The following is a 126,415-nucleotide window of genomic DNA, read 5'->3' as shown; positions in this document are numbered from 1 at the left end:
ACACACACACACACACACACACACACACACACCATATAGCTGCTGTTGTTGTCCTGACATAGTGTGGAAGTGCTGCATTGATTTAAAAAAAAGTCTATAGTATTTCCTTTTTTGTCAATGAAAATGAAAATCACTCACAGCGCTGTGATAGAAGTCCCTTGACAACCAGCTGCATTGTACGTGCAACGCTGCCTAAACTACACACTCTCATGCTGTCCATCGCCTTTCGCATGTTGCTGGCGTCCCTCAGAATCACGTGGACTTTACTCAACATACGTCAGACATTTCCTTCAAGGTAGCTGCGATCGCGTCGCTGGTGTGTGACCCACGGAAGTGTGTAGCATTGAGCATTGCACTGTGTGGCACGTAACTCTCATCCAGCCAGTGTGCAGTTAAACTTAAAAGTGACACGGGACATCCTCTCTGTGATTTTTGCTGCCTGCACACTGTTACTGTAGGTTTAAATTATTCACCTCTTTGCTTCATCTCCTGCAAAGTTAGCTGCGCCATACCGTCTCCTTTTTGTTTATTCAGTTGAATGAACTCAGCGTGCTTCCTGGCATGAAATCTTTGTGATCTTGATCAAGTTGGTCGTGTTATAACTTGATGTTTTACCACCGCCCCTCAGAACATTTACTGTGCAGTTATTGCAAGTGGCCGTCGAGTTTGTAGGCTGAGATAGTTTAAAAAGTTCCAGATAGCTGATCCTTTAACTCGCTCTTTTTTCTCAAAACAATACGGTCCACGTTATGTGTGCTTCAGCACTGCGTGTTGCTTGCGCATGACGCCACTCACAGCACTACAGCATAGCGTTAGACTGAATAAATTGGCTCTTAAGGGCCCATTGTCACTGATACCTGATCTAGAATTTTCTTCAATATCGGGACTGATAACAATACCAGTATTGGATCGGTGCATCCCTATCACCAACTCCACAGAGCAAGATATGGGTGTTCAGCTACTAAATGCTTCGCTATGCTCAGCAGTGAGTTTAGAACTGTGTGTGTTTGGTGCTGCTGCTGCTGCTGCTGGAAATGAGTTTTGTGTGAGCATAAAACCAAAACAACAGCTTAAAGATGCTAAAAAGTGCTGTGCAGGGGAATGGGGAACTACAGAGGTAATGAACATTCTCTGTGGGTTCATCACTATGATGAAGTGATTCACTATGGAATCAGATTTGTGTCAAAATAATCAAACAAAACTTCTTCATTATCAAAGAAAAATAAAAATTTGAGAGAATAAAACTCACTGAAGCAAAAAACATGTTGTCTCAAAAGTAAAATTTGTAACTTGCAAACAAATTATTTGTGCAATTGAGTGAACTATTGGTCTTTTACTTTTCGATTTTATGAAATCAATAATAGCTATGCACATTATTATTGACGTTACCTGTGAAGTAGAGGTAAGATCTTAAGCCCGAGCCCAAGCCCGAGCCCAAAATGTCAATTATTAACTTTGGGTCGGGTCGGGCCGGGCTTCTCTCTCACTAATTTTTTTAATAAATATATATTTATTTGAAGTCTGTAATAACCAAATACACGGCTCGGGACACGCGCGCGCTTTACGCAGCGCTCAATGCCAGATGTTCAAGAGGACGAGACCCGAGACTGAACTCCCGCACAATACGCACTTTACACCGAGATGACCGCCCTGGACCACCTACCTCAGCAGGTCTGACTTCAGCAAACAGCAGCTGGTCCAGAAACATGTATGAATGGATTCATCCGTGCGCGCAGTCTCCAGCGGAGGATTTTTAAAGTCTGTTTGTTTCCGCCTTTGGTAACGAAGACTATAGTGAACCTGCTGCGCTCTGGAGGCTTTACCCCGTGTATCTCAGATGCCCTTCCTTGTGATCTACAATGAAGCCCAGAGACCTGCTCCTGCTGCTGTTCCTCTCCTTGTCAGAGAGGCGCGTCCATGTGAGCACAATATCACACACAGAAATATCTTTAACAAACTTTTCCAGCGTTATTTCATTGTGTAAATGCATTTATAATGATCATAAAAATATGTAGATTATTTTAACATTAAGAAAACTTGCGATATAAAATTTCGGGTTTGTTTCGGGCTCCGGCCTGCAAATCAAGTTAATTGATCGGGCTCGGGCCGGGTCGGGCTTTAATACCCGCGGGCCTGGGTCGGGTCGGGCTGGATTTTTTAGGGCCGATCTTACCTCTACTGTGAAGTCTCTCTGGGGCTGGCAGGGTTGTCCTGCATGTTTGCGTCTGGGGCATGCGCAGTTGGAGGAATTGCCGATTGATTACTTTCTCCTGCAACAACTCTGGGCACTGAGCTGTCACTCAAAAACTCACTAGCCAATGGCGACGCACCCCTGAAAAAGCCCGCCCACGCAAGAGGTTTGCATCAGAATTGCAAACAAAAACTCAGGGAGCGCAAACAAGAGAGCTGGCAGCGTGACCACAAAGCTGACGGTGAGAGCAAAAGTCTGAGCAGTGAGAAAGAAACAGAGGATATGACAAAAGTAAAAGACCAATAGTTTACTCAATTGCACAAATAATTTGTTTGCAAGTTACAAGTTTTACTTTTGAGACGACATGTTTTGTGCTTCAGTGAGTTTTATTCTCTCTTAAATTTTTATTGTTGTTTGATACTGAAGAAGTTTTGTTTGATTATTTTGACACAAATCTGATTCCATAGTGATTCACCTCACATCATACTATCACGCATCTACATGAAACACAGTTTCCCCCTCCATTAAAAAAAAAAATTTTGTCCACATGACCTAGAGTTTACAAAATATCTGCGTACACAAGGAGATGAACACACAAATACTCTCAAACAAGCATCCAGCCAGTAGGTGGCGATAAAGTCTCCATCAATGATTCGTCATATACCAGAGAAGAACAATGTGACCGTGGGCAGTGATCTTACTTTCCTATGGCTGTAGTAACTTAAAAACACAAGCAACAGTAGCAAATCACTCATTTATTTGTAGTTATTTTCCATCCTTGTAGCTCAGCAGTGCTAACCAAATGTAAACTAACCAGTAGTCTGCCATTGTTGTTGCCATTACTTGTACACACAAATATACAGAAACCAAAGTTTTGGAAAATCTCCACTTAAGCTGTTGTGTTAAAAAATGCGCATAGTTTTTTTTTTTCATATACTTATACTGTATATATAGTTTTTGTGACCTGTGTAAATGAGAGGAAATTGTTTTGCAAAATATCCACATACATGTGGTTAAAGCCATAGTCACTTGATCCATTGTAATGTACAAACATGAATTAGTTGAGGTTTAATTCACCCCATTAGCCAAAAACAGACATTCCTATCCATGTTTATCCATTACAGCTTCTGTATTGAGTCATTACTGCCAGATGCCACTGGGCTGAGAGACCCCACATCCCTCTGCATTGTCACAAAGTGGACTTCATGAAGATAAATTATCCTGAAAGGAGCAGTTTGACATTTGGGGAAATAGACTTGCTAGGAGTCAGATGATCTTGAGAGTTAATTGACGCCTCTCGCATACCTGCACAGTAACTATGAAGCTTCTGCCAGCCTGGAGCCTCTGCTGGTTGCCTCAAAACCTCACAACAAATCTCCAGACTCCAGGGAGTCACTGCATCCAGACAAGAAATCATCTGGCACATAACACCCCCATAAAACCGTAAAATGTGTCATTTTTACTCTTTGGTTTTTCTGCGGATTAAATGAGCAAGATATAATGTGTTGATTAATATTCAAAGTTCATCGGCCTCTGGCTGTAAGTATAAAAGTGAAGAAGTATTCCTATTCTAACTATAAATTTGTGGCCCTTACCGATGATCTATTTGGCATGAAGCCCTGCTGGCCTGAAGAAAAGTCAAGCAATAATTACGATACATCTGTTGGAAACCATGAATATTCATGAGTGGCCATCCCTTTTTGTTTCATAATCTGACTTTGCTTTCATACTTTACTGAATATAACCTGAAGGTGCCGAAAGTCTGTATTTGTGTTAATTAAAACCTCGAGTGAAAATTATTCATTATAGAACTTTCATCATGACATTCACGATTTGAAGCAGCTGCCTTTGCTTTAACTGAATTGCTGACCAATGTAAAGAATTAAGTGAAAAAGTCAGTTAAGTAGAGGTAAAAGCAGCTCATTGCTGACCTGCTCTATGTCTGTGTGAATATGAGTGGACTCAAAGAACAGATTTATACAAGCCAACACAGCAATGCCATAAATTGCCCTAATTTACAGCTACAAAAGTGAACATCTTTCTGAGGACCAGAGTGCATGACCTCCGTTTAGTTGTCTGTATCTGTGTCCGTAGTGTTGATTTGTAGTTTTACACTGTTGAGACTTGCTGTTGCCTCTGGGTTCCACCCCAACTCCTCAGAGGTCAGTCAGAATGACAGATAGATATGTTGTCAGGTCACAAACTCAGCCCACTGGATAATTTCCTGTAACACAGCCCTGACCAACAGCAATGTGGGGTCCTGCAAAGGTTTGAAATCCCCAAAGAATTTAAAATGTTTGAAAATGTTTCAACTCAGGGAAAAGTTCTGGTACAGTTGGAAACATTGAGCTTAATCAGTATGTTCACTTTTAAGATGTGTTGTGGCAAATCAGCTTGATGATCTGATTGAGTTTTAATGTGTATAAACAATATATGCTTATATAGATATATGTACATATACATGTAAGTATGTATGTGTGTAAAATGTAAGTAGAAACAGAATGTGATGATATGAAACTCCATATTTCATTAATAATAGCATAAAGACTGATGAATTGAGAAATTTCATTGTTTTTGAAAATTCTATCCTCATTTCGTTTTAGTTTAATTAATTTAATTGCTGGAGTTGCTCACCAAATCACTTCTCCATAGCACCACCAGCACTGGTCAAAAGTAGGTCTGCTCACTGCAAACTAAGGCACATCTGTGTCAGACATGAGCCGTCCAGATGCAGTGTTTTACAACACTGAGCTCTTTCACATCCCGCTCAGCTATGACAGCGTTATTGCAGAATGTGTCTCACGCTTCTATGATCAAAACTGTCACTCATTCAGATATGTTCAGCCTCTGTTTTTCACATGCTGCAAAGGTTCACCTGGTAATGTTCCAGGCTCCATTCACACCGTAGGTTAGGGTTAGAACTTTTTCCATACAGTGAAACAGAAATTGATGCCTTGAAGTTCCTCAGTACAAACTGGAGTTCTGCAGGCTCAAAACTGAGATCTGGTCTTTAATCGCAATCGCACGCAATATATTTAGCATTTCCACATTAAAGTGTCTAAAAATAACCAGACCTATGCCGTGTATGTTTTTCAGTTGTATACTTACATTATCTCTGTTTTCAACAATGTTCAAACTCCTCGGAATCCATAGTCTATAAAGGTTATGCTGCTTTTCATTTGGTTGCCTGTCAGTGGTGACATGGGAAACACCAGATGATACATCAGAAAGTGAGGAAAGAAGTTGGCAATCAGTGGCTAATAACAAATAAGACAACAACTCCCATGATCCCACACTACTTGACGATATTGTCAAAGTAGGTCTTTTCATTGCTTTGATTGAGCCCCAGCAGCAGAAATTACATACTGTGCATTTCAGACCTGACCCAACTGAACCTGACTGGTGTTGCTGAATTTGAGACCCAAAGCTATATTGTTTCTTTATCTCACACATTACTGGCAGTTGGCTCACCAGGCCAGTGCAATACTTCGCCTCTACTCTCTCCTCTCATCGGGCATTGTGTAGCTAATTCCTCAACATGACACACATGAATGCAAATGATTGGCACAGTCAGAGAGAGAGAGAGAAAGCCTCTTGATTAATTACGTTTGGAAATGGACAAACCCAACCTCAGGCGGAGTCTTTACGCAACAAAATGTTCCGATTCCAACCCAAAACCCAATACTGTTTGGGCTGCAAACCCTTTGTGCCCCGTCCCCTTGGATACCATTAGTTATCACTGTATCCTCAATTCCTAATGAGTGCGGGTACACACATTGTAGTTAATTAAAGTAAGATACCTGGCTAAAGATGTGATTGTTTCATCTAAAAAGGTGTATTGTTTAGGTGTGTGGTTACTGCTGGATCAACACATCATCAGTAGGGTAAAACTAACCTGTCTCATGATGGTCCAAGCAGAACATTCTTCTGTTTTGTCTTAATAATCACCTTGCAGCTCACATTTATCTTGGAGGGTTGGGTACCACTGGCTTAAGCTCTAAGCATGCTCTGTGCTGTGTAGAGATTCATGCACCATATGCCTGCAGGTGTGTGTCTGCCGTGTGCAGTAGTTATTGTCTATGAACTCGCTTGGGTCTCGCTCTTTGATGCTGTAGTTTGTGCTGTGGACAAATGTGATGGTTCATTGTTAAAACTTTACAGTGGCTGCACAGCACATGAGTTGTTTTGTGTCTCTGTTCTTCTGGTCTTTGTACATTGGTTATCTGATCAGTTCTGTGTTTTGGAAGGAGGCAGAAAAGAAAGTGTGGGTGTACCACAAAACTATTGAGCCAATCAGTGATGATGATGCTTTCATGCAAGAGGTCCCCCCATTCATGACTTAACTGGAAGGTACTCATCTTTTTAAGTTATCCTTTAAATCTTTATGACATAAATTCATTCCATGCTTTGCTTGTGGCTCATGGATTATTGAAGACAGACTTGTAAGCTTAAAGTTTGGCCATATTTCATGGCAAAATCAATGATTATTTCGTTTTTTAATCGACGAGGGCAAATGAAGCCTTATGTTTGAAACTTTGTTCCGATGCATGTCTTTTTTAAATTGCTGTCAGTGACTGTATACTAGTAATCAGATGAGGTTTAGATTTTAGGCTTCACAGACACCGGAATCATTCAGAATGAACTGCAAAAGCCTCCGTTGCAAATGTGGCCAAAGACATGCAGAGCAAAAAGATATAAAACCCACAACAAGTGTAGTGCAAATCTGTTAGCATATGTGCACTGGCATGAGTCAGGGCTCTGAGCTTGGCTGCTTGTTATTGCTTGGCAGAGAACATCTGCGACTGAGCATAGGTTTAAAGTGAACACGTGCACTGTACTTGTACCATATCGCAGACGTCTGTGCTCTTTGCAGTTGGCACTGCTTATCTATGATCTCAGACCTCAGCCCAGTTAGACCTCAAATCGTTCTCTGTGGCCTGTAATTTGGTGAAACAAACTTCAGCTGAATACAGACAGTGTGAGACATGAAATATCACTACAACATTACCAATACATATAATCTGATATAAGCAGCCGTTGAGTCCTTTTCACACCTGACGTAAACCCTGCCTGAGAAAACCAATCATGTCCTAACCCTGTGTTGTAATGGAAACCACATGTCATATTGGACTAGTATGGCTGGTGTTGAGTTATGCTATAGAGCTAGAGACTTAAAGCAGTTTATTTGCTGAGGGATTTCACTCTTTAACATAATATATAGCCAAGCAATGAAAGCCTCATTCAGCAGAAACTCTCTTAATGTGACCCCCTCACTCTGTAGCTGCTGTTGTGCCCACAGATTCTACTTTTTATCTTTCATATCACTGTTTAAACCCTCTGAGGACCCTTGGGCTTTGATTTTGGCTGCTGTAGGTCTCCTCTGTAATCTTATATAAATTACCCTTAGTGAGATCATTAGCAGATTGTTGCTTTGATTTTATGCTATGAAGCCTTATATTACATGAAAGTCTTCTGGAGACCATTGATAACCACTGTGACAATATATTATCATGGAAAATTGTCTAATTATCTTTGATACCAGTTAATGTGGTGAAACTTGCTGAAGCATACAGCTTCAGTATGGCTTACATCTGGACAAGCAGATTCAGATATACTGGTTAAGAAGAAGAAGAAGAAATCACTTTATTAGTCACATTTTACACACAACATGCAAAGTTAGGAGGGGAAACTGCAAACGCCATGCATATGTGATATTTGTTCTCTGCCTTTAACCCTTACTTTAAACTTTTAAAAACTGACAAGTATGTAATTTAAAAAATGCAAAGTTAACATAGTGACTGGGTGTGACTGTTCTTATTGTTATATTTTGGTCAATCTGATGAGAATAACGACATCAAGTAGTGTATGAAGTCTTTGATCCAGCATCATACGGAAGATAAAAGAGTCCTGCAGACTTAAAGCAAGTGTAATTGTAGGTTTGAGTGTAAAGTCCACACTAACTTCTACTTTGTAACTGGTTGGTGTCACACTAAATTCTGGCTGTAAGTTGCTCTCAATGTTGCACACAGTTCCAAGAACAATTTACAGGAAGATAGACATATAGGTGTATACAGAAATATACATAAGAGCAACAGTGATTGCATTGCCTTGCATTGCCTTGATTTAGATGCTTTTGGCACTGATAATGAATGTATTTCACATTTTCCATCCTTCAGTAAGTAGCACATTCTTGTATTAGAAGGTTTTGATAGCATTCTGTTTGGTTGCACTCTGCTTTACATTCCACTTCTCTTTATCTACATCTCTTCATCTTTTGTTCCTGCCGTGGGTCACGGATGATTTGATTTTCACAGACATGGGAAGATGGCAGTGGGGAAATAGGTTTTAAAATTCCTCTAGTTTATGGAGATAACAGTACATCATGAGGCTTTGATATGGCAGCAGCATTGTCTTCCTTGTACACAAGATAAGCATCCATCCTCCTCAGGGCTGAGTAAATAGTTTGGGGTGTGGCAGCATGTAGTGTAGTACAAATGGCAGCAGAGTCCTGGGTGTGTCTCTGTTGGCTCTATGAGGGACAGCTGGAGGTGGGGAAAAGCCTGCAGCTCCTGCTCTGACAGGACCAGTGGACTGTATATGGGCTCTGGACTCTACTTGACTCAAGCACAGCTGCAGGGAATGAGGACAAGCTGTAGACATGTGGATTAAGTTAACCTGCGTGCTGTGCTGCCTTTGGCTGCAGGACCCTCTCCACATGGGACTGACTGTTGATGGGCAACAGACAGATATGGTATGTACTGTAAAGGATGAGTCAGAGTGTCAGTGTTAACAGATCTGAAAGTGTAGGTTGAGGTGGCATGAATGACTCAGAAAGAGACTCTCAGTGAACACTCAACATCCTTCCTTTGAGATAAGTTTTAGTAGTATTATGTTCTGATGCACTGGATCATGTATCTCAAATGACCCTCTTTTTGAGGTCATGTAGATGTTAATGAAGTTATTTTTGCTACGGCTCCTTGATTCTTCAGCCAGCAGTAAACGCCCTGCATGCATAGAGGCCTTGTTTTAAATCAATCCATGTGAAGCATGTTGTGCCGTGCCAGCACATATGTGCAGTTGTAAGCCTTTTTTTTTTTTTTTGTCTCGGATCAGATGTTCTTTGACAGCATGCACAGAGCGAAAGGATGTGAGCTGATGTGAAAACTTGGTGCCGGAAATTCTCCGTCCAAGCAAAACAAGAGTGTGAGGGCAACTCATAGGTCTCAGATGCTGTTAATACCTCTTGACTGCCCTGCTGACCTCTCTGCACAACCCTCCTCCAGAAAAATCTTCAACATGGTGTTTCCACAAAACCACCCCATGTTTGCCCAGCTCTGTCGTTCAACGGAGATAATTTCCTCACCTAGAGATAGAATACATGACTTCTTCACACCTCATACAACTTTTGTTTTAAATGAAACTATTCTTTGGATGCTGTATTCTTTTGTTGTAGTGTATTTGTTGGAATTCACGGTTGCTGTCGCACTTGTGGTGTGGAACAAAAGCAATAGTTTGTGTTCCTTTAGTTCCTGTACACTGGCTTTTTACAGAAAATGCTCAGGCGGCATTTTGGCATTGAGAAATTGGCACATAATTGAGTCATTCCCTCCTCCTTTTATAGGATGGACCAGCATTAGATCATCTAAAAGCTGAATTATGTCCCCCCCCAGTCTGCAGCATTTAAGCAACTCCAAAACACACTGGATGTGTTATACTTATTGAACTCCTGCTTCCTGCTGATGAACCAGCGATGGAGAACACAACAGCTGTGTGAGCGGCTCAGGAGCATGTGCCAGTGTTTCTGATTCTGTATCCTCTGTGTGGCTGTACAGGCCTCTGATACACAAGATGATCACCTGCATGTCTACACAAGTGAAACAGTCTAATATGTTACATGACACATATACCCCAGTGTGTTACTGCTCCTGTTGGGGAACAGTTATGCCAATTTACCTTCAAATTCATGAATATCATTAATATGGACAAGTGGCAGCATGTATACTGACAACAGTAGTGAACCCAGAACTGACCCTTGTGGAACACCACATATTAAAGGGACTGATAACAAAAAGTGATCAAAGCACTGTCTTTTAACATGATGCTTTGTTTGTGGTGCACATTTAATCAGAGTCACCAATCTAATGAAAATGTATGAAAGTTGGAAGCAAGTATGATCCCATGTTACTCTATAGAATTTCCTGAGAAACACTGAGTATTTAGTTTGGGATGCAGCATACCTCCTCAGCTTCAGTGTGGTCATGGACTTCATGCTCACGTTGGTTTAGGATTTGCTTTGTTTTTGATTCTCAGTTATTTCATACAGTGGCCCCAGTCTGTCAGAGCAATAGTGATGAGCAGTGTGGGGAAGATTAGCTGGACAAATAGGCTCAGGTGCAGAGCGATTAAGTATCTGCTGGCTGGGAGAGCTGCAGGAACAATGGCAGCTTGTCCAGGATAAAGGAGCATTGTGTGCTGCTGAATAAGGGGAACTTGTGCCTGTTCTGCCTCTGTATTTGTCCTCCTCTTCATGCCACTCAGCTGAGCATTGCTATCTTCTCATTTTTGTATCAGGTGGTCTTTGAAGTCTATCGGCACCAGACTTGTATTAGTGACATGCTTCGAAAGTCATGGTGATTTTTCAGTTCTGTCAGCATATTTTCACAGTGCCTTACTTTCTAGAACACTTTACTTGAATTTGAGATTTTGCTTTTAAACAGCAGTGACATAAGCATCAATCTTGTGTGCAAACTTGTCACTTTTTTTCATGAAGCATCCAAAAATTTAAATGACTCGTCAACTGGAGAGCATCAATGTGCTTATGGAATTTCATTGTATTGTCCCTGTTCCACGGTGATATGTCTCGTGTACAAGTGTACATTTCTTGCCTGAATATGACAGATGAGAGGAAAGGTCAGTTTATCACCAAAAACATTGGAAATCATCTCCTGCAAATCACAAATAGGTACCTGTAAAGGTAATGTCAGTGACATAGTACCAAAAGCTTGTCATGTTTTTAAGGAGAAACCTTGGCCTGACAGTGCTGTGATATAACCACAATCAATCACAAACTTTCCATCACAGGTTTTCATTCAAATGATTTTCAGGATATTTTAGATCAAATTGAGTGGACTGGCAGAAGAAGTGGCTTCTCAAGTGGGAGGTTCCTGGTTCAAATTTTGGATCTTTTGAAAAGTATTGGTAGAAAAAGTGTGTGGAATCTGTCCCCATTTTACCCCTTTTAACATCCTTCCCTTTAATATGTAGAGCCAGTTTACTGTACAGTGATTCAGTATTTACTGAACAAGGCAGCAGACATTCTGGGTCCACATACTTGACTTTCCTGGCAGCACTGACACTGAGGCAATGGCTGGAGAGCAATGTCTTTAATTACAGTGAATGTAAGGGATGTTATACAACGTGTCTACTGCATTTGCTCCTCAGCTTACTCCTCTCTCGCTTTGTGCTTTCCAGAATTACACATGCAATACTGCTGAAGACACAACTTTGTGATTGCAATTTCTTATCTCTTTTGTCTCAGGATCACCTGTTAGAGAGGAACCCTCTAGACTACACCCATCAAGATGCTTCAGACCAAAGTCATGGCGTTATACTTGTTGATGAACCTCACATCATGTTGCCCACTAACAATGAAGACAGAAGAGTTCATGACATTGAATCCTCTCCAAACACCCAAATGTTAGATGAAAATATCATCCAAGGAACAGACGCAGACTCAGCCTCATATATTGAAGACAGATTGCCTGATTCACTAATACACATGCCTGAGGCAAAAGCACAGAATGTTACTATGCTGATGGACGAAGACAGATTACCATCGGTGGCATCTAAGGGACACTGGGAGACAAATGGTCTTTTAAGAAGCAATGAGGGTGTGCGGCATTCCAGTTTGCAGCACAGGGAGTTATTACCATCTGTACTTGCTGTTGAAACAGGGAGCATTATCTATGGATCTGACCGGAGAATCTACCGAATCAACAAAGGCCCTTCTGGTCCAGTCGGACCACAGGGAAGAAGAGTAAGCATCTCTTTGATCCTCCTGACATACTCAGTGTCTCCATGCTTTTGTACTTTGCACTTACTTAATTCAGTGTAATTTTATTCAATTTGGATTATGTTGAATTAAAAAAAAAATACTGCAAACATCCCTTTGGATGGTACCAAAATATCAGCAGTAGTACAAACTCTTTCTTTTTTCAATACAGCATGTTTCCCCTGAGTGGCTTATGTAATTCCCAAAATTGCCGCTCTTTAATAGGCCTTTATTTTGATTGTAAGTGGAGGTTATGGTTGTTCTGTGCAAACGGTGTGGTTGCATCAACCCACGTGAAATTGACTCATACTGGTTGTTATTCAACTTGTGAAATTACAGGGTGGAGAGATTGCTTTCAAAACACACTGCATTAATATCGTATTGGAGAGACCACAGTGACCTTTTCTTTCTAAGATCATCACACTGTAGATGGTGCCAGACAGCAGACCTGCCAGTTGTTGCCAATAAGCTGTATACATATGGTGAAAATAGCTCAATGCCATGTTGTCCTTACAGGGGTGTGCTGGGAGACAAGGCTATATTGGATTTAAAGGTGACAAGGTAAGATGTATATGAACAAGCGTGCAACTTTGTGTTTTTTAAGTAATCATAATGAATAATCAGATACAAGACATTCTCCAAGTAGCAGGTTTACTGGATTAGTATGTAAAAAGCAGATCCTAAGGCTCCTTAGTGTGTCTTGGTGGGAATGGTTACAGTGTGGCTGCTAAGTTTTAACTCTCATTCAGAGGAGGACATAAGCTCAACTCACTTTTGCTTTAACTCCTTTCACTTTCTAATGTAACAGAGACAATCCCTGCCCCTGTTCTGACAGGCTTAGATGTTACCACAATTACTATATGATTTGGCATAATTATACATAGCTCATACAGATTGTTTACAAGATCTCTTTTCTGGTATTTCCCATGATATGCTAATGGCCTTTATAGTAGTTTAGCTTTTGAATTCCTTTTGAAGTGCTGTGGTTAGTCTACTTTGCCTTTACACCATGAACAAAGGAACAAACCATCTTATTCAACCAGCTGTTTGAGTCAATCTGAATCATAGCAAAGAGATAATGCATAAGACAGCTCTCACAGTGGTGGGGGTTCGGTTTTATTTGGTTTAATAAAGGAATCACTTTATCATTCATGAAATTGGTGTTTTACTTACTGTCAGTCATTTCATCTTTTCTCCTCTAGGGCTCTCGGGGTATTCCAGGCCTGGATGGGAGGACAGGAGATCCAGGACCTCCAGGACCTCCAGGACTTCCCACTCTTTACCTATGGAGGAACTCTGAAGAGGACTGGACTGCTTTTAGGGTAAGTCTAAATGCAAACACCCACTGCAATCCATGTGGAACTGCACTGAACCCTTTAGGATCTGGACCATGCTGGAGCAGAACACAGTGCTCATCAACATCCTTTTTAGTTCATTTGTCCTCTTGAGGTTGTCACAGACCGGCGTCCTCAATGTCCTCACCACACTGTCTATTCCTGACTGCTAATGTCACCCTGTCTTAATACCACAATATTCCCAGCCAGCTTTCTATGATTGAAACCACTTTTTGGGGTAATATAGTAACTATAAGAATATCTAAATTGGTACAGTTCAGTGAACACATATAAACCAGCATGGTGATGCCAAGGCCGCAGTGACAGAAGTCTATAGACGGGTCACAGGTTTGATGCCTCCACTTACAGCAGCTCCACTGAAAGCTATATGTCCTCAAGTCAACCTCGATAAGATGACGAAATATACACCAACTGTTTTGAGCAGATTTTCCAGCTGTTTGTTTACTTGTACTGTATATGACTATCTCTATGGTACTGGTGAAACCTTGTGTCTCCAATTTTCAGGAACTGGAAAAAAAATCAGCTTGTTTTGTTCTTGTTTTTTTAATAAAGGAAAATATGGAAATGCTTGATGGAGCATTAAAACAGATTATCCAAACCATTTTATTTTGAGTTAAAACTGAAAGTAAGTGCACCAGATGTATTGCTACAGTAATAGTCTGTCACTGCACATGCAGAGCAATGGTAAGTGCGGCTGGTCAACGTTGATCCAGTCATTCGCTCTGTAACATTAAACTGATGGCCAAAACTACTATGACATGCATTGATCCTTTGATTCATGTGAAATTATGAAAGTGTGAGAGTCAAATCAGAGTCGTACAGTTTTCCCATGATAACAGCGATATGCAAATATGGTGCTTATGCAGTGATTTTATATAAACGTTGATCACATGGGGAGAACTGTGCTTCTATTTCAGGCAGGGCTGAGTAATCCTCTCCCAGTGTGTCGACTGTGTTTTTAGATGGCCACAGCTCTCTGCGCTCTCACACACTGTAATGAAAGCTGAAGTATCTGCCAAGCATTGTAACTGGAGCCCATCCAGACCTCATGCCTGGGTCAGGCCCTGCGCTTTGCTTTTTGAGCCGCTATATGAGCTGGGTCGAGCTGGCTGTGAAAGGCTTCAGTGTTGCCGTCCTCTTGGAGTACACTGGAGGCTCTGACTGCTCCATCCACAGAGACACAATGAGACTTAAGGGAGGTCCAGGCCTCTCTGCCAGCCTGAGTTTCACCTTGACAGGGTTACCCCCACTTCAGCACCATCGCCAAGACAAATATGACCTGGATCAGCAGAGATGGGTGGTGTAATATACCAGAAGCACTCCTGTGTGCTGGAGTTGAATCTCTTGATTCTCAGAGTGCAGTGACAGCAAGCTCTGCGCTGTATTGCTAACAACCATCAGAGCACTGCAAGATGTACTACACAGAGCTTTCAACACTTTGTCACACACTCATGTCTTTTGGCTCCATCTGCAATCTCAAGTGTTACATGACATGAAGTGCAAGTGCCAAGTCCACCAACTGTGTTAAGTCGCAGTCTGTTCACTCTCAGCTGTCCTACTTGAATGGCTGTCTTTTGAATGCATTTGTACTGTGCAACACTGCACTGTGTGCAACAGGCTGTGGTTTTATCCATTTTTTACACTTAAATCAAAAAGGCTGCAGCAGAAAGGAACATCGCATCTAGTAAATTCTGGTGTGAGAAGTTTCATTGATGGGAAATGTTCTTCACAAATAGTAACATAAAGAGTGAAATTCAAGCCTGTCTTCTCCTGAGCAGTTGTGAACATGTGCAGTGCCACTCATACAGCAAAGTAGAAAAGTACAACCAATGTCAAAAGTCAAAGAATTCATTTAAGCTTCCTAGCCATGCTAGCAGCACGGCTGTACAGTCAGCAAGGTCAGTCAGTCAGTCAGTCAGTCAGTCAGTCAGTCAGTCAGTCAGTCAGTCAGTCAAAGTCAGTTAACACTTTGGTTGAGACTGATAATATTAATTGCTGTTTTCCTGAGTGCCACCATAAGGTTGACATATTTGGTTTTGAGTTAAATATGTTGACAGCTGCTGGATGGACTGCCATGAAATTGTTGTCCAGAGGGTGATTCCTCTTTACTTTGGTGACCCTCTGACTTTTCATCTAATTTGTCTGATACTTGGATTGTCTGATACCCTAACCCTAACCCTACAGAACTAAGGACATTCCCACCAGCCTCAGCTGCACTTTAACATGGTGGATAGCAAAGATCAGCAGGTCAACATTTTCATCGTGAGCATCTTATTATGCACACACATTAGCATTTATACCTGTATTTTATTTATTAGTAAACTGTCACAATCTTTTTATGACCTTGATTATCTTTAGTTATTATCTTTATTGTTGTCATAGATCAATACCTATCAAATGTACCATTTTCAAGTCTAATAGTGACTGCTTATTTTTACAGAGATCATCCATCTATCAAATGCTCAGAGCTGGCTGGCCGGTGAGTAGCTCAGCTTTTAGACTGGATCTGAGACACTCAATCTGAGTAAGTCGCTGATTTAAATTCCCTTTGCTCTTAAGGTGATGCCCGGCCCGCCTGGACCTGTGGGTGAAATGGGTAAACCTGGCCCTCCGGTGAGTTTATCATCCATCATGCTCACATAAATCATTTTGCATAATGATGTTCCCCTTGAGTTTATGTTTAGCTTTTTCTTCCACCCTTGTCTTGTCAAAGTTGTTATTAAAACTTATTCATCATTAAGGGTATTCCTGGAGACCCAGGGATCAGAGGGACACCAGGACTGAGAGGAGACATGGTAAACGATGAATTTGAAAATCTTGTCTGTAACATCAGTAGCTACATTATACATGGTGACCTAATATCATGATGTGATTGTATGTGTGTTAGGGTAAGCCTGGGCCAAAGGGTATCCCTGGCAACTCAGGGAGGTGGGGCAGGAATGGCGATCAAGGAATGGATGGGCATCGTGGGCCACCGGGACTACCTGGGCTACGGGTGAGAACTGCCACTACTCACATTTGGAGAAAGTGTCACTTTGCCAGTGGTTAACCTTCATCATTTAGTAATGTTTGCAGTTGACTTTTTTCCCATCAGGGTCCCAGAGGTTTTAAAGCAGAAAGGGCTTCACCAGGGGAGAAAGGTGATGAGGTGAGTGTTTAGCTAAATCAAGTAGTTATCGATGTACTGTACCGTGTTAAACTGTTGGCTGTGCTCCCCCCAAACTAATCTGTGTAGTCCATAAAGCAGAGACTAAGCTAAGTAATGACATCAATACAAATACTCTAGCATAAACTTTCTCAGGATTTCAATTTTCTTTGGCTCGTACCACCTGTATAGTAGTTACATATGGCCTCTTTATAACCTATTATGGATCTTGTTTTCTGTTACAGTAGTTACTGTTGTGTAAGAGATCCACAAGCAATATGGGTTTGATCATATGTTCTTTATTCTTATCATTACAGTAGTACTGAGTCACTAGTGTTGCAAAGATGAGCGACATGGTGGATAAATGGTACATTATTTCAAATAATATGCACATAAGTCTGCCATGTTTGTGGTTTGTGTTGTAAAGACACATGCACTGTTTCCCAGTGCCACATGTATTCCATCAATAAAGACAGATACATCAACTACACTGATTTAGTAATACGTCATTTGTTTTCTCATTAAGTACGGTAAGAGTTGCAAAGTAGGGCAGTATCCTGAAGACTTCACTCATTTACTATTTAATATAAGTAATAAGTAGTTTATTATTCAGTGCACACAATAGAGGGAATTCAATCCAGAGGGCTGTGGTATATACTGTAGTCAACTGTATCAACACAGTTTTTTGGACACAATTGCACCATTTGTTTCTCCCAACAGCTTCCTACATTTTTTTTATTCCCTATCTTCGCAATGCATGATGGTTCACATAATGTTTACAATGCATTGTGAGATCATTAGACAAGGGAATGATCATTTTCAGACACACAGTCAGACACACTACACAAAGGTGAACATATTACAGTGTATAGTGGGTTGTATATTAAATTTTGAATCATTTCAGATCCAGCCTGGTGTACTGCTTTGACTGCACTGATATGAGGTCAGAGATCAAGGTTAACCACTTGCTGGCCCTGTTTGCTTCCCTTTTCACTTTCTCCATGGAGCACGACAATGCTCCCATTAGCCCTTGGGTTATACAAGTCAGTGTTTAGCCAATACTTGCATTAGGAATTGGAATTAGGCACCTAATTCCAAAACACTGCTCAGTGGCCAACAGCAGCAGAGCAGCTCTGAGTATGAACTGAATCAGGCAAAGAAGGATGTTGCTATAACAACGATTACATTTTTCTCTGTGTCCTGAACCGCAGGGTTTCCCTGGTGAGCCTGGACCAAGCGGAGACAGAGGGAGAGCCGGGGAAAAGGTCTGTCTAAAAAAATAGATGTTGGTAAATATCAGTCTGAATGTGTTTCTCTGCTTCTATATGAGAGTAGCAGATGCCATAGAGGTGTGACTGCACCACACTCTAGTGGCTGGAAGCAGTCACTAACCAGAGCTGTAGTATTTGAAACAGTTACTGCCACTGGTACTCTGGTGCTTCAACTACTTCTGCTACTACTGTGTGTATATCGTATTATTTTATAATCTAATAGTTATCCAATACTTCATATCTGCTGTGAGATGCTTTTATTTGGTGCAGATACCCTCAGATTGAATGAGTTAATCAGTAAATATCCTTGGGTAACATCTTCCTGGTGCAGTGCGTATGTCTTATGTCTATGTCTATGTCGACCTAACCTAATGAAAAACCTGTCATATTTAACAACAGAATTGTAAAGGTTCCACATATATTGATATCTGGACCAGCTGATTTTGTTTGAATGTTGTTTGTTTGCCCTCTAGGGATTTAAAGGGGAACCAGGAGAAGATGGACGCATCGGCCCTCCTGTAAGAGTGACAACTAGTCAAGTCAATTTTGCAAATCATAACAAGTTATGTCAGGACATTTGTCATATAGAGCAGAGTCTATGATATAATTTACAGAGACCCAACAGTTCCCACCATGATAAAAAAAAGTCCTTTTGGGCAGGCAGAACCCTGGGGGGAGCAAGAGATAACACGAGGAGAAACACATGCAGTATATGCACACAGCATTCGAGTTGGGGCTGGGCATTTTGAGGAGGAAGAGGAAGCGGGTGAACCTGCATGGACCAAAACTGTTGCTAACGCTTGAAATTGTTTCTCTAATCCACACAGCATAATGCCTGAGTAGGTGTAAGACATTCATTCTGCATCACCTGGGTCTTGAACTCACAACCTTTATGATCCTGTTAAGCTGTTGATTGATTGGTCCATAAGTGACAAAGTGGTATTTAAAGATGCTCTGTTTCCTTTGAGCGTCAGTAGTTTACATGAGCATAGAATTCAAAATACTTTGTTTTTTTACCTCGAAAATTCTATTTTCCATTGACAACATTGCTTGTTAAATGAATTAGTCACTAGTCCAGCAGAAGCGTCTAAATCCCTTTTATCACTAAATAACTCTGTTGACTTATAAATGTTGTTTCAAGTCAGACACAAACGACCTCAACCTTTGAATCACTCAAGCTGCACTTGACGAGCGCTCTGTGGAGCAAATGTTTGTACCACCAATATGATGCTTTTTATTAGTTTGGTAGATATAAGTGTAAATTCAGCCTGACATAGCTAATATGTTTGGACACTCAGGGATGTTTGCTAGAATTTAAAATAAAGTTTTGAAAGTTTTAAAAGTATTGTCACTTTTTCAACTTGACTTGATGTAAAATGTAACTGCACTTGTGCTTCTCAGGGTCCTTTAGGTAAAAGAGGCATCCAGGGGATTCCTGGACCTCCAGGGCCACAGGTAGGACATCTTATTATAATGTATTGGTCTGATTATGTCTTTATTCTCCTCACTAAAATGTCTCACAGTGTTCATTGGTCCCTTTTAAATCAGGGAGACTCTGGACATGATGGAGTGAAGGGTCCTCCAGGACCAGTGGTGAGCCTGCAGTACTGTCTCTACTTGCCTTACAATGTTCATACAAGTGCTAGCTGCTGTTGACGAGCTGCTTTTGGTCAAGAGATTACAAGAAACCCACATTTTCATTTAAAATCTTGCAGGGGCCACCAGGGGCCACAGGCGGTATAGGACCACCTGGAGTGAATGGGTCTGAGGTGAATTTATATGGGCTTCTCAATATTCATTCAAATCCTTTTGATTTAAGTCAGTAAAGTAAAATACTACTGTGATGCTTTATGGTGGTTTTCTGTCTTTTGTACAGGGGGATCAAGGTCCAACTGGTCCACGAGGTCGTAAAGGCCCGCCAGTATGTCCTCCACTTCACCTGTTAGACTTTACATATGGGCAGTACTGATGAAGACTTAGGGGTGTAATTATTTAATCTAATTGCATCTTCAACAGGGACCATCAGGATTAGCAGGAGAGACAGGCTCATCTGGACCCCGAGGGACTCAGGTGAATTTAATAAGAGAATTCTACATTTTAATCAATCAAGCATCGTGGTTTTGGTGCTGTCGTTGTGGGATTTGCATGTTCTGCTTTGGTTTCCTCTTGTAGTCCAATGACATGCCGGTCAGATGCTCAGTATGTGCCAGGCCTCTGCTACTGTAGATTTCTGATCTGTGCCTGGTGTTTTAGCCAATGTATGCTTACATTTTGAACGACAGAGAAAGGCTTTTAAAACAATTCAACCAGGATCTAATGAAAATCTTACCTGCCATCCATTGAATATCCACCTTGTCTGCATGTTGAAATGAAAAAACAAACTGCCTTTTAGTTTGCTGACTGTACCATCGTCCCATTGGTTGTTTTCTTGGCTTTATCGATCAAAAACATTCTTTCCTATTGTTTTAGGGACAGTAATGCAGTTTGGCCCTGAAGTGCTTCACGCTGTCATAAAGCATGGCTTTCAGTCATAATTTCTTCAACTTTCTTGGTTTGTTTTTGTCAGGGTTTATCCGGCAATGATGGCCCTCTTGGTTCAAAAGGGGATGTGGTAGGTTTTAATGCAATAATCTGCATGGTTGTATTTGCTCAGTGGCATAATGGAATCAAGATACTGATCCTGATGCCCTTGCTTTCTCTGACAGGGTGAAATAGGGCCTATGGGAATAAGAGGATTTCCTGGCAGTGAAGGGCCAATGGTAAATAAAATTAAGTCATTATCTCTAATGTTCAAATGCAGTTTTTAAGTTAATATACTATATGTCACACACAGCATACTGTTCATGGTCCTCTGTGATAACTATAATGTGTTCAACTGTAAGTAAAACCTTTTTAGCAAAAAAATGGCTGTTTGTTTGGCTTGTTTCTTTAGATCTGGAGTATGTTCGATGTAGCCTAGCCTTTGTAATGGGAATTCTTATTATTCATCTTCTCTTTTACTCACTCATATGATATGGTTATTCATTTGGCTTTAAGACAGTGAATACTTGATTGAGTAAAAGAGAAATTGAATAATTCGAATTCCCATTACACCTTGTGGAAGACTCCAGTCATGCGCAATGAGTGCATGGATAGGCAAGTAGGCAGGCAGACAGGCAGATAGACCATCCCATCATTTCATTTGGACCAAATGAAAAAATTGTCAAGAAAATTTCAATGAACATAACAAATAATGCTTCTTAAATGCACTACCTGCTCTATCTTTACTCCCAAAACACTCGAATTGTCTTCAGACTTGAAAGCACAAAGATGGATCTCCCAAACTTTGATCTGGATGAACACAAGAACAGTAATAAAACGAAGCAGAGTGGGGGACAGGTGGTCGTTGCATGGCCTCAGATCTTGAATATTTAATTATTAGGGTTATGACTTGGACTCAAAACGCTATTAAAACAGCTTTGAAAGTAAAATGTTCAGGTGCATGTATTTTTAGCATTGAGTATTCAGAGACCTGAAAGACGAGGAGCTTAGTTTCTTAAGAAGACTTGTCAACTGACTTGAGACTTGACAAGATTTGAGCCTGGACTTGGGCAGGTGATGTTAGAGATGGCAGACATGGTTCCATCTTTGCATTGTTCTGATTTACATGTAGACATGCCCATGTTTTAGAATTTCCTTTTGCTCTGTTTGCTCTTTCAGGGGATGCCTGGAAGACCAGGTCCAAAAGGATTTGCAGGTGGCACAGTAAGCAGCATAGTCTCCTGTTTTCTATGAATTGTATACATTAACATTAGCGATAGAGATCAGTGATTAATAAAGCTGTATTAATCCATTGTTGGCCACATGGGAATAAAACATTCACTCAGCACTGATATATTGCCTTCTTATGCCATGCAGACAGTGTACATTAAGCCTACTTCAGTGAAAACTGTCCTGGGTTAAAACATAAATTGACCTTAGTTGATCTTAAAGTGAAAGTCAAACAGCCACCATAATTGAGGAAAACCATACTAAATGAAAAAATGTTTATGTTTATGTCCAGGGCTTCAGAGGGCTGGATGGTGACAAAGGAGAAGCTGGACCCAAAGGAGACAGAGTAAGAGGAAGACCCCCTTGGTGACAAAATGTAAAATTGAACAAAATCCACATGCGTTGGGTTAAACTAAACTGTGCTATTGCAGTGTTTTGTGTGATTTAAAGCTTTTAATAGACTGAGCACCTCTTCTAACAAAATGAGATAGAAATGAACCTTGATAATTGACATTGTCAGTGATTGCAAACTCACCATCAAAACTACACTATTTTAAGTCAGTCCAAAGATTACAAATCAATAAATTAACATTTAAAAAGTGCACATAGCCATATTCAACTTTTACATTTTGAATAAATGTGTTCTTGATATAATGACAGTAAACAAAGGAGATCATATTGAGATGCTCATAAAACACCATTTGAAGGACAAACCTCTGATAACCTCTTGCTCCCATAGGGCCCACCAGGTGCTGCAGGGGTCCGGGGTCGTCAGGGAGAGAGGGGTGAGCGTGGCAGCACGGGTCCTCAGGGGGTGAGAGGTCAACCTGGGCCCCGAGGAAAAGAGGTACAGATCATGATCAACAGAAATCTCCTATGTTTTAGTATGAGGCAACACGACACTGCACTGGCACTGCTGAATTCATTCAGCTGATTCATTTTTATCAAAAGAATAGAAACTCATTAAAAGTACTCAAATACTTTGGACTTTTCTTCATCATCTCTTGGCCCTTATTCTCATCAGTCAGTGAACTCCGCCCAAGAATGAGGACCAAGAGATGTAGCTGACACTCTTGGAAGAAATTGAGCCAGTGGACATAAAATCTATCTGTCTGCAGATAGATAGATAGATAGATAGATAGATAGATAGATAGATAGATAGATAGATAGATAGATAGATAGATAGATAGATAGATAACCATCTTGCTGTGAGGCGACAGACTTAAACATTGAGCTGACTTGACAGTTTTTTAAGTTAAAATACATGCAAGGTTAAAAATCCATGAATGAAAGGCTAAAGTGTAGCTCTGTCACCTTATTTTTTCTTGTAGCTATAATAAAGAACACACCACAGAAATTTAAAGAACCCTCCAGACATGTTTTGAGGTGTATATAAAACACTGTATTTTGACTAATTTCTGAAATGTGTCTTCCATAAAAAAAAGTTCTGTTATGTTGTTTAAATCCTTAAAATTACATCTACTCTTTCTCCCTTATTAAAAAAAAACCTGGATTTTGATTATGCATGTTTGTGTCATTTCAAAATTTATGTCATTTCCGCTTCTCTGGAGATGTTTTCTATTTTACTGACAAGTCCACTCAGTGTTTGTGCATTGAGGGCTTCAAGTTTCCACTTCACGCTTGTGTAATCTGAATATTGGACCAGGATTGGCTTCCTAACTATTTATGATGTCACAAATCATGCTCATAGGCCCGCCTCTTTAAAAGTTCAGTGAGCACAGAGAAACTTTCCAGCAGAAAGAATGTGAAAACAGCTTGTAGTGTCAAACTCTGCACATGCATCATTCTGCACAGTGAAGCTCAAACAGAAATAGAGATTTTGGAGAGAAGGGGGACTTTAAATTTTGTTGCTTTTTATGTATTTCTACACTTTTGTTGTGGTTGTGTGAGCACGTTATGTGCCGTAACTCATAACTTATGTGTCATGTCTCCTCAGGGTGAAGATGGCGAGGCTGGTCTCCAGGGAGTGTTTGGGAAACAGGGGCCAAAGGTTAGAGGCTTTTATTGGTGTCTGGTCAGAGCCGTATCTGTCACAACTTATTGACCACAGAGGCATTTGTTACGTTGCATTACACTCAGAAAAGACTGCCAAAGCTTTTGAAGCAGGTGATGATGACAGACGACCAGTGCTGCCAGTCACAGTAACGTTTTATGTCAGTCTGTTAATTCTGTTTTACTACTTTTGCTAATTATAGTACCTCTGTTACTGCCATTACTCCTTAGCAACTGCCACTACCACTTAGCCAGTGTAAAACTAAGGTGAACAGACACTGTTAATGCACTGGCAGATTTTGTCACTTGGATTCATTCTTTAAATAAATCCCTACATTTTCTTGATGATATTCTGTAAAACCATGTAGAATTTCAGTCATATATTTTATTTGTGTAAAATCATGTAACATTCCTTGTAACAATTAACACATGAATATGACCATTTTTTGAATTAATTAGTTTTTTTTTTTTTTTAACAAATAAAAGTGACCTATTTACACATCCAGCAGACACAAAGCAATATCTGCATTGATGTGGTTTGTGTTTGTGTCCATTCTAATGAATGGAAGTCCAGTATTCACTCTCCATTTAGCTCTGTTTTTGGTTTCTACCAACTCCTGAGAAGGCTTATACAGGCCTCATTGACCAGCTCATTACTCTCTGTCTCTCTCTGCTGGAGACATTGGGTTTATTGGAGCTTTTTCTCTTCTGGAAACAAGGCTGATGAGGGTGCTGAGACTGCACCAAATGAGTAAAGTTATTGAAACGAAAACAGTGATCTGGAAAAACCTTCAGATTCTGTAGAGCTGAGGGGAACTGTGGAGTTGGATCATAGTTTCCTGCAGGTTCATCATTACAAGTAATACTTTACAGATTACACCTTTGATCTATTAATATCAAATATCTTTAAACAATAGAAGATTTAGTTGCCTAGTCAGCACTAGATAATCCATTCATTAAATATGAGATTATCCCACTTATATAGATACAGAGTTGTTGCACCTTGCTTTTATAAAACTGTATTCTCATATTTTTTAAAAACTTGCAAACCCCTTCACTCTTAATCACAGGGCAGCAGAGGCCCCCTGGGACAAAATGGGAATTTAGGACTCAAAGGACCGAGGGTAACTATTATCTGGACAGTGGAAACTCAGCCTCTGATTCTTTCTGCACAGTTTTGTATTGTTCTAAAAACTGTTCTGATGGTATTGTCTTTCTGTGTTTACAGGGCCGCACAGGACTCCCTGGCCTGTTTGGTCCACCTGGCATGGCGGTAAGAACCAGCTCAATAAGCTAAAAGGCTGGTGGTTACCTGCAAACACTAAACCTTATTTACCTAATTGTTTGTGTGGGTTGTTGCAGGGTTTTAGAGGCAGAGTTGGGATTGTGGGACCAGAAGGAAAGCCTGGTACACAGGTTCCAATTTTATAACTTTTCATCTCCTATGATTCAGTTTTTTTCTGCATTGCTTACTTTAAGCCAGCTACATCAAGCCATCTCAATATTTTGCTTTTAACATAGTGATACATCTCTAATGTCATATGTCTGACATGCAGGGTGGTGCTGGTTCTGTTGGCTCTCCTGGACCTGAAGGAGACAGAGTGAGTTGCTCCTTTTTTAACCTTCTGGTGAGGGAACAAGAAGGGGTTATGAACAATTCAGTGTGGTGCAACCAGTGAAGAGGATGCTGGTTCACTGACATGTTCATCACATCACGCACATCTTTATAAACCAATGCATTATTGTTAAAAGTAGCTCTATGATCTCTGTTCATATAAAGGGGTTTCCAGGTGTGGCTGGTGATCCAGGGCAGCCAGGTTCTCCAGGAGCTCCAGTAGGCGCTTCTCCTTCTATTCACCATATTCCCTAACAAAAGATCTAATTTTAAGTTTTTAAAATGCTGAAAGGAGTCATTTGTGACTTAACAGGGTCCTCCAGGAAAGCCGGGTCCAGACGGGATCCCTGGACCAGCTGGGGAGAGGGTGAGCGAATCTTGCTGTTTGGTTTCTAAAGACTGGATTGTTTTTAATACACATTACATTACATGTTTCTGGTTATGTGTGAGGAATATTGTCTTTACTGACTCCCATTATGAGCCATGGCATTTCTGAGAAAGATCAACCCATCACCAAAGAAATTATACAGTAAAGGTTGAATTCAAGTCACAGGTTTTGATGTTTTGCAGGTTTCACGATACACATTTGAATCATTTTGTCTCTCCTTAGGGCTTCACAGGGAAAGCAGGGATGATGGGCCCCCAGGGACCAGTCGGCATGTATGTAAGTGACTGTTGTTATCACCAACAAGTAGTTTTTTCCTTTGATTTAAACATTTTTTTGTCAAAGTTTACTGTAAAATTGAGGTAAAAATTTTCACAATTAATTTATTTAATGTAAATGGCAGAAAGACTGAAAAACTAAGACTTGTTTTATAACACTCTCAAATCTATGACTGAACTGTCAGTGGTGGAGATGCATTTTCCTTTTCTATGTGGTGTGAGCTGACTGGACATACTCTACTGCCCCAAAATGCATTGCATGTGACCTTGGACTGGTAATGTTGCAACCAATACAGTCATGTGATCCAGTCATGAATAGCTTGCTTGAGTATGCTGGAGTGTAAACAGTATGCTGGAAATGACATACATTTAGTAGGCAGTGTGGTACATGCTGAGGGGTTATGGTTATGTAGTAGGCAGTATGTTAGTATGCAAACACAGTCAGTAGCAGCATCCCAAGTCCATACTGTGTACAAATTCTATGCAGTATGTACCACACCCTCACCGTCAGAGTACACTATTTTGGCAGTTAGAATACATAAATACCTACAGACCATTTCATACTTCGTACTGCAGGAAATGATACAATATGTGGGACGTTAGATGTCAATCAACCTGCAGTCTTGCGATGTCATTGCCAATTAAATCCCACAAAATGGCATCAAATTTGAACCTTTTCCCAAGATTTTTTTTTTTTTTTTTTTTTTGAGCTGTTTGAGTTGTGCGCATCAACAATGGATCGTATTAGGTCTGTATACTGATTAGTTTGAGTATGCTTCATTTTGCCCCATTTTGAGTGTGAACACAGTACATATTAACGGCCTGCTTAGAGTCAGTTGTATGGAATTGTAAGAAAATATTGATTTTAAATATTGGGAATTTTTTTTATTTTAATTGTGGCCCAGACCCAAATTAGTAAGTGGTCTAAAATTGCACATGGATGTAAGCAGAAAATGTCAATTTCTCCACAGGGTTACCCTGGAGCAGTGGGCCTGACGGGGAGGCCAGGCCACATGGGACAAAGGGTAAAGCATGGTTCCTGACACAATGATACAGAAGGGTTATCATTTCATACATGTTGAATATTTTATTCATATTTTGATTCATATTTGCTGCTGTTAGAATTCTAAATTGGTCAAGCTGTTTTCCACAAGTGATTAAGCTCATGTCCAAAGTAATAAGCGGGTTTTTGTCGTTCTGAAATGTGATTGCAGTGCTTTCTGTTGACTGTTGTGCAGGGAGATGCTGGTGTGAGAGGTCCTCCTGGTATCCCTGGAAAGACTGGACCTCCAGTGAGTGTATTTATTGTAATTTCATGGATTTGGAATTAAATCTAGCTTATGTCCATGCAGATACATATGGGGGCCCATTTGTCACTGCTCTTTTAATGTGATCAGAAATGCCTTCCTGGTTGAGCTTGGTTGTGCTCTGTTATTGAAACATTGTTCTTCTCAGGGTCTGCAGGGTCCTCTTGGTGACACAGGGCCTCTGGGACCACAGGTGAGAAAACGACTGTTCTGGACTCTAAAAACTCACTGATCAAAATCATCCCGCACCATCATGCAAGAGGATAAACTGACATTCTGTTTGTTTCATCACTTTCCCTCAGGGCCGTCAAGGAGAGCTGGGACCCAAAGGCATTCAGGGACTGCCAGTGAGTAGCTCTTGAACATATGCGGGGTTGTTTCAGGCTCAGTATGTCCATCTTAACGGTCAGGCATCATGGTGAGATCATTTCTGTTCTCAACTTGATTCAAACTTTATGTATGTATATGTATTATCTCTCCCAGTGCATCTGTATCCTTCCAGATGTTCCTACTTTCAAGAAAATTAAAAGTAGAGAGTCATAGTTGGAAAAAGTAGAATTCTAATCAAAATCTGCCCATTGCAATTCTGACTTGAGTGCCCCTCTGTTAAAACTTCCTCTGCTATTTATATTATTAATTTCCACCCAAACTGTCAACAGCTAACAATGACACTCAAAATAATGTGATCTGGATGTTTTCCAGTAGCTTCTGGTGTAGAGCCTGACCGCTTCCACTATATCTGAATACAGATACAAGTACGGATATTTGAATGAAACAGATCTGAGATATAGATGCAGATACAGATATTAGCTTTGCTTTTAACCTCTGGTTCATTCTTTTTCTTTGGGAGGAAATCATGAACTGAAGTAGAAGTAGAAGAGGATGACCAGTATTAGAAATAAAGATTAAGGGAGAGTGGGTGCACCAAAAGTCAATTCCAATCCTAAACATAACAGTTGCCATCAAAATGCATTAAACGTTGCATCTTGATTACATTTCAGAATTTATTTTTCGTAAACTTTTTGTTATGAATTGCAGTTATTTTTTTTTTCTAAATGGTTTCAGGGTCCTCCAGGCCAGCCAGGACCAGTGGGTGGCATGGGGAGCCATGGTGCTGTAGGGAGCCAGGGGCCTCCCGGGCCACTAGGGTCTGCTGGACCTAGAGGGTTTCCAGTGAGTGGGTACTTTTCACCTTCCTCTCCATTTCATACTGATGTAAAACTCTGTGATGCTGCCCTCAATAAAGCATGTATGCTGATCATATTGTCACGCAGCGAATCTTTGGTGAGAGATTGCTATTTTTTCTGATCAATCAGGGAAAACCAGGCATAATTGGAATAATGGGCCAGGCTGGAGAGAAAGGAGAGGAGGTAACTGATTACAGCATGGTTTTCAAGTTGGAAGACAGTGAATATTGGCATAAAATGCTGTCTATCAAGAACTTCAGTGACAGAAATACTGTTTTCAGCCCTCAAAAACTGAAATGAGTCCACACCTAAAGAGAATCATTCAAGCAATTGAAGTCATATTAAGATGTTATTTGTTGTCTTTAGGGTGCAGTGGGTCCTGCGGGTGATATTGGTGCTGTAGGTCTGGACGGTCAGCTGGTCAGTTATCTCACTGATCATATAATGTATATAATGTTTAATGTATTCAGTTGGATATTGAATGTTAAGCACTCATTCCAATGTGTTGCAAAATGTTTTTTACCTCATTATCTTAAATATTTCAGAAATGAAATTTACAGGACATAACACTGAAGATCCTTGTTATAACTTCCATGTTATTGATATGATTAGTTACGCTTGTCTTGTCAGGGTCCCCCAGGGCCAGCTGGTGAAGAAGGGACTCCTGGAAAAACGGGTGACCAGGTCTGTGACATTTATACTGAATTTCATTTAAAAAAAATGTATTATCATAAATAATGTTTTATTAAAGAGTAATTAAACTGTCACTGTGAGAGACACAACTGTGTTTGCATACAAATCTATACACAAGCACATGAACAGACAAGATCAGGAGCAATGGAGACAGCAATAGCTTCTGCAGAAAGCCTGTTCTTGGATTAAACCAATTGCATAATAATTACCACAAGACTCAACTTTTTCTGCAACACGAGACATCAGATGAAACAGTTGCCCCCATGATAACATTCTGGAGTTGTAAAATCCCGTCTGTGAGACTTGACTTGACACTGATAAGCTTATAAAATTTTTAATCTGTTACTCCATCTGGACATTCCTGGATCATATTTCATGTCTCACCGCTTCCTGAAACAATGTACCCACACCAGCACAGCTTTATTACTGGGCTGTTTTTGCTCTGATTCCCCACTATGAGTCATTCAGCCATTTTTCCATTGTATTCAATACAAGGTTAATATTCACATTCAACAAACAATCCAAGCATTCAAATTAGAAACAAAAAGTAACATGAGATGTGATCACTCACATTTAAGTGTTGTCAGGCTGAAAGAGACTGACATACAGTACCACACCTTCTCATTCAATGGTTTTTCTTTATTTTTTTTTATTTTCTAAATTGTAGATTAATACTGAAGACATCCAAACTATGAAGAAACACATATGGAATGATGTAATAAACAAACCAAAATATGTTTTATATTTTAGATTCTACAAAGTAGCCACCATTTGCTTTGATGACAGCTTATTGCATTCTTGGCCTTCTCTCAATCAGCTTCATGAGGTAGTCACCTGGAATGGTTTTCACACCATCACACCTCCTCCTCCTCCATGGTTCATGGTGGGAACCACATATGTAGAAACCATCCGCTCACCTTTTCTGCATCTCAGAAAGACATGGTGAGTGGAGCGAAAAATCTCAAATTTGGACCCATCAGACCAAAGGACAGATTTCTCACTGGTGTAATGTCCATTCCTTGTGTTTCTTGGCTGAAGCAGTTTTCTTCTTCTCGTCCTTCCTCAGAAGAAGTGGTTTCTTTACAGCAGTTCAACCATGAAGGCCTGATTCACACAGTCTCCTCTGAACAGTTGATGTTGAGATGTGTCTGCTACTTGAACTCTGTGAAGCATTTATGTGGGCTCTAATCTGAGGTGCTGTTAATTTGCAGTTTCTGAGACTGGTAACTCTGAGGAACTTGTCCTCTGCAGCAGAGATAACTCTTGGTCTTCCTCTCCTGTGGCGGTCCTCATGAGAGCCAGTTTGATCAAAGCGGTGATGGTCTTTGTGACTGCACTTTAGCATATGTTCAAAGTTCTTAAAATTTTCCAGATTGACTGACCTTTATGTTGTAAAGTAATGATGGACTGTTGTCTCTCTTTACTTAGTTGAGTGGTTCTTGCAATAATATGGATTAGAACAGCTCTCTCTCTCTCTCTCTCTCTCACCCAACTGGTCGAGGCAGATGGCCGCCCACCCAGAGTCTGGTTCTGCTCGAGGTTTCTGCCTGTTAAAAGGAAATTTTTCCTCGCCACTGTCGCCAAGTGCTTGCTCATGAGGGAATTGTTGGGTCTTTGTAGATAAAAGAGCTTGGTCTGTACCAGCTCTATATGGAAAGTGTTCTGAGACAACTTCTGTTGTGATTTGGCGCTATACAAATAAAACTGAAATTGAAGTTGAAATTGAAACAGTAGTCAAATAGGGCTATTCACTGTATAGACCTTTGTACCAACACTACCTCTGCACAACACAACTGATGGTCTCAGACACATTAAGAAGGCAAGAAATTCCAGAAATTAACTCTTGACAAGGTTCACCTGTTGATTGAAAACCATTCCAGGTGATTACCTCATGAAGCTGATTGAGAGAAGGCCAAGAGAGGGCAAAGCTGTCATCAAAGCAAATGGTGGCTACTTTGAATAAGCTAAAATATAAAACATGTTCTGGTTTGTTTAACACTTTTTTGTTTACTACACCATTCCATTTGTGTTACTTCATAGTTTGGATGTTTTCAGCATGAATTTACAATGTAGAAAATGAAAAATAAATAAATAAATAAAAATAACAATAAAGAAAAAAAAGAAAAACCATTGAATGAGAAGGTGTGTCCAAAGTTTTGACTGGTACTGTATATTCAGCAACACATTAAAGAACTTTGACAATTACAGCAGACAATGTCCACCAACTGTCAACCACTGTACTTCCATGAAATAGGGAGCTCGGGGCCCCCAGGGACAACCAGGGCTCAAGGGACTGAAGGGAGAGCCAGGACTTCATGGCTCCCAGGGGCTGCAGGGTGAGCCTGGGCAGAGAGGCAAAGAGGTTAGATGTATTGTCATTCTATGCAATGATTTTTTCTAGGGCTGCAACTAACCACTGACAGAATCAATGTCAGTGGTTGTTGTGCTCCTTGTTCTTTCCTTCATTTTCTTTCTTTTGCAGGGAGATGTAGGAGAGCCAGGCGTTCCTGGGGGTCCAGGTGTTAAAGGAGCAAAGGTAATTTTCATGTCAACCTTGTATTGTTAGCTAAAACAGCATTTTAGACACACCACCAGGGACTTTTGTCATTTTAATCATTGAGACGGATGGTCCGTACTAAATCATTTACTTAAATGATGCGTTTCGCGCAGGGAGATTTGGGAAATCGAGGCCTATTTGGATCAGAGGGGCCTCTAGGAGTCCCAGGCACACAAGGACCGAGAGGGTTGAAAGGAGAAAAGGGATATACAGGCGTAATGGTAACTTTTATCAATCAGTGTAACTGCCTATTTCATCATCTCTTTATCTACTGTCCAATACCTGTCTTTTTCACCATGTATTTATATTTTCAGGGTCAAGGGGGCCTGATGGGGAAGGTTGGAATGTTAGGCTTATTAGGACTACAGGTAATTACCTTCTGCCCGTGAGGAAGTAACTTTACTATTATATAAGGGCTGATCCTTTTAAATCTGTTGGTGTCATATTTCATAGTGTTGTTTATCTCATTTTGAAATTAACTGCAACTGCAAATTAAATTGTATTTTTTTTTGTTTACTGCAACAGATATATCTGTTTGTAAATCAGTTGTTGTGTGTACATGAGTTTTCAGTTGGACTGAATATCAGTTGCTGTTTGCTGGTAACTGCTGTGAATGTGCATCTTTTTTCAGGGTTTCCCAGGTATTTTTGGTGCTGCAGGACCTGATGGGCCACCAGGACACAAGGTTGACAATCTCAATCAATCTCACAGCATATTCTGTAACCCTCTATTGTCACAAAACATGCTTGAGAACAATGTCGCGTTTTAAAGGATATCTTTGGATTTTTTAAGGTCTGTCTTGGCTTAGAGAGATGCACTCTCACAGTATGTAGGGAATCTTAAAGTTCACCCGTATGAAAGGTATGCCATGATATACAGTTATTTTCAGATAAACATGTGACATAAACTGTCCTCTTTATAGGGAGACAAAGGTCTTGCTGGTTTGACTGGGGAGCCAGGAATTCCAGGTCCTAAGGTACAAAGCGCTGCTGCCAAATAGTCATAGCTTTAACGTGAGACAGCAACAACCTACCTCATGACTGGTGTTGGCTTGATTACCTTTACTCTGTGCTCTGTTGAACTGCAGGGGGTGGCAGGAATCCAAGGTGTGAAAGGTGACATGGGAAATCCTGGGCCAGTGGTAAGTCAAGTACAGTACAGTATGAAAAACCAGTATTGTGTCACTAGTGATGGATGTCCTAAGAAGTTTTTACTTTCCTTTTTTGTGTGTTTGTTTGTGTCCTATGCCACTGTGGATGTTTTTATGTAGACAGGACTAAATAAAAACTAAAGGAAAGAATTTCTGATCATCTGTGTGCTACATAATTTAACTGAATTCTAAATTTTACCTAAACCAGCACGTTCTTACCACCACCCTGGATCATGTTCATGCTAACATTCCTGGCAGCTATAAAGCCCTACCCTGCCCCAACTTTGGGCAATCAGAACACATTCATCTGCTTTTCCTGCCAATTTATACCCTGCTGATTAAAAGGTTCAAACCATATACAGGACTGTTCTGAGTGGACAGACTGGCAATGTTTAGAGATGCTGCCACCCAGGAGAGCCACACCAGTCTTTAGGAATATACATCAGCAGAACACTGGTGGACAGTCTGAATTGGATAGATTTTCATTGTGTAGGTATTTTACCTGAGTACTGAGGGCTTTCAGCCAAAAGGTTTTGGTGTCAACCATGTAATGTTAAATGTTTTTTTTATTCTACTCAGGACCCAGTCTTCCTTTGATCACTGAATATGATTAAAAACAAACAAACCAAAAAAAAAAAAAAAAAAACCCACTTGCTTTGTGTTTATCAAGAAAACACATACTTTAGGTTGCTTTGTGTTTCCATATTCAATTTCCCTTCTCAGTTATTTTTTTCTAAACAAGGCACTGATTCCGAAAGGCCAAAAGGCCAACTTAGTTATCCTCTTCCTTTGTTATAAATATTTACAACTGGTGATATTTTTGTGCTTCAGGGGTCTGCAGGAATCACAGGAAGGCCTGGTAATCCTGGTCCAAAAGGCTTTACTGGACCTGAGGGTCTGAGAGGAGAGCCTGGACACCTTGGGAAGCCAGGAGAGGTGGTGAGAATCCCAACTGTTCTGACTGCTTCATCTGAAAGGGACTTTCATAAATACTTAAGATTATAGCTGACAGGAAGACTTTCAGTGTTGGTTAGAAAAAACAACCACTACTGTATACACAAATGTCTTAGATGTATGGATGTTTGTTTGTAGGGTCCTGATGGACTGCCAGGAAATAAAGGACCTCTAGGATTACTGGGACCAGAGGTAAGACCCAATGGGAATTCCCATTCCCATAAAAGTGACACAAAGGTCATGAAGCTTGCAAACAGTATTTTATACTGTGCTCCTCTGGGTTAGATTTAGCAGTAAACCAATCCTTCACAGAATATACCACAGAATATAAGTGAGAAAGGGTTTTATGGGAAATGTGGTCACTAGCACCATGCTAACATAGTTTAATATCAGTGTTGTGCAGCCCTAACAAACATCCTGTGTTTCCATCCTCCAGGGTGACACAGGTGAGATGGGACTTCAGGGTCCTATTGGTCCTCCAGGACCTCAGGTGAGCAGTGCTTCTTAACCCCCCCAATACACACACACACACACACACACACACACACACACACACACACACACACACACACACACACACACACACACACACACACACACACACACTAACATTCACCATCTTCGTCTGTATTGCCTTCAGGGACCAAAAGGTAGACCTGGGCTGAAGGGAAGGAACGGACAAAAAGGTCAAAAGGTCAGCAGCATATTGGTAGACTTATATCATACAGTTTGCTTTTCTCACATAAAGCATTATATCTAAAAAGAATTCTGTCATTGAAGGGTAGGATATAATATAACAGAATAAGATGTACAGACCTACACAGGAGTTCAAAATCATGAATGTATCCATGAATATCCAACTAGCAAGTATTGAATTTTATTCAAGGCCTGATATATCTGTATACAAAAAACACAGCAATGAGCCACACTGTCACATCTGGTGACATGTTAGGACATTACTGAGTCATTTTTAAACTGAAACTATATGTTTATGGTCTGCTTTGAAAGATTTTCATCTTCAGTTGGGACCTATGGGCATGGAACTGAGAGTCACAGACAGGGAAGAGACGTCAGATAGTTTAGAGAAACAGACTAACACACTTTGGTTTATTTGTTTTTTGGTAAACAGTTACAAAAATGTAGAATAACACCAGCCTTATCCTTAAGTATGAGAGCCTTTCAGATAAAAGTCCTGCATTGTGATGCTGTTTTAACTGTTTAGTCAGATTTCCCAAGTAAAAAAAAAGAAACCTGTAAACTGGGGTGGGATATTTTTTACTTGTTTTCAATCAGCCCTCCTAAATTGTATATGAAATGACTGTTCTCCTATAATTATCAGGATATGAATGTAAAAGCTTATAGATTTTAAGGATTACATATGGAAAAAAGAAGAATAAACTGAGATGGATATGTTTTGTGATGCAGATTTATTTTTTTTAAATGAAACTGGACATGAATCAGTGACTTATAGCACTACTACCACTGCTACTAACAATAATAATGATAGTAATAATAGGACCATGTAAACCTTTTAAAATTTTCACATGAATCTGACATGAAGTAACTCTCAGTGGATTGAATTTCAGGGAGATAATGGCAAACGTGGACGTTCAGGGAAGGATGGACGTATTGGGAAGAGGGTAGGATGACACACCTGACATCTAATGTAAATATGAACTTGAGTTCACATTCTCAATTCGAACTTTATTCCATTTTAAAGGGGAAAAGAGGGAAAGCTGGAAGTAGAGGCATAAGAGGAAGGCGAGGAGAAAAGGTCAGTTGTTTCTGTTGATTCTGACATTCTTCATCAGCTGTTATCTGCACGAACCTTAACTTTAACTTTAATGCTTTTGGTTTCAGATCTTAAAGTGACTTTAGGTTAGTCAGGGTATCACATTGAACACTGACGTCTTGATCTTTGTCTGCCCTGCAGGGAGAGATAGGAGATTTGGGTATGTTTGGTCTGCCTGGGAGACATGGTTCTTATGTAAGTTTTTCGCATCATAAAATTATTTGGAAATGCTGTGTTGTGAATTATTTCTATTTAATTTGATTGTCAATGTTCCTCACCATCTTCCTGTATTCTGCTTCTACGGCCTCAGTGTGAATGTTGTGCTTTGTCTTTGTCATCTTGTATTTTTTTATTGCACTTCTTGATTTTGATTAAACAGTTGAGTCAAAACAGAATTATTAACACTCATCTCTTATTTTACAATTTTTCCTAAAAGGGTGAAGCTGGCCCACGTGGAGAAGATGGTGAAATGGGTAGACCAGGCATTAAGGTAGGAATATTTAGTTTAAAAGATTGTTTTTCAGAGGCAGCACTTTTTTATTAACAGAAAACAAAAGTGATGTAGCCACAACCAGATAAAGCATTAGAGCCAAAGTTTAAGAAGACCCCATAAAAATACAGTGATACAACCCCAATTCCAAAAAGTTAGTACACTGTATGAAACACAAATAAAAACAGAATACAGTCATTTGCAAACATGTCATAAAAAATATAAAAAGTAGATTGTCAAGAGGGAAGCAATCAAGAAAATAAAACTAGAGTGAAAAGAATAGAGGGCTGTACCTAATGTCTTTTTTTATACACATAACAAATGACATGTTGATTCAGAATTTGAATGTCAGTGTTATCAATAGAGCTGTCAAGGTTCAAACTGTCTGGTAGAGGCCGAGACAAATCACTGTATCATCAGCATACAGCTGGATGTCTGTATCAGGCCAGAAGGCAGATAATTAATTCACAAAAGAAATGTGAGTGGACTGATTTTAGTCTTCCACCTGAACAGGCAGTTTACACTTTGTGATTTTAAGAGAGTACTCTCTGTATTTCCCACTATGCAGGGAGAACCTGGGGCTATAGGACCGCCTGGCCCTCCTGGTGGAGAAGGGTTAAAGGTGAGCTTATCAGTACAGTAAACATTCTTACACACACACACACACACACACACACACACACACACACACACACACACACACACACACACACATATATATGTACATACAGTATGAATGAATGAATGAATGAATGTAATGTGTGTTTAGAATAAAAATCAGAAATGTGTTGTGTGCATATGTATTCACCCCCTTTGCTATGAAACCGCTAACTAAGATCAGGTGCATCCAGTTTTCTTCAGAAGTCACAGAATTAGTTAAATACAGTCCACCTATGTGCAATTTAATCTCAGCATAAATACACCTGCTCTGTGTAGGCCTCAGAATTTGTTAGAGAACCAACAAACAGCATCATGAAGACCAAGGAGCTCATCAAACAGCTCAGGGACAAAGTTGTGGAGGAATACGAAGAAGGGTTCGGTTATATGATATATATGAATGATTCCATGCATTGAATACCTCGTGGAGAGCCAATAAATCCAACATTAGAATATGGAAAGCGCAAGGAGAGCATTAATCAGAGAAACCAAGAGGCCAATGGTGACTGTGGAGGAGCTGGAAAAATCCACAGCTCAGGTGGAAGAATGGGTCCACAGGACAGTTATTAGTCCTGGACTCCACAAGTCTGACCTCTATGGAAGAGTGGTGAGAAGAGAGAAGAGTTTGACAGACAGGTGGAGACACAGCAGACATGTGGGAGACTGTACTCTGCTCAGATGAGACCAAAACTGAACTTTTGGCCCTGGTGAAAAACACTTTGCTACAGTGCATGCCACCCTGATCACACCACCCCACAGTGAAACAGTGGTGGCACCATCATGCTGTGCAGATGCTTTTCAGCAGCAGGTACAGGGAAACTGGTCATGAGCCCAAGATGGATGGATTGAAACATACAGATCTGCTTTCAGTCAACAAGAGACTTGAGACTGGGCAGAGGTTTCCCTTCCAGCTGGACAATGACTCAAAGAACACAGAACTACACTGGGATGGTTTATGGCAAAGATTGTTAATGTCTTCAAATGGCCCAGTCAAAATCCAGACCTCAGTCAACTTCTCTCAATCTGTGGCAAGACTTCAAAACTACTTTTCACATACTCTAAGTCTCTAAGATGACTGGGTTTGAGCTATTTTACCAAGAAGAATGGACTGGTGGAGACAAACCCCAAAAGACTTGCTGTTGTAATTACAGCAAAAGGTGCTTTTACCATACCATGCATGTTGTGTTAATTAAATGGTAGATGAATTTGAATTCCAGGTTGTAACACTGCAAAATGTTGAAAAATCCAAGGGGAATGAATACTTTTGCATGACACTGTATAGCTACGGTGCATGGCATGGACTGTGAACCATGTCCATGATTTGTTATTTATGTAAAACAGCATGCGTGTTGGGCCACACAAGACAAATCTCTGAAAAACATTCTGCTCATTGAGTATAATTGTTATTTCAGGGAATTCAAGGCCCTATTGGAGAGTCAGGAAGAGCTGGACAAAAGGGAGAGCAGGTGAAGTAACGCTGTGCTCACATCATATACATCACATCAATCCTACACGTTGTATATACTATATAGAAACATGTGTATGTACTTATACTGCATTGAATGTGTACACATACATGGCAAATTAAGATGATTAGGATGTAAAATTTGTTAAACAAAGTGACTGATACCATATGACCGAATAGCAGGGTTTCTCACACATTCATTTATTTGTGGCCCACACCAATATTAACATTGCCTCATATTTATTGAATGAGCTGCAGGCCTCTCTCTCTTTCTGTCTCTCTTAATACACCTGTGTTTAACCTTTACTTGACCAGCCCACGCAGTTGTATTAAGAGCTGCCAAAGTATATTTTGTGACCCATTTTTTCATTTTTTATTCTTATTTTGCAGAGCAACAGAGAGAGAGAGAAAAATGTCATTTGCTACAATGTTGGTTACGATCATTTCTATAGGCTACATAATTAACAACAGCACATGGCTCAGCTGCTGATGTGAAAATGCAAACACAGCTGGGCAACTTTCTAAAACATACTGCTGGTGAAGAAAGTCAGCATAGCAGACCCAGAGAAAAAGAAAGAGGCGGGATGGAGAGTTCTTTGAACTCAGACGATTCTTCTGGTAATCTTAATAATTACTTTTAGTAATTACCATGACAGATTGGGAGGGTGTCTCAATAACCTACATGTTATCTTCTGAAAAGATATTAACATTTCTGAGCACCTCTAAGAAGCTCATGTCCCAGTTTCATCTGTAGAGGTCTTGGCCATAATCGACCTAACTGAATAAGACTGAATAAGCTTGTGTCAGTCATCAATAATCACATCAAGCTTATTCAGTAATCCACATACAAACAGCTGGGCCCAGTTTGATTTAAACTAACATATCTCATGAGTGTAGTACTCTTCAAGGTATCCTGTGGAGTTTTTTACCTTTAGTCCTTTAGGGTCCCAATTTGTTTGTCCTGTGTATGAGGATGCACCAATGTTTCTTCAACATTGCATGGAAGTCTGGGACAGTGCCTAGGGAGTGGCAAATTGGGGTGGTGGTCCCCTTGTTTAAAAAAGGGGACCAGAGAGTGTGTGCCAATTATAGGGGTATCACACTACTCAGCCTCCCTGGTAAAGTCTACTCCAGGGTGTTGGAAAGGAAGGTTCGGCTGATAGTCGAACCTCAGATTGAAGAGGAACAATACGGATTCTGTCCTGGCTGTGGAACAACGGACCAGCTCGTTACTCTCCCAAGGATCCTGGAGGGGGCCTGGGAGTATACCCATCCAGTCTACATGTGTTTTGTGGACTTGGAGAAGATATTGTGGGAGGTGCTGTGGGTGTATGGGGTGAGGGGGCCACTTCTCAGGGCCATCCAATCTTTATATGCCCAAAGCAAGAGCTGTGTTCGGGTACTTGGCAGTAAGTCGGACTTGTTTCTGGTGGGGGTTGGCCTCCGTCAGAGCTGTGCCTTGTCACCAATCCTGTTCGTGACATTCACGGACAGGATATCAAGGTGTAGTCGGGGGGAGGAGGGTCTGCAGTTCAGTGTGCTGAGGCTCTCATCACTGCTTTTTGCAGATGATGTGGTCTGTGTTCCACATCGGTCTGTGACCTCTGGCACTCATTGGATCGGTTTGCAGCCGAGTGTGGAGCAGCTGGGATGAGGATCAGCACCTCTAAATCTGAGGCCATGGTTCTCAGCAGGAAGCTGATGGATTGCCTATTCCAGGTAGGGAATGAGTCTTTGCCCCAAGTGAGGGAGTTCAAGTACCTCGGGGTCTTGTGAGGGGACAATGGAACGTGAGATTGGTTGGCTGGCGTCTCCCTTAGAGATAGGGTGAGAAGCTCAGTCATCCGTGAGGGACTCAGAGTAGAGCCGCTGCTCCTTTGCATTGAAAGGAGCCAGTTGAGGTGGTTCGGGCATCTGGTAAGGATGCCCCCTGGGCGCCTCCCCAGGGAGGTGTTTCAGGCACGTCCAGCTGGGAGGAGACTACGGGGAAGACCCAGGACTAGGTGCAGAGATGAAATCTCCACACTGGTCTGGGAAGGCCTCGGGATCCCCCGAGTCAGAGCTGGTTAATGTGGCCCGGGAAAGGGAAGTTTGGGGTCCCCTGCTGAAGCTGTTGCCCCCGCGACCCAACCCCAGAAAAGCAGTGGGAGATGAGATGAGATGAGATGAGATGAGATGAGATGAGATGAGATGAGATGAGATGAGATGAGGATGCATATGCATGTACACATGCTCTTGGATGAGGCAATACACAATGGTTTCATAGTATCCTACTGATCTACAGGTGGAAGTAATACAGCAAGAAATGCAACAATGTGCCAACAAAGGTAGGGAAGAAGAGGTCTGCTAGCTAGTAAACATGGATCAAAGCAATGCAGGTTTCAAACTTTTAAGAAAAATGTGCTTATTATGTTTATAAGAGCTCAAAGATACAGACATTGCATTTTGGTTTACATTCAATGTAATCATAACTTTTTGTTTGTTATAAGAGAACTCCACAGGGTACCTTCATGTCTAGGATGTTAGAGCGTCCCATCTGCACAGGAACTCTCCAGAGTGGCAGACTGTTTGAAATAATCTGCACTTACTGCATAACCATGTGACCATAGTGCAACTTTCTCAAAAAAGGTCTAATACAATATAGTTACAGACCCAGGATTCACAGGGTTTTTTGTTTTATGCAATGTCACACATATCCAACCTAATGATGGCCAGACTAATAACCACAGTCATGTTCATTGCAGATATGATGTTTGCTTTGACGGTTTATGCTCATGGCATTAAAATCAACTTGCAGAAACTTCTTATGCATGTTTAGAAGTCTTTGCAAATTAATTTTGACATTTAGAAATGAATGGAAACTGCTGGCTGGTTTAAAAGTTGAAAACAATTTAGAGGGTGTGGTCTGGAGTAATATAAAGAATACAATACAGGCCTAAAAAACCTAGCATTCAAATGACTGTCAACATCGAGTGAAAGCTGTTGTTTTTCATATTTTTCCATTTTTGTTTGAATGCACAACAAAAGCTTTCAATAAACCATTCGGTTCGAGTCATTCTGTTCCCTTGACTGTGTGTTGATAATCATGAAGTAGTATTGACTATTTCCTAGGGGGATATCGGTCCACCAGGTAGAAGAGGTGCTCCAGGCCTGCCTGGGTTGCCTGTAAGTCATCTCTAGTAACTGACATTACAGCTAACAATAATAACTTTGATGCTGGAAAGAATAAATATTACTCTTAACATCCACACATCTACTTGTCTGTTTTTAGGGTTTGTTTGGACAGAAGGTGAGTAAATGCAAAACTAGATTGCATGAGGTTGCCTCTCCTGAAAAATGTACATAGATTTCTAATTAGACGCTATTTGTGCTCACAGGGCCTGAAAGGATTTACTGGACCTCCAGGCCCTACTGGAAAGAAAGGCTTATCTGTGAGTATATGTCTCTAATAGAGCAAGATACAGGTTTTATTGCATTGAACAACAGAAATGTGTGACACCACGCATCATGTGTATTCATGGGTCACATTTTGTTTGTTAGGGTCCACCTGGCCCACCTGGACCACCAGGAACCTCCCTGGATCCCACATTGACACAGCTAAAGGTAAGTGTGACTGATAACTACATGCCTTAGAACCACTGTGCATTCATATGCACATAATGGCTGCCTCACCTATCCTGTTTTTCTTATGAGTAGCAGACTCAGGAAGAACCATAAACACAACGCCACAAAAAGTCATGAGGAGAAGGTATTAGAGCTTGTCCGCAGTTAGCTGCATTCATATGTTGTCTCCATGCCGCTCAATATAACAACCTCCTTAACTGTCCCCATGTTCAGTTTCATTTATGTTGTGCAAAATATCATAGAAGGTGCTCCCATGTTTGCTTCAGGTTTGGCTCTGATCCATCCCTCACTAGATTTATTATGTAAACCTCCCAGTACACATACACAGGTATTGCAATGAACAACGCTGCTTGTGTCGCACCCACCTGTATGCACTGTGTTGCATATGGACAACAAAACCTCTGGACTACCCACTGTGGCACGTTAAGATGTCATCGTTGCTGCTGCTCCTCGCACCTGACAGACTTATATACCTACATTCAGATTATTATTGTGTGGATATTCAGTGGATTATTATTTCTTGTCCACAAATATTTGCACAATTCACTTCAATAATGTAAGGTATTGTTTTGTGTACAGCTCTGTCAATTGTTTTGTCTATTTTATTTTTTCCAATCTTAGAGTTCTTTGTCTTTTTTCACCTCTTGGCCTGTTTCTGGTGCTGATGTGATGTGACTTTTGTTATCCTATTTTATCTTATAATCACTCTTAATAGTTAGAAAGACCATCTCATAGTTACAATGTCAAAAGTCAAAAACAGAAATCATCCAAAAAAGATAATTCAACATGTAAAAGAACAGGTGAAAAAAATGTTACTTGATTTAAGTGTATATTGACTTTGTTATTTGTAATGCTGATTTGTTCATTGAATCTATTCAAATGAATTCCACTTATTTCTAGGTCTTAACGATGTACTCCAGCAATTAAGTACTGCACTTCCATAAAGCTGAGGGAGTAGTGAGACATTATACAAATGCTTTTATATGCAGCACTCTGAGTGGTATTCCAAATGACAAGTAAATTAATCTTCATCTGTAAAATTTGAGTTCCCCTTTTAATATCTACTTATAGTTTCCTCAGTTTACTATGTCATCTCATCCTTTCCATATCCCTCTTTATTTTGCTATGAACATCTCAGGAGGTCATGAACATGTCAGACAAGCCCGACTATGTCCTGGTCCAGACTCTGTTAGATTCCCTTCAGAGAGATCTTCACTGGTTCATAAACCCACCAGATGGCAGCAAACAACACCCAGCTAGTACATGTCTGGAGCTGTGGCTTGCTCACCCCAACTTCACTAATGGTGAGACTGACATTCATTGATGCTCTGAACAATTCCAAGGAAAAGGTATTAAGAGAAAAATATAAACTGTGCTTCCTTTGAAAATAACAATACATGTTTATCATTAAATTCTACAATGATCTACAGGTCAGAATGGCCCTCATGTTTACCAGCAGGTCATGCAAATATTAACAACATGTTTGCTCTGTGTTGTAACATTTGCCAATCTTTCAGGGATGTATTACATTGATCCTAACCAGGGTAGCCCAGCCGATGCTTTTCAAGTGTACTGTGACTTCACAGCAGAGCCAAAGACTTGCCTGTCTCCACTCCAACCTCAGGTATTATCAACACACACCACAACTGATTCTTAAAGTGTAACTTCTAGCATTTTAAAACATAATATCATTTGGACATTGATTAATATCCTTATGTAACCATAATCCCTATTTAAGAATGCATAACAAGTAAAATTATGTAATACTTCGTGGAGAAGCCTTTGCTTTAATGACAGCTTCAAGATGCTGCCTGTACAAAGAAACTAATCTCTCACAGTTTCAGGTGGGATTTTCCACACAGTCTTTAAATCTTAACGATTCTAGAGGCCCGTTGGTGAATCTTGATCTTCAGTTTCCTTCCACAAATAACAACTGTCAAGGGTCTATATCACACTAGCTTATGATGCGATAGCTGGAACTGCTTCTGTTTGATGAGGCATCTGATGTCAGATGGTAGTGATGATGATGGCAGCTGCTTTTCCAGGTTTGGATCAGTCATGCAGAAGTCAGTCTTTGCAAGAGTCAGTTTTGAAAAGAACTGCTCATGGTAGTTGGTTGTCCCAAGCAGATACAGATTTGAGTCAGTCCAAGTCAAGACAAGCTAGCACACAGGCACACAGAGTTCAGGGCCCTCATTCACCACACAGCACACCATCACACACCCAGAGTTCCTCACACCCCCCACTGCCCCCAGTGCTTTTGAAGTGCCTTTCCTTCACTGAGACAAGCACCCTCCCCTACCTGACTGTAGCTACTGGCCAAATTAGAAGACAGATGGAGTGACTCCAATGAGGCACAGCTCCAGGCCGTGACAGTATCAGCCCCCAGGGTTTGGAGAACTGTGCCAGCCAGTCATCTGCTACTCTGCAGCACCTCTTCAATCTGAACCAGGAGAAAATAACAGACAACCATCTGGCCTCAACAGCTATAGAGCAGTTGCCGTCACATCTCATGTGATAAAGGTGCTGGAGAGGTTGGTCTGATCCACCTTAGACAGCAGATGGGATCATCACTAAACCCTCTGCAGTTTGCTTACCTGCAGACCTGAGAGCGAACAATGCCAACCTGCTACAGCTCACTCACTCAAGTCTGGATGAAACTGACTGCACTACGAGAATCATGTTGTTTGATTTCTTCCATGCATTCAACACCATCCAGCTACCGCTACTGAGGGAGATGCTGCAAGCGACGATGGTAGACACGTCCATGTTTTGGTTTACTGAATACCTGAAAGGCAAACAGTTTGTGTCCTTCAGTAAGTCAGTCTGTGTTCTGTCTGAAATGGTGGTGGAAAGTACAGGAGCTCCACAGGGGACTGTCCTGTCTCCCTTCCTGTTCACCTTGTACACCACAGACTTTCAGGCTGTGCCGCATGCAGAAGTTTTCTGATGATTGCAGTGGTTGGATGATTTGTGGGAAGAGAAGCATAGGGCTGGTGGATGACTTAATATGGCCAAGACCAAGGAGATGGTGATCGACTTTAGAAGAGGCCAGCTTCACAACCCCAACACCAACAGTGTATTCTGGGAGTGGAGATTGACATGGGGGAGGACTACAAGAACCTGGGCATTCACTTCAACAACAAACTGAACAGGAACACCAAAGCTGTGTACAAGAAAGGGATGAGCCGACTCTATTTCCTTGGGAAGCTGAGATCTTAAACGTGTGCAGCAAGATGCTGGAAGTCTCCTGTGGCCAGTGCACTTTACTTTGCTGTAGTCTGCTTGGGGAGCAGCACTGGAGCTGGCAACACCCACAGACTTGATAATAAGCTGATTAAGATGGCTGGTTACATATTTGGTTGCAAAACAGACACTTTTGCGGCCGTAGTGGAGAGGAGGACACTGAACAAACTGTTATCCATTATGGATAATCCTGACCACCCTCTCCACTGCCTCCTGCACACACTGAGCACTCAGCTGCTGTAGCTTTGCTTTCACAGGGGTCAATGCAGGAAATCTCTCTACCAGGTGTGATAATGCCAGGTGTAAACACCTCACCACTCTCAAAATTCTCACAGCTTGTTTACACCGGGCATCAACATACGTCTTGGAAGATCTGATTGGAAGTGCTCAAAGTATATCAGTTCACACCTGGCATTTGGATGTGTCTCCATATGCGTCTTAAGTGACCACTCGTTTTTATTGAGAAAGTCGATGGTCCAAATCCTCTTCTTGCTACCATGAACATGTTTACACATATTTCCTAAGTAATTTTCCATCTGAATGAACACATTGTTGAACTGAAGGTACTATTAATCTGTGTTCTCAATTTAGAAATGCATGCACATTAATGAATCACATATAAGTACCTCATATGTTCTGTGTTAAGAAATTGAGAAAGATTTTTTTTCTTTTTTTGGCAAATGACTCAGATGTACACAATGTAATATTTAATAGTATGCACTGTACCTTCTAGTATAGTATAAAGACTGGACAGCCAGTTTTCTCTGCAGTGGTGTGGTTAAGTATCAAAACTGCTCAAAGCTGAGGTTAATTTATGATTTTAATTGTTCAAGCCATATTTGCACCTTCAAATATATACATCTTTGTTATTTGGTCAAACACATCATGTTAATGCGAAAACATCAATGACTGACCACAGGTTCCAGTAAAAGCTTGGCTGAAAGATTCTGGCACCAATATGTCATTTCACTGGTTGAGCACAATTGAAGATGGCTTCCAGGTGAGTGTCTGATTCAAATATTGCTTTTTTTGTCTGAGATAGATGTCAGATTTTTTTTCTTTCTTTCTCTGAATCACATCTCCTGTGCAAACCCCTTACCTCCAGTTTGAGTATCCAGGAGGAACAGATGTGGTGCAGATGAGGTTTCTACGACTGAACAGCAGAATCTCCACTCAGACCATCACTTACTACTGTCAGCCAGGAAATAGACGGAGCCACAGAGAGAGGGAAATCAAGTTCCTGGCTGACACTAGAAGGCAGAGTTACCTGGGGGAACTGCAAGACTGTGTAGTAAGTGACAGTGACGATGATGGAAGTTTATGAATCTAAGACTCAGTGCTGAGGACATTTTAGCCCCAACTCACATACACCTTCAGTAAGCCTCACTTTTATTGCACTCATTTTAATTCTCCACAGTACTTCTCTCTGCATCAACAACAGAAAAATGTTACTGTTAACGCTGTATTGCTTTTACTATAAATTCTCAAAAATGGCTGGGGCCTTTATTCACTTTAAATACAGAGAAAATCAGGCAGGCTGGTTGAAGCCATTTATCCAGCTAGCTAAACAATCAAATCTGACCAGACTCAGACTGAGGAGGCTGCATTATCTTTGAGCTCACTGAGAGACATGACTGTGAAACCGAAACACAAATCAGCAAGACTCCCATGAATAAAAGCTCTTAGAGCATACATCATCTCATAACCCAAATGAGCATATATTTTTTCATCTTGGCAGTATTGGCTATGGTCGCTAGGTGGCAGTATTAGTCGAAAGAATATGACATTGATTACTACAGTATAGCCTCTATTGGAAATATGCCTACATTAGAAACAGGTTTTTATTCATAATTGTCTTGTATTATATATGTGCGTATCTCCTTACATTTTAATAAGATGTATCTTGGTTTTTTTCATCTGGTCCTGTTTTAAATTGCTGTTAATGTTATTTGCTGTTAATGCAACCTCAACACTTCCTCCATGTTTACTGCTCTGCCTTGATAAATTCAATATAGTATTTCCACAGTATTTCAGTACAAGTAAAACAACATGGTCATGTCATACTCACCACTCTGCTGCTCTCATCGTCTCTTCTCAAACAAAAATACTGTTTTTATTCACAAATTCTTTTCAGTCACTTCCATTTAGCTCTTTTGTGCTGGTAAGCTACCATAGACCAGACTGTCACATACATGTATTTTCCAAAACATGCCAGCTCTTTGGGGGGATAGAACACAGAACATTCTGTAGATGTCAAATTGCATTGAATTTGGATTGCAATTGCTACCTTGCCTGAACCTGAGTGTTCATGATACCTTGATAAATTAAGGTTTATTGGTCAGCCGTCATGCTTATCCAGACATCTATGCATATTTGATCGAATCACCAGGTGGTAGTGGGCTAAGTGTTGTCTGTCGATAGCCAACCTGTTAATACCCCACTGTTTGATCTGGGCTAGGTTGAGATTTATTTGGAGATGGCAGTCATGTTTACTGATGCTACTATACTGTATGACTTCAGCAGCCTCCCACTCAAGCTATCCCTCAGTGGTAGCTGTCACCATCGTAATTTAGCTATTTACCACACTGACAGTGAATATTCATGTTTCTTATGTGCCATAAATCTCAGTGTGAAAGCTTTTGTTATTAACACGGTTGTTTCTGATTTGGCATTGCTTTAATGACTGAAGCTATGCTATTCAATTTTCAATTCTATTGTCATCAAAAAAGAATTTGTGCTGCTACCAAAATGAAGAATGACTGATCTCTGAGGGTTCATGCAGTCTTGGCTGCAGGTTATTCTACATAAATAACCTGAGGGTTCAGACTGAACCATTATGATTCTTTCCCCACAAAGGATTCATGACTTGATGACAGGACATGACAGTTTATCAATGAAATCCAACACCTCCTGCAGATGTTTCAAAGTAAAAGTATCCCAACAACTCTTTATTTGACTATGCATAACTGTGCTTGAAAAAGAAAATGTAGAAGTCAGAGCAACTGGAAATAATTAATGAATGAAAAGAGTATTGCTGTATTGAAAAGAGTAAGAGCTGTTTGAGAAGTGAAAATGAAAGCTGCAGAGTGTTATATGATTCTGCTGTAGTTCTGATGGAATTAGTGCTGTGGAAATGTGCCTTATCCTGAATTAACCATATTAGCCATATTAAAGTACTGGTATTTCCATCCCCCCTTGATGTTTTTTTTTATCTGGCCTTTACCAGCAACTGGGCTCCAGTCTGTTCATACTGGCCTCACTTGTGACTATGAATTTTTAAAGACAAAAACAGAAATATTACTAAATTGGAGTTGATAACTTGTTAACTTGTTAAAATGTCTACCTCATAGTAAAGCGTATATATTCAAACTATAGTGGATTGCTTTTAGTACTTGACTATTGTATTTACTATTGTATTGTCTTATCTTATAAAGAGTTAGTAGACCTGGTGATGACAATGATGGTACTAGATCAAAAGTTAAGGGGTCAGGAGACAATTCAACCTGAGACACTGCCATGTGTAGAGCCACTTCCCAAACATGGCTTCAACAATCAGAGGTGTGATTCTCTTGTTCTCTGAGTACTTTCAAACACTGTTTCCTTTTCTACAGCTGGAGTCAGGAGCCCAGGAATCAATTTTTCAGTTTGAAAGTGAAGATCTCCAACTGCTGCCTCTCAGGGACCTGGCAATATTTGGAAACAAAGAAGTAACCCAGGAGTTTGGCTTCACCATAGGGCCTGCATGCTTCAGCTAGAGATGCCCCCTGTCTCTTAGCATGAGTGCATCTGTGTGGTGGTCCACAGTTACAAAGATCTGAACAGGCAAACCATGTATATCTGGCACCTTTATACTGTCTTTTAGAACATGACTCAAAACATCATTTTTGACTTGGCATTGCTTTGTAATTCAGAGTTATCCACATGTTTTCAAGTGTGCTGACCAGCCAATTCATTTTGGATGCCAACAGTGGGAATTCTGGGTGAAAAATGTTCCACTGCAACCTTTTTCAAAAAAAACAGTGAGGACTAGAGACACAAAGTGAACTGAAGATCCTCAGGGATCAGAAAGGGTTTCTCTCCCTTTCTGAAGGTTTCCTCTGCACAGAAAGACTGTTGGCTTGCCCACTTTTTAGACCAGGGATATTTTGAACCTGAAATTCTTGACATTAACCATATTTTGTACATTTGTGTTTGTGTTTGAAACCTGCTTATTTATGTAAATGCTTGACATTCATTTAGTCATTCTCATTTTGATTCAGGTACATTTTGACTTGATCATTGTGTTCAAGTGACATCATTGGTGGTGCTGGAAGCTCGGTGACATACTCATACTCATGACTACTCATGGGTTATGCACCAAAGGGAATATGATTGTTTACTCTCTTTTGGAATCTCCACTTCTCTCTGTTCCTTCAAAGATCAGAAATGTTGACATAGTTTGCGTTTGGTCAAATTCATGTCAGGTTTGCCACCAGACGCCTGTAGTTTTTAACACACCACCTGAAAAAAGTAAAAGAAGCTCATTATTATGATTTCAGACTTTCTGATATATTGTTCTGACTTTACAGTGCTTGGCCCACCTCGCTGCATTCAGCAGAGCTGCCAGCAGCTCATGCAGTTTATTGCTGGTATGCGTTTCTGGGACGATTTTGTTGTTCAGTGAGGATTTTTTTTAAATTTTTTTTACAGTTTTTAGGTTAACTGTCCAAATATACACCACATTACCTCATATTAAATATTTCTACAGAGTACAGGGGAGATCTCTCATTCTTAGTCCATATTTATTTTCTGTCCCTTTCACTGTTTTTATTTAATAAAGTGAGTGCAAGGGACTGACATTGTACACAATTCATCAGTGATGTTTCAGTTGTTAGACCATAATTTTTCTTTCAAACTGTACCTTCACCATATGTCTAAGTCCATTAATCAGATGGCAGATTGTGGATTCTTGAGTGACAGTGTGCAGACATCTTTGGTTTCTTTTCAGTCACACCTGTCAGAGAGACTTTATGGTCTGTAAGAACTTCGTCCAGATTGTCACCTATTTGAAAGTACATGTTAAGTGTAACTGTTGTAAATACATCATGCAGCTGTTGTAGATATTTTTGAACAGAGTAGGTCATTGCTTGTATTAGCACTTCAGTCACCTCCATCTTTTGTCATGAGCTGTTTTCTGTTGAGTTTCTATGGTGTAAGATCGCTGTCAAAAAGACGTGTCCATAATTAAAGTTTCGTATTTGTAAAGTTAACAATTTGTGTGTCATAAAAGTTGTTTTACAAGAAAAAATTCCGCTGTCATATACGTGAGTCTGTGAAATTGGGTTCGGGTTACGAGTGTTTTTATATGAGTATGAGTCTAAAAGCTCTGAGTGGAAAGTAATCATCGGCGATTCCTCCAACTGCGCATGCGCATGCCCCAGACGCAAACATCCAGGGCAACGACACCATCCACGAAGAGACTTCACAGGTAATGTCAATAACAACGTGCATAGCTGTTAGTGATTTCATAAAATCGAACCACTTTATACAATATACATTTCTTGGACTCACATACTTATTGCTTTAGCTTGCAAACTAAAGGTATTTACATGCCGATGAAGGTAGCTTAGTGCTATCGTTACTGTATGCTATCATTCATAATTTTCGACCAGTAACCAACCAGTAACTTTGTGTAGAGTTAACACGGAAAGAGGGAGAAGGTTGATATGGAGAAATAAAACCGGACATGATGAATCATCCTGCTTATTGCACGATTTACGAGTGAAATTATACATTTGCGACCATAAGTTTCTGGTTCACGTTAACTCATCCCAAATCTGGCTTGATTGTTAATGCTCTGGTCGAAAATTATGAGGACAGTGCATTTTTTGAGGGGTAACATTATATGTTTTATAGCTGTTTAGTGCTAACTAATTAGCACTGGCCCACTTCTAATCCCAGTAAGGACAGCACTAAACTAGCTTCATCGGCATGTAAATATCTTTATTTTGCAAGCTAAAGCAATAAGTATTTGAGTTCAAGAAATGTGTATTGTATAAAATGGTTCGATTTTATGAAGTAAATAATGGCTATGCACGTTATTATTGACATTACCTGTGCAGGGCTCTCAAGTTTTTAACTGAGTTCAGTGAGATTTGGCAGTGGCAGTGAGGGTTGGGGTGGGGACGGGGGTCTGATCTGATAAATGACATATAAATTGTTTTTTCATAATATGGGACCTTTAACTGTTCACAGTTTATTCATTCAAAGAACTGTTTGATTATGTCATTTTATTACTGCTTTGACCTCAAATCAACTCAATAATTTAAATATACTGAGTGTGAAAACAGCTGGTGTCCACCTACAAAATGTCCATGCAGGTGTCCAGAGGACAGACCTGGACTTAAACGGCTCGTCCAGGCTCTGAAGACCCACAATGACCCTCAACAATATGACCTCAGTACTTTTGGACATTCAACATCCCCCGCATGTATGAAATTGACTATTTCAAACATATAACACCTTTGAAAGCAGTGATGGAAAGTAAATACATTTACTCAAGCTCTGTACTTCAATACAGTTTGGAGGTACATGTAGTTTACTTGAGTATTTCTATTTTATGCTACTTCATATTGTATTTGTAAGTAATACTTTTTACTTCACTACATGTATATAGTAACTCTGGTTTCTTTGCTGATTCAGATTAAAGAATATAATCGACTAAAAGAACATGTTAAAATAAGATAAGGGGATACTTCAGCAGTACATAAAGTACCTCAAATAAACTCCAGCTTTACAAGCTGCAGTATTAATACATCAGTAATTGAAATCCAGTAAAAAGATGAGGTTTATTGTAAAAGTACCACAGCGTAGAAATACTCTGTTACAAGGAAAAGTATAAATGTATTACAATCAAAACATCCTTAAAGTACCAAAAGTAACAGTACTCATTCTGCAGATGAATGTATGTCATATTACTGGATGGTGATGAACAAGCCAGCGTCATTCATGATGCAGTGTACTTTAACCTCTTTATGTACTGCTGGGTAGGTTTATTCATAGTACTGCATCATTTATTAGTTGTGAGATGTAGAGTAGAAGTACAAGACAGCAGAAAATGGAAGTACTTCAGTAAAGTAGTACCTCATATTTGTGCTGTACTTAGTTGCATTCTACCTCTGGAAGTCCTGCTTAACGGTCTGGTTGTTGGTGATCAGCCCACGTGTTCCCATGCTGGCTTACAACCACATCAAGGGCAGTGGGAACAGCACCCAGCGCTTCTTCTTCACTTCTTACAAGGAGGCATCACGAGCCATCATCATCCTGGTGGGCATGCTGCTGTTCTGCTCCATCTGGATCTCCAGGTTGTTGAAAGAGCGCCAGATGGGAAAAATCGACAAGGTGCGAAAGGCGATGCGAGTGTGCGCTGCCATCGTTGCCGTGTTCATGGTGTGCTTCTTACCCACCACGGTGACGACCATCGGGGTGTGGGTCATCCGCTCATACCGCCCGTGGGACTGTGCCTCCTTCTACACTTTCACCCAGCTCACCATCGTGTCTTTGGGGCTGAACTTCCTGAACTCGGTCCTTGACCCCATCATCTACGTCTTCTCCAGCTCCATGTTCAGGAAGCGCTCTGCAGCTCGCTGCCCCGCGTCCTGCGCTGCAGACGGGACCCGGGCGACAGCGAGAACACGACTTCCTCATCGGGAAGTCAGTCCACCACCCAGCAGGAACTGAAATCCATGAGGGCTGACAGAGGGAGTGAAGCCATGGAGTGAGTGCTTCCTCCATAATCATGACTGGACCAAGCAGCACTGAGAAAAATGTTTACACCTGAAATTAAAGTGCACTCTGTACCCAGAGACGGACAAATGCATGTTCAGTCAGAGTGTAAATGCAATTAACACAATGTGTGACACAACATATGTTTGTTTTTAATAAACCTAAAATCATGTTGGAAATGAACTTTTTCTACATTTTATCACCATGTTTTTGTGCTTCATTGCCATCACTTTGTAATTGCACTCCTGTGTGTAACTAACTTTTGTGTCATGTTTGTGTTGCTTTGGAAAAAACAAATAATTCATATTTTTCATATAAATATTCATTTAATGTTTTTTCACTGATGGTTATCCGTTTTGAATTCTCTCTCACTCAAACACACACACGCACACACACACACACACACACACACACACACACACACACACACACACACACACACACACACACACACCATTATTATTATTATCATGATTGTGATTATCACTATTGTTGTTTTTAACTGGCCTGCATGTCTTCACTGTTCTCACTGGTATTTTTCTTCCTCATGTTGTTCTGTCATTGTTTTCTCTAAATAAAGATATTTTAACAAAAAACAAAAAAGGAAAAAGAGTGTTGGGTGTCAATAAAGATATTTAAAAAAAACAAAAAGGAAAAGGAGTGTTGGTGTCAATAAAGATATTTAAAAAAAAAAACAAAAAGGAAAAAGAGTCTTGGTGTCAATAAAGATATTTAAAAAAAAACAAAGTGTCTTTAAGGGTCAAAGCCAATAGAATGGAGTCTTTGTGGCTTTGATGTAGGATTCTATAAATGTGCTCTCTGGCTGTTCTGCAGTCAGAGCATCTTTGAACTTGACCGAGGAGCATTAACATTATTGTTGGAGTACCACAGTCACATAGTTTCAAGAAGTATCTTCACAGGCGAGCACAGTCTACCACAGGCGAGCACAGTCTACCACAGGCGAGTACAGTCTACCACAGGCGAGTACAGTCTACCACAGGCGAGCACAGTCTACCACAGGCGAGCACAGTCTACCACAGGCGAGCACAGTCTACCACAGGCGAGCACAGTCTACCACAGGCGAGTACAGTCTACCACAGGCAAGTGCAGTCTACCACAGGCGAGTACAGTCTACCACCAGCGAGTGCAGTCTACCACAGGCGAGTACAGTCTACCGCAGGCGAGTACAGTCTACTACAGGCGAGCGCAGTTTCTAACAGACAGTTCACTACTGACAGTCTGATGGCACAGACAAGCTTCCCAATAATCAGGGGTCGCCTTGATCATCTGGGCCGTCTGGTCGTCTGCTCAGAGGTGCAACGTCTGCGAGACCAACTTCAATGCTATCAGTTTGCGCACGACTCGATGAACCAGGACTTGGTTCGATACAGGAGGGCGATGTCTGAGTGGAACGAAGAGCGAGAGAAGCTTTGCCACAGCGTGCAGCACCTGCAACAGGACAACAGCAGACTGCAGGAGCTTCTGGAGCTCAAGGAGAGGGAGTTCCAAGATGAACTCAAGAGGACCAAGGAGATGTCCTCCCTCAAGACAAGCGTCCAGTCCCAGACAGAGCAGGTGGAGATCATCCCAGACCAGAGCGAGGAGACACTCCAGTTGACACTGGAGAAACTGCAGAGGACGCTGAACCAGGTGGTGCACGACCTCTACCTGAGAGACGAGGAGATCGACCTCCTCAAAGAGGAGAAAGACTGTCTCTCTCTCAGGCTCGAGGAGACAACAGCCACCGTGTCCCACAACAGAGCTGAATTTATCCGGTGCGAAAAAGCATGGAAGATCACACACAACAATCTTCAGGAGAAGTTCAGCAAAAAGCTGGCAGAGAAAGAGCAGAGCTGGGAGACGAGAGAGAAGGAGCTGGAAGGAGAAAGGAAACGTCTGGAGGAGCTCCGTCTGAAGGCCAATGAAGGCAATGAAGAGCGAGAGAAGCTTTGCCACAGCGTGCAGCACCTGCAACAGGACAACAGCAGACTGCAGGAGCTTCTGGAGCTCAAGGAGAGGGAGTTCCAAGATGAACTCAAGAGGACCAAGGAGATGTCCTCCCACATAGAGCAGGTGGAGATCATCCCAGCCCAGAGCATCGAGATACTCCAGCTGAAACTGGAGAACCAGAAGAGTGTTGTGCTGCAGAATGACCTGCAGATGGCGCTGAACAAGGTGACGCACCAGCTCTACCTGAGAGACGAGGAGGTCCACCTCCTCGAGCAGGAGAAAGACCGTCTGTCTCTCGATCTGCAGGAGAAGTTCAGAGAAGAGCTTGCAGAGAAAGTGCAGAGCTGGGAGACGAGAGAGAAGGAGCTGGAAGGAGAAAGGAAACATCTGGAGGAGCTCTGTGTGAAGGCCAACACCAAGAGGAGGGCCTTGGTGTCCCGAAACAAATGGGTGAAGGCTGGACTGAAAAAGGCGGCTACAAAGAAAAAGACAACAGTCAAGAAAACGAATGAGACCGGAAGGGGGGAGAACGCAAACCCCGAACGCTCCGTCGGGGTCAACGAGACCACCGACAAGCTGCCGGGAGTCGAGGCTGAAATTCTCCACAGCGAGCAGACCGAACCTAACGATCTGCAGGAGAACCTGAGGGAGGAGCTGACCGAAGTCTGCCAGGCGAGAGCCGATCAGACGGAGGAGCAGGAGAAGGACGTGCAAGACGTCCGCCTGAAGGAGGAGAGTAAGAAGGGTCGCTTCGGGTTTCTCTTCAAGACTCCAAAGACAAAGGAGGAGAAGGAAGAGAAGACGAAGCTGAAGGAGGAGAAGAGAAGGGAAAAGAAGGAGAAGAAAATGGAAAAGGAGGAGAAGAAGAGGATGGAAAAGGAGGAGAAGAAAAGGGAAAAGGAGGAGAAGAAGAAGGCAAAGGACGAGGAGAACAGAAAGGCAAAGGAGGAGAAGAAAAAGGCAAAGGAGGAGAAGAAGAAAGCTTAAAAGCTCGCGTCAGAGGACAGTGAGGAGGAGGAGGCTGCTGGTTGTTGGCCCCAGGCAGGATAACGGCAGCTCCCTCTTCCTCCCCCATCACCTCTCGACCCTCCCTCCACCGCCCTTCCACCCTCCCTGCCGTCTCCATCGCCCCCCTTCCTCCCTCCACCCCCCTCCCTTGCCCCTCCTCACTCCTCCTCCCCCATGGCCTCTCCGCCCCCCCTCCACCCCTGCACCCCTCCCCCAGCCCTCCCCCCTCACCGCCTCCCCCCTTTAACTTTTAAAATTTAGATTTAACATTTTAGGTTTAGATTTAACTTTTAAAATTTTGATTCAACATTTTTCCCACGCCGTCTTCTTTGGACAGCACCCACAGACACACCTCCACCTTGTTTCCAGGTGACTTAGATTTAACATTTAGATTTAGATTTAACTTTGAGATTAAACATTTAGATTTAACATTTTAGGTTTAGATTTAACTTTCAAAATTTGGATTTAACATTTTAGGTTTAGATTTAACCTTTAAATCATTGCTAAAACACATTGCTTTAATCAGGACCAAATCAAAAATAAAAAATTGAATAATAAGAAATGCACGTATCTGTCTCTGTGAATGAAGACGGACAGAGGACAAACAGCTGGAAGACATGATGGAGGCTGTGAAGTAGAAGTCCTGCTCTCTGTCATCAAATACTCTTATGGTTCATTTAGAGAATCGACTCACTGTGAAGGTGAAAATAAAATCAGTGTTTTGTCGTATTTCACATGTTTCTGAAACTTTTCTCCTCCAAACATTTCACAAGGTTTCATTTTAAGACCTGTTGAAGGCCCAAAGAGGTCCAATCAGGTCATCGGTGTCCAACAGAATGAAGGTTTTTTGGATCGGGACTTCATGTGACGACCCCTCAGATTCATCGGGTGACCCTCTGGTGGGCCCCACCCCGGTACATGTACACTTACATACATGTACACACAAACATACATTTCTATACATACACACATGCGTACATACGTACATGTGTGTACATCAACGAGTGTGTGTTCACTGTGGTTCATCTCAAACGGTTTGACCGTTAGATGTTGAAGGTGTTTATCCAGAGAGGCTCAGGGACAGTTGGACGGTTGTTTCGTGAGGATTTGGCCTCTTGAAACGTCTCGGTGGTATTTCGTGGAGTCAAACTGTGACTTCCTGCAGCAGGGAGGTGTCTGAGGAGCAGGTGGCTGCAGATGCTGCCATGTCTCCCTCTAGTGTTTGCTTCTGTAGCTGCTCCTCAGACTTCACATTCACGCTGTTGGTTAGAGTCCTTCAGCTCTGGTTCACTCACAGGAAATATCAGATTTACATTATTTAAACTGTTGCTGCTTTAATCTACAGCAATGCATCATATCTATAAGATCATCACACGTTTGCAGCGTGGCCGTCCTGTGAGAACCATGTATCTCATATCTCGAAAACTTCATTTTAGCACAAACATTCCACATCAACGCAGCTGGAGATACGAACTTTTCACTGGACAGGAAGGAATCTGAAAGGTAACTAAAGCTGTCAGACAAATGTAGGCGAGTAAAAGCACAAAGCTGCATGAAATGGAAATACTCAAGGTGGAAGTACCTCGAGTGTGTACTTAAGTGCAGCACTTGAGTAAATGTACTCAGTTAAATTCTGCATGGCAGAATTGAGTTTGTTTAATCAATAGAGGCCATCGGGTAAAGACGGTTTCAGAGATGTTGGCAGGTGTCTCCTTTGGACGGGGCCAGGCCAGCTGTGTCCCCCTGTGTCCCGTCTTTGTGCTAAGCTAACCTAGCTTCTGACTGTATTTATCCCATAGACGTGATACCAAAAACCTGCCACCACAAGAGGGCTTACAGGGAGCAGAAAGGGACATTTTCAGCCTGAGAAGGATCCCACAGGACAAATCCAGTCATCTCCAGACACACAGCGAGTGGCAGCTGCTCTCCTGGCAGATCTCCAAGAGGAGGGAGTGACCGAGGGAGGGACGACAGACAGGAAGGAGGCCTGAGGAGGCTCGTCCTGCCGGCACGCCACGGCTCCCCAGCAGACCGTCAGTTACTCCGCTGCTGTTTTCCGGAGGTGAATGGTTGCTCGACTCGGTGTGAAAGTTGGCAGCCAGTGTGTGATGGTGAGAGGCCGCAGGCAGGCCGGCGACACAAGGGCGCACTGTTTAGCCCCCCAGGCCTCGCCGGCCTACATGCCAACACTCGACCTTTGTGTGCCGACCACACGGCTCTGTTACTGTACCGTCTGCTCAGCCTGGACGCCTCACAGAACCACTGCTTTTAGACCAAATGACAGAGACTTTCCACTTTAACTCCTCCTCAGCAGCTTTAAAGTCTCATTCTGCTCTTTCCTGAAGCCTCAGGAGAGACTCAGTGTTCAAGTACAAAACACCTGCAGCTGTTTGACGTTCAGCAAAGTTTAGTAAGTTTGAACAAAGGTTGCAGCTGAAATATTCAGAGATACTGATCCTGTTGATTTAATAAGAAGACATTCAGAAAACAAACATCTAAACACACTTTAAGAAGCCCCAGTGCTCAAAACGTCTTTAGAAATCTGTTTTATATTTAGTTTACAGTGTTTTCAATGGCCACAGTCATCGTTCATGTTGAAATAATGTTTACAAAAGTTACAGGTGATTTCCACTTCCTGATGAAGCACATTAACGTTAACCCTGCGAACACAAACTGCTGCTGCTTTGTCTTCGCTCTCTAAAGGTGGACGTCTCCAGGCTTCAGATGGTCTTCAGTCCATTTTCAACACCAACCCAAAAGACGTGACATTAAGAAAAATAAACTTCATAACTTTAAAGGTGACATATTATGAAGCTTTTTCAATAAGTTACATAGGTCTATGATTTCCATAAAACATGTTTCTGAAGCTGTTTGCTGGAAATAGCTTTCAGGAAAAGATTCTTGCCTCCCTCTATTTGCCTCGGTTTCAGTCCCTTTCAGAATGTGCTGTTTCTGGTGTCTGTAGCTTTAAATGCAAATGAGCTGCTGCTGTCCCACCCATGTTACCGTGGTAACGGGGAGAGCGTAGGCTCACGTTGCACTACGCATATGAAAGTAGCGGACATGGCGGCAGTAAACAGACCGAGTTCTTCAGTAGTTGAACCGTACGTGTTCGAACCTGAATCGGATCCTGAAGGAGGGGAGGCTCCTACAGAACCTCAGAGAATTCAGCAGGACGCTTCTGAAAGGTTAGTCTAAAAACGTCTTTCTATTTTTTTCTCTTCAGTATGAGCACCGCCTGTACAGGAGGCAGCGTGAGAGGCCCGCAGTTCAGACGGTCAAAGCTCACGCTAGGAAGCACCAATCCTAACTCGTAGCATACCAGAATGACGGGGAGAAACTCAGCTAAAAGCCTCTACCAAGCATTTGCACCCGAACGAAACATATGGGCATGTTCCACTTTAGCGCGTCCGCTGATTTCCCCACGTCACACAAACTACACAAGCCTGGTATCACATGAAAGCAGAGAGTCCGAAGGTCCTGGTTGTTTACATAAAGAGGAGGGGGTTTCTAGCAGTCACTGGGTTGCTGAGACATTGACCAGTCTAACTGCGCTGTTAGTTTCAGCGCTCCGTCTCATTTACACGTGCAGGGGCAGAGCACACAGACGACACTGCTGAGCAGCACTACTGACCATTCAGCTCAGGATGAGGAAAAGTAGCTGGCTAGAGCACACACATTCAAATGTTAAAAAAAAAAAAAAAAAAAAAAAAAGGGGGGGGGTGCTGTTATTGGCTGAAAATGCTGGTATGCAACGTTTCTTATTTCTTTAGCTTCATACATGCATGAATTGTCTTTTTTTTTTAATTTGATTGTATCAGTACACGTGGAAATTGTGCAACAATGCAGTCAGAGCCTGAGAACATACGCTGCCAGGAGGTGCCACAGGTCACAGTATCTTTACCTGCACTTACAGTATGATCGCAGTGTATGACTGCAGATAACATGCCACTGCAGATACTCACCTTATGTTATGCATAACAGGTTACAAGACAGCTGCAGCAGCTGGATGAAAGGCATGATCGAGCATCCAGGTTTCGTACCTGTTTGCCTAAATGTGCATACAACACTTACAGGGTTGACTACGGTCGTTCACAGCTATGGGGGACAGAGCAGTGAGTTTCATCTTAAACAACTTCATTGTTCATACGCCATAATAAACTAAATAAAGTCAGTCATATTTTTTCTTGAACATATAGCAAAGTTTTTCCTTAGCAAATACTGTATATTACACATTTATTCACATGAAACATTTTATAGATATACAGTAAATATTTATTGACCGTAGTCATGAATATTTGTACATGGAAACACAGGAATCACAAAAATGCGAATACAGATGAAGAAGATACGCCCCCCGACTGCATCTTGACTCGTGGCTGGTGACCTCCTTGTCTGGATGCTAATATTGTGAAGGCACGTCCAGCAGGATGTTTATCTTCAGAATCTCAGCTCTGTGCCATGATGGGTCGACAAAGATCTTCTCCATGATCATGTCCATCAAATCACCAATATACCCTGTGCAATACACAGACACACAGAAAAACGTGAATCATTAGTATCATTTATTGGATTATTCAACGACTGTTAATATAGTGACATTTTGCACTTTGAATTCTGTATTTAAGTGTGTAGTTTTTGGCTTATTTATTGTGTGACATGTACAATATAAATGTTTTTTGAGTGGGGGAAAAAAAAAAAGAAGTTAACACGAATGTGGCCTCAGCCTTCACTGGTTTGGCTCTGCACTCTCTCTTCGTGAACTTTGGAAAGCTCAGTTTGAACAGAGGATCCCCTGACGATGTGGTGGTTTGTCCTCTATCGGCATTCTCGCTGTAATGCAGTGCGAAAGTATATTTTTATGATAACAGGCCATACTTAGGAGTAAAACATGACAGCACTGTCACGAGGGAGATGCCAGCATTTACAAATGTTTAGCTGTGCTCATTTTTCAGTTCTACACGAACTAACATAGCAGCGTTTTGCCATATAGCACAAGCTAACGCTAGCCGCTAGCTTCTAGTTAGCAACCATCACGGTCTTCATATGTAAACCCAGCGACCAGGTCGGTCAAGCGATACATGCACGGACGCTTCACCGGGTCTAAGCTTCGGGAATTTGTGAAAGTAATGCATTTGGAAATATCTTCTAAACTGGTGTATGTTAGAAAAGCCCAGGGCAAAACGAGTGTATAGTTGAGACTGCTACATCCCAGCACAATTTACGCGTTTTAAGCGTTTTTTCTCTGGATTTTATTTATGAGTGATCCTTTTTTTACGCTGCATGCAGCTGTTGGCATAGCTATACACGTAAGATAAAGCTGATGTCACTTCTCTCTTTTTACATAGGCCAGTGCATCATTACAGTTACCTGCTGTTGATCAAGTGTAGCAGTGAGCTGTTGCAGCCTTTAGTGCTTGAATTTACACTGTGACAGTGCTGTCATGTTTTACTCCTAAGTATGGCCTGTTATCATAAAAATATACTTTCGCACTGCATTACAGCGAGAATGCCGATAGAGGACAAACCACCACATCATCAGGGGATCCTCTGTTCAAACTGAGCTTTCCAAAGTTCACGAAGAGAGAGTGCAGAGCCAAACCAGTGAAGGCTGAGGCCACATTCGTGTTAACTTCTTTTTTTTTTTCCCCCACTCAAAAAACATTTATATTGTACATGTCACACAATAAATAAGCCAAAAACTACACACTTAAATACAGAATTCAAAGTGCAAAATGTCACTATATTAACAGTCGTTGAATAATCCAATAAATGATACTAATGATTCACGTTTTTCTGTGTGTCTGTGTATTGCACAGGGTATATTGGTGATTTGATGGACATGATCATGGAGAAGATCTTTGTCGACCCATCATGGCACAGAGCTGAGATTCTGAAGATAAACATCCTGCTGGACGTGCCTTCACAATATTAGCATCCAGACAAGGAGGTCACCAGCCACGAGTCAAGATGCAGTCGGGGGGCGTATCTTCTTCATCTGTATTCGCATTTTTGTGATTCCTGTGTTTCCATGTACAAATATTCATGACTACGGTCAATAAATATTTACTGTATATCTATAAAATGTTTCATGTGAATAAATGTGTAATATACAGTATTTGCTAAGGAAAAACTTTGCTATATGTTCAAGAAAAAATATGACTGACTTTATTTAGTTTATTATGGCGTATGAACAATGAAGTTGTTTAAGATGAAACTCACTGCTCTGTCCCCCATAGCTGTGAACGACCGTAGTCAACCCTGTAAGTGTTGTATGCACATTTAGGCAAACAGGTACGAAACCTGGATGCTCGATCATGCCTTTCATCCAGCTGCTGCAGCTGTCTTGTAACCTGTTATGCATAACATAAGGTGAGTATCTGCAGTGGCATGTTATCTGCAGTCATACACTGCGATCATACTGTAAGTGCAGGTAAAGATACTGTGACCTGTGGCACCTCCTGGCAGCGTATGTTCTCAGGCTCTGACTGCATTGTTGCACAATTTCCACGTGTACTGATACAATCAAATTAAAAAAAAAAGACAATTCATGCATGTATGAAGCTAAAGAAATAAGAAACGTTGCATACCAGCATTTTCAGCCAATAACAGCACCCCCCCCCCTTTTTTTTTTTTTTTTTTTTTTTTTAACATTTGAATGTGTGTGCTCTAGCCAGCTACTTTTCCTCATCCTGAGCTGAATGGTCAGTAGTGCTGCTCAGCAGTGTCGTCTGTGTGCTCTGCCCCTGCACGTGTAAATGAGACGGAGCGCTGAAACTAACAGCGCAGTTAGACTGGTCAATGTCTCAGCAACCCAGTGACTGCTAGAAACCCCCTCCTCTTTATGTAAACAACCAGGACCTTCGGACTCTCTGCTTTCATGTGATACCAGGCTTGTGTAGTTTGTGTGACGTGGGGAAATCAGCGGACGCGCTAAAGTGGAACATGCCCATATGTTTCGTTCGGGTGCAAATGCTTGGTAGAGGCTTTTAGCTGAGTTTCTCCCCGTCATTCTGGTATGCTACGAGTTAGGATTGGTGCTTCCTAGCGTGAGCTTTGACCGTCTGAACTGCGGGCCTCTCACGCTGCCTCCTGTACAGGCGGTGCTCATACTGAAGAGAAAAAAATAGAAAGACGTTTTTAGACTAACCTTTCAGAAGCGTCCTGCTGAATTCTCTGAGGTTCTGTAGGAGCCTCCCCTCCTTCAGGATCCGATTCAGGTTCGAACACGTACGGTTCAACTACTGAAGAACTCGGTCTGTTTACTGCCGCCATGTCCGCTACTTTCATATGCGTAGTGCAACGTGAGCCTACGCTCTCCCCGTTACCACGGTAACATGGGTGGGACAGCAGCAGCTCATTTGCATTTAAAGCTACAGACACCAGAAACAGCACATTCTGAAAGGGACTGAAACCGAGGCAAATAGAGGGAGGCAAGAATCTTTTCCTGAAAGCTATTTCCAGCAAACAGCTTCAGAAACATGTTTTATGGAAATCATAGACCTATGTAACTTATTGAAAAAGCTTCATAATATGTCACCTTTAAAGTTATGAAGTTTATTTTTCTTAATGTCACGTCTTTTGGGTTGGTGTTGAAAATGGACTGAAGACCATCTGAAGCCTGGAGACGTCCACCTTTAGAGAGCGAAGACAAAGCAGCAGCAGTTTGTGTTCGCAGGGTTAACGTTAATGTGCTTCATCAGGAAGTGGAAATCACCTGTAACTTTTGTAAACATTATTTCAACATGAACGATGACTGTGGCCATTGAAAACACTGTAAACTAAATATAAAACAGATTTCTAAAGACGTTTTGAGCACTGGGGCTTCTTAAAGTGTGTTTAGATGTTTGTTTTCTGAATGTCTTCTTATTAAATCAACAGGATCAGTATCTCTGAATATTTCAGCTGCAACCTTTGTTCAAACTTACTAAACTTTGCTGAACGTCAAACAGCTGCAGGTGTTTTGTACTTGAACACTGAGTCTCTCCTGAGGCTTCAGGAAAGAGCAGAATGAGACTTTAAAGCTGCTGAGGAGGAGTTAAAGTGGAAAGTCTCTGTCATTTGGTCTAAAAGCAGTGGTTCTGTGAGGCGTCCAGGCTGAGCAGACGGTACAGTAACAGAGCCGTGTGGTCGGCACACAAAGGTCGAGTGTTGGCATGTAGGCCGGCGAGGCCTGGGGGGCTAAACAGTGCGCCCTTGTGTCGCCGGCCTGCCTGCGGCCTCTCACCATCACACACTGGCTGCCAACTTTCACACCGAGTCGAGCAACCATTCACCTCCGGAAAACAGCAGCGGAGTAACTGACGGTCTGCTGGGGAGCCGTGGCGTGCCGGCAGGACGAGCCTCCTCAGGCCTCCTTCCTGTCTGTCGTCCCTCCCTCGGTCACTCCCTCCTCTTGGAGATCTGCCAGGAGAGCAGCTGCCACTCGCTGTGTGTCTGGAGATGACTGGATTTGTCCTGTGGGATCCTTCTCAGGCTGAAAATGTCCCTTTCTGCTCCCTGTAAGCCCTCTTGTGGTGGCAGGTTTTTGGTATCACGTCTATGGGATAAATACAGTCAGAAGCTAGGTTAGCTTAGCACAAAGACGGGACACAGGGGGACACAGCTGGCCTGGCCCCGTCCAAAGGAGACACCTGCCAACATCTCTGAAACCGTCTTTACCCGATGGCCTCTATTGATTAAACAAACTCAATTCTGCCATGCAGAATTTAACTGAGTACATTTACTCAAGTGCTGCACTTAAGTACACACTCGAGGTACTTCCACCTTGAGTATTTCCATTTCATGCAGCTTTGTGCTTTTACTCGCCTACATTTGTCTGACAGCTTTAGTTACCTTTCAGATTCCTTCCTGTCCAGTGAAAAGTTCGTATCTCCAGCTGCGTTGATGTGGAATGTTTGTGCTAAAATGAAGTTTTCGAGATATGAGATACATGGTTCTCACAGGACGGCCACGCTGCAAACGTGTGATGATCTTATAGATATGATGCATTGCTGTAGATTAAAGCAGCAACAGTTTAAATAATGTAAATCTGATATTTCCTGTGAGTGAACCAGAGCTGAAGGACTCTAACCAACAGCGTGAATGTGAAGTCTGAGGAGCAGCTACAGAAGCAAACACTAGAGGGAGACATGGCAGCATCTGTAGCCACCTGCTCCTCAGACACCTCCCTGCTGCAGGAAGTCACAGTTTGACTCCACGAAATACCACCGAGACGTTTCAAGAGGCCAAATCCTCACGAAACAACCGTCCAACCGTCCCTGAGCCTCTCTGGATAAACACCTTCAACATCTAACGGTCAAACCGTTTGAGATGAACCACAGTGAACACACACTCGTTGATGTACACACATGTACGTATGTACGCATGTGTGTATGTATAGAAATGTATGTTTGTGTGTACATGTATGTAAGTGTACATGTACCGGGGTGGGGCCCACCAGAGGGTCACCCGATGAATCTGAGGGGTCGTCACATGAAGTCCCGATCCAAAAAACCTTCATTCTGTTGGACACCGATGACCTGATTGGACCTCTTTGGGCCTTCAACAGGTCTTAAAATGAAACCTTGTGAAATGTTTGGAGGAGAAAAGTTTCAGAAACATGTGAAATACGACAAAACACTGATTTTATTTTCACCTTCACAGTGAGTCGATTCTCTAAATGAACCATAAGAGTATTTGATGACAGAGAGCAGGACTTCTACTTCACAGCCTCCATCATGTCTTCCAGCTGTTTGTCCTCTGTCCGTCTTCATTCACAGAGACAGATACGTGCATTTCTTATTATTCAATTTTTTATTTTTGATTTGGTCCTGATTAAAGCAATGTGTTTTAGCAATGATTTAAAGGTTAAATCTAAACCTAAAATGTTAAATCCAAATTTTGAAAGTTAAATCTAAACCTAAAATGTTAAATCTAAATGTTTAATCTCAAAGTTAAATCTAAATCTAAATGTTAAATCTAAGTCACCTGGAAACAAGGTGGAGGTGTGTCTGTGGGTGCTGTCCAAAGAAGACGGCGTGGGAAAAATGTTGAATCAAAATTTTAAAAGTTAAATCTAAACCTAAAATGTTAAATCTAAATTTTAAAAGTTAAAGGGGGGAGGCGGTGAGGGGGGAGGGCTGGGGGAGGGGTGCAGGGGTGGAGGGGGGGCGGAGAGGCCATGGGGGAGGAGGAGTGAGGAGGGGCAAGGGAGGGGGGTGGAGGGAGGAAGGGGGGCGATGGAGACGGCAGGGAGGGTGGAAGGGCGGTGGAGGGAGGGTCGAGAGGTGATGGGGGAGGAAGAGGGAGCTGCCGTTATCCTGCCTGGGGCCAACAACCAGCAGCCTCCTCCTCCTCACTGTCCTCTGACGCGAGCTTTTAAGCTTTCTTCTTCTCCTCCTTTGCCTTTTTCTTCTCCTCCTTTGCCTTTCTGTTCTCCTCGTCCTTTGCCTTCTTCTTCTCCTCCTTTTCCCTTTTCTTCTCCTCCTTTTCCATCCTCTTCTTCTCCTCCTTTTCCATTTTCTTCTCCTTCTTTTCCCTTCTCTTCTCCTCCTTCAGCTTCGTCTTCTCTTCCTTCTCCTCCTTTGTCTTTGGAGTCTTGAAGAGAAACCCGAAGCGACCCTTCTTACTCTCCTCCTTCAGGCGGACGTCTTGCACGTCCTTCTCCTGCTCCTCCGTCTGATCGGCTCTCGCCTGGCAGACTTCGGTCAGCTCCTCCCTCAGGTTCTCCTGCAGATCGTTAGGTTCGGTCTGCTCGCTGTGGAGAATTTCAGCCTCGACTCCCGGCAGCTTGTCGGTGGTCTCGTTGACCCCGACGGAGCGTTCGGGGTTTGCGTTCTCCCCCCTTCCGGTCTCATTCGTTTTCTTGACTGTTGTCTTTTTCTTTGTAGCCGCCTTTTTCAGTCCAGCCTTCACCCATTTGTTTCGGGACACCAAGGCCCTCCTCTTGGTGTTGGCCTTCACACAGAGCTCCTCCAGATGTTTCCTTTCTCCTTCCAGCTCCTTCTCTCTCGTCTCCCAGCTCTGCACTTTCTCTGCAAGCTCTTCTCTGAACTTCTCCTGCAGATCGAGAGACAGACGGTCTTTCTCCTGCTCGAGGAGGTGGACCTCCTCGTCTCTCAGGTAGAGCTGGTGCGTCACCTTGTTCAGCGCCATCTGCAGGTCATTCTGCAGCACAACACTCTTCTGGTTCTCCAGTTTCAGCTGGAGTATCTCGATGCTCTGGGCTGGGATGATCTCCACCTGCTCTATGTGGGAGGACATCTCCTTGGTCCTCTTGAGTTCATCTTGGAACTCCCTCTCCTTGAGCTCCAGAAGCTCCTGCAGTCTGCTGTTGTCCTGTTGCAGGTGCTGCACGCTGTGGCAAAGCTTCTCTCGCTCTTCATTGCCTTCATTGGCCTTCAGACAGAGCTCCTCCAGACGTTTCCTTTCTCCTTCCAGCTCCTTCTCTCTCGTCTCCCAGCTCTGCACTTTCTCTGCCAGCTTTTTGCTGAACTTCTCCTGAAGATTGTTGTGTGTGATCTTCCATGCTTTTTCGCACCGGATAAATTCAGCTCTGTTGTGGGACACGGTGGCTGTTGTCTCCTCGAGCCTGAGAGAGAGACAGTCTTTCTCCTCTTTGAGGAGGTCGATCTCCTCGTCTCTCAGGTAGAGGTCGTGCACCACCTGGTTCAGCGTCCTCTGCAGTTTCTCCAGTGTCAACTGGAGTGTCTCCTCGCTCTGGTCTGGGATGATCTCCACCTGCTCTGTCTGGGACTGGACGCTTGTCTTGAGGGAGGACATCTCCTTGGTCCTCTTGAGTTCATCTTGGAACTCCCTCTCCTTGAGCTCCAGAAGCTCCTGCAGTCTGCTGTTGTCCTGTTGCAGGTGCTGCACGCTGTGGCAAAGCTTCTCTCGCTCTTCGTTCCACTCAGACATCGCCCTCCTGTATCGAACCAAGTCCTGGTTCATCGAGTCGTGCGCAAACTGATAGCATTGAAGTTGGTCTCGCAGACGTTGCACCTCTGAGCAGACGACCAGACGGCCCAGATGATCAAGGCGACCCCTGATTATTGGGAAGCTTGTCTGTGCCATCAGACTGTCAGTAGTGAACTGTCTGTTAGAAACTGCGCTCGCCTGTAGTAGACTGTACTCGCCTGCGGTAGACTGTACTCGCCTGTGGTAGACTGCACTCGCTGGTGGTAGACTGTGCTCGCCTGTGGTAGACTGTGCTCGCCTGTGGTAGACTGTGCTCGCCTGTGGTAGACTGTACTCGCCTGTAGTAGACTGTGCTCGCCTGTGAAGATACTTCTTGAAACTATGTGACTGTGGTACTCCAACAATAATGTTAATGCTCCTCGGTCAAGTTCAAAGATGCTCTGACTGCAGAACAGCCAGAGAGCACATTTATAGAATCCTACATCAAAGCCACAAAGACTCCATTCTATTGGCTTTGACCCTTAAAGACACTTTGTTTTTTTTTAAATATCTTTATTGACACCAAGACTCTTTTTCCTTTTTGTTTTTTTTAAAAAATATCTTTATTGACACCAACACTCCTTTTCCTTTTTGTTTTTTTTAAATATCTTTATTGACACCCAACACTCTTTTTCCTTTTTTGTTTTTTGTTAAAATATCTTTATTTAGAGAAAACAATGACAGAACAACATGAGGAAGAAAAATACCAGTGAGAACAGTGAAGACATGCAGGCCAGTTAAAAACAACAATAGTGTTAATCACAATCATGATAATAATAATAATGGTGTGTGTGTGTGTGTGTGTGTGTGCATGCGTGTGTGTGTGTGTGCGTGTGTGTGTTTGAGTGAGAGAGAATTCAAAACGGATAACCATCAGTGAAAAAACATTAAATGAATATTTATATGAAAAATATGAATTATTTGTTTTTTCCAAAGCAACACAAACATGACACAAAAGTTAGTTACACACAGGAGTGCAATTACAAAGTGATGGCAATGAAGCACAAAAACATGGTGATAAAATGTAGAAAAAGTTCATTTCCAACATGATTTTAGGTTTATTAAAAACAAACATATGTTGTGTCACACATTGTGTTAATTGCATTTACACTCTGACTGAACATGCATTTGTCCGTCTCTGGGTACAGAGTGCACTTTAATTTCAGGTGTAAACATTTTTCTCAGTGCTGCTTGGTCCAGTCATGATTATGGAGGAAGCACTCACTCCATGGCTTCACTCCCTCTGTCAGCCCTCATGGATTTCAGTTCCTGCTGGGTGGTGGACTGACTTCCCGATGAGGAAGTCGTGTTCTCGCTGTCGCCCGGGTCCCGTCTGCAGCGCAGGACGCGGGGCAGCGAGCTGCAGAGCGCTTCCTGAACATGGAGCTGGAGAAGACGTAGATGATGGGGTCAAGGACCGAGTTCAGGAAGTTCAGTCCCAAAGACACGATGGTGAGCTGGGTGAAAGTGTAGAAGGAGGCACAGTCCCACGGGCGGTATGAGCGGATGACCCACACCCCGATGGTCGTCATCGTGGTGGGTAAGAAGCACACCATGAACACGGCAACGATGGCAGCGCACACTCGCATCGCCTTTCGCACCTTGTCGATTTTTCCCATCTGACGCTCTTTCAACAACCTGGAGATTCAGATGGAGCAGAACAGCAGCATGCCCACCAGGATGATGATGGCTCGTGATGCCTCCTTGTAAGAAGTGAAGAAGAAGCGCTGGGTGCTGTTCCCACTGCCCTTGATGTGGTTGTAAGCCAGCATGGGAACACGTGGGCTGATCACCAACAACCAGACCGTTAAGCAGGACTTCCAGAGGTAGAATGCAACTAAGTACAGCACAAATATGAGGTACTACTTCACTGAAGTACTTCCATTTTCTGCTGTCTTGTACTTCTACTCTACATCTCACAACTAATAAATGATGCAGTACTATGAATAAACCTACCCAGCAGTACATAAAGAGGTTAAAGTACACTGCATCATGAATGACGCTGGCTTGTTCATCACCATCCAGTAATATGACATACATTCATCTGCAGAATGAGTACTGTTACTTTTGGTACTTTAAGGATGTTTTGATTGTAATACATTTATACTTTTCCTTGTAACAGAGTATTTCTACGCTATGGTACTTTTACAATAAACCTCATCTTTTTACTGGATTTCAATTACTGATGTATTAATACTGCAGCTTGTAAAGCTGGAGTTTATTTGAGGTACTTTATGTACTGCTGAAGTATCCCCTTATCTTATTTTAACATGTTCTTTTAGTCGATTATATTCTTTAATCTGAATCAGCAAAGAAACCAGAGTTACTATATACATGTAGTGAAGTAAAAAGTATTACTTACAAATACAATATGAAGTAGCATAAAATAGATATACTCAAGCAAACTACATGTACCTCCAAACTGTATTGAACTGGCAAAGCTCTCAAGTGTAGAGCGTAGAGTCAAGCACTACCTGTCATGCACTGCGCGGTGGCGCAGCAGGTAGTGCGCGTGCCTCACAGCAAGAAGGTCGCCGGTTCGATCCCCGGGTCAGGCAGGGCCTTTCTGTGTGAAGTTTGCATGTTCTTCCTGTGTATGTGTGGGTTCTCTCCGGGTACTCCGGCTTCCTCCCACAGACCAAAAACATGCTCATTAGGTTAATTGATGACTCTAAATTGTCCGTAGGTGTGAGTGTGAATGTTTGTTTGTCGTTGCATGTGGCCCTGCAATCGGTTCAGGGTGTACCCCGCCTCCCGCCCATTGTAGCTGGGATAGGCTCCAGCCCCCCGCAACCCCGAAAGGGATAGGCGGTATAGATAATGGATGGATGGACGTTATTATTGACATTACCTGTGAAGTCTCTTCGGGGATGGTGGCGTTGCCCTGCATGTTCGCGTCTGGGGCATGCGCATGCGCAGTTGGAGGAATCGCCGATCGATTACTTTCCCCTGTGACCTCAGTGACGTCATTTCAGCACTTTTCGAGTCGTACCCGTAAACTTGAATTCGTATCCACAGTGAAGACTTCGTAGTCGTAGAAAAATGAGTTGTATTTTAGTTGTACTTTGCACTCACAGCTTTTAGACTCATACTCATATAAAAACACTCGTAACCCGAAAACAATTTCACAGACTCACGTATATGACAGCGGAATTGTTTCTTGTAAAACAACTTTTATGACACACAAATTGTTAACTTTACAAATACAAAACTTTAAATTATGGAAATAAATTAAATTACGTCTTTTTGACAGCGATCTTACACCATAAGTTTCTAATTGTTTTTAACATTCTTAATTTATATTGTTTTGTTTTCAGATTTCTTGTTTCAATGTTGCTCCACATTTCACTGATACTGCACTGAATGTAAAAATGTTTGGCCACTTGGGGGCTGCAGAACAAGCTGAAAACACAACAATGACATATATAACCTTATAAAGATGTTATAGGGAAGCAAACTGTTGCTTTTTGTAACATTCTTTTTTTTTTTTGGAGTGGTATTTATGTCCACCTGTTGAATGACAGCTCAATATTGACACTTCTGGCTCTGGAATTTGTTAGCAGCCAATGGCTAACTGTGTCTGTCTCCAGTTTGCTGCTGGACAGAGCTTTCTTGCTGAATGTGAGCTGAGTAGTGGACCAGAAAATTAAAAAAAAAAAAAAAAGTGGTTAAAGAAGGTGAGGGGAACTGCAGTCTGGTGACAGTGCTTCATATTGTTTCTCATTGTGAGTGACAGTCATTCATTCATCCACTGTTCATGTAACAATTACCTGTTAGTGCAGCTTTAAACAATACATGAAGGGATTTTGCTGTTTTAGTTGTACACAGTAGAGGTAAGATCGGCCCTAAAAAATCCAGCCCGACCCGACCCAGGCCCGCGGGTATTAAAGCCCGACCCGGCCCGAGCCCGATCAATTAACTTGATTTGCAGGCCGGAGCCCGAAACAAACCCGAAATTTTATATCGCAAGTTTTCTTAATGTTAAAATAATCTACATATTTTTATGATCATTATAAATGCATTTACACAATGAAATAACGCTGGAAAAGTTTGTTAAAGATATTTCTGTGTGTGATATTGTGCTCACATGGACGCGCCTCTCTGACAAGGAGAGGAACAGCAGCAGGAGCAGGTCTCTGGGCTTCATTGTAGATCACAAGGAAGGGCATCTGAGATACACGGGGTAAAGCCTCCAGAGCGCAGCAGGTTCACTATAGTCTTCGTTACCAAAGGCGGAAACAAACAGACTTTAAAAATCCTCCGCTGGAGACTGCGCGCACGGATGAATCCATTCATACATGTTTCTGGACCAGCTGCTGTTTGCAGAAGTCAGACCTGCTGAGGTAGGTGGTCCAGGGCGGTCATCTCGGTGTAAAGTGCGTATTGTGCGGGAGTTCAGTCTCGGGTCTCGTCCTCTTGAACATCTGGCATTGAGCGCTGCGTAAAGCGCGCGCGTGTCCCGAGCCGTGTATTTGGTTATTACAGACTTCAAATAAATATATATTTATTAAAAAAATTAGCGAGAGAGAAGCCCGGCCCGACCCGACCCAAAGTTAATAATCGACATTTTGGGCCCGGGCTTAAGATCTTACCTCTAGTACACGGTCCTGCATAGCTCAGTAGGTATTCTTCAGGGTTAGAAGGCATATTCCCCCCAAGCTACCTATGCTAAAACTGCATGTTACTATAAGGTACATTTGATACTGTACTGTATTGCTTCATCATAAATTAAATTTATTGAGTTAGATTTTGTTGCATTTTGTTTCATTCAAGGAACTAAACTGAACTTCATGACCTAACACACCCTGTTCTCTGCCCTTCGCTATACAGTACCTCATCCTCAGCATGCTAATTTTGGTACACGAATGTTACACAGCTAAAAACAGTTATTGTGCACAATGCTGAAACAGACACTTTGTGGAATCTAGTGCACAGTAGAACTAACGTCACTGCTATCGAGGAGCTGAGGGCAGCAATAGTTGCTTCAGGACATTTTTTTTTGGAACTGTTATCTAGATCATCTGATCTAGGTAATGATCTACAACAAGGACACGATCCCTCACTGGCTTCCCACCTATTGACACTGTATCTCTGCAGTGGTGGACAGATGCACTTTTTCTTACACCATCTAAGTGCCTCAGCCAGCATGCTAACCTAACTTTAGTAACTGTACTTACCTGTAAGCTCAGTCTGGACAGGTACAAATAGGAATGCTAAACTATTAGACATTATTAACGGTAAATCAACAGGTACGCATTTGGACCCACTGTATCTTTATTGTATGTATATGGAATGTTAAAAATGTGTATAACACTACAAATATATGCTTCTTCAGGAAACATCCAGGCAGCACACATGTACATGTATGTTGTTACAGTGAGAAACCACTCCTTCATTTTCTTCAGGAGGAATCATAGAGATATTCATACTAATTATTCTTATTCTTTAAAGGTACCACTGCTTGTATTAACAGCCACATTAGTACCAAATGTAGAAGTAAACGTGTTCATAATATAGACTTTATCAAACTACAGTTGTGTGCGAAAGTCAGGGCATATTTTATATATTAAAAATTAATATTCATATTTATATTTATATTTATAGTCTCTCTGGTATATGGGAAAAAAGACAATATTATCAGGAAACATTAATGCATAGTTACATTTTATTTTATAAATCCAACAAAATTACCCCCCCCCCCCCCACACACACACTTTTTTTGGCATGTGCAAAAGTCAGGGCACCCTGAGAGTTTCAAAGTGTCAGATTCTTTTTACAAGCTTTGACCTTTACCAGCTCATTAGTCCTGAAGCATGTGCAAACAATTGTCATTAGGGAGCGCCAGCTGGTGCCAATTTCAGGGTTTCTTAAATACGGCGACTCCACAAACCTTGTGCAAACACTCAGCAACCATGGGTTCCTCTAAGAAGCTGTGTAAGACAGGAAAAATGCAAGTTATTGATGCCCACATGCCATGGAGGGTTACAAGGAGATAGCAAAGCGTTTTCAGCCTGCGGTTTCCACAGTGCGAGGTATAATTAAGAGATTGCAGGTAAGGGGAAATGTGGAAGTCAAGATGAGATCTGGAAGACCAAGGAAACTCTCAGAGAGAACAGCTCGTAGGCTGGTCAGAAAGGTAAATCAAAACTCACATTTGACTTCAAAAGACCTGCAGGAAGATTTAGCAGACTCAGGAGTGGTGGTGCACCCTTCCACTGTGCGGCGATACTTGCACAAACAAGACCTTCATGGAAGAGTCTGCAGAAGAAAACCTTACCTGCGTCCTCATCACAAAATACAACGTCAAAAATATGCAACAGAACATCTAGAGAAGCCTGATGACTTTTGGAAAAAAAAGTGCTGTGGACCAATGAAGTTAAAATAGAACTCTTTGGCCACAATAAGTAAAGGTATGTTTGGAGAAAAAAAGGAGTGGCATTTCATGAAAAGAACACCTTGCCAACTGTTAAATATGCGGGTGGATCCATCATGCTTTGTGGTTGTGTTGCAGCCAGTGGGACAGGAAGCATTGCTCGGGTGGAGGGAAGAATGGATTCCATTAAATACCAGCAAATTCTGGAGGCAAATATCACAGCGTCTGTAAAAAAGCTGAAGCTGAAAAGAGGATGGCTTCTAGAACAGGATAATGATCCTAAACATACCTCAAAATCCACCATGGACTACCTCAAGAAATGCAAGCTGAAGGTTTTGGAATGGCCTTCACAGTCTCCAGACTTAAACATCATTGAAAATCTGTGGGTAAATCTTAAAAGAGCTGTGCATGCAAGACGATCAAAGAATATTGAAGAACTGGAAGCCTGTTGCAAGGAAGAATGGGGGAAAATCCCAAATAATAGAATCCAGAGACTTGTAGTTGGCTATAAAAAGCATTTACAAGCTGTGATATCTACCAGAGGGGGTCTTACTAAGTATTGAAGGTACTGACACTGTAGGGTGTCCTGACTTTTGCACATGCCAAAATGATGTTTTTTATTTTTGTAATTTTGTTCAATTTATAAAATAAAATGTAAATATGCATTAATGTTTCTTGATAATATTGACTTTTTCCCATATCCAGAGAGACTATAAATATGAATATTTTTTTTTAATATTATGCTGTTTTTAAAGGGGTGCCCTGACTTTCACACACAACTGTACTATATCAATGTAATATAGTGTATACTATTGATAAGAGATGGAGGGGCATAGGGCCTGCATAATCGCATACAGCCACTTCTGGCGCAATCTGTCAAAACAAAAATCAAATAAAAAATTTCCTAAACTAAAGACGGTCGTTGCGTTTGGAAATACAGAGCCGTACGTCTCAACGGGGATACTACATCCGTATATTGCTCCCTCTCTGACACCCTCTCACAATATGCGGACCTGAAGAACTTGTTGTTCTGTAAAAAAAAAAAAAAAGCATAATCTAATACCACTGATGGGAGGAGAATGACAAAAAGAAAAAGTTTTTACAGTTAATTTCTTTCGAAACATTATCTTTAAGAGACTAGTGCGCTAGTAGACATTCGGCATTTACGATAGTTCGAGGAAGTCACTGAAGGCAGCATGGGTGCATCTGAATCACATTTGATGTTGACAGTGAGCGGCATGACATCGTAAGCTACAAGTGGATCATTTATCGCTGATTTTTAATGTCTGTGTAACAGTTATGAAATGAGAAGTACTGGCTGCGTTGCTTTCGGTATCGGCGAAGTGTTTTAAACATGAGGAGCCCGCTTACGCTATTTGACTAACGTTGAGCTAATCGCAGTTAAACACTGACTGCTGTCACCCTCCTGGTGGTGGATTAGACTGTTTGAACATCTGACGACAGCGCTGGATACTTTAAAAGGTAATGTCAGTAACATGTTTTATTTTTCCTGTGCTCCCTTTAACGGTAAGTCCTCAGCAAAACAAGTGTTATTGTTTTTCAAAGAATGTTTTTGCTGTATTAATATGGAGCTCGACTGTTTACCCATGGTATCGGTTGTGTTAGGCCTCAAGTCATGCCTCGGTCCACAGTTGGGCTGTGAATCCGCCAAAACGTTACTTAACCCGTCGGTAACGTTACATCGAGCCAGTCGCTCGTAGGCGAAGTAGCGTTACAGTGGGTTTTAACGTTACGTCTTGTGTGAAAAGTGAGAAACATTAGGATGTAGTTACAACACATTATTTGGCTTGTAATACCATTTGTAAAAACAATATCCACTGGATAAGCTTTGTCCATCGTTCTTCAGTTTACATTTGGCGCTAGGTTAACACTGTTAGCCTGTTGATTAACACTTGGCGTTGCGGTGTTTACAAACGTGACGCCAGCTTGCTGTGTAACTTAGCTGTCTGTGCTGTGCTATCCACCTACATTTAAACTTACATTTCACCTGAACAGCATTAGTTATGTTTAAACTAAGTTATTGAGCTTTTGGTGTGCTGTGAATTTAGGTTACAGGAAGTTATGTCAGCCTCTAACGTAAAGGCAGGCTATTCACTGTAAAGCCAACTGAGTGTAAAGTGAGTGAAAGTGGAGCCAACCTCTCGTCTTCATGCCTGACAATACGGTGTTAGTTTGTAATCATATCACAACCACACCTATCAGCCAGGCTCACGTGTTATCCGGGTTCGTGTCCCTAGCATCCTGACAGATGGAGTGTCGCCACACCTCCACCTCCATCCAGCTCTCCTCTCCCTCACAGTACTCTTCAATGTGTCTCTTCCTCCAGGTCTGGGTTACAGACATGCACACACCACCTCGACAGGATTATGTATCTATAAGCTTTGCCGGTCAAAGAAGTGGAAGTTACAATAACAGTAAGCAGTGGAGGAGGCAGTCATGCTGGAGGGTAAGTGAGTTGCATCTATGAGCAGCACTTGAAGGAATTTCCCTCTCTCCTCTTTACAGTGTTCTGGTTTCCCACCCAATGCTGGCTTTAGTGGCTGATACTTGCTAACATATCTGGAAAAATATATTGCAGATCTGAAGAATGCATGATCTTCTCCTTTTCTGACCCATGTTTGGTGTTTTGCCTGTGATGTAATATTCATATTAACTCTGAGGGCTGGGTTATTTTAGAAAAGAAATGCCATACAATAGCTCTTCAAGCATCGTTAGTGAGAGTCCCAAGTTCATGTTTGTCATTCAGTCTTCTGAACAAACAGGTGAAATGAGATTTTTCATGAGACATGAGGTATAAACAGTATGAGGTATGTGCAGGTAGTGCAAGTAATTTCCATGAAACCATAAAAATATGTGCAATACTATATGTAAACAAGTGACATGTGCAACATATTTGAGATATTACAGTTATTCTTTGAACAAATGCTGTAGAGAGGCGGGAGAGCAAAGCTGTAAGTAACTGTTAATTACCTCTTGTTCATTTTGGTCAGCCTTTATTGGCCAGTCGTTGCTTTTTTTGTACACCTGCAGCAACACAGCAGCGTTGTGCTTGTCGTTGATTCCCACATCTCAGTACAAATGTGCAGTCGAACATTCCTTGCTGCTAAAGTAGGTCTTTAGGAAGTTGTGCGGATATAAATCCAGATCTTTGACAATGCGCAAGCTGTTAAAACCTACATACTTTACTAATGTTGCATACAATTTCTATACCTTCACTGTCAAAAGATATTAAGACATTATTTAAAAAATGTACAGTATACAAATCTAGAAATGTATTCTGTTTGTCAAAGCAGGTCAGAGGGGTCTTCTCACAATTTCTCGGTGTACTTGTACCAATTTAAAATAGTGCATTCAGCAACTTATTTTGCATATTGTATACTCTGTATACCATATGATTATGTACTTGTTGCACTAATTTAACAGCCACGTTAAGAGGACTGACAGTGCTGTAACAGAATATGTGTATGCAGGGCCACTGCTCAGAGTTTTTGGGTTATGTGCGAATGTGGAGTTAAAGCTACTATGGCATCACAACAGTGTGACTCTTCTGGTATCCAAATCAGACTGTAATTGAAAAAAAATTGATTAGTACAACCCTAGTAATAACCCAGTCCCAGTATACTGTGGTTTAAGGCGGTAGGGTCTGTTATTAGAAACTGCACCTCACATGATCAGTACACCACAACAGCTTTGAATTTATTGTTCTGCAGTTGTCCTCTGCTTTGTGGCAGTGCTACACTTGAGTGATGAGACCTGACAGTTGTGTGTGTGGTCCAGAAAATTCTGCATGATTGAAACCATAGAAATTCTCCCAGAACTGCATAAAGTTGGCATTATTCTCCATCTCTTGATCCTCTCTTCTGTGTGCCTGCAGAAATGGAAGCAGCTTTCCAGGCTGCAGCGGAGCCTCATCCTCTTCATCCTTGTCCTACTATTTATTTGTGGAATTGCCACCTATCCTACTGTTACTGAACACCTCAGCGGTAAGGCTCTGACACATTACACATCTCCAGTGATACCCCATCAGTCTGAGCAATGTCATGCTGTCAGAAGCTCCTGTGAGCTGGACTTGTTGAATGCCAACAGAGTGTTTTCGTCAACACGTCAGAATATTAATCATTCATCAGTTTGACAGGGGCTCCTGTGGGCTACTAACCCATGAGCTTCAGTAATCATTAGGATAGCCTGCCACCCTTGAGCTATATTACTGCACTACTGTAATACTTTCATACTAATCTGTTTTTGTGTGTGTGTGTGTGTGTGTGTGTGTGTATGTGTTGAGGCCTTACAGAAGGAGAGCAACATACAGAGAGTAACAGCGTCCTGAGGCCCGTTGTCCCACATGTGCTGCCTGAGCCTCTCAAACAGGTTCGACCACCACTGCCAGAACCAACCTCCAAGGTTTCTATAGCTCTGCTTCTGTTCTTTGAAGGGTAGCACAGCCATCCTAAAGAAATTGAAGTACTTACATTTTTGGAAAGTGTGCACATTTTTACTTTGCTGATAATTGTTTTTACATTGAATGTCAATGTTAATTGATGGTGATATTCTGCATCCTATCAGGTGACTGTAGTGTCACTAAAATGTACAAAATTTTAGGTGATTATCAAAGTGAGAACACTGTTTTGTAGATGTAGAGTTGGTGCTCAGATGTGTGTGTGCAGAATTGGACTTGGGCCACAGGATAAGAAAGTACATCGCTGACTTCTTCCCTTTTGGCATCAGAAAGTTGGGTATCAACACTGGACCATGGAAAGGAAGTGTTTATCTTTCTGAGCTGACTTCCTCTGCATTGAAGAATACCCACTCTGGTATTTCTCATAGCCTGATGTCTAATTCCTCAGGTTCTTTTTCATGACGTGACAGCTTAATAGCTATAGCAGCTTGCTAAATTTCAAATCAAAGTATAATCATTTTACATTCAATATTTCCCCAGCTCTCTACAGCCTAGGCTAAGATAATGACTGCCTCACACAAACATCAAAACCATTAAGATCTAAAGCCACCTTCTTACAACTGTAGATTATTTTAGTCTCAGATAGAGTTAAAGTTGAAGTACGTGACTTGAATTGCACCTGCTAGTTATTTTAAGCCTAACCTCAACTATAAATGGATTGCTAACAATAGGAAGATGCAGTGCAGACTGGTCCGAGCAAGATTTTTGATCTAAAATTGTGCCTGTTCCACTTTGGAAGTAACACATCTACAGTGAGCTGAAACTCTCAGTATTGTCAGTATCTGGAAGTAGTGGACACCTACAATATGGTCATATATGCAAAGCCAGTTCATCCACTTTTAAAAAAGCATATTATCTCAATGCTTTTAGTATTTAGTGTATCTCTCCATACAGACAGTGTCAAGTGTTCTCCCTCTTGTGAGGCTTAATCTGCAGTTCCCCCATTTGAAAGGATAGCTTGCCTCAGGAGGTAGGACTGGATTTCACTCAAAGACCAAGATTCAGCTTTCTATCTTTTTCTTTCTTTTATTTTGAAAGTTGCCCCAGTCAGTGCAGGTGAAAAACCTTAAATACAAACAAACAACACCTTAAAAGAATGTCACCTAAATACCACAATTAAATATAAAGCAAACACAAATAATTTTTAACTACTAGAAATTAATCATGGAGATAAACAGAAATACTCAATTTTTGACCTACTTGAAATAAATCTAGAACATAAGTAGAGAATACCACCATTTAAAGCACCCAAAATAACTACATTTTAGCTTTGACACTTTAAAAATACACATTTTTAACTGTATTTTTAACTCACATGATTTTAAATATGGCACATTACTCTTCCCATGCATCACACTTTAACCTGGATTTAAAATACATTAAAACTCCAGTGAAGCCTACAGGAAGGCATGAATGAATCAAAGCTCACCGGCTTCTTCTTCTTCATTTGAAACAAGCTTTTATCTGCAGATTAGAAATGTGTGAATGTTTTCATGTAATATGGATAAATCTGCTTTTCCTTCCTAATAGCTTAGTTACATGAAGTAGAGATTTGAATGATTAACGTGTCTTGTTTATGTTTCTATTTGCCACAGAAGAAATTATCCAATAGGAGAGGACCACCATTCCTTCAGAATCGTCTCCAGAAGAAAGGAAATGCATCAGATACAGTGGTTGAAGACAAGGCAGCTGACACCAAAAAAGAAGGCGAGGACAATGGAGTCATCAGGTGAGACTTGGAGTGTGTGCACAATTAAAGCTAGTATTGTTTATATATGTATTTGTGTTATTTATCTATTAATTCTGTGGTTATGTTCAGCTGGCGTGGGGCGGTGATCGACACTGACCAGGCCACAGAAGGCACCAAGGATGAGCAAAACAGTGAGGATTCACCTGTTGACCAAAAAGGAAAGCCATCAAAAGAGTCAGGTGTCTGCTGTTTTATTTACTACTTCCTGTGCTGATTTTGAATTAGTAGTTTTCATGAACACATAGCAAAATCAAAACAGTTTTAAGAGGCTTGACTGTTTGAGTGTGACAGTGTGGAACTTAAATAACTGGAACAGTTAAATCACTTACTTTTTAATCAGACGACTTGGATGGGATAATAAACGGCCATCTTGTGTGTGTTGTGTGTTAAAGAAGCTAACTGGCCTGAGGCGGTGCGGGAATCTTTCAGACATGCTTGGAAGGGTTATAAAGACTTTGCTTGGGGCCACGATGAGCTCAGGCCCCTCTCCAAGTCCTACAGCGAGTGGTTTGGCCTGGGTTTGACTCTTATTGATGCTCTGGATACCATGTGGATCCTGGGACTTAAAGAAGGTAGACTCACCTTTGTGCTTTCCATCACGTCAAAAGAAACACATCTTTTTGAGCCAGACAGCTGCAGTCAGAGCCAGTGTCACCGTGTTAAAGTATCCAATCACCCCCAAAACCTTCTCATACGGCTCCTGCAACATAAACTACTTCTCCACCATTGATCAGTATGTTTAGAGCTTAATAGAGCTTAATACATCACTTGTGGCACAAACTCTTGTCCTCATACGTCCAAAGTTCAGTCAGAAGTAACATATCTAGTTATTTATTGCTGAAATTAAGATAGTGGCAACAGTGAAAACGAGAGCTGAAACATTTCATCATAATATTTCATATGTAGTTTTCTCATTAGAATATTAGCAACAGTACTTTTTTTATGGCAGTAGGATTTTTATGGCATTTACTCTTTTTTTTATAATCTGTACAAATGTACACCAGTGAAATTTCAAAAATCATTTCAGATTGTATTAGTTTGTTTACATACTCATCTGTGTTTATTCTCAAAATTCTCTAATGTGTTGTTACAGAATTTGAAGAAGCGAAGGCGTGGGTGGCCACAGAGCTCACCTTCAACAAGAATGTAGATGTCAACCTGTTTGAAAGTACTATCCGCATCCTGGGAGGCCTGCTGAGTACCTACTCTCTGACTGGAGACTCCCTTTTCCTCGACAAAGCTGTGAGTCCACAAACGTGCACTCATTTTAAAATCTTGATGTCCATATAAAAAGAAATGGTGCAAGCACATTTAAAGCTTGCTTATGAATACAGATAGCAACACTTTCTCCATATTGTTCAACTGACAGTGATTGTGCAGACAGAGCTGCACCTTACAAGTGCTTGCTCACTTAAGCCCTTGATTTGAACATCCCTGTCATTTCAGACTCCTTACCACTGACCTGAAGGTAACCATTAACCCCAGACTGCCAAAGAGAAACAAATAGTGAACATTCAGATCAAAGCTGTGAGACACAAGAGACACAAAACTTTAACTTGAGTGAGGAGCAGCTTTTTTAAACTCTACACAGACATAAACATAAAATTGAAACATGCTTTAAACCACAAATCAAAGCTCTCGGCTGTTTGTGGTTTTCATGCCTTTCATTTGTAAATGCCTGCATGTAATCTGCAGTCTTCCTTTGCAGAAAGACATCGGCTCTAGACTGATGCCAGCCTTCAACACCCCATCCAAGATCCCATACTCTGATGTGAACATAGGGAAAGGCACAGCCCACCCCCCTCGCTGGACCTCAGACAGCACTGTGGCAGAGGTTACTAGCATCCAGCTGGAGTTCAGAGAGCTCTCCCGCCTCACCCAGGAACCACAGTACCAGGTGACTGACCAAGAGATACAAACTCTCTGATCCAGGGTCTGCCCAGAGACTTTTACGACTGACACTTAGGCTCAGCTTTCCATTTGTAATATTGCTAAATTAACTTGATGCCATGTTTCTCCTAACATTACATGATGACACTTCTATAGGGCCCCATGAAGTCTGAATTTTTCCAGAGATCTTTTTATTACTTAACAGTGTCTAAGCATGTGGTGGATGAATACAATTTCGACAATTCAGTGGAATAATATTCAAAAATTATTTAACATGGATATCAGTAAAATTGATGCGGCACAGCATTGTTGTGCTTGACCAGAAATGGATGTAGCTTTTTTTATTTTTTCCAAACGAATATCTGACTCTGCATATGGTCAACAAACTCTTGGATCTGCTGATGAGGTTGAACTTCTGAGAGTTTGCTGAAATGATGAGATCTTGCTAGCATGCTGCTTCTCACCCTCACCTCTTCAACATGACTGTGTGTGTGTGTGTGTGTGTGTGTGTGTGTGTGTGTGTGTGTGTGTTTTTTTGAGTGTCTCACTCCAAAACATAGCAGTTTTTTTTTCCTGTTCATTCAGCTTAGGTGCTGTGAAAAAAAACACTTATAATGGTAGGGAAGACCCAGATTTTTCTAAATTGCATCCATGTTTTGGCAATTCCCACAATATTCCCCATTTTACATTTGGTTAAGTTTTTGTTATCAAATTCTGGGATTCCATCTGTGTTTTCTGTATTGTGGAAATCATAGGGCCCCACTTCTAAACAGCACTGACAGATACCACTTCCTGTCTGCAGGTGCTGTTTCAAAACTGGTATTGCAGTATAAACTGGAACTGGCAGTTCCTGAAGATTGTTATCACTCAAGTAACTCAAGTACATAATTATTTCAGTCCGACATGAAGCTGAAAGCACTGAGGTTGATGAATTACAGCTGAAGCTGATAAAGTACAAAATGAGTAAATGAATAAATGAGCCAAGTGTAGCTGAACCTAACAAGATTAGGACAGTTTTTTAGGGGATGCTTTCAATGTAACAAACAATATACTCTTATCCTGGGGCCATGATCGGGCTAGAGTTTTTTTTCTTTGTTTTTGTCCCCTTTGTTGTAAGGATCTAGGAGTCGTTAAATTGTCTTATCATTGCCTTATCCATCCAGTAGTGTTGTGTGATGTCCTGGTGTGTCATGAGCTTTACAGCCTCACTGGATTCCTCATGTGACTATAGACTGTCCAAAATTGGAGTTCTTCTTGTGTGGACAGGGTGCCTTAGCCTTTTCCAGTTTGATCTTGTATGCATTGATTCATATTGGGTTTGATATCAGCTGCTGCTTTCATTGCCTTGCAGCAGCCATTGTTATCTCTCCCATCGGACTGTGGATAGCTGTCATCTACAGGCTAATAATTTCGTGGGTCACAAGAGATGGGCCACATTCGAACCCAAGAAGTCTTGTTAACATGGTACGTGCCTTAGTCCACAGAGCTGCAAGGATTACCCTGAAAATCAAGTGTTGAGAAGACAAAAAAAAACACACTGATTGTTGGCATGAGAATGTACTGGACATGGTAAATGCCCAGCCAGCTATAGTCTTGGTCACTGGAACAGTCCAAACCCAGTCACCTCCATCTTTAATCTGGTTGCAGCAGTACCCACAACCCAGTCATGTTCAGTCATTTACGTTTGGTAGCAGGAACAAAACACATGAACCTTGGGGTTTGGTTGTGGTACGATTACTGTGTAAGCGGATGCACCAGATGGTTTGCCGGGAAGTCCTCAGTGGAAACTATTTGGAAAAGGGCAGGCACTTTCAGAAAATACTTTGCAGATGATTGGATCAACCGTCTGTTTATCACGGTCTATCACAGGCTAACTTCAGATCAACAAACCATATGATGAAGTAGGAGAGTATAACTCTTGCTGAAGCCATTCGGGAGAAATGCGGAAACATCTTTTCCATCGAGAAAAGCCTTCAGTGCTGTTCTGTTCCCATAGCTGTAGCAGTAATTCCTTTGTAGAACACTGGTTGGTCCTCGTGCCTGTGCTTTAGCCACAAGCACATAATTTGAAACCTGGTAAGATGGATTCTCCTGTTGTGCGACCTACTGTGATTTCATGATCTTACAAATCCAGCTGTGATTGCGACTGTTTATAGAATTCAGTGATAGTCACAATATGATTGCATAATCATAATATTTAATTATTCTGAAAAGAAACAGTAATATGATCCTAAGTAGTTTTAGTGTTTATCATTTATTATGGTTGGTAAATGGAGAGCACCCCTGTAGTTCCAGACTAAAGGCTACCAACATTTTCAAAATATTTCAAGTTGAAAATTGCAGTGATTGATAAAATGGACACTGATCCTTCTCACTGCATTACACATCCAGTCTTTCTTTTCAGTTTCTAGTGTGGACCTTCACCATGAGGGCACAACATGCACAGGGGCCCCCCCCGCGAATTACACTCCTTTCCATGTTGGCACATTAACTAATCAGTGGGATTTGTTTGTGAAACAATAAGGATATGATCCCTCATTGACTTTCCATTGACAAACACTAACTTTATTCTTTTTTTTCTTTTTTCTTTGTATTGGAGCGTGTAACTGGCTTGGAGGTGTTTCTCCCGGGATTTGTTTTTGCCCACAGAAGCCATTCCTCTGAATCGGCTTGTTCCTTATTCAGAAATATTGGAAGGATTGGACAAAATTGCAAAGCTCATGTAAATAATATATTTTCGCAACTGCAAGATTTAGCATAGATCTGCAGGGCCTGAGGGTGTATCATACATTTTCAGTGGAATGCTTTTGGACCCCCGGTCGTGAGTACAAACTGGGCTGATCTCCAAAAGGTGTAAAGTTAAAGATGAAACATTCATTTCAATATTTTAAGCAAGATGAATGCATTATTTTTGTTTTGTACAATTTTAAGAGTGAGTTAAAGGAAAGGAGCACTAAACAGAAGTTTGGGCACGCCAAGAGATTTGATCTGTTAAGTATCTCTTACCAAGGTCTCTGACCTTAATCAGCTTGGTAGGGCTATGGATTGTTCACAGTCATCATTAGGAAAGGCCCGGTGATGCAAATTTCAAAGCTTTATAAATACTCTGACTCCTTAAACCTTCCAATAATCAGCAGCCATTGGCTCCTTAAAGCACTCTGAAATTGAAAATAATTCATGCCCACAAAGCAGTAGTGCTCTGAAAGGCCAAGAAAACTGTTTATTGGATTGTTAGAAAGCCCCCACCCGTCATTTGACTATAAAAGAGCTTCATGAAGATTCAGGACTGGTGGTGGACTGTTGTACTGTACAGTGACACCTGCACAAATATACCTTCATGAAAGAGTCATCAGAAGAAAACCTTTCCTGCATCCTCACCACAAAATTCTTCATCAAACGTTGGCAAAGGAGCATCAGAACAACCCTGACTCATGTTGGAAACAAGTCCTGTGGACCGATGAGGTTAAAATAAAACTCTTTGGCCTCAATGAGCAAACTTATGTTTGGAGGAAACAGCATGCAGAATTTCATGAATGAACACTTTACCACCTAGCAAGCATGGGGATGGATCAATCATGTTTTTGACTTTGATGCAGCCAGTAGCATGCTGAACTTTTCACTGGTAGAGGGCAGAATGGATTCTTTTGAAAACAAAATGGGTGAAAATCTCCCAAACAAGATCTGAAAGACTGTTAGCTCGCTACAAAAAGCCTTTACAAGCTGTGATACTTGTCAAAGTAGGTATTACTAAATACTAATCATGCAGCATGCCCATACTTTTGCTTCAGGCCCTTTTCCCTTTTTGTTATTTTAAATAGCATATAAGTAGTAGTTAAAATAATAATAATAATAATGATAATAATAATAACTAGTACTACTACTACTACTGATAATAATAGTAACAAACAAAATTAAAAAGAAAAAGAACAAAATGTGCACTGAAACACAGCAAAATGTTAAATACTTGTTCTTAACAATATTATTTTTTAATTTGTAGACGTATGTTGCAGAAACATTATTTATTAAATCTATTGGCAGGGTAGTGGTGGTTCAACATTAAAATTTGTTTACTTTTAATCTCAATTTTACTTTTTTTTTAACCTGGAATCCGTAAATAACTGTAATAAAGATCCCCACAGCTTAATTCATCTGACCTCTGACCTTTTTGTTCCAGGCTGCAGTGGCGGAGGTTATGAAACAGGTTCACAAACTCGATGGTAAGTTGGATGGTCTCGTGCCCATGTTCATCAACACAAACAGTGGACAGTTCACCCATCAAGGCATCTACACACTGGGAGCCAGAGCAGACAGCTACTATGAATACCTGCTGAAGCAGTGGATCCAGGGGGGCAAGAAGGAGGACCAGTAAGTTGCACTTAATATACCCAGTATTCACTTGCATGTGAATCAAAGTGAAATTAATAAATATTAAAATTAAAAAGACATTTCATACAATAAAGCACCATACCTGTGCTTTTGAACAGTTAGCCCAGTAAGTCCTCTGCATACAACATTTTCCAGTTCATGCAAGTGAAGCCATCATTTTTAAATGCCCTTTTCCTTCCTTCCAGGGGCCGTTGGTTTCAGTTTATTTCAGTTTTACAGCTATCAATAACTTGCTCAGTATGGCATCATCATCATCATCTTCATAATGAAGCACACGTCGACACTGTTGTCCCTGAAACTTACTTCAGAGTTTTAAATTGAGTTGCACTGATATGGAATGTCACCGCTGATAATGGCAACTAATGATTATGTCAGTGTTGATCTGAAAGGCTGGTACAATTTGAACACGATGTCAGTCTAACAAATGCAAAAATGTCCAGAGAGGACACTTTAGATTGACGACTTTATTTTTCTAATACAATACCAGTGTTTAGAGCCTTCGCTGCCCCTATAATAGAGAATACAATGCAAACTTGTTTGTAATTACCTTCCTTTATTTTATATGTAGATTAATGTCATACCTCACTGACATCTCCTATTGACAAGCATGTGTTGGCCACAAAAACCATTAGAATAGTTCTTAACTTTACCTAAAGGCCTTTGACTCCACTGTCAAAAAGGGTGCTGTGGGCATCTTTCAGCCTCTCATCTGTCCTCTTCATTCTGCTGCTGATGCTGTTTGACAGATGGTAGAGACAAGGGGCTGGTTTAACTTCATGTGCAAGATCTTTAATCTACTTGTCAGTAGCAGTCATGTTCACTCATACATTTGGTTACAGGAACAAAAGGCACAAACTTTTTGGTTTGGTTTTGGTGTGATTACTGCATAACCTGACACACCAGATGGTTTGTTACACAGAACCATCTGGGAAGTCGTCTGTGTAAACTGTTGGGAAAAGGGCAGGCAGAAAAAATGCTTGGCAGGTGATTGAACGGACCATCTGTCTATTGCGTTGTGTCAACCAATCAGATCAAGGAATCATATGTTGTAATAGTACTCTTGCTGAAGCTAGTTGAGACAAGAACTAAACATCTTTTCCATGGAGAGAAGCCCTCACTGCTTTTATTTACTTGTTTTGGTGGAACATTTGCACAAAGCGAGGCGAGCCATGGCTTTAAAATATCTAAATCCTCACAAAAGTAAAGGTAACAGCTGCCAGCTTGTTGATATTTGGACCACTATTGACCTGGTCAGGATTAGGGCAATTTGCCATTTTCATTATAGATTAGCATGTAGGTTGCCAGCTCTGAGGTCATTATTGTTTCCCATAGCAACGGGGATTTTGAAACTGTAACAGGCAGATAGTTGGAATGGTCACAGCCTGCATCCAATGAGTAAGACTAGTTTTAGTTACACATCACTACCTAAACAAACCATTTCTCTACTTTGAACTGTTTGAGATGTGGGCTGTCATTGGATGATTAGAGCTGTAAGACCACTGGAAAAGGAATGAGTGATGTAGACCAGTGGGTTTGTTGTGGGAAGTGAGCCTCTCCTGGTACCAACACAATAGTACGTACTGTAAGGGGTAGTTCAGTTCAGCAACTGTAACGTGGCTACATAACCATAATAGTGAATGAAAGGTTAGTATTGGGTTCACTGTTCCAAATGTGATGTAAAAAGTTTCAGTTCATGCAATCTTACTGCAGTGTTCTCCTGCATTCTTCTCAGCAGAATTGTATGAAAATCTTACCACATATAAATACTAACAGTGGAAACACTGAGCTCGCTGCTAGATAACTTTAGTGACAGTGGACAGTGAGAGTCAGTCAGGCTTTGTTGTTTCTGTGGTGGTCTTTGATTTTACTTGCATCTAATTGAAACACCCATACTATATTAGTGTCTGGACATCTATGAGAAAAATCATAAAAATAACTGGTGATTTGAAGCTATTTTCAGTTACATTAAATAGTTTGCACAGTACATTATTTGTATTCCTACGTGCTATACGCAGATATGGAAGACACAAGGTTCCTACAACTTAGGATACTATGTGTCGGTTACAAGCATTAAAAAAATGTAACAGTACAATTTTAGAAATCTTCCTGAACATTATGATTAAAATCTGCACAGGCCTAAAAATTTTGTTAGTGTACAAACACTTTAAGGGATATTCCACAGCAATCCTCACGTTTGAGATGCTGAATGCATCTCAAACTAGACATCACATATATTGATTTAAAATTGACCAGTATTGACCCAATATTAGAACATTGTAGAGAAGTGTTTATGTCATTCTGTCAGCTTTAGCAACGTTCAGTTACTTTGGCTTTGTGAGTGGAACTGATGAAAGATAAATAAACTGGGACAACAATCCCCTCCAAGCACTCACGACCGCTCCAGGGCACAGGCTTAGTTTAAGCAGCTTTGAATGTCTGAATTATTTGTTGGAAGTGTGTTTTTGTGTCACTTCAGGGTTTTGGCCTACATTAGTTGACATCTATGTTGGATTCAAAGGAGAGTGTATTTATATGTGTCCAGGCTTCAGGCACTGAATTAATCATCAGAAATCATCTGCTACATGTCTGCTCAACAATAACTTTATACTCTCTATCTGTATATAACAGAGGAAACTGTCATCCGTATTGATGACATGCAAGAGTTACATTTCTTCATTCTGCCAGCTGTACTCCCTGTGGACTGTGTCATTGTGTGTTTGGTGTCCCCATTCACTGTACAACATGCAATGTTCCTAAAATGTCATTCACTGTGCGTGCGTGTGTGCATGCGTGCGTGCGTGCACGTGTGTGTGTGTGTGTGTGTGTGTGTGTGTTTAGGCTCTTGGAGGACTATCTGCAGGCAATAGAGGGTGTAAAGAGGAACCTGTTACAGAAGTCTTCACCTAATGGCCTCACCTTTGTTGGAGAGCTCTCACATGGACAGTTCAGCCCTAAAATGGTCAGTGATATTCAAAACCAGCTCAAGCTTCTCCCGCTGGTCTGTACTCTTTTAATCATAGTTAATCCATTATCCTTTCAAATGCATTAGAATTATTGTTCCCTCCAAGTTGGACTGAGTCTGTTCCAGTCTGGGTCAGTTGGTGTTGACAGTTGGCAGATAAAGTGTGTGTGGTGTTTAATGATTGTAACATATGTCTTAACAAAACCCTGTGGGTGGTGCCCTTAACATTAATTTATAGCCCATAAAGCCTACAAACTGCATAGAAACTGTCACGTCCATTCATTATCAAATCCATTTAAAAACAAAACAACCAGGTTCCTCAGCACATTTTCAGCACAGATTACCACACTACAATCAAACAAGTACAATAAATACCAAAGCAAATCATCCACACCAAAAATGTGCTGACAATCAAGTGCTGTTCAGTTACTAAAATCACTGAGTGGTCAACACTTAATTGCTGTTGAACAACACCAAGAAAGTCTAAATTTAGACATGTTCAGATTTAGTTCACAGTTAAGTTCACAAGTCATTGCTTTGTCAGCCCACATTGTGATTTCCCTGTGGGTTGAGTCAGAGAAAAGCTGTTATTTTATCATCCACTGACCTGAACTACAGCAAACTGTTTGATTTGATTATTAAATGTTTATAAAGAACATGCAAGAATTTGTCCCACATTAGCAGGATTTTGGCAGTAAAAAATGCAGACATTGATTGCGGAAATGTATTTTTGACAATGTAAAACTCCAGCATATTGAAGTCTCTTCAGTCAAAATGACCAGTGAAAGTAATTCCTCAGTTAGATGTGAAAACATTCAGCTCCATTTGCTGTTTCCCCCATTGCTTCTCTGATGTTTGCCCTCTCTTTTGCTCTTGTCCGGATTCAGTGAATTAAGAGTTTATTTCAACAATCCAGAGTTAGAGGTGATAGTTGGAACACTGAAAAGACGAACCAAGAAGGTTTTGGTGAATTTTATTTTGTTCTGTTGCATGTGAATAATGTGTTTTACAACAACAAAATATGGAGCAACTGTCCACTGTGAGATGAAGATAATTGATCAACTGGGACACTGCAGGTGAAACTAAATGTAACAGAATTTTCTATCAGAATGTATCTGTTAACCCAGCTGTCTGTTTACTGTGTTATATATATACATATATTTTTTTTAGGATCATCTAGTGTGCTTCCTACCGGGCACTCTGGCCCTTGGTGCTCACAACGGCCTGCCTGATGATCACATGGATCTGGCCAAACAGCTCATGGAAACCTGCTACCAGATGTACGTCCAGATGGAGACTGGCCTTAGTCCAGAGATCGTCCACTTCAACATGCATGAGGGCAGCACCAGAGACATCGAAGTAAAGGTTGGTAGAGACAGTGCTGTTAGAGTGGGAACAGAAAGTGTCCGCTCCTAATTAAGCAGCCTTGTCTTTTAAAAACTTTGACTCTTGTACCTACAAACTAATTTTGCGTCTTTCTTGATAAGGGCATTGCCGAAATGCCTGGGAAAAAATCTTCAAGTGACCCTAACGTCCCACATCATTATACAAATTTGTCTGAGGATATTGGGGAAAATGTTCTACTGTAGAAATGCAAGAAATCAGCAAATGGGACAATAAACAATCCTATAAAAGAAGAGAGAAAGAGTCTAAATTAAGCAGATGTTTACACTGAGATGGGCTCATAATTTACTGTTTGTGTCTGCTTTTTATTCTATGATAGCTTGCAGACAGACACAACCTCCTGCGACCAGAGACGGTGGAGAGTCTCTTCTACCTGTACAGGTTCACCAAGGACCAGAAGTACCGGGACTGGGGCTATGAGATTCTCCAAAACTTTAACAAGTACACTAAGGTCAGTAAAATGAAGGCTGTATTAATTATTATTATCATTATTATTATATTGTTAATCATTTGCAAATGATGCAAGCATCAGTGTCTTAGCTGGGCTTTTGTAGGACAGAGTCATATTAAAAGCAGCTCTGTTGTCTAATGCACAGCTGTCTGGGGTTCCTTACATGAAAAGATTTGGTAACATGTTGACATTAAGTCACACAGCCACAGTCTGCATACACCACATCGAAAAAGCATTAAAAGAGTAAAGAAAGGTGTCTGCATGAATGATTAGGAAATCCATGTTCTGTGTATTTGTCACCTCTTTGCTCAGTTACATTGAAGTAAAATGGTCCATCTGCAGAGCTACCTTTTCAAAGCTAACTGTGTGTGAGGATTAATTGTTCAGGGATGCCTTGCCAGTATGTTGCAAAGCACCAGCTTCCCTGTTGTAGATTAAATGAAATAAACATTATATCCTCTGGTTTGGAGTCTCTGGCTCAGGTTTCAAATTTGGCAAAACCAGTCAGGGTCATAAAAATGTGGTTATGCTTCAGGTTGCATTGAGGTATCAGTGCAGATCCAGCTCCACCCATGTAGCACCACAACACAGAACCAAAGACCAGCAGTGTCATGACAGGATCATATTTTTACTGTACTGCTTCCCTCAGTATTGTTCTGCTTGAAACTTTATTTTTCCTTTATTTTTTTTTTTAATGGCTCACAGCAGTTCTGGTCAGTATGTTATTATTTAGGCAGCCAATCATAAACTTAAATACACTAATATAAGGCTTCCTTGTCTTAATCACTCTTCGGCGGTTTAATGTACACACCTGATCCCCGAAAGAAAAATGGAAATGCAAGGGAAAAAAAGAAAAAAAATGTAAATCAGCCAATTCAGTTACTTTTAACACTCTTAACATACTAACTTAGCAGAGAATGGTAAAAGAGGCAGGGTCAGCATATTCCTCAGTCATAGTTTCAAAAAATAACTATAACCCTAAAGTTCCATTTACTAAACTTATTGATTATTAACAGCTCTCTAACTTCTGGCATCTTTCCAAATGGTTTCAAACATGCAGCCATTCAACTGATACTGAAAAAACAAATCTAGATCCTCTTTTGTCAACAATTACAGACCAGTTTGTGCTGGAGAAAATCATTTCAACCTTTCAGTTAATTGAGTTAATTCAGTTTGTGAGTGATACTAATATTATTTTTCAGTTCTCAGTCCGGTTTCAAAGCTCACCACAGCACTGTGACAGCCCTTGTGAAGTTCTTCCAAAGACCCTCTTTTAACTGCTGGTGATGACTGCTCAGTCCTCATGCTTTCAGATTTGAGTGCAGCCTTTGACATGGTTGATCACTCTGTTGTCTGATGTTGAAACCTGGGTTGGTCAGAAGGAAGTAGCTGTACAACTCTGTCTCAGTCAGAGCTCCCTTCACCCACTGCTACCACCTGAATTTAAACAGAAACTAAGAACATCTTACTACTGTGTCATTAACTCACACTTGCTGCTGTTTTATTTTGTGTTGATTTTGAAATTTTATTGATCACTTTTAAAGCGTTAAATGGCCTTATTATTACTTAAAGTTAGTTTATTCCAGTCACTTCATTTGTGGTCATTAACATCTTAACCTTTAGTAAACACTTGATAACTAAATTACCCCTTTTCTGTTCTAAAATAGAGTGAATGGATTGTGTAAATGTGGACAAATACCTGTGTGTTTCCCCATAGGTTTCCTCCGGTGGCTACACCTCCATCAATAACGTGCGTGACCCGGACTACCCGAGCCCACGAGACAAGATGGAGAGCTTCTTCCTGGGCGAGACCCTGAAATATCTCTACCTGCTCTTCTCAGATGACCCCAACCTCATCAGCCTAGACCAGTATGTCTTCAATACTGAAGCTCATCCTCTGCCTATATGGCCTTCCACTGTGTGACACACACACTCACTCTCTCTCTTACACACTCACAGGAATTCAAGTGGCAGATAAAACTGTCCATGTAAATACAACAAACATCTCAGGGTTGGTCTAATACCAAGATAATTCCTTCATCTTCTTTCTCAGTGACTGAAACATCAATCCTGAACACAGATGAACAAAGCCTCCTTTTTACAGTTTGAATCAGCTGTTTGCTCTGTGCTGATAGCCATGGAAAAATGACGAGCCTACTTCACTTTGCGGCTATGCCTTGTTTATTTATTTGACTGGGTGTTTTCATTGCATGGACCTCTGGTAGTGACAAAGTTTGTGCTGGAGAAGCAGAGGAGCAGAGGTTCCTGTCCTCATGGCCGCTCAGCATTAAAGAAACACACCCTGATTGTGACTTGAATCAAAGATGTCTTAATCACATGTTATGGGGATAAGAAGGAGTGTCAGGTTGGACTGATACAGGTGTTTGAAAGCTGATATTTTCAGTTTAAAACCAATCAAAGCTTATGTTTTGGTTACAATTGTGCACACTTACGAAAATTACAGTTTTCATGTCTTGAGTCTTATTTTTTCACCGCTTCATTCTATTCTTTTCACAATGGCAAGCATTTAACAGCATTTAACCCATTATTAAACAAAGCCTGTATCTGCCCTGGTGGTCTGACCCCAGTGCTGGGAGTGACAACATGATGGTTGCCTTCGTAGCAAAACATTCCGTGACAGCAACCACCAGCTGTTTGAATGGCCACCAGCCCCTGCCTGCTGCACCTACAACCTGACCGCTCTGCTGACATGTTTGTATATAGGTGTGACTCTTGCAGGGTTATGAGAAAAAAAAGCTAATTCCTCATCACACTGTGCAATATTGTCATTATGTGCCCTACCTAGAACTATTCTCAGATGCCCTCCCTCTTGTGCTTGAAAATGGGAAATACTGTAAAGGTGAAGCTTCCTGACAGGGCACGATTGTGCCCTCAGTCCATGTATTTGATGTCCCATGCTGCATTCATGTCATACAGGATACGTGACCTTACTCCATGAAAATCCCACTTCAAGTCAAGAAGAAAACATTACATGGAAAGTATTCACGCTGCAACATGATTAATGGATGACACTGGCCAGTCGTGCCGTAAAAGAGTCTGCTGTGACAAAAACTTCACAAAATATTTATTATAGGGTTTGGTGATATAAGGATTTTTACTGATATCCATTTGTCAGAGATTTTCTTGTCATGCTTTTTATCAGTTCTGGAAGCAACATTCAGATCCTTTGCATAAGTAAAAGTACAGAGGCATTATAACAGGTAGAGGCACTATGTATTAACAGTGAAAATCCTCACGGTTCTAAAGGAAAGACCTGCCAACTGAATGGATTTTGTACAACCTGGCAACCTTGAACTTGGTCCCAATATCCTATGATTAATGAACAGTGTCTTAGTAAATGATTGAATAAAGCCACCCGTTACCTAGAAATACTTTCCCTTAAATTACCCAAAATGCACACAAACTAAAATGTTTAACGGTTTTTGTATATTTAGGCTGTTCAGGTCAAATTTGACCTATATATGTTGAAACAGATTTTTGCGGGGCAGCTGTGGCTGTGGGGTAGATCCGGTCGTCCACTTATCAGAAGGTCGTTGGTTCAGTTCCTGGCCTCGGCAGTCTACATGTTGAAGTATCCTTGGGCAAGATACTGATTTCTCCCGATGCTGTACCATCAGTGTGTGAGTGTGTGTGAATGGATAACTCTCGTAATGAGGTGGCTTGTGTGAATGCAGACTTGTGTTGTATAAGCACTTTGAATGGTCATCAGACTAGAAAAGTGCATAGCTTTAAATCAAAAGTCAAAAAATCCAGAAATAAATCTTGTTAAATGAGACTGAACCCAAACTTGCAGCAATCAATCAGGCAACATGGGGGCAACCAGCCAACAGGAAATGACTGATTAAATGAAACGACTGGTCTGATAACGTGTTGATCATGTTGCAGTGTGTGAACGCATGGTCAGTCTGGCATGTTTGGCTGGCTTAGGACGAACTGAAAAGCAATTGTCCCTCCAACTTTTATTGTCTATTCCTGTGAGACATGAATGCAGCACTAGTCTGTAGTGGAGACTCAGATGACCTTGGTCTGATATCAGTTGTTGCCAAGCAGCAGATTTACTTATGAACTGTGAAGCTTTTTTTGTTTGTTTGTTATGAAAACAGCAACGGGTTCTTTTCATAAATGATTTTTTTGTGCTGAGCAGCTGCTTCTTTCACAGAATGTTCCAATTATTTCTTCTTGTGTCAGTTTCCTTCGTACGTTGTTGACTAGAGTACATTTGTTTTTCTTTTTTTTGTGAGAGAAAGAAATTGTGAGATTCAAATAGAAAATTAGTGTAATATATTGATTTGTAGTCTGTATTTAAAGGTATAATTGCAGCATTCTTAATATAGTGAGCTTTCGTGCATTTTCTTAGTAGTAGCAGCTTCAGAGCAGCTTGCAGCCATTCTTGTAAATATTACTTGTTTACTCCATAGCTTCAGTTGTTACTGATTTAAAAAAAATCATGAAGTTGTATTGAGACCAAACTCTTGTATATTCTGTGTATTTTCTTTCTCCCTTGGTGTTGTCTCACATGTGCCTTTAATGTTGCATCAGACAACATTGAAAAGACAACTGTAAACAGTTTGTTATTGTCCATTTCTGTCCATTCAAAGTCCATTGTGTTGCTGATGTGCTCCAGCATATGGTCTTTGCGATCGCTGCAGTAAGGACTGTTTCTACAGTAGGACAATGAAATAAAGTGGTGTATTTCCAGCAGTCCCTCAAGCAATTCTAAACTTTACATAATGCTAATCTCTACCAGTGTGTGTATTTAAATCCTGCCTACAAGGGCTCTGTGTGATCCCTCCCTGGATGTATTTCAGCAGAATTCCTGAGCCAAAGATACACTGAAATCTAATCAACCCTGGTGTTTGATGTTGTTTGGGGTTTTAACGAAGACAAGCCATTTCTCCAAGCAGATTAGGAGATATGTTCAGTGCTTTTGATAACAATTCATCAGTGTGGGTTTTGAAGACTGATGCTAATATTTTTGACTACAGTAACTGGTTACTGGTTCACTGTATTTTAGTTGCAGACTGCTTTTAACAACAGGAGGCTGAGCACAGAGACACAGCGGTGAAAATACCGAAACAGATTTCATTCTGTTGTCATAAGTTTATTTGTATGAGTACCAGAATGCACATTAAAGTGTACTTAAGCCATAGTGGAAGGACGCCAGCCTCATTCTGACCACCATATAAAGTGCAAGAGAACACAGCTGTCATGCAGGTTTCCATCTCATCACATATTTGAAGAGTTAAAAGCCTGGATTCCATCTTGGAACAGCTGATGGAGTTGGGGGTGGGAGGTGCCATTGCTCATCCACTTACAGGGCTCCTAGGAATTGTGGGGGGACTGAATTTGACTTTTTTTTTCCCCCCTAGGGCTTTAGAAGTTTGTTACTGTGTGAAGACACACTGCCATTTTCTAGTTTGAAATGTAAGATGACCTTTGACTATAGAGTGATGTGGCCTGTTCGACTGTTGTACACGGTCATGGATAAAATGTTAAAGCGGTGTGGTCTTAAAACATTTGGGAACGGCACAAAAAGTACATTTGCAGATACTATTGCAATTATTCAAACTATGGTTGTAGAGCCACATGTTCACATTATGCTAGATGTACGGTAAATAGAAGACTGCTAGAAAAGGTTTGTAGCGCTTACTGTCAGAGAACGCCTGCGGTCATTTTGTCATTTCCAGAAATACTCAGACCACAGTCAGGTTAGTGGGTGGTGGAGCATTGGTTTGTTTGTTTTTTTACATGTATTTCATACTTTCTCAAATATACACAATGTACTCTTAATGTCATTGTGTCATTGTGAATAATGAACGCTGGATCGGCTTTAATTTTGTAAAGAAAAATGTAAAAATTAAAGAGATTTTATTGAACAGAAAGAACATTTGTGTCCATCATTGACTCATAAAACAAAGCAGGTCTGCAGTCCTCTGGTCATGGTGGGGCTGCTGGTTTTTGTGGGGGGGGGGTTATGTGCTAGGATGAAAACACACTGAACAAATGACACGAGTAAAGCAACTGGCTCCCTTACATTTTCTATGAGAGGCCCTCACAAAGAGCATGATGGGATAGCCAGCAGCATGAGACAGTCAGGTAGCACAGAGGACAGAGTTCTATTAAATGAAGTGATCTGTAAGGAGTGTCAAATAGTGGTGTGGAAACCAATCACATCTGACATCTGTCGTAGTCCAGTCACATGTAGCTCTGGCATTGATCTGTGTCACTTAAGTGAATTGATTAAAAAAAAAAAGTGGAAGCAATAGTAAACTGGATTAACTCCATAGATCCTTTAACTTAAGGCCAAGAGTGGGAGGTGTTGGTTTCTGGGGCCCTCACAAAGTTCTGTGTTTCTACACAATCACGATGATGATGATGATGATGATTTGACACGGTATTGTGTTCACTTTGACTTAAATATTTCTTGACCCAAATCAATAAAATATCAACAATCTAGACTTAAGAAAATCCTTCGAGGTATTTTTCGGCCAAACAGCCACTTTGTCATGCTGCTGCCTTTGTAGAATATGGAGAGGTGATGAGGAGCAGGCAACATATCACTTCATTTTGTTGTTTCAAGATTTCCCAGGGGCTACCTCACCACTGTCGATAATTCCTTTTTCATTTTTAAGGTGACTGTCTTAATCTGGTCCTCTCCATCTTCACCCACTGTGCAATAAGGTCTGCCTCCATCTTCCTGGCACTGATTACTGACACTGGATCAGCATCATTAGATCCTCTGCATAAAAAAAAAACAAAAAATCTGATTAGATTTTGCTTTGTGAGTTATAAAAAAAGTCATGGATGTCTCTCTAGAGGCCAACAACTTGCTGTACCTGAGATCCAGATGATGGGCTCCTCCAGAAATGTTGATAGCGACTAGCGATGAGCTCAAGGACTTGCGCACCTAAACATCAGAAAGCTGATTGACTCAAACTGAAAACAGTGACTTTGTTCACTGAAGTGTACTCGCTTGGTTTCATCTCTTACCCCTCCGTTTGCCCATGGGTCCAGATCTCCATTGGAGAAAATGATGTTGCTGGCAGTGGAGAGGGCTGAACACAAGGGGAGACAGCTCAAGAGAAACAAAAACACTGATGGAGATATTTGGAACACAAAATGTCTCTAAGATGCATTCTGGACTAGGATTGGCTGTAGACCAGTTGTGATGTCTTAAACCCTGTTTGTACATACATGACACACTGAGATTTCATGTGAGCACAGGGAACTTCTACCATTCAACAGATAAATACTGATGAAAGCTCAAATATCCAAATAAAGTAACAAAAAGCAAGATGCATTTTTGACTGAGGAGGATTTTAATGCTGAAAATATCTGCTAGCTAAAAAGTCCATTCTTATAAATGAGTGCAGTCACCACACTTCAGTGCTCACCGTCACCCCAGAACTGGATTTTGAGCCAGTCTGGTCGAGGAACCACAGCCCAGCGCTTGGAGCAGTAAAGTTCGCGGTCCTTCTCAGTGAAGGCCATGGGAGGAAACATGTCCGTCACATTGTTGCTCTCATAGCACAGATCAATCTCTGTGCACGCCTGCAGCCACAACAGAAGCAGGGGAAGCGTTAGTATGATAAACAGTCTTCAGTTATCAAATGTCTTTCTAGATTAATCTCATCCATCCATCAAGTCAAAGTGAAATGATCCCCTACACTGAAGTTGTACGTATTCTGTCCAGAGGACATGACAGTGAAGTGAAGACAGTTCTCCAGTTTGACCTGTAAGGCCTTTTGACACCATGGGCAGTGGAATGTGTAGACAATGTAAAATGGACATGTCCAGTACATGTCTTCTTGTATCACACTGGTACTGGTCTCAATGGATACAGATGGGCTTTAAGTGCGTCCATCTCTACACCAAATACAACTGAAGTCCTTTTGATTATCAGTTCACCAAGTCCACCAAAACTGTTGATAAAGAATCGACTGACACCAACCTGGAATGATCAATTACTGACATTATGATGGAATTATATCCAAATACTACATGCCATGCTGTGTGTTGATGCTTGTTAGGATACCTGGTAGTCCCAGGCGAGGCTGTCGAAGCCCAGTCCACAGCCGGTGGGATCAGCACACTCCAAATACAAATTGTACAGGTCAAAACAGGTCAGCAACCCTGTGGAGTTGTACACAATGCCTGCAGGATAGGATTGAGTGACATTAGTGAGGTTTCGGGACCTGGAAGTTTCTTGTATGTCTATCAGCTGTAGTGGACATCAAGTACTGATGCTGTACTGCATCAAGTTTTTCAAGCAAAACAATAACCTTCTTCCCATTTGGGTCGTAAAGATTCTGGATTCTTTCCCAGCAAGTACTCACAGAGCTCACAGAGCTCACAGACATACACACAACTACTTGTTCTTTCCAACACTTGGAACAATTGTATACATGATTGAATACTCAAAGAATAAGCAAAGAAGTGTTTTGTTAACTAAGGAATGTGCAGCTGGCCACTGCCCTCTAGTGTCTGCTCACATGAATTACATGTGATCGTCAACTGAGGAGCAAATTTAAAAGAAAGAAACGACAAACAAGCGCACAGAATGCACACAAACGGCTTTAAATAGATTCAGCATTCAGTCCCTTTACCTGCAGTGTCCCTGAGGTTCATGAGCAGGTCAGAACCACTCAGCATGGTTTCACAGGCCACCTGAAAAACAAAGTCATGTTATACATCTCTTGTCAAAACATATCTGGAACAGATCAGACCTCATCATAATATATGCTCATTTATTATTCATTATTTATATGATTTATTATTCATTATGTTTCTGTATGTTACAGAGTTGTGCACACCCTGCTGAGTTGTTGTCATTCATATATTTCGTGTCCATTTGCTCTGTTTGTATTTGCATCTCATGTAAACTCTGTCTCCTTGCTGAATTGACACTATCACTATGTGCATTTTCCCACCCTGGATCATAACAATAACTCTGAAGACTCAGATTTACTAAAGCCTAACTTAACAGTCTAGATTTTTATTGTTGTATGACTTTTTTTTATAATATGAATCACTAACTGTTCAGACAGACTCACAGAACACAGACATGGCAGTACCAATATCAATATTTGAGCGTTCTTTGTTTAACTTAAACATATATGTTTTTAGTGAGGATCCCTCATATTGCTGTTTGCTGTTTCTCCAAAATATCTTTCTGTACTTGCACCACTAGATCTGCAATAAGCTCATCAATATTGATACTGTATATTCTGATATCCATCTGGGCGATCTATGGGATGGGCTCGAATAGTTACTTGGTTTGAAGTGATGTAACCGTAAATGTGCAGACCTATTGGAGGTCGACAGCTGTGCTTTTGTTTGCATATTATGCAACATGGAACAGCCGAGCGTAAAAAGTACAGACAGATAAGTTTCTGTTCTCTTTTCAGAATAGCTTCAGTGTGTGTGATGTTGCTCAGTCATCATGGATGGCATTTTAGACTACAGATCTGCAGTTGTATGAGTGTGCACCCCCCTCAGGCTGTGTGTACCTTGACAGGATTGGCAGGCATGTTGCCCATGAAGTGAGTGCTGTAGGGATAATCCAGCATGGCCATCAGAGTGAAGGCGTTCCTCAGCAGACCATTCAGCTGGTGGATGTCCTTAGCAGATGATGGAGGTTTACACAGGGAGAACTCGGACTGGATGCGACTATAATCTGGAATTAGCAACAGTAGTGGGTTTGCATTGCTCATTCTTGAGTTACTACATCCCTTTGATAGCGTTCTATTATCTTCCTTCCAGACTTAAATAGAGCGACACCTCCAAGGTTTGGGAATTTCTTAACATTGAACAAAAATCACTGAAACATTCAGGTTTTTTGTGACATTGCCGCCTTACAAACATAGCTCAATATTTCTTTTCATTCATTTTTGTCATTCATGTACAGAAAATTGAGGCCATCCTCTCCTTACAGATTTACCTTGATGTTCAGCTAATTCTTTCAGCTGATGGAAAGCTCCTCTTACAGCATCTCTACATTCAGGGGCAACACTCTCAAAATCCTTGGAAAGAGAAACAAAGATCATTATCCAGTCTGTACGTGTGTGAGTGTAAAATCACAAATGATTTATTATACTGTACTGATGAAATAAAGTGTTTCCAAAACAGCTCTAACAGCTTCAGGTTGAAATAATACTTGGAAAATAACGGTTGGCAAAAGGTGGGTGACCACAAAAAGAAGAGCATCCATGCACTTACAGCTGTGACATCTCTGAAAAACTGCCTGGAGTCTCCCAGCCCAGCCGTGGACAGTATGGGAGCGCTGGCAGCCAGAGCTCCAGCCACAATGTTTGGATACTTGAGCCTCATATAGACCGACAGCATTCCACCATAACTGTAGGAAGAGGTGAGGTGAGACAGCCAAACAGGAACATGACCAAAGAAGAAATACAATAGAATACTAAGAATTTGTATCTTTCTTGTGCCATGTATGTCTTCAAATAAACTGGGTTCATCCAATATCTGAGAGAAAAGAGAAACTTGTCATTGAGTCCTTCAATACTTCATAAGAATGAAAGTGTAAGCACAAAAAGGCTCAGATCACCTTCTGAGACCGACACGTGTTTACAGAATGATATTACACTGAAAGTTTCAGAATAGCTGCAGTTTCAAGTTCAGCTTGATGAACTTCTCTGCACATTGTGAAGGATCACATGTGGCCTCTTACACAATGATCAACAGATGATTCAGGCATTTTTTTAGAAACCAGAGTTGAAATGATTAGTTGATTAAACAAAAAGTTGATTGATGGAAAATTCATCAGCAACCATCGATCATGGATTAATCGTCTGTTTCTTAACGGTTTCTATGATAAACCAATTATCTTCCAGATTTGGTTTGCTGGTTGGAAAAACAAGGCTTTTAAATATGTCAACTTGTGTCAACTGGAGCTCTGGAAAATGATGATGGGATCTCAGAGGCTCATCTTGGCATTATCAACCAAATGATTGAGGAAATGTTGAGCAGTTTGGTCGATAATAAATAACCATTTGTTGTAGCTCCAGTAAAAACAGTTACCTGCACAACACTGGCAAAGGTGGGATCTATTACGCATGGTCACACTGAGGGGTGCAGGTCACTGAATGCATTCTATGTACTCTATTTCTAGCTTTACTTTATCACTTCTATTCAGTGGGATGTATTTTCCATCTTGTGTTACGCATTGTCTTTATAAAAAATGCAATTTTTAACCCCAAAGCACCACAACAGTGTTGCTTTTCCCAGGGCGGCTTTGGGCTGTGCCTGACACACACAGTGATGCTAAACCTGTGGGAAGACATTCAGGGGAGGCTGAAATAGGATTATTTCGGTTAATCCAGACCAGTGATGAATCTGTCCACCTGGAAATTGGGAAACTCTGTCATGATCTCTTACGTGCCGAGTGTCTCACTTTCTGTGTTCTCCCTTTTTTCTATTTCTTCTATGTCCTTTTTTACACACTTGAAATATTTCTTTGATTCTAGATTCTTGTATGAAAGGTGCTATAAAAGAAAGTATTATTATCACACTAAGCAAGTGTGTTACATGATCATCTTCATCTATTGAAAAGGTTAAAAAAGCATAACTCAAAATGACCATAAGGTTTAATCCAAACGTCTCTGACACTTCAATGAATGATCAGCAGCTTAAAGTGAACAACCAGTGTCTGACTGATTTTTTTATATGAGAAATAAAAGGTGTGGGTGAAGCGGATCCTACCTGCCGCCAAACACGATGACAGGACAGCCTGTAGCTGCCAGCTGCTGTTTCAGCTCAGTGATCATGACAGCGTAGTCAGCGAGGGCCTGCTCCACTGTCAGCAGGCTGATCTGAGGGATGTTGAAGGAGTCTTTGCCAAACGGTTGAGATTTGCCATAGTACCTCTGGAAGAGGGAGAGCAGGATGAAGGTGTTCAAGCTTGATAAGATATATAAAACAAACACAGGCAGTGTCACTGGAGGTGGGGCACAGTGCAGCTCCAGTGAGGGCATCATGCACCTGTACTGAGCAAATCATCCACATTCTTCCATTGTCTTCTGCATTATGTTATGAGTTAACCAAAAGCCAAACCAGTATTGTATTTCTGACTGAATGTACCTGACTAATTCACCCTTTTTGTACTTGTCTGAGAGAGGACATGTCTGGAGATAATCTATATTTTTCTTATTGTCAAAAAATCCTATGTGCTGAGTCAACGTCAACAATGAGTGTATGATTGTAAAGTATTGTGTGTGTATCACAGCCTGATGTACTTTATTTCTCTGTACCAACACAGGTTTTTTACTCAGTTCCACACACACACAACATCCTGCTGCCAAAAATACCCACTAGAGCAGCGTACAGCACTGTCTATTTGTGACCTGTTTTGAAAGATTTCCATATTTACAGGAACCCATGAACTTGTGATTGAGAGCCACACACTGAGTGGGGAAGTCACAAACTACTGAGACACAGTAACACAACGCAGGTTCTGATCTCTTCATGGGATTTACTGACAAGAAGAACAACACAGAATAGCACCTGCTTCATCCTTGAAGTCGTCTGTTGGGATAAAAAACAACAAGATGCTGCTGGGTGCTTCTGTGCACTTACATTATTTATTTTGTATTAATTTATGCAAGTTTACACATTTTTGTTCTGATAAACAAGGACATGCTGCTATCTGCTGACAAATGCTACTCTTAAGTGCACTAAAACTTTGATTTTCAAGCTTCTTTTTTTTTTTTACCCTTGGACATTTACTTAGTTGCTATATTGTTTTGATTCAATGCAGAGTGCAGATCAAACTGAGCAAACAGCGTTAAATAAAAGTTCATTTAAGTTTAGCAATCATGCCTCATTTCATTCACACCCAGCTGTCAATCAAACGTTTTCTCTTCAGGTTTGTCTTTTCATGTAAGCTTTTGTCTGTTTGTTGTTATTTTATTGTATATATTTTCTACATGTTGTAAAATATATAAGTATATTTAAATAACTTTTAAGGCCACTATAACTTCAAGAAAGGAACAGAGATTGCAACAAGTATACCAGCTGACTCGATCTTTAATGGTGGTTGTAGCCAAACTGCCTTGTGTGCGTGTGTGTGTGTGTGTGTGTGTGAAAATCAGCTGATTGTGTGAGTCAAACCTCAACATCCATTTCCCATTTTCCTTTGTCATATGATCTGCAAAATTTGATCACCGTTTGTTTAAAAATGCTAACTCTTTCTGCATTTGGCTGTGCCATTTCAAGATTTGAACTAGCGTTGTCTTACATGTTCAGCAAATATGACCAAGGCTCCCTGCTGAGCAGCTAACTCGCTGATGAATCCAGAATTGAGTGCAAACTCCCTGATGCTGCCCTCATTGCCAGTGTAGAAGAAAATTGGCCCATATCCTTTCTTCCAGTACTGATCTGAAAGGAGAGGAAAACAACAATAAGTCATTTGCCCATATATTCCTTATATCTAAAATAGGAAACTGGTTTCACCTGTGATCAGATAACGCTGATTGAATGTCCCGTTCCCCAGGTTGTTAAAATTGAAGTGGTCCAGAGTCTGACTGAAATACTTCTCTGTGAAGTTGGGTTCACGTTTGAATCCGTCAAATTTTCTTGACTAAAAGATAAATGTACAGCGCCAATTACACTCAGTGATTCTGTTATCGTAAAGCTCACAATAACACACCATAGCTTTAAAGGGAGAATATAGACGAGGTTGCTGATTGAGGTCAAAACAAACTCTATTCAACAAACTGGATATGTGTTCACGCCTTACTTAAAAGCCTTTCACACGATGACAGGATGTGTTTAAAGACCTGTGGTTAAAACTAAATCTTCATTCTTCGCTTCGGCTTGCATCTGATACACCATTTAACAGTATTTATACTACTAACACATGATGTAATACTAATACATTTCGCATGTGGTTCACCCCAGTTCTCACTTCACTGACAGACTGAGAAATAACTTGTTAGAATTTGTCTATGATAAGTATTGCTTCGCTGGTCACTTGTACGCGGAATATGAGGTATGTGCTGCAGATAAAAGTCATTTTTCTGCCAGGTGTGTACATTGACCAAGGTAACGCTAAAGCACAAGATGTTTGAACTGATTTTTTTCCGAAGAGGAACTGAGCTTTCAGAGCAATAACAAACACTGAAAACGAAAACGTTACCTGAGAGTAACTGTATGGCAGCCCATGCAGCACCTCAACAAAAAACACGGCTACTGTTACCGTCAAAAAGGCAAATATCTTATTCATGTTTCAGGGAGACCACTGCCAGTCCAAGTACTTGACGTGACTTGACTCTCCACCGCGCCTGCGCACATCGCACGTGTCACATGACTTATGTTGTGCTCTATGCTGCGTTTAAGTGCACCTCGTAAGAAAACGAGGACTGCACTATGTTCATTTTCTTGAATGAACGCACTGTATGTACGTGTGTATCTTTATGTGTGTCTATGTGTAGCTTTGCATATATGTCTTAGCCTCTAAGCTCTTTTTGCTGCTGTGTTTCTATGTAAAGCACCTTGAATTGCCTGGTACAATATGTATATGTTTATGTTTGTGTGTATTTATGTGTATGCATGCATGAATTTCTTGTACTTTTTGCTGCTTTGAACTGCCTTTGAAGCATTTTGAACTGCTTTTGTATAAGACAGAAAAGGAAGATAGAAAAGAAACAGTGGATTTTTTTTTTATCATGCTTAATAGTAGTACATAATAATCCTAGTTACTTTACATAATATTTTAATAATATTTAATTACATATATATTTCACATAAAAATACATACATAAGCACCATACACTGTACACAATATATTCTAAAAGTATAACATTAAAGCTATGATACAATTAAAAATGCAAACGCAATTAAAAACAGCATGCAGGTAATTTATTTGTTGATTTTTTTTTATTATTATTTTTTTAAGATATGCAATATTAAAATCCCTCAACAAATATTATACTATACACTGATAGGTCCTGTTGAGCAGGATCAATGCTTCACTTTTGATCATTAAATTGGTGGTGATGCTGCATTTTACATTTGTGATTGCAGGGCTTTTGCTTGCACAGGAGTATCTTCACATTGTTGTGCTTCTACTTTTACCTGAATAAAGTATCTGGATGTGTTTCCCACCACTGCTTGTCTGTGCTGCAGTGGAGTTTCTGTGGTGGGGTGGGGCCACACTGTGGCTGCAGTACAGCCCATTAAGAACAAAACACAACCTGTGCAGCAGGTTGAGCCAGTAGGCTAAGCAATGTGAAATATCAAATCCTTTTTTTCTTGTTTCTTAACATTATGACCATCTGTATGCCTAACCTGCTCGACCGCTTTATGTTTGAAAAGCTGTAACTTTTGGAAAGTCATTTTTCTCTGGACTTCCTTCCCTGAAACCTTCCTTGTAAAGTGAGCTCAAAGGTCACCCTGAAGAGAGCTCATTCAACACTTCCCAGTAATTCTATCCTGCAAACCCAAGAGGAACTGCATCTGCTACAGTGTGTAAACATAATCAAATCAAATCAAGTTTTTTATTGCCACAGATACAATCATACACAGTACAACAGAAAATGAAATCTGAGCCCTGCATTTAACCCATCCTAAGCAGTAGGAACAGTGGGCAGCCATTGTGCCAGTGACAGAAACGCTCAGCCCTGCTCTGCTTCTGAATAATATGATGATGATTTTTTTGTTTTTGTTTTGTAAAATTCCAATAGTCCTTACAGTCATGTAGTGCCAGAAATTTAGAGTGCTTGCAAAATGTTGTTGACAAACATTTTTCTGTGATTTACAGTTTACCTGATGTGATGTAAATGACTTAAAGCAGTAAATTCCCAAACAAAGCGGTAAGAAATTAACACTTAAAACTAGCCTGAACGCAAGACGAAATCTATCCTTTTGGTGCTATCAGGCCAAACAGGTTTAATTAAATCTTGTGTGACTCATATATGTCGTGCACGTCATGTGTATACGTGCCACACTGACAGGTGAATTCCAGAGCATGTGTGGGTCCTGTGTGGGGAATGTGGATGGAGACTTCCTTGTAGCAGCAGGGTGGAGACTCCAGAGGAGGCTGGTTTCACTCATTCTCACTTCCCTGTTGGCACAGTGTGGACAACAGCAGGCACAGAGGCAGAGCTGGACACTGACTGAACTCTCACCAGCTTCTTTCTTATTCAGGGGTGAAAGGTAAGCAGTCTGAATGTAGATGGTTTATTAAGTTTCTTAAGGTTGAACTGAACTGAACGTATGCAGACAGCCGCTGGGTAAGGTATAAGGAAGTATTCCAGTAAAATTGTGCTGAACGTTACTGATTAACAGTGCAGTGCATTTGAAGGTGTCTTGGTCATTTTTATTGTATTCTTATTTTCATTTTGTTTTTGTAACTTTGTCATTAATTTGAGATAATTAACAGATAAGGTTTGGTGTAAGAATTTGTGTATTCTATCTCTATCTATCTCTTATCTTGTTTCACTGAGGGATTTTTCCACCTTTGTCAAAGCGTCTCATTTAAATTAGCATTGATTTTATAACCCCATTCGTCTCATTCACTTATTTAATTTTAATATTAAGCTATATGCATCTTGTCTACTGCAGTGAAAATCTGAGGTCAACCTTTTTGTCATTCCATTAATTCTCTGCAGTGATGAGTCACTAATTACATGTACTTAAATACTGTACTTAACTACAGTTTGGACGTACTTATATCACTGGAGTGTTTTACTTTTGTGTTATATCTCCACTGTACTACAGAGGGAATGTTGCAAGAAGTTTTAGATGGCCTCCAGCTGTAGTGTTAAAATGTTGTTTATATGGTAATGCATGAGTAACAATAATCCACTAATGTAGTGAAATATAATGAAATAACACTCCGGACTATTCTAAATAATGAGCACTTTTACATTTCATATTCAGTTTTACTTTTACCTAAGTGAGAGTATGAATGCAAGACTCTTACCTGGGCTGCACGGTGGCGCAGCAGGTAGTGCGCGTGCCTCACAGCAAGAAGGTCGGGTACTCCGGCTTCCTCCCACCGACCAAAAACATGCTCATTAGGTTGATTGGTGACTCTAAATTGCCCCTAGGTGTGAGTGTGAGCGTGAATGGTTGTGTGTATGTGCCCTGCGATCGACGGGTGACCGGTCCAGTGTGTACCCCGCCTCTCACCCGTTGACAGCCGAGATAGGCTCCGGCCCCCCCGCGACCCCGAAAGGGATAAGCGGCATAGAAAATGGATGGATGGATGGATGGATGGACTCTTACCTGTGCTGGAGATTTTTTTTAATTCTGGTACTTTTTTGAGTAATACACTCTGAAAACCTCTTTCACCGTTGATGTTCTGAGCAATTGTATCTGCTACAGACAGGATCTGATAGCTATTTATTGCTACATACAGTAGTCAGAATCCCTGATTTTGTTATCCATACTTTTTCTCTAAAACAAAGAACAGTATACTTTCAGCGCTTTAGACTATGAGGTTGCTCCACCTATTGTACATTGGATGTACAAAGATAAGTTTGCAACAAAGGATTTATCTCACAAGTTTTGAAACTGTGTTGGGTTTAATACATCAGATTGGACGCCATGAGATATTGCTTCACAGGGACACCTCTGATCTGAAGGCAAGTGCCATAAGGACGTCAGCTAGAAGACCTTCACATTTACTGCTTGGGGAAGAAGTGTGTGCTCTTCTCAACATCAGGGATGATTGAGTCACTCCCAGGAGTGCAGATGATTAGGTGGAGTGTAGAGTGCAGGAGACCACACCCACCCGCAGACAGACAGACAGACAGACAGACAGACAGACAGACAGACAGACAGACAGACAGACAGACAGACAAATAACACTAAGAGAAAAGGGAAAAAGGAAAACACTAGGGACAGACAGGTAGCAGATCCTAACAGATTTCTACATTCCAGTTCTGTATTTTGAATATACATCATGCATATCTAATGTTTTTTTTTCTACATTGTGCCTCAGCCTCATTTGGTGCCTAATACATTAAGTAGAATGTCCAGACAAATTCAGTAATCCATAAATAAAAAACCTATTCACACTAAATATTTATCAACCTTCTAAGGATTTCCCTTATTCTACATTAATGTAAATGCATATGATGTCTGTAAAATCATGTTTTTTTTAAATTTTTTAAAAGTTGATTTTTTTTTGTGTGTAAGATCCTTCATATCTCTTTATATCCAATTACAAACTTATCAAATCTATTTATTACACATAAATATATGGATAGGGATGAAATGAAAAGAAATGATTGGAAATAGAAAGAAAACTAAATTTAACTAAACTAAACTAAACTAAACTAAACTAAACTAAACTAAACTAAACTACTAAGAGTGGGAAAACAAATTCTGCCTCTGGCAGGAGGTTCACCAGACAAACCATATGCAGTAATAAGGAGAATTTCTCAGTAAGAACTGCACATAACAAAGACTCATGGAAAGTAGATCATTTTAGTTTTTTCCCACTCCTGATGGGAACATGGTGTAACATCCTTCCAAAGATTCTAATCAAATACAAATGCAAGGCTAAAACTATTTGAATGAAAAATATTGCTTCGGCTATTGTTTACCAGTGATATGTTGTAATCTAAAACATTTGTCAGATTCCTGTATGCTCACCTCTGTTTAGAACATTTCTCCAGGATCTAATCTGAAATAACTTCTGGAGCTCGTTTCGTTTCAAGAGCATTTTTTTAGTCATGAGAAATTTGATAAATGGCTTTTATTTTGGGTTTGTGAGTAACAGTGAAGGATTTTTTATTTTAACCTTCATTTAAATGAATAAATAAAGTTAGCAGTGTGATAAATTCAGGTCCACACATGAAAATCATTTCATCTTCCCTGATTTAGAACAACTCCGAAAAAGCAAAAGCAAAGAACAACCTTCTCTGTTGTGAATTTCTGTCTGTCATTCTTCAATGGTGTCCTCCTCCATCCAGAATGCTTTACACTGAGTTACTGCAGTTGTGGAATGAGGCAGTGCAGGCCATGGACGCCAAGGACTGGCAAGGGGCTCTGGCCAAACTCGAGCAGATCAGTGAACCCACGTCTCGCACTCTGTTCAACGCTGCCTCGGCTCACCTGGCTCTGGGACGGCTGGACCTGGCCCTGCAGGTGTGTGTGTTGTGTGTGTTGGGGGACACAGTGGGAGATGGAGGGGGACACTGGAATCCCTGTTAACACTTTAAAGTGAATCAAACTCTTTGACATAACTATTTTGTTATCTAAATAATCTAAATAATCCATTAAATAGTTAGTACATATCTAATAAGGGTTTATAAGTTCTAGCTAAATGTTAATAATTTGCTTTTGCTTGATAGATTAGTTTCAAGGAATTCATAAGAACAACAACACCAACCTGCCACATGTTATAACAGTTCAGTTTACTGGGAAGACCACTTCAATGGACTGTTTCACCTCTAATGCATAACAGCCAATCCATTTTTATCAAACTTATTAAGATTTACAGGTTCAGACAAGATGGATTGTTAATTAACTTTAAGTTGCTTTTTGAGGTAATTGGTCAAGCAGTCCGTAGTAGAAGTCTTTCTGATGAATTAAGAAGCTTAAAAGACAAGTAAAGTGTAAACTAAAAGTAAACCAAAGCCAAAGTTTCAGCAGTTGTCTTTTGAGCAAGAAAACTCTATCTGCTGTCTTTACATCAGTCTGGATATCACTGCTGCTGAATACTTAGAGTGTAAAGAAAAAAGAAGCATATTGTATTCCCTCCATTTGTTTGTGTCATACCTAAACTTGGATTTTACCCTCTGTGATATCCAGGCTTTAGACCTTGCCATTGCCAAGGATGAACGTCTTGCTGTTGGCTTCTTCCAGAGAGCAGCAGTGATGATGCAGATTGACAGGTAGGGGGCAGCACCCCATCCCAAATACTGACTTCCACTCTGCACTGCACTAAAGACAAACTATGGAACTTCAGAAAAACACACAATAAGGCATAATGATAAGGGGGAAATCAGTGTGCGATCATCCCGTAATTGTAGCTTTTGCTCTCAGTGTCACATATAATGATATTGTTGCTTCCTCAATGTGAGGTAGGTGAAGGGTCAGTCTCATGTTTAAATCTACAGGTTTGGTAGTTTTGAGGTTTATCCACGTGTGTATTAAGAAATTGTTTGACATTTTATGAAATACATTTATTTGACCTCTTGGCGAGTGTTAGATGAGAAGATTAATGCTACTCATATAAATGTAAATGTGTGTTATGTCCAGACTATTTCTTGGCCAGATGCAGTCACTTCCTGCAGATTTTCCATCTCTGTGAGGTTGCCAGGCAACTAGTGGAGACTCCAGGAAGTTACTATGCCTTACTGTGAAAAGTCAAACACATAACATCCCTGTTATCCCTGTTTTTTTTTTGTTTGTTTGTTTTTGTTGTTGTTGTTTTTACAGAGCTTTTGTGGCCCAAAGTGTTGCATTTTCATTTTGAAAAATGTCAACAGTGTTTCATTCAGTACTGCACATCTCTTTGTTTCTGCAATGCTGTCTCTCCAGGTTGGAAGAGGCTCTATCAGACTGTATCTGGGCACAGAAGCACATGAGAGGAAACATGGTCATTGACTACAGACAGCTGGGACTGCGATTCAAACTCTATGGCTGGCAGGTCTGACATTCAGCCTCACACATACACACTGCATCTCACACCTGCATCCACAGAGGGAAATACCAGCCTTCAGCAGCTCCCTCTGACACATTACAAAAAGAGATACAGTCCCAAGAGGTCTGTCAGTACTGAGGAATAAAAACAGAGCAAACTGTGCTGTGTCATCACCTCTGCTGTGTAGTTCAAATGTCACATACACCTGGGAGCTAACAAAGCCTCATTGATGGAGCTGAAGAAGAGGTTACGCAACATCACATATTTCTCACAGTACAGATAAGACATGCTCTAGCTCCCCACAGACGATGCAGCTGTAGTGCTTGCTGTCAGTCGCTAACAGTTAAACTGTGGCTAATGACCAGGGTTCAGAGGCTAATGTGACCATCAGTAGCATCAAACACAGTCATCCACTGCTGATATGATGAAAGTGATATAGTTTTGTGGTGTATGACCATAACAACCACACTGGTTGTTAAGGGAATCCAGTGAACTGAATTGCGTCTAGAGCAGCATTCTGAAGAAGAGTCCACAGAAGCATGTATGATGATGGTCATAACGATGATAATGAAGGGGCTCAAAGGTGAAATTCTGCTTTGTAGATATGCAGAAGTAGTCCTCACTTGTGATTGGTGGTCAAAGGGATCATTTGTTCAAACATTGCTGTGCATACATTTTACACAGTGACAGCTTCAAGGTCCCATGAAGTGGATATGAAAGTGAAAAACTGATACTTTTGTGTGTCTTCAGTGGCGATCTCATACTGGGTGTAGGTCAGTGTGTGTAAATAAATGCTGAAACAAATTGTTGAGGCGGTGCAACTATGTAAAACATCAGTTGAAAGTTGCGAGTGGACACAGATAGATGCTAATTCACCCTGAGTACCACAAATTAAGACAAGGACATGGCACCAGAAGCTATCAATTTCAGTAGAAATTCTTGATTATCCCAAGACAGTCTGCGCTATCACACAAATGCTCCTACATGGTGACTGCATTGCTAGCTAGCAAACAGCTAATATTTGATGAGGAGACCTTTGATAAAGACAGCTGATGCTGATCCACAATAGAACGAAAGCTTTCCCTTTCTCTGTGGCACGAGCAGCTGTTGTTTTGCTGCAGGATGCAATTCAACAGAACAGTAGTAGGAATTACAGAACAAATTAACAATTGAACACTTCAACATATAAATAAAGGACAAAATCATCACCAAGACAGTTTGACAATTTCTATGACAGTTAAAAACAGATACATAATGCATCCTGCTACATTTCCCTGACAATGTTATTGTTCAAGGTGGAGAAGCTTGTGAAATTGGCACAGGTCTCTGGCCGTTTAGATCACAGCTCCAACAGAAGCATCTAATGCACAGACATATTGCTCTGATAAATACTCGAATAATAATGGTGCTTTTTAGCACTTGTAGCAGAAAAGTGTTTGCTAATAGCTCCATCCGCCAGTGCCTTAAAACAGTACAGACAGTTTATTATGGTAAGTGGTTATGTAAAATCTCTACAAGCAGGTTTTCACACCGCAGTAAAGATAACATTGTTATTAATTGGGTGGTTCGTGTGTCCCCTAGGTGCTATATAATGCAGCAGCTGTGTACTGTCGGATGGGCCAGTGGGGGCAGGCCAGGGAGGTCCTGCTGTCAGCTTCCCAGGAGAGAGGGGGAGGTCGAGGGGGAAACATAGAGGTGGCTTTGGACAGCATAATGGTGAGTGTCACAACTTTCAGAACAGACTGGAAAGGACATAAAATAGACTTTGGTGACAAATTTCCAGTCAGTCGTGCTCAGACTGTTAATGTTGTGTATGCTTCTTGTTTCTATGTCTGACATTGCCATACTTAATGTCTCAACAAGGACAGCAAGATGAGACTGATTCTCAAATGAAAGGAAAGTTTGGTCTGTCCTTACTTCTGTGAAGACACAATGAAATGGAAACTTTGACTTCCTGGAAAACAGTGAATGATTGGCTGTGCTCCTGGTATGAGACTTATCAGGTAGCAGCAAAGGCAGTGAAGCAATTTAAACTGAGTGCAGGTGGTATATGCAGCAGGTCACCCCAAGAAGCTCTTTCAACACAAATGACTTCAAATTAAGTAAAGGGGTCATTTCATTGTGTGTTTAAGTGATATGTTTAGGTTACAGTTTTGTAGATCTTCCTGGTAAAAGGTGAAGCTATGGCTGCTGCTCACTAAAAATGGCATTCATTGCTGCCCTCATGACTTTCTTAAATTACATTTTGACCACTTATTTGGACTTGAAATAGCCATTTTATATGATTTTTATAAAAGCCACTTGGAACAGTCAGTACGAACCATCATTGCCATTTGCATTGAAGAAAAGAATGCTTTCCTCTGACAACAGCGGGAGGAGATCCTGGCCCCTCTGCTGGTGCCTGAGGGTGTGGTGTTTCGCCCCAGGAAACAGGATGTGGAGCAGCTGCAGCAACGAGACTTCCTGGGCAAAGCAAAGGTACAGTCCCCATGGTGAATGTTTTGTCATGGCTGTGTTGCAAGAGGCCAGGTTAGCCTGAGCACATAGACTGTAGATATAAGGCAGGGGCAAGCAGCTCAGTGTCTGCTCTTTGCTTGGGTGAAAGCTGCATTTAAAGGCAGTTAAAGGTACATTACATCAAGGTTAGAGAATGGTGTCGTCTGTCAGAGGGCTCAGTAGATTTATGACAGCACAGCCTGATACACACTGCAAGGCCTAATGATCATCATCATTCAACACGAACACAGGGCTTCCATAAGAGTGCACTATGTGTATTGATAGCTAACTTCAGACTTGAGGTAGTCATGACATATTATGTTTCACTAACAGTTTTAGGAATGCCATATTGAAGGAATTTAAGTAATTAATTGCTTGATTAAAACAATACGTTCATCTCTCATTTCAACTCTCTAGTTCTGCTTCCTTTAAGAAACTGCACTCAAATTGTTTCATTACATTTAAGACAAACTGCACATTAAGCAAGATATGCAACCTTTGAAATAAGACTCTAACAGATATTTTAGATAGAAATGAAACTACATTTGGATTCAGCTGTATAGAATTCACTCATGTATGATGCTCTACTTGCAGGTGATTTCCTCCATGATTCCCAATGATGATTTTGGGGGCTTTGAACCTCTGAGACTGCAGGTAAGAATGACCACTGTCAATATGAAGACAGATATCTTCATCAGTCACTCCCTTTGCTAATTGTCAACCTGTCTTTCCACAGAAACCTGGTTTCTATGAGCCCAAGGTGGATGGAACTCAGTGAGTATCATGTTGCATAGAAACATTACTAACCTGAGCTGATGAGAAGTTAATACTTCTATTTAGTCACATATTATAGTAAAACAATGCTTGTAAGGCTAATTTTGTCTTTTCACTACCTTAGGGATTCTCGATACATGCGCATGAGGATCCCATACATGGCTCAGGGCCCTGGACAGCTGACGGTGCCAGGAGGGGCCATGGTTTTTTTATTCGGCGAGGAGGACAGGAATGGGATGGCAACTGTCATATATGATGGACAGGTGAGGAGAAAGAGAAACTGATTCTACAATGTGTGTCTATGTGTCTAAGAGAAATGCCCTTGTTTCTCTTTTTGGGCTTTAAACCACCTTAAATACAATTACATATAATATAACAATAATATGTTGGAGCTTTGAATTCAGTTTTCTTTCTAATGAGCTGAAGTGTATTCAGATCTCGCACCTTTGGTCTACAGTCAGTTTCATTTGCTGCCTTATATTTTGTGTGAAACTTTGAGTTAGAAGGATGTGCTGAAACAACTATAATGAAAGACAAGTGGATCGATGAAACTTGCAGATGCTGTGTGTGTTCTCTAACAAACCAGATCAAATGAAAACATCGTTACTGGTCTGAGTGAGTGCTTGCACAACTGAGACTACATCAGAAGTGGCTAAATACCAAACCATGCCTGTCTGAAATTTTGATCCACCCCGAAATGAAAATGAATGAAAATTTTCCAATTAGATTTGCTTTATTTTATTCATATTTAGTCATATTTAATTTACACAACTGTGCCATAATATAATTATGGAGAGAGAAATGCTAAATCCCTTTATTATATTTTAATTCAAATGTATTTTTGCTATAGCTATAAGCTATTATTTATATTTTCAAAATAACTGTGTATCAAACAACAATGTGAAAACATTGTGACAGTATGAAAGGGGTTGCTTGTAATGATGAACGTACAGAGATTTATCACTTATTGTCAATTTGCTCCCCTCTGCTTTACAGAGCATCATTGTTTCAGCTCAATGTTCAGCTGTCTGCCTGCTGCTTCACTCTTTAGGCTCACTCTCATTGCTTTCATAGCGTTCCTGGGCTTTTCAGCCACAGCAGGCAGCTGTTTTTAGAGACAGTTCAACGCTACACTAATCTGACACACCAGATGGTTTGTTACACAGAACCATCTGGGGAAAACGTCCTCGAAAACTGGAAAAGGGCAGGCAAAAAAAAAAAAAAAAAAATACAACTGATTGGATGAACCATCTGTCTATCACCTTCAATCATGGCCTAACTTCAGTCAATTAATCATATTTAACCCAAACTTGAAGCCATGATGAAAATCCTTCTTCACTCCTCTTTCAGTGAAGGAATACTCTCCAGTTCTGATAGAACTGATACTCTACCGGCATCTAGGCTACGACTGTGGTTTGTCTACAAGTGCATAACATGAAGCCTGGCAAGATGGATTCTTGGCTCACATGATCTCATATGATCAAGTGAATCTGGATCACCACTGTCCATCAAGCATAGACATCAATTCATTAGTTTAGAAATCATAGAAAAGAAGTGCCCCTTATAAATTCATCACATCTTGTGTCATAATCATCAGATTCAGACTCAGGTGATTGTTGTCTGTACAGTGTGAACAGTGCTAGTAGCCAAAGCGGCAGGACTTTTCATGATGCAGATGTGCCAAAATATAAACAATAGGCTCTGGGCTTAAAAAGAGGCGTTCTGAGGTTTAAGTTCAATGCCAATTCAGCAATTCTCATCCACAGGTGTTCATTTTACCTCAGGATCAGATATCAGAAGCCTGGCACTGTGCATGACTTGACAGAGGAAGGAAACTGAGCAGTTGAAGTTAGGGACCGTCTCAAAAGTGCGTGCTAAATTGCATGCATTAACAACCAATTAACAAAACAATAAGGCCCCATGAGAGATTATGGCCCATCAACAGCTTTCTCATTTTTTTTAAAGACACTTCAGGCCAACATTATATCTGAGCCTCTTCCCATATACGCCGCCTCCAGTTTTTAAAGAAAATCATGCAATCTGGCTCAATACATTCTTCCACTAAACTTGGGTTTACGCCACAGTCACTTCTGGCATAATTCAAAGACAGATGTGTTCGTGACACAAACAGATAGAGGTAGTAGCTTTGCGTTACACTCTCACTACCCTCTCACCACCAAATGGCAAAGAGACAGAGACAAGCTGGTGAATAGAGGGGAACATTTAGCAGCCAAAAAAGCCCAATATTTTTCCTCAAGAGATGATGGAGACTAAACCAGAGCAAAAATTGTGAATATGGATCTTATATTCATCAGATGACACAAACACAACTCCAAACTAATGACAATGTGTCTGCAGGGTGTATAAATAGGCAACTGTGACAATCATATATTGCAAGTTCAATCAAATGGAATAATATTTAATATTTGAAACCTACCATGTGTAATTTGTATGTAACCATTCCTATTCAGGTTGTTAAAAACCCAGAATTTGCAGAAATAGCACTGAGAATTTGATGTCTACAATTTTTGGTCACAACACTCTGTTTTTTTTAAAGTCAGTGTTTGATTTTAGGTCTTTATTTTTCAGAGAGGACTTCTGCCAGTGTCCCTGCTTGACCCTGCAGATGTCAAGACGTCCAAAGGCAAAACGGAGAATGTAATGTATTTTTCCATGTGACAATCTTACACAGAATCAGCTTTATTGGCCAAGTGTGTGTACACATGCAAGGAATTTGAGTTTTTAGTTACTCTCAATGTTATACCCAGTTGCATAGAAATAGAGATGAAAATAGATATACAGCTAAACAAGGACAACAAAGTAGGAAAAATAAACATAGCACTTAATTATCTTGTATATCCACACAAATGAGTGGATATACATGAAGTTGCTAGTTATGTATACTATGGTGATCTTGCTGAATATGATGCCTTGCTGTAGATTGAACTAGCCAACTGCATATAAAGTAGTTAAAATCAGCTCAACCATAAACATCTACAGAAGTAAAATGCAACACACACATTAATGCAGCAGTGACATTGATCTTAAAGCATCATATGATAACACTGGGATCATTTTAATGTATAACCAGTACTTCTACTTTTCATACTTTTAGTGAATTTTTCTTATAATACATGCTTTTACTTAATAGGGGTTGAATTTACAGGTCTTTTACTAATAGTGGAGTATTTTCAGAGTGTGGTATTACTACTTTTACTGAGGTAAAGGATCTGAATGCTTTGTCTACCACTGGATGGAAGTACGTGGATGTTTTGGTGTTTGGGGGTTATTGACACTGTTAGACTGATCTAGCCGTTCACCAGTGTTGGCCTTTTGTCTGGTTGTTTTGGTGTTCAGTGTTCTGTAGCCTACCAGAGTGGAGATGTTGGCACAGGTTGTGAGCAGGGTCTGAACGGTCTGCAGTGATGTTTCCTGCTCGTTTCTTGACTCTGGAGGTGTGTAAGTCCTCAATGGCAGAATGGCACCAATGATTTCCTCTGCAGTCCTGACTGTCCGTTCAATCTGTTCCTGGCTGATCCAAACCAGACAGTGAGAACACACCTGATGATTGCAGTGTAGAACTGGATCAGCAGCTCCTGAGGCACGCTGAACTACATCTTCTGTATCCTCTGTTGGGTCTTATCAAAGATGACACCCCATTATGGTCCTGGGAGATTGTGGATCTCAGAAATCTAAAGGTTTCCATAGCAGACACAATGCTGTTGAGTATGGTGATGGGGGCAGTAATGGGGGGCTTCCCCTGAAGTCCACTGTCATCTCTACAGTTCTGACCATGCTCACTTCCAGGTTGTTATGAACTTAATCTTTGCTTCACCCCTGAGACCAGGCAGCAGAACTGTTGAGTCAGGGAAAATGCATGAAAATATGCTGAAAATCCCTGCTATAGTTAAAGCCCTTCAGCCAGAGCAGTTGAAGATTAATTGGCTCCTTTCAACAAAAGACAGGTTTGCTGCTGGGAGAAAAATTCGCTGTTTTTTTCTCTGCAGGATAAAAATAAATTGCTGACCTTTCTGTCTTGTCTTCTTCCACAGAATATTCCCAGTGGGATCCCTCTCCCACCAGGACTCAAGCCACCTACTCGCCCAAAGGTCCATCCCAGCGCTGTAGCTCCTCCTCAGGGTAAATCAATGACAGTCCTCCGGGTCCTCCCATGCTACTTTCTCGAGGGCCCTCTGCCTCAGCTCTCTCCCTCCCTCTGCTCCAGAAGGAAGCACTCCTCTATTATAACAGATGATTCCAGGGCTGGAGCAATATTTTTTATGTGCACTGTCTGGCACTTTAGTTTGATTTGAAAAGAAAAGTGCTGATACTTTTAGTTGCTTGTTGCCAAAGGTTACAAAGAAAGAGATGTCAGACTGTAGGCCTGTCCACGCAACATTTTATTTAAGAGGAAGACATCTCGACAACTACTGGACAGATTGGCTTTATATCTGGGATGGTAAAGCTTTATCATACCTAATTTCCTGATAATCCTCTTTGAGGATGTATCCTGGGAAGACTTTGTAACTTTATTACAGCAAAGACATAGTTGTGTGATAGTTACAGAGTTTAGTTAGAACTAAATCTTTGTTCATTATTCATTGATTACACTAAAACTTTATCCTCCATTCATGTTGAATTGTATGTTTAACTGTAGACATATTTGACCTTTTTGCATGTTCAGCTGACCTGCTGTGCACTGTCAAAAAGACTTCAAGGTCAGTTCCTCCAAAAATAGACACTGTGGCACCCTAGGGTGCCAACCACAACCATTTATGTATGGGTCAAGAGCTACAAGGGGCAGGGTGACTTTTGTTTGTGATTTTGGACTATCTGCTCTCACAATTTGTGGGGACTTTCTATTATCAAAAATGATATCTCAATTTTCAGAAGACAGAACTTGAAAAATAAATAAATTAATGAAAGCAAATATTCAAATCAAAGACATACAAGAAGTAATTAAAGTAAGTAAAGTAATTAAATCTTAAACCTTACAGGAAGTCAGGGTAGTGAATGCAGTACCTAGGTAATATCAATCAACGAATCCAGGACTCCAGGTTGTTTATTTGTCATTTTACAACACAGGGTTGTACAGATGGAAGAGATGGAAATTGGAAACCCCCTCATGCTACAAATATAAAACATATTATCTATGTACTGTATATTCATATACATGTATAGATTCTGTGGAGTATTATTAAGTAATTACACATCAGAATTTGAACTAATTCTAAATATGGAAACAACTTGGCTAAAACAAGGATATAGAGATATAAGCCTGCTATCTGGGTGTTTGTTTTCAACCCGTCTGTTATTGCTGATATGTAAGGGTCAAGATGTGATAAACTGGATAGGTTAACATTCTTTCCAGTCTGTCTTAAAACAATAGGCAGGGGCCCACAGGCACATTGAAACAGGTTTTACTTGGTATAATAATAACTCCTGTCTGAGCTGGCCATTAAGCGATCCCTTCCTAATCTATTTCAGTGTAAGTGATAGGGGACAAAATCCACATTCTGAGCAAAAAATGTTCCATTAAGTGTAGCTGAACTTAATACGAGTCAAATCAAATGGGTATTTTCCAAAATTTTCCAGACTAAAGTCCAAACCTCTTAATCTGAAATTTGGCAAAGACACTGTCCGGGGAAGCAATAAGTGATGTCTTGCACAAAAAGAACTGTACATTTGGAGGATATCCACTTGATTTGTCTTTCTCAGGTTGCTGAATATATTCACTTCAAATGATCTTTGGAATATATTTTTTGTGGATTTTGTCATCTACCACGCTCACTGAATTGGCTTTAGGAAGGCTTATAATGGCCAATGTGAAGGTGCTCCTGTTAAAGCTGCTGGGGGTGTAATGAAACATGCAGCGTCTCCAGAATCACACTTTGTCTTGTTTGCCTTTGTATTTGTAGTAGTGCAACAGACTCAGGGAACATCTCCTTGTCTAACCTTTCTGTAGACTTGTACTGTATGTGCTCAGACTGTACCTGTTCTGTGTTTTCCCTGCAGTACGTTTTCTCTCAGACACTCCACCTCCATCCTACACTACAGCCACCCACGCACCACTGCCAGCCTCAGAGCCTCCCAAGTACACAGCCAACGCAGCCAGCCACCAGGTAATATCCTCCTCTGAAAAGCCACATTCATCTGTGCCAGCTGAAAGGTGATGTCACATCAAAAGTTCTTTTCCTCATACATCCAGCTTACAACACACATGCGCACACACACACCCACACACACCCCCACACACTATCCTTCTCTTTCTACCTGATCTAATTTTAGAATCATTGTGCGGACTTGTGAAGAAACTGCTTTGTAAGGTTGAACTTAGCAGGGGGAATGCTGATGTGTCCCGATTAAGTCACTATGACGCTCACGGGAGGCAGAGGTTTTCAGAGTTTGGATATAAATATTCTTTTGTGTCTCTGCATGCCACAATGACCTGAAAAGATCCATTTCTATATGAAGTAACTGGTGAACTTTCTGTCCCACATTTGCCACGAAATCTCTGTCCAGGCTACACAGGAAGACTTCAGATCAAATTGATTAGGATGATGCAAACCTTGGCAAGCTGAACAAAAGCAGCTGGGGACACCACATTTTATGACCCTAACCAGTCAGTTTAATCACCATGTACAACACATGTACAGGGACTCAGTCTCAGTGACATTAATGCAGAGTCCTGATAAACTTTCATAGCACTGAAACATTGATCAAGGGCTTTGGAGGCTTCCACTTATACACACTACACACATTATCAAAGGCAGTCAGCATTCACACAGTTTAATAAAATGTCAGCGCACACCCACATCCAGTCATCACTTTGATTTTATCTATTTATCCTGAACTCAAAGGACAACAATTACGCTGTTGAATCTGATATCTTATTCAATTTGGAATGACGATCTAAAAAGTATTTGCAGTTACTGAACCAGATCAGTATTTCTAAATAAAAGCTGTATTTGCATTATCTTTTAATGTGTTCCTGCTCCTTGTTCCCAGCATGGTGGCACAGCTCAGGGAGCAGAGGCGAGCTCTGTGGTGGTGAAGGTCCACTACACATACACTGTGGCTCTGTCTGTCCCTCTGGACACACCGTACCATGAACTGAAGGAACAAATTGCACAGAAATTGGGCCAGCCAGCGTCACAGTTGCGCCTCAGGTAACCACAGGCCTGCCAACCCACTTCTGTCTCCTTGAATTTCAACAAGTGATGCCTCATTTCTAAAAATATGCTTTCCTTTGTCCACTCCATGCTGTGGGTCCAGTATCTGTTCTGAAACATAGGACACTAAGACTGCAACTCCACAGACATCAGTGGTCCATGAAAAGAGCAAGAAATAGCAGAATAGGACTGACACAGCATCACCATGGGAAAAAAACATCACAAAAACATGACATCATTTAAGGACTGATAACAACCAGTTAATTCGTCTACCTGTTCAGTGCCTACAACAACAGATAACAAGCATCAAAGCCTTGCACTGATGTCTGTAATCACCAGCGTTGTAATTTTTTTTCCTGTCCTCTGCCTATGTTTGCCCCTATGATGCCCTCAATTTCCTATTATTTGCCTGCTACCACTCCCCCTCACCACTCCCTTTGTTTCTCTCTCTCTCTCTCTCTCTCTCTCTCTCTCTCTCTCTCTCTCTCTCTCCTCAGACGTAAGCAGCATGGCTCTCAGGTGCTGATACCTCTGGATGGAGAGGTGGAGCCAGGTCACACTGTGCAGGAGGTGGCTGAGGCTGGTAGAGCCACCCTGTGGTGCCAGGTGAGGATTTAATCTCACAACTATTACACAATCACCAATCTAATACACTTCCTCATGTACACTAGAACAATGAGGGCATGTCAAAATGCAAACCATTATATCCAATGAAATAAAGGCTTTTAGTGTATTTTTTCTGCATACAGTTAATGGTACTAGGACAGTTTGTATCAGAGCTTCCATGTTACAAGATAACAATGTCATGTCTTTTATTTTCACAGAACTTAGCAGACTGGCTCATGATCTAGCTTGTTAAAAAGGGCATTAAAGATGCACCATAGGTTAAATCATTCCTATGTCTTTTTTGTACAGTCCCTTAGAAATAAGAGATTTCACTTTGTGTTCACTGAAGTTTCTTATGCCCTAAGTTGTAAATATTTAATTACTGATTCCTTCAGCTAATTATAGGGTAAATAATAGATAGATAGAGTCAGGGTGAGTTAATGTTTGATGGCCACCAGCAGGAATGTGCCACTTGGTGGAACACCTCGAGGGTACGAGTCATTGGCTGAAGACATGTCGCGGAGAGGGAGGGAGAAGTTGTTCAAGATGCTAACCAACTTGGACAACATCCTCTTCCACTCTTGCCACTCTGTCCAGAGAGCCCTGCTCATCGCCTCCTCCAATCACAGAGCAGAGCTGGCCCTCCTGACTAACTAGTGTCAGTGTCTCACAACACCACGCTCCGTCCCCGTGCATACAGCAGCATAAAAGACAGCACTGGCCTGGTAGGACATCCACAGGATCTTGTTTCAGGTTGAGCAAAAAGTGAGTGAAAGGGGGCCTATGTGTCGAATCTTCAGTTCAGATCATCAGCCCAGCTAGAGCAACATTCCCCCGCTTGGACATTTAGTTGGTTATAGTGAGTGATGCTGCTCATCCCCCTCCAGACCACCCTGGTGTGTTTCTGCTGTAGTCTGGCCTCCATCTTGTAGCATCCACACTTAAACAGATTTCCCTTCTTTGTGCTGTTGTACTTCAGACAGAACACCCCCTAGCCAACCGTACCATCCTCTACCAGATGGTGGCGCTGTATGACTACACTGCACAGGGCCCAGAGGACCTGGAGTTCAGTGAAGGAGACACCATCGACATCCTGGGTGAAGGTGAGGCCCTGCAGGTTAACCTCATTCTGAATGAACTGTCTTTAGTCTTTGTCAGGCACTTAGATTTGGAATGTCCTCAGACTGCTTCATCCCCTGTTCAGATGCTCAGAGTCTCACTGCCTCTCTACATTTCTCTCAAACACTCTCTTGCAGTTAATGAGGAGTGGCTGGAGGGACACTGTGCAGGAAGTATCGGCATCTTCCCCAGCTGCTTTGCCTACAGGGAGAACAGCGACATCACCCAGAGCCTTCAGTTATAAAAGCAGGCGTGTTACTGTGCAGTCATCTCAAATAAACTATTTAACCTGTGAATGGCTGCTGTTTACAGCCTACAAACAACCAATCATCACCCTTATAGGGGCATGCAGTGCACTCAGTAGTGAATTTATTGTGCTTTGAAAACAATTCTTTCTCAAATGATATTATTATAATGCTGCTGTAGTGGCTAAGAGTATGTCTATGGTACTGAGGAGTATGTTTATATTAAACCTGTTTTTCTTGTTTTCTATATCCCACAGGATCACTGTAATATTACTGTTGTATCTTATGATATTCTAAAAAGGGATTATACTGACCTTTATGATATTTCTATCTGCTGTGGTCAACATTGTGTTCCTGTAATATTTCTACATGGTTATAATGATCCTGGTCTGGCAACTTTAAAGTGTGGTGAGGTTGCTCTCTTGGGATTACACTGTATTACATTGTATCCTGTATCCCGATACATTTTCTTAAAACTGTTTACTGCATCTCAATGTGTCCTTAATGATTAAATAAAGATATAATGAATTTACCAGTGATATAGGATTAATAGTAGTAATATAAGTAATACATTTATTAAACTGGTGGAAAAATACTGAAACCTATATTTATTTATTGGCCTTAAAGTGGTCAAATCTTAATATACCGAGTTTAAAAATATTTGAATGAGCCTAGAAAATACCCACCATGTGTAAGTTCTTAACTTTTTTTTATAACCTTATTGTCCTTTCTGGCCCTGGTTGAAAGAGTTAAGAAAAAAGCTATAACCTTTAAAAGAATAAGTATAATCAAATATAGTTTAAGAGTGCTTACATCCCCAATTCCTAAACAGTTTTTAATGAAAACTGATAATTTCCAAACTGTATTTATTGACAACGGTTTTACGAAGTGTTCCTGAGTCCATGTCTCTTTCATACAATCGTGTGTTCAAGTGTTGAACCTCTCTCCATCCTTGCTTGTGAACGACTGAGTCTTTCCAGGATGCTCCTTTCATACCCAATCATGATACTAGCACCTGTTACCAATGAACCTGTTTACCTGTGGAATGATCCAAACAGGTGTTTTTGGAGCATTCCACATCTTTCCCAGTCTGTAGTTGCTCCTGTTATTTGAGTTATTTAACTTATTTGAAACATATTGCTGAATCAAATTCAGAATAAGCAGATATTTACAAAAATCAATGAAGCTGGTGACATCAAACATTAAATATATTGTCTTTATGCTGTTTTCAATTGAGAATATGTTAAAAATTGTTTGCAAGTCAAGACAGCAAGTAGCAAGTCAATCACATGCTGTTTCGTTCACGTTTTATACAGCATCCCAACTTCAGGTCAATCGGGAATGTAATTATTTAGATAATGACTTGCTGTGTACAGTTCAGTTGCAGAGAATGAATTAAAAAAAAAAACATTTCAAAGAAATTTCCTCAAAATAAGGATACTGGGAAGCACTGCTGATATGGTATAAGGACATTTTCAAAAGTAAAGACTTTTATAAAGAGCTACAGAGAATACTGAACAACTGTTTATCTTCCCAGAGCAGGCTCTCTGCATAAACTGAGTATCCTGGTGAGGAGGGCAACAGTCAGGGAGGCCACTAAGAGGCCCACAGCAGCTTTGAAGTTACAGTCTGAGCTGGGACAATCTGTGCTCACTGGAACAGAGGGCCAGGAACTTCACTACCACACAGATCCATAAGAGAGAGTCAAAAACAAAGTTATTCAAAGAAACTTACCAATGTCTTTGCTAGTTTGCCACAAGGCATGAAGCAGACACTGCTTTGTTGTTGTGAGCTCTGTTGTGAGCCGCTTTGTTATTGTATTTTTATACTGCATAAACTGT

At 41.0% G+C, this 126,415-nt stretch overlaps 5 protein-coding genes, 2 long non-coding RNA genes and 2 pseudogenes across 10 annotated transcripts; 7 read left to right on the top strand and 2 right to left on the bottom strand.

Annotated features, from left to right (window-relative positions):
- Positions 1-19,603: 19,603 nt before the first annotated feature.
- Positions 19,604-20,054, top strand: LOC139332282 (uncharacterized). The gene is made up of 3 exons (XR_011602285.1): positions 19,604-19,782; positions 19,890-19,934; positions 20,030-20,054. It is a non-coding gene; the product is annotated as an uncharacterized lncRNA (long non-coding RNA).
- Positions 20,055-21,322: 1,268 nt separating this feature from the next.
- On the top strand, positions 21,323-26,056 carry LOC139332232 (complement C1q and tumor necrosis factor-related protein 9A-like). Its single transcript, XM_070963982.1, has 12 exons — positions 21,323-21,391; positions 21,713-21,757; positions 22,056-22,109; positions 22,503-22,610; positions 23,721-23,774; positions 24,847-24,900; positions 25,005-25,049; positions 25,139-25,184; positions 25,333-25,377; positions 25,557-25,610; positions 25,705-25,758; positions 26,002-26,056. Exons 1-9 carry the CDS (start codon positions 21,323-21,325, stop codon positions 25,365-25,367), a joined length of 510 nt encoding a protein of 169 aa, XP_070820083.1. The 3' UTR covers positions 25,368-25,377; positions 25,557-25,610; positions 25,705-25,758; positions 26,002-26,056.
- A 10,695-nt stretch (positions 26,057-36,751) lies between these two features.
- Positions 36,752-41,472, top strand: LOC139332391 (uncharacterized). The gene is made up of 3 exons (XR_011602289.1): positions 36,752-36,806; positions 38,254-38,307; positions 41,418-41,472. It is a non-coding gene; the product is annotated as an uncharacterized lncRNA (long non-coding RNA).
- Positions 41,473-41,687: 215 nt separating this feature from the next.
- On the top strand, positions 41,688-48,946 carry LOC139333157 (collagen alpha-1(II) chain). Its single transcript, XM_070965445.1, has 7 exons — positions 41,688-41,737; positions 41,847-41,909; positions 43,069-43,234; positions 43,448-43,554; positions 46,096-46,176; positions 46,282-46,467; positions 48,788-48,946. Exons 3-7 carry the CDS (start codon positions 43,075-43,077, stop codon positions 48,929-48,931), a joined length of 678 nt encoding a protein of 225 aa, XP_070821546.1. The 5' UTR covers positions 41,688-41,737; positions 41,847-41,909; positions 43,069-43,074; the 3' UTR covers positions 48,932-48,946.
- A 1,635-nt stretch (positions 48,947-50,581) lies between these two features.
- Positions 50,582-52,936, top strand: LOC139332228 (hydroxycarboxylic acid receptor 2-like; annotated as a pseudogene).
- Positions 52,937-69,055: 16,119 nt separating this feature from the next.
- Positions 69,056-72,199, bottom strand: LOC139332227 (hydroxycarboxylic acid receptor 2-like; annotated as a pseudogene).
- A 3,185-nt stretch (positions 72,200-75,384) lies between these two features.
- Positions 75,385-97,433, top strand: man1b1b (mannosidase, alpha, class 1B, member 1b). Of its 4 annotated transcripts, none has more exons than XM_070964189.1 (14): positions 75,385-75,689; positions 76,555-76,674; positions 78,103-78,211; positions 78,520-78,629; positions 80,280-80,413; positions 80,504-80,613; positions 80,827-81,006; positions 81,528-81,676; positions 82,143-82,331; positions 86,499-86,689; positions 89,549-89,669; positions 90,843-91,037; positions 91,396-91,527; positions 93,245-97,433. In XM_070964189.1, exons 2-14 carry the CDS (start codon positions 76,570-76,572, stop codon positions 93,449-93,451), a joined length of 1,932 nt encoding a protein of 643 aa, XP_070820290.1. In that variant the 5' UTR covers positions 75,385-75,689; positions 76,555-76,569; the 3' UTR covers positions 93,452-97,433. The 4 variants fall into 4 exon arrangements, with proteins under 4 accessions (XP_070820290.1, XP_070820288.1, XP_070820289.1 ...); XM_070964187.1 differs by having other exon boundaries at positions 78,511-78,629; positions 80,283-80,413; XM_070964188.1 differs by having other exon boundaries at positions 78,511-78,629; positions 80,830-81,006.
- A 70-nt stretch (positions 97,434-97,503) lies between these two features.
- On the bottom strand, positions 97,504-105,853 carry dpp7 (dipeptidyl-peptidase 7). Its single transcript, XM_070964190.1, has 13 exons — positions 105,701-105,853; positions 105,016-105,142; positions 104,801-104,940; positions 103,267-103,430; positions 101,767-101,902; positions 101,489-101,570; positions 101,058-101,224; positions 100,155-100,215; positions 99,584-99,702; positions 98,943-99,099; positions 98,539-98,603; positions 98,385-98,455; positions 97,504-98,287 (listed from the first exon to the last, which is right to left on the bottom strand). Exons 1-13 carry the CDS (start codon positions 105,785-105,787, stop codon positions 98,176-98,178), a joined length of 1,488 nt encoding a protein of 495 aa, XP_070820291.1. The 5' UTR covers positions 105,788-105,853; the 3' UTR covers positions 97,504-98,175.
- Positions 105,854-110,487: 4,634 nt separating this feature from the next.
- Positions 110,488-124,999, top strand: noxa1 (NADPH oxidase activator 1). The gene is made up of 15 exons (XM_070964801.1): positions 110,488-110,661; positions 111,328-111,410; positions 112,060-112,168; positions 113,744-113,878; positions 114,533-114,640; positions 115,253-115,312; positions 115,395-115,432; positions 115,557-115,695; positions 118,022-118,090; positions 119,485-119,572; positions 121,448-121,554; positions 122,441-122,601; positions 123,102-123,210; positions 124,190-124,313; positions 124,467-124,999. Exons 1-15 carry the CDS (start codon positions 110,488-110,490, stop codon positions 124,571-124,573), a joined length of 1,611 nt encoding a protein of 536 aa, XP_070820902.1. The 3' UTR covers positions 124,574-124,999.
- The last annotated feature ends 1,416 nt before the right edge of the window (positions 125,000-126,415 follow it).

The sequence above is a fragment of the Chaetodon trifascialis genome, chromosome 6, assembly GCF_039877785.1.
Source record: "Chaetodon trifascialis isolate fChaTrf1 chromosome 6, fChaTrf1.hap1, whole genome shotgun sequence".
Classification (NCBI taxonomy): domain Eukaryota; kingdom Metazoa; phylum Chordata; class Actinopteri; order Chaetodontiformes; family Chaetodontidae; genus Chaetodon; species Chaetodon trifascialis.
Note: the sequence above shows the minus strand (reverse complement) of the source record. Positions and strands in the feature narration are given on the sequence as shown.

Coding starts and splice junctions, on each gene's coding strand:
- LOC139332232 (XM_070963982.1), top strand. CDS start 21,323: ATGGATCTCCCAAACTTTGATCTGGATGAACACAAGAACAGTAATAAA. Junction 22,611..23,720: donor CTGGGCCCCGAGGAAAAGAG/GTACAGATCATG, acceptor ATGTCTCCTCAG/GGTGAAGATGGCGAGGCTGG. Junction 23,775..24,846: donor TTGGGAAACAGGGGCCAAAG/GTTAGAGGCTTT, acceptor TCTTAATCACAG/GGCAGCAGAGGCCCCCTGGG.
- LOC139333157 (XM_070965445.1), top strand. CDS start 43,075: ATGAACATGTCAGACAAGCCCGACTATGTCCTGGTCCAGACTCTGTTA. Junction 43,555..46,095: donor TGTCTCCACTCCAACCTCAG/GTATTATCAACA, acceptor GACTGACCACAG/GTTCCAGTAAAAGCTTGGCT. Junction 46,468..48,787: donor GGGAACTGCAAGACTGTGTA/GTAAGTGACAGT, acceptor CCTTTTCTACAG/CTGGAGTCAGGAGCCCAGGA.
- man1b1b (XM_070964186.1), top strand. CDS start 76,570: ATGCACACACCACCTCGACAGGATTATGTATCTATAAGCTTTGCCGGT. Junction 78,212..78,510: donor TGTTACTGAACACCTCAGCG/GTAAGGCTCTGA, acceptor GTATGTGTTGAG/GCCTTACAGAAGGAGAGCAA. Junction 81,007..81,527: donor GATCCTGGGACTTAAAGAAG/GTAGACTCACCT, acceptor GTGTTGTTACAG/AATTTGAAGAAGCGAAGGCG.
- dpp7 (XM_070964190.1), bottom strand. CDS start 105,787: ATGAATAAGATATTTGCCTTTTTGACGGTAACAGTAGCCGTGTTTTTT. Junction 101,225..101,488: donor AGAATTAGCTGAACATCAAG/GTAAATCTGTAA, acceptor TGCTAATTCCAG/ATTATAGTCGCATCCAGTCC. Junction 99,100..99,583: donor GCCTCGCCTGGGACTACCAG/GTATCCTAACAA, acceptor TTGTGGCTGCAG/GCGTGCACAGAGATTGATCT.
- noxa1 (XM_070964801.1), top strand. CDS start 110,488: ATGCTTTACACTGAGTTACTGCAGTTGTGGAATGAGGCAGTGCAGGCC. Junction 121,555..122,440: donor CCAACGCAGCCAGCCACCAG/GTAATATCCTCC, acceptor CCTTGTTCCCAG/CATGGTGGCACAGCTCAGGG. Junction 123,211..124,189: donor GAGCCACCCTGTGGTGCCAG/GTGAGGATTTAA, acceptor GTTGTACTTCAG/ACAGAACACCCCCTAGCCAA.